Raw genomic sequence first — 144,179 nt, 5'->3', positions numbered from 1 at the left:
CTATACAAGAAGTGGTATGGATAGGGCATGAAGGTAAAGTACAACAGCGTGTAACAACCAAAGCTATTGCAATATCATCTACAATTTGAATTCTCTTGACAAAATCCCTCACAAAGGCCTCAACATTAGTCTTTTGGATTACTATTTTTACTGCATAGAACACTTAATTTCTATAGTGGAACACAAACCTATCTTGTTCTTTCATAACGCGAATCAAAAAACCATAAATTTCTTGCATTTTCCTATCTCTTTTATGTACTCTAGTATGTATAGTAGCTACAGCAATTGGAGAACTGCAGAAAGACAGTTTTTAAGTAAGCACCTTAGTGAATCTCCACCTGAAGAAAGTCATATTTGTAAAAAGCATTAAACGATACCACAATAACACTCAATATACACCAAAATGGAAAAAAACATAGACACCACACTGACAGCACAAACATCTCCAAACTATTGCATAAATCCTGAGTGTACCAATAAATTCAGCGACAAGCTTATCAAACCAGCCTTTGCCAGTGTTGCTGATATGGAAAGACAGCTTGGGGCACAGGCATCTACAAACACATCATTTCTTCTGTGCCCAACCGGTTACACCAAACTGTACTGTCTCTGTACTCCTGCACAAAACTGCTCCTCTTGTGGAGCCATGCTAAAACCTGGTACTAAATTCTGCCGTCATGGTCCCAATTCCTTACTTGTATCAAAGTACATTAAGGATTCCACAGGAACTGACATAGACATAAGACCAGAAGACTGAATATGCACTTCTTGTTATAACTCATCATCAAGTCTAAAATGTGAACAAATTGGGTCAGATGAAATGCTGGCAAAACCTATTGAAAAATGGGAAGATATTAAGACAGTTCACAACACTATGATAGACTTACCAGTAGTATATTAACATCAGTATTATTTGTTGCCAAGAATTTACTTCCACACAAGGCTGTTTTGCTTCCTTGGGTATGCAGTTTTCTTCAAGCCTATGGCACTTCGTACAGTGGAGACATCAAATCAGCAGAAGTTGTACTAGAGGTGGGAGACGGTAGTGTTCATTTTTGGCTGTTGCACCAACTTATCATTTACCTAGATATGTACATGATGCATAAGTGTATGCATATGAAATTTGGTACCATTTTGTATCGTAAAGGTGCAGATATATTAGCCACCTTGTCTTGGGCACTTAGCAATTCACAGCTAGCAAATATGTGTTGGATCGAACCTGAAATCAATCAGAAGCACTCTGATGCAGGTAAAACACTTAAAGAAGAAAGCCATATTGTTAACAACTTAATTCATGATGAATTAAAAGGATGTCTCAAACACAAAAATCATTTGATTTTACTTCACTAAACATCAATGAGCAGTTAGACAACATAAATCCACTACTGTTTGAGTTTTCAACTTCCATAACCAACTTTGCCAGAGAAAGAGAAATCACCGATAGTAATGAACACATTAAGAAAATTCGTCTGTTTTTTAGTTAATGTTCTGCACATATCCAAAGAAGCCAACACTATTCCATGACCTTATTGCTGCCAGTTAATAAGGATACTTAATAGGTTGGGTTGTGCAAGTTCTACAGACACCCATGATAGGTTTGTTACTGAGCATGCCATGGCTAGACGTCAAGCTAAAGTCTGGGATGAAATATCTAGCAATGTTTTTACTATTGCGTCTGTTGATAATGTAGAGTTTTTCTGCAGTGTATTGAGGTGATCAGCATCGAAGTTATCATGGCACTACTGTGCAGTTGGTACAGCCTCACACCAGCCATTTAGTGGTTTGCTCCAACCCTTCTAACTTGACACCACACACCATCACAGAACTATCGCAATCACAGCTACCAGACAGTGTCCATCAACAACTGCCAGCCACCACTGTCCATGTATCACCACCAGCCACAGTCCATCAATCATTGTCTACTGTCTGTCAACTACCAACTTCATCTTAATATTTTTAACAACAGGCCACACCTGATGGTTCGCCAAACAAACTATGTGAAGTTGGGCCAAAGCGTCAAAGAACTGTGACAGTCAACAAGTTGGAATCAAGTGCAGACAACAGTACTGCAGTGCAAAATTTATACACACGTACTCTGTCAATAACACTTACTTTAAATGACTTCCTTCAAAGTACAAACCAGATATCTGAAAGAAATACACTGTACAATAACTTGTTTTCTTACATTCTTCAAATGTTCATTCTACATCAACATCAACAATCAGGCTTGTATCCAACAAACACTACACTTTCTTAGTTTCGATCATTCCTGGATGAAAACAATAAACAAGGTTTGCAAGAACCATCAACAGTATACTACATGGAACTAATAAATAGATACCCAGACCGTGCTGAAACTATGTTGCTAGTAGCAGAAGATTTACTGGCCAAATTTGGTAATGTCCAACAGGGATGGGTGATCTTAGTAGGTGATGGTAATTCTTACAGACAACTGATGGCCATTAAAAAACAATAGAGTTCAGCGCTAACAAAGCTACTACTTTTCCCAGGCGACTGGCATATACTCAAAAACTTTCAACCCATTTTGATGAAAATATATTTTGCAGCTGGCTTACGGGAAATAGCAAAAAACTCTGGCTACAATGGTAGCACACTAAAGTCATTAGAGCAATGCTCTAACTTCAAACGTACCCATAATTTTTTGCTTCAAGTGTGGGAGGCTATGTTCAGGCAGATGCTACACACTTACTTAGCTAGTAAACCCAACAGTATCACAACAGATGTCAACTGCATCCTTCAGTTGAGTGTAGAGACAAAGAAATCACCATTACACACTATCAATAGGATTCGTGAGCTAGTGGAAGACACCCACACTGATGAAGGTTTTAAGAATTTCATAGACCAAATGAGTGAGGCTGACCAAACTTGGAAGCTCTGGAATCAATTTGTTTTTAGGGACTTGTTAAGCTATTATGGTCTCTATTTATCAATTAGATGCAGCAACTGGGAGCTACGCGTGGCATGCTTGAAGCAGATGGTCCCTGTATTCATGGCATTTGATAGGGAATACTATGCTAGAATCATCCCTGACCATCTAGCTCAGGTTCTACAGTACCCACCAGAAGTCTTACATTGTTTCGAGAAAGGAGCCTTCACTGTGAACTTAACAGGACACCCAACAAGAGCAGTTGCTCTCAATGAAGCACACGAAATGTGCATAAGTAAAGATATGAAAACAGCTGTAGTCTGCTCCACAAATTTGTATCTTCAGAAAACTAACTTGTTTTTTAATTACTGCATCAAATGTTACAAAAACATTATAAATCAACTTTTCCCAGTGCACTTGGACAAGCAAACAGAAACATCTTCTCTTCTTGATAGTTCCCCCAGGCTAACAGATTTGAAGACAACATTAAACATATGTGTGAGCTAGTTGTTACCAACAAATTATTTCATGATGATAAAAGTAACTGAAGGGGGTTGATGAATGTATTTACAGGCCAAATAGCAACACAAGAACAAACCTGTGACATGCTAACTTTTAACCAGACTGGAGAACAGGCATTTTTTAACTATGCAAAATATCATATTTTACAGTGTCCCAGTGCTCAGAAAGCTCCTTTGAGGCAACACAAACTAATTACAATGACAACTAAAGCCACGTGAAAAACCTGATGCACACCTAAGGAGATGGAAACCAAGCAAATCAATAAGTGTTTGCGATGTCACGTTGCATGGCTCAGCAGCAACAGATAGTCCAGGAAGAGCAGCACTCTGAATTACCTCGTGCACTGTCAGATGAAGCTGGGCACCCATACCAAGGTAACAAGAGTACATGGACTGACAAGCTAATGAATCGTTATCAGATGGCAGACCCCCTGTGTTTTTATCATGCTTACCTTCAACACCTTCAGGTGTTATTATTGATGCCATGTTTATGATAAACACCAAACCACTACGACTTTTACAGAATACACTCAATTTCTATTTAACCAATTCATTTTGAAGCACTTTAAGGCAGGCACACTGGAGGTACACCTAGTTTTTGATAAGCCAGCCAAGCAACTCTTTAATCCTAAACAACCAGGACATTTGAAGCATTACTCTGCTAGCAATAGTGAACATCAACACTGTTCTATAAGTCCACATGCTAATGTACCTACCAAATGGCAAGAGCACATTCAGTGTCAACAGTGTAAAAGATCTATTGTTGAAGCTGTTGGACTCACAGAAAGGACGCTTTCTTTTGATGGGCCAACAAAAGCTGATTTTAGCTGGGTGTTTGACAGGTTCTGGTGAGAATATTGCTTGGCTGTTGCAACCTGGTAAATTATCTGCAGAGCAGCTGGAAAAGCATCAACAGCTGGAGAAGCTGACAGCAGAATGTGGAGACATGCAACACAGTCTCAGGCTGACAACATCCTTATCTATACACCAGACACTGATGTGTACAACATACATCAATCAACGGACCACCACCTCCTACACAGTGCAACTCAACACAAGTGAACATAAATACATCAATCTCAACAACTTGAGAGCAGCACTGCTCAAAGATCCAGATCTGAGTAATCTTCCACAAGATGGGCTTTGTCAGATATTACAATCATTATTTATTTGCACTGGGTGCGATTATGTTTCTTATTTCAAGTCCATTGGCAAAGCAAAAGTTCTAAACAATTTCTTTCAACATGCATAATTTATAGCTGGATCTAATATGCCAGGGAGTGTACAGAACACTTCACAAAGCAACAAAGAAATCGGTTTTTATCTTTCATACGGCTTGTGGTTTTATTTCAAAAAGCACTTGAATGCTTTTGTGGCACTGAAGGGACACAACCCCAACACATTTGTAAAATTCACTAGAGCCTTCATTGCAACCAAGAGAAAAACATGAGAAGTGGTTACAGAACATTAGAGAGGTAATTAGTGACCGTATACTAAATGAAGAAGACAGGGTACCAACCTTTTCATCTCTCTGGCACCATTGGCAGAGATCCTGCTGGATAAGTCAGCTGTGGCAGCAATCTTGTCAACATGACATCTTCATGGCTTTGCCATCACCAGAGAGCAGTGGCTGGCTATTACAGAACAACGGTACTTACACAATCGACTGGAAGGCACATGAAGTTCAACAGAGAATCCAATGTAATATTGAATTTTTAACTAAAGGATGCAGCTGTAAAAAGGGCTGCAAAACACTTACTTGTGGTTGCAAGAAAAGATCACTAACTTGTGGACCTGGATGCCTATGCCAGGGTTGTGTTAATGTCAATGTACAACAAATGGGACACTTACCTGAGGATGATGATGAGAGCAGTAGTAGCAGCAGTAGCGATGGCGAAAATGAAACTGATGGGACTAGGAGTAGTATGTCTGACAATGATGAACAGCTGGAAGAAGAAATTGTCACTACATACATACCTTTTCGCTTTTACAAGATCAGATTTTGTGCATTCCTTGCCTTTGGTCCACAGCGAGGTGAAGTTTGGAGTGGTGAAATTCGTATAAAAGTTTGTTAGTAACATGCTTCCAATTTGCTGGTTTCAACAAGACGTAACTTATACAGTTGTCTTCAAAAACTATCTTTCGACGATTTTATCGGTGAAAGTGCACTTGAATCTCACAATTACAACACTAATTTATGCTTTGACATGGCACACCAATATCACCATTTTCTACGTTATGTAATAATTGCGCTGCAACTAAATATGCCCGTTTTTGCCACTTGCTGATATCTATATAAACCATAAAAAAGGATACAGTCTTCAAACAATGATGTTGTATATACTTACACCATACAAAAACAGCCAAGCTGTGAAAAAAGGTGCGGCCTTAAAAAGCTTGGGTGAAAAAAGTTGTGGAATCAAAGGTGGCAACCAAGAAATGGCTGCAATGATGTTAATGCTTATAAATTTTAACAATGCACACAGCCATTATAAAATTTTTTTTAGCATTAACATCATTGCAGCCATTTCTTCGCTGCCACCTTTGATTTCACAACTTTTTTCATCCAGGTATTTAAGGCTGCACCTTTTTTTCACAGCTTGGCTGTTTTTGTGTGGATTTCATATCTTTTTGTACTTAATAAGGTCCCAAAACCAGCCTATGGCTGACTTTGAGGTTTGTTTTTGCTCACATTTCTTCTTTTCTATGCAGACACAATGATGATTATTGAAGACAGACTTATGAATGTAATGATATTATTGTAATACTCTAATAGAGTGCACATTTTTTGAGGACTTCTAATAGAACATACATAGAATGTTCTAGAACAATCTAGTACTTCAATTAGTAGATCTATGAAATTACAAACGTTTAATTCTAAGCAGAGTTAAACTAGAAAATTCATTGATAAAGCAGAAATTAAGTGAAGTGATCAGCTAAGATAGCAGTGGTTAAGGATGTAGGTGTTAGGTATGGAGGTCCCCGGTTTGAACTCTGGTAAGTTTTTCAACATTTTTTGTATACCTTATCCCATTGTGACTGCTCTATTAGAGTATCTCGATCCCATGATTTTACACTTGTTGGGTTTTTGCTTATAACTTTGTCACTGTAACTCTATTGCTATTCTAACTATCAAAAGGCACTGCTATGATGATCAGCCTATCTATACACCAAATTTCAAGTTATTCCTATACTCGGTTTACCCTGTAGCCGTGACAGAAGTTAGATTTTTTTTACATGAATAAATGCTCTTGCATATTCCTCAGATTCACAGCAAACTTGGTACGTGAATCCACCATTACATGCTCTTCATTTGTGCCAAAGATTGAGGCAATCGAGGTACACGTTTGCATTTTATAGAGCAATTTTTGCAAAGTGTGAGAATAAATCGAAGCCCCTGTAGCCCCCATACGGCATAAGAAGAAAAAAAATGAAGAAATTAAAACAAAACTTTGAACGCCCATATTTCACAAATGGCTGTTGCGAATTTGCTGTGTGGTCTACCCTACCTGGCAGACAGCTACAGTATAATGTAAAAATGGTGTGCTTTGGAGAAGGGGCCATGGAGCTATGCACGCGTGAAAAAGCTGTTTTCTTTCTTCCTGTCAATATACTCACAGGGTGGTGCGCCGGCTTTCTTGGCCGCACAACACACTACCGTGTGTCTTGATTTAATGATGTGTCAGTGAATCAACTAGTTTGTTGTTTCAGGAGACTTATTTTCATGTGACCCAACATCTTCTCTTGCCCATTGTGTCAGTGCAGACTTGCACATGGGAAAAGGAATTGCTGTGCTGTTTAAGAAAAAGTTTGGCTGTGTAGCTGAGTTGAAAAGCCAAGGTATGTATGTACATTAATTTTAGTATCATGCATATAAATGGTAAACTATAGTTTTAGTTTTGAAATAGCATTCAAAATTTTGTATAGATACATTCCATGTTTGAAACCCAAAGTTTATCCCTTTTATGAAATCTGAGGCTCTTTAAAGAAAATATCCACTATACCAAAAGAACAGTTTGTCCTACCATACAAGTAGTCAGTTACCTGTGCTTGTTGTGTGTTGCTAAGGTGTTCAACCAGGAGGGGTGGCTGTGTTGAAGAGATCTGGCCAGTTCATTTATTACCTGGTAAGTTTGTGGCTTGTTTACTGTCATCTTTTCTGTGTGTATCTGCATGCAAAGACGTTGTTTCAGTTGTGAAACAAAAACTGTGGTTTATTTCAATTAATTGTGTGTAGTATTAGAGTAAATGCACTTACATTTAATTGCTCAGTATTATTGGGGCGAGCTTGAGCGAGCCCCACACTAGTGAGAGTTTTGGTGTGATCGTTCATGCACAAACAATTACAACAAAACATGGTTAACTTATGCGTGCTGTGTCAATTACATGTCTACGTGCTAGAATTCTGTTGCTGTACTCCATATATTACTTTATATACCACTTTAGCGTGGGTGTTCAAAGGGGCCGCTTGGTGTTTAACTCGCATATTGCCCGGGCAATATCATGGGAAAGCGGTTTGCCAATGACTTTGATACCCAGCCAGTTCAAAGAATCGATGCGCTTTGACTCGTTATATTGAGCGACATAGAGCTTTGTATTGTGGGACTCATTTTTGTAGTAGTTGTTAAGCTTAGTACATTTGTTAAGATAGAATAGTTGGTTGTTACTAAAGGTTAATGAAGGCATAAAATAATCATTTGGGTGATTGTGGATGGGTATTTCTACCCACTGTGTATCAGCCTTTGAACAGGCCACGGAACAGCAAAGCTACTACTGCTATGTTGAAATAGGTTAGTAACTTACAGTCCTAAGTACTTAACTTAATATAATAACTTACTTACTGTCCCAATAGCGAAGTTAGTTGGCTTAACTTAGTACAAAAATGATAACAATATAAACTCCATCCCACAATCGCAAGTTTTTTAACATTGCGTGTTGAAGCATAGTAACGTATTAATGACGTTTTAGCGTATGGACAACGTTTTGATGGCTATTAGCCCACGCTATTAAAACCACGATCGATCTTCAGATGCTACTGTATAAAACAAATGGGATGAGTTCTCAGTAGTTCTTTCACCTATTAGGTGAGTGCGCCCCAAGTGATATATATCACTTATACCACGGCTGCTTGGGATTTTGCTGACATATACACCCGCAGCCCTCAGGCTTTGGGTGGATATATCAGCAAAATCCCTCGCAGCCATGGTATAACTATTACTTACAGTGAACCAGCAAACTATCGCACAATGAAATTACACTGATGCTTCTATTTATCTTTGGTGTTATCAACCGTCACACATAAAATTACATGGATTACTGATGCTCTTGGTACTATTGACCATGACATGGTAAGTATATGCTGTATGGTTGGTGCTATCAACCATAACACAGATAGTATATATTGGCATGATACGGTTAAGTATACGCTGTGTGGTTGGCGCTGTCAACCATAACACGTACTACTGATCAACCATGAATCATGAAGACTGTGTTGCAACGTAGAAGAAAGCTATACAGAGAGCAGCAACCATAACACGTACTACTGATCCACCATGAATCATGAAGACAGTGTTGCAACGTAGAAGAAAGCTATACAGAGAGCAGAGAGACCGAGAAATGCCAGACTCAGGAAGCAGATGAGAGACGACGTAGGCATTGTGACTTGAATGTATGCGGCAGAGATGTACTTCCCTCACACAGCAAGCTGTTTTGCAAACAAGAGGAGATTACTACCACGCTCACAGAGCACTCCATCACCTCCATCAATTTGCAGTCCTTCACCGCCATCATGGAATATACTGTCACCTACATTATACCACTATCACTAAACACTCTGTCACCTCCACCAATATACAGTGGAACCTCAGTTATCTGGGCCCCGTTATCCGAATTCTCGGTTGACCGAACCCCTCTGGCACCAAATTTTAATTTTACGTGTGACACATGTAAATTAAAAAATATGACTTCTCATGGTGATAACGATATTGTTGGAAAAAAGAAGAAGAGAATTGTATTGTCAATAGAAACGAAACTCAAGATAAGTCGAAAGCAAAGCTTGGGACAAACAATACCATCTCTTGCAACTGAATATAACCTCGGAAAGTCCACTATCAGTGATATAATTCAAAGTGAAGATCGTCTCAAAGTATTTGCTCCAGAAATAGAACATGCTTCAGGGAACAAAAGGTGTATAATAAGAAAGTCTGCTTATTACGAGCTGGATAAGGCTTTACACCTTTGGTTCTTGCAGAAATGAGCAGTAGGAACGCCCATCTCAGGTCCAGTGTTGATGGCAAAAGCAAAAGACCTACACAAATGATTGTACCAGAGTGAAACCTCCCAGTCATGGTTGGAATACGAAGCCAGCAATGGAAGCGATGGAGATAGAAGCAGTGAACATACTTTCAAGGCTAGTGCTGGGTGGCGACATAGATTTAAAGCAAGGCGCGGTATTCGGCAACTTTCTTGCCAAGGTGAATTGTTGTCAGCACAGTCAGAGAATGTGGAGCCTTTCAAGACAAGGTTAGCTCGCTTAATAGAAGAGGGAGGCTACAGTAAACACCCAGTATTTAATAGTGATGAAACAGGCTTAAACTGGAGGATACTGCAAAACATTACACTAGTTGATGGCACTGAAAAGCATGCTAGAGGGTTCAAATTACCTAAATATAGGGTAACTCTCCTTGCCACTGCAAATGCTTCTGGAGATTTTCATTTACCTATGGTGTTAATTCATAAGTATCTTAATCCTAGAGTACTAAAGCATTCCAATAGCGATTCTTTACGTGTTGATTACTATGCACAGAAAAAAACATGGATGGATTCAACAATTTTTACTAAATGGTTTAAATCAAAGTTTGTTCCAAGAACTGAAAGTCTAAAGGTTTACCTGTTAAAGCCTTGCTTTTAATTGACAATGCTCCTTCCCATCCTGGTAGTGAAGAGTTAACCAGTTGGGATGGTTCCATCAAAACAATGTTTCTACCTGCCATAATACAAGTATGATGCAACCTATGGATCACGGGGTATTGTACAATCTGAAACAAAGATACAAAAGGTTACTACTAGAGATGATGATACTTCATGAAGAAATAGATCGACAGACATTTGACTCATTTGCAAAGTCCTTGAACATCAAGGACTGCATTTATCTTGTGGCTAATGCTTGGGAACAAATTCGATGTTCTTCTTTACAGAAGTCATGGGATCCATTGTTAGGTCCTGAGGTATCTGATAATGACACTGATCAAAACAACCCTGTACCAGTGTGTATGAATGCTTGTTCAGATTTTGAATTGGAAGATGGACATTTGATACAAAGGATGCATGACAACAACATCATGGTGACACAAGAGGAAGCTGATGAGTGGTTGAATGGTGATCAGTTTGATCCAGGATTTCAGCGGTTAAGTGATGAAGAAATCATAGCTGAAGTGTGTGGTTATCAGGATGAATTGGAGGATGGAGAAGGAGAGTCATCAGATGAAACTCCACATCTGGTATCTCACAAGGAAGTATTTGAAGCATTTGTAGTTTGTATGGAGTGGATGGAAGTCATGGAACAACAGGAAGAGACTACCTCTCAACAACTAATGCTAGTACAAAAACTTTTTTTAAAAAATGCAGCAGCCACTAAAAAGGTCTGCTAGCATGAAACAGCTGAGGATCACAGACTTTGTTGACTAATAGAAGGAAGAGCGCTTCAAACAGTTCTTTAATACAATGATGTTTAAAAGTGATTAACAGGCAATGCCATGATAACTACTTTACACTATGTGTAGTGTTTTGTACATGTGCATATGTGCAAGTATACCGTTTAAGTAGGAATCCAGGTGAAAATTTTGTGCGCCGCCCAAAATTCTGCCTTTAAAAATCATCCTAGAGATATCTTACAAGACTAAAATCTCCTTTACGGAATAGTACTAGTCCATATAATACATAAAACAGCATTAAATACAACAAAACGCTTACAGGTGGCCGATACAGATTTTAAAAATTGCCAAAAACTTGAATTTTAGACAGACTGCCTGACTGACTGACCACAGTCACAAGCCTAGAGGCCATTTGAAGCAGTGCACGGCCACCATTTTACGCCACAATAACAAACTCACCAGTGGGATGTGCCTTTTGGGGTTCCGACGAGTGTGTGCCCTCTGCGCCTTGTCTTTTCTTTTATCTTCAATCAGGCTGCTTGTCTTCTTCTTCATCCAACAAAACTATATCGAGGCGTTAATTTTCCGTATCAACACTTTCTTTAAGCAGCATAATAGACGCCACAAGATTATTTAAGGTGCTTAGACTATGCTACTGTACGGAGGCATAGATTATATATTCCTTACTGATATAATCTATGACGGAGGCTACTGTACAGAGATACTGGTACTAGATAGCTTTCACGATAGGTCACAAGATCACGCCCCTTCTTCATTCTACGCATTATCAATCTATCGATTGAAACCACAACCACGATGACACACCCCTTTTACGCAGCTGTATTTTAGTGACCACACACCCCCAAGTTGGAAGGCTGACTTGAGATACTCTAATAATTGATCGAAATCACGCCCCTTTTTGGTCAAGCGCACATCTTTGCAGGCTGACTCGAGATACTCTAATACAGCAGTCACCCTAATAGAACAGTCACATGTTTATAGCTAGCTGTATGCCTTAACAAAAAACTAAACAAACTAGTATATTAAAAATTATATATATAAATTTAAAAATGAAGTAGGAATCCAAGCAATAAAAAGTAGTGAAACAAGAGATGAACGATGATAGCATAGCTCGGTGGGAAATCCCTACTTTGGCATTGAACACAAAATAATTGCTATACCATGCCAAAGTAGGGATTTCCCACTGAGCTATGCTGTAATAGCTACCATCGTTCATCTCTTGTTTCACTACTTTTTATCGCTTGGATTCCTACTTCATTTTTAAAATTTTTAATATACTAGTATGTATCGTATTGTCTTTGCTTTGCTTGCTTACAATATTAAATCATGATTTCAAACGTATGGACTTTTCAGACTTACGGACCACCCCTGGTCCCTAGGGGTTCAGATAACTGAGGTTCCACTGTAAACTTCATAAACATTGCTAAATAATAATCCTTCACAGTTTGTACCAATTTGCTCTGTCACTCCTTCTGTGCTACAATGAGTATACAATCCATCTACCACTCCACTGTCATCTCTAAAGCTTACATTTAGAGTTACTTTAGCTAATAGTTAATTACATGAGACGTTTTTGTTGTTTCGGTCATTACATAATGTATAATTACAATCAAAAATATTTATCTTTTCAATATGATATGGTGGCACAAAAATGCATAGCCTGCACATGTGTCAACCTTGACCTCTTCTCAGGCAGGTATGATTAAACATGCAGCTGTACAAGCATCAAGTGCAGCAGTTCAAGAGAGTTTGTCATTAACATAGTTGGCCCCTTGACCCTTCCCTATACAAAACGCAGACAAAATACAAACACAAATAGGTAATTACAAGGCTAAACAGCAAAAAAAAAAACAAGTACTAAACTAAAACAACCTATTGCTAGATACAATCATAAAGCTGCAAAATCATGCTTATGGTCAATAAAATATATGACACCAGTGATTTAAGAAATATAGTATGTACGTGTTGAGCAGGATCCTCAGAAACATTTAAACTCACAGAGCAATTACACACGATCTTGAAATTTGGCTGATTTGTAGCACTGCTTGACCCAGTGTTGGGACAGTTACTTTTTAAAAGTAACTAGTTACATATTACTTGCTACAGAACTATTTAGTTACAGTTACATATTACCCAAAAAATAAAGTAACTATCAAGACACACGGTAGTGTGTCATGCGGCCCAAGAAGCCGGCGCGCAACACCCGTGAGTATATTGACAGGAAGAACAAAAACGCGATTTTTGCACCTCTGTATCTCTGTGCTGCCTTGATGAAACAAGACGATTTTTGCTGTGGACACACCCGCCAACTTCAGTATCCCACCATAGATATACAGACAAGTACCCGGGATTGGAATCATTTGGTTTTTCGTGCCGGATCATTGTTACCGGAAGTAGCAATATCTTCGAATTGATCACACAGAAGACCAGTTCTACTTTTGTGAGTACTTCCTAAAACATTAATAAGTAGTTGCCGTGCGCTATAAGTCTGTTTCCCTCGATAATGGTGGCTATGCATCGGTTAGCCGCATCAAAGGACACACCTACAAACCAGGCCCTGCCACTAATTAACCACTCCCTTTTGTGAGGAAGGCTTACCAACAACTGAACAAACACTCTCACACATTGACATTTTACAGAAATGTATTGTGAATGGTGTATTTCACTATCCTGCCTTTTTCGAAGGGGGTAATAATGATCCGGCGAATGCGTTTATATTGAAGTTAATGGGCTCACGTGAGATGATTCCAATCCCGGGTACTTGTCTGTATATCTATGACCCCACATACTAAATTTGAGCGAAATCGCTTTAGGCGTTCCCGAGATATGTGACTTCAAAAATTGGCTTAGTTTCTTAGTTTTTTTTTCTTCTTATTTTTCTTCCTATTTTCGCACACTTACAAAAACTGCTATAAAACACGAACGCTATATCCGATTGCCTTGAAATTTGGCACACAGAAGGGGGGTATAAAGATGCATCTCGGTACCAACTTTGGCTGGAATACGATACACAGGCAAAGAGCTATTAGCGATTATTCACAAAAAATAACACCAATATGTTGTCACGCCTACAGGGTAAACCGCTTATGGGAATAAGCTGAAAATCGGTGGGTGAATAGGTTAACTAGTAAACCTCAAACCTTTTGTGGTTTGAAAGAAATCGAGCTAAAAACCAGGAAGATACAACAAAAAAACCAACAGTGTGTAACAATTATGCAATTGAGATTAGCTAATAAAAAACGACTACTTGTCACATCAGAAAAACCGCTTGGGATAATGCTTTGAAAATCGCTGTACAGATGGAGTAATCATCTTATACAGGTTCTTCAATGGTGTAGAAGAATCAGACTTAAAGCCACAGAGTTATAACATGAAATCCAACTTGGTGTATAGTGCAGGACATCATAACTTTCCAAAAATGTGACGTGCTGTATAACTTAATCAATCGTTACGCATGCTTGTAAACAAAGCACTGTAATATTCAAAGTGCTTATCCTACGGCTATGTAGTCAACGTCATTATACTTGTAATGTAATAAGGATTTAAATGATACCTAGGGATTTACCCTACAACGAAAGTGTGAGGATCAAAACACACCATGAAAATACATTTTAGCTTATAAACAAATCCTTTACATACCTTTAGAAAATGATCCATAACTCATTTCCAGTTGCTCCTATTCACTCCAAATAACCGTTGGCTGATTCGCCATTCAATGGCGAGTAAAGCCAATTACAGCTCACATGATTCAAACCATCATTAACATGGTGGATGAAGCATGGATTGTGGCATCGCGACAAACCAGTCGCTGTTCTTCATCGCTTTATAACAAGTAAGTCTCTGTTGTTACAATGATTGCTTAGTCTTCCCCTAGTAGCCCAATAAACAGGCTTTCTTTTGATATATAGTTTTAGGCTAATGGAGTTAGACAAGCCAAGTGATTTGGCCATATAGCTAAACCCATTTGTTACCAACACGCATTCCTCAAACATTTTGTGTGGCTTTAAAGATTAAATCTTGTTCTAAAATCTATAACTATTGACTAAATTATTATTTTTTTTTTAAATCTGTCTTGTATACTTTTTTTACATGTTATAGTCTGTGTGTGCACCAAATTTCATGACCATTGGTGCCTGTTTGGTTGAGAAAAAGTGACTTATGTGTTTCTCTTTTATTGACAATAACATAAAAAGAAAAGAAGATATCAAAAATTTGTCTTGTATAAAGTTAGAGCTATCACTGTACTCCTTTCCCACCAAGAATCAGCTTTGTGGCTTACACCTATATGGAGAAAAAGTGAAGTATGTGAAACACTGATTTTAACTAGTTATTACATCATTGCACGAATAGTTCACATTGGTATGGCTTCAACTTCCGTTTGTGTAACCACAATGGTTACATGCTCCACCTTTACAAATTTCAATGAAATACACCAAACCCACATGAAGTTATGACAGTACACTACTTTTGGAAAGTTATGGCATCCTGCACTATATGTGGGCTGGTTATCCAGATTAAATACTCTAATAGAGCAGTCACGTAACTACTCTAATAATGCGGTCAAGTGTATAACAACAATGCTTGCACTGAATTTTGACAGCTATTAAAAGCACCAGTAATGTAAATTGTAACTCATATTAGGAGACTCTCAGTCTGCAATTTGATCAGTTTCATGTGTGTACTGAAATGTTGACGGCGTTACTATGCAGAATGCAAAATTACACTATCCACCACAGTCTTCATTATCGATCCATAATCCATCGCTGGATTAATAAATAGTACATAAACTAGATGAATAAAAATTTGAAAATTTTAAGAGGGAGAATAGGGATCGCTGAAAAAAAGCCACGAAACAAGAAGGGATCGCTGGGATGGTAATGTAAACCACAAATCGCTATTTTGACTCATTTCGAAATGACAGAGCATGTAACTAAAAATTTATGACAGAGAGTCAAAATAGGGATTTCTGGTTTACATTACCATCCCAGCAATCCCTTCTTGTTTCGTGGCTTTTTTCAGCGATCCCTATTCTCCCTCTTAAAATTTTCAATTTTTTATTCATCTAGTGTTATATTGAGTCAGCGAAAAGAACTTCCAATCCTGTGTTATTAGTATAGTATATGGTTTTAGTTTGCCTGTAGTGTTTTTCCTTGCACTTGCAAATTCTCTCTACAAACCCTCAAGGCTACCCTTTATTTTTGTTTGCATATGTAGGGACACGCCCCCTTTTGAGTCGTAGCCTAAGTGGTCTGCTACAATGTTTTTTGGTAGTTAAATACCTGGTTCACGAAATTTGTAGTGAGTCGCTACACCTGTATTTAAACTGCCTCAGTGCAAAGTTTGCCTATGCTGAAGTTTAATACGAGCTTCATTTAGTGTTTAATTTTCATAGGCTGACAGCTTTTACCACTAAATAATTCCCTAAAGACTTGTAACTAAAGAAGAGAATGGGTCCCTACTCTAGTTAAAAATTCCATTTTTTTTTGTATACTTGTTTCTTAACTTTTTTTGACTGGTAAACCCATGCATACTGCATCAAAAGAAAGAAATGGCGCCATGCATCCCAGCTATCAAATATAAGTGAAGTATCCATTACGCTTTGTTGTCAGCTACAGTATGTTCAACCCGTTACACAGCTTTACAAATCAAGAATATTCGAAAAGCACATGTACTTTTGTTCAAAGTTTATGGAGATTAGCAAACCTATACATTTTTAGAAAGCTTAGAGCATGAGGAATCTGAAAATCGATGTTTACATTTGCACAGATTCCTGCAAGGTCAGCATTTTTAAATTTCAAAATGGCAGCCAATAAAGTAAGAAATTCCTGATATATCAATTTTAATTTGACATAAAAGTTCATTGATAAACTCTCTGGTGACATTTTTACATCTCTATTTATTAGAGGTGATAGTTAATCATGAATAATTAGAAGTTTTTACAAATGGAATAGAAGAGCATCCATTATGCTGCAATAACTCAAGAATAGTTCTAAGCAAAAAGAATTGTGGAATATTCCAGATTAATTTAATGAGATCTATGTATAATTGGAGCAAAGTATAATGGCTTTCACTGAAACATTTCAAGCCTAAAAACAGCAGAAAAAATTGAGTTACTCTAATAGAGCAGTCACATACTCTAATAAAGCAGTCAACTTTGAGTCCATATTGCTAATGTAGCAGTCACTTTTATGAAACTCCTAGCTAGTGTGTTTATGTTAGGCATAAATTTCAGGAGATTAGCTAATACTAGATTTGAAATAATAATCATAATTTGCATAAAACTTTCTCTCTTAAAAGGAACTTTGTTAATTAGCAATTGGCAACTATGACTTCACACTGACTAGATCCAAGAGCACTTTTGCACGTACCAGTTGGTGGCATGCATTGACACAGTTTACTATGCCAAAGATAACTGCTCAAAATTTATGGGCCTACATAATTATTATTAGAAAGCTTAGAGCATGGAGATCAATGCTTACATTTATACAGATACCAACATGTTAGCAGTTAAAAATAGCAGTCCTTATGGTGCAAATTTCTCCATATATCAGCCTCTTATTGACAGAGAATTGCAACAAACACTATTTGTATGTTCTCACACCCATATAGAATTCATTAATAGCCTCTAAAATGCTAAGAAACTTAAAAGCAATTTATTTGGCAAATAGTTATTGCATGAAACAAAGTGAATAAGTAAATTATTAACATTGAGATGTAGGGTACAACTATGTATTAAGACATCACGGCTATGTACATATGTACATATACATGTATTTATATCTATTACAGTTAATTCAAATATGTGAACCTAACAATCATCAGCACTGTCACTGTTGTCATTTTTGATGTATTATACAGTACGATAGTGCTATATATTAGGGATCATGTGGAATTATCACCCTAAAACCAGTCTCAATTTCCCTTCGTGACAACTTTGCAACATTGGCTAGGCACAGCCAAGCTAAAAAATGTCTTTAGACTAATCCCAAACTCTTCCAACGAAATTTCTATAGCATTTTAATATTTTTCTATTCAACAGAATTTTACGCTGACTGACTGACAGCCAAGCATAATTTGACATACGGGCTTGATTTTGCCAACTGCAGATGTACAATACATGCATCATGGGCTTACCTTTGTCCTCCTTTGTGTTCCAGTTCTCTTCACTGACAATGCAAGGTGTCAATTTACACTACATAACATGATACGGCTTAACTGTGGCTGTGTTAGCTTATCGCTGGTATTTTCCATAGCAGTATGATTGATAGTGGAGACACTTCTCACGCCGTTCTTTGTTTGCAACGCTTTGTAATGTGAAAAGCATAGCTGAAAATGAATCGTAATGGCTACCTCCCTTTTTGCTACATAATTAATAGTTGGGGCATGTGTCCAGGTGTATGGTTTTTCAAGTGCCCTTCTTCCTTTGATGCAGTATATGCGTGGGTCAACCAGTCATAATTATGTTAGTCCTACATTTAATCCCTATACTTCAGTCTATACAGTAGTGAAGAAGAGAGGTTGCCTATATGCTGCAGTGGACATTTAATCCCTAATTCAGGGTTTACACTAATTTCACAATGCTTCATGCCCACGGGTGCTCCCGCGCGAATATACTGATATATTATACCACAATTGGTTTCACAAGGTTTCAAGATAGTAGAGGGCGCTTTACTGTCTAAGGAATGATTTCTCATGATCAGTAGTCCAAAGTTAGGGTTAGGGTTTGGGTTTGGGTTCAGTATAAATCCAGTTAGGGGTAGGGTTTGGGTTCAGCCATATTCTTTAATATACGCTAGATCACTATTTTTATATTATCTTGCATTTAAGTACGTTTAAAATTCAGGGTTCCGGCAGCTGTCAGTGGTGATACAGTGGTGATACAGTGGTGATACAGTGGTGATACAGTGGTGATACAGTGGTGATGGCTCTGATTCATTATGAAACGTCCCGGGATTGAGCTCAGAGTTTTCACTTTTTTGTTTGTTTGTTTTTTACAAGTTTTAAGTTAAAGTCACAAAAGGCATCAAGCGTTGTGAATACATCTGCAGATACATCTGAAGAGAGGTTGCCTATACATCTGCAGAGAGATTGCCTATACATCTGCAGATACATTTAACCCCTAATTCAGTCATGGTTATAGACTGAATGAAGTATAGGGATTAAATGTATCTGCAGATGTATAGGCAACCTCTCTTCTTTCGCTACTTTTTAGCAATTCCCCCTGTTTCTTTACTTTTTTGATCGTGATCCAACTTTTAAAATTTTCATTTTCCTTCTACTTGTATGTATAAATCTCCGTCACTTGTGCATCTGTACCACACAAACACAGTTCTGTGCAAGGTAAATCGTTGCAATAGCACCAGCATTTTAGCATGGAACAGTTACTTGTAAGCCTGTCATTAAAAACATCTTGGCTAGATCTTTGTCATCTTCTGGATAAGAATCACTCCATTGACAATGGCAATATTTGGATTATTTAAAGATGGTAATCATTCTGTCACTGGAAAGGAAATTTACATTGGATTAACAGTTAGGTAACAGTGGATACTAATTTTCAAGATCATGTATCAATTTTAACTTGTTGGTGCATGTCTATCTGGTGCATAAAATTGCTCTTGGTGATCATGGTGAATTCATTGTTTATGTAAAAAGGAAACTTCCCTTTTAGGAGAGAGCTAATTCCAATTTGAAAATTCTTTCAAAATTCATCTAGTGCTAATTATGCTAAACATACATAAGCACATTAGCAAAAAAAATGGGCTCAAAAGTTGACTGCCTTTAAGCGACTGCTCTATTAGAGTATCTAAATTTTCAGCTTTTTAAGGTTTAAACTGTTTTAGTAGAAGTCCTTTGCACTAGTTATACTTTGCACCAGTTATACTCCAAATAATCCAGAATATTCATTAATTCTTTTCACTATAAATTATTCCTGAATTATTGCAGTATAATAGATGTTCTTCTATTCCCTTTGTAAAAACTTTCAATTATTCATGATTAACTGTCTCACCTCTAATGAAAAGAGGTGTGAAAATGTCACCAGAGAATTTGTTGAGTTCATTTATTAAACTTTTATGTCAAATTTAACTTGATATATTAGAATTTTCAGCTGTTGCTTTGAAATTAAAAAATGCTGACCTTGCAGGAATCTGTGCAAATGTAAACATTGATTTTTCAGATTCCTCATGCTCTAAGCTTTCCAAAAATGGATAGGTTTGCTATCCTCCATAAACTTTGAGCGAAAGTGTATTTTTTGACATATTGAACCTGACTATTACTAGAAAATTCTGTTTAACCCTTAAACGCGCACGCAGGTTTTGAGAAATGCGTGTTTACCAAAATTGGTTTTATATTGAAAGTGGTGAGAGTTTGCTAAACTGAATTAGCCTAACACCTTATATAAACAGAAAGTTTATTCAATAGGGTATCAGGGGAAGTTTAAATAACCACTGTAACAACAGGCGCTCACTTGTTATGAAGCGATGAAGAACAGCGTCTTGACTTTTCGCGATTTCGTATTCCTTCTGGTGGCAGCCATATTTGTAATTGGCTGAGTCACGTGACCCATATATGGCCTGAGGCATAATTGAATGGCGAATCGATCGGCATTTATTGCAGAACAATAGAATGAACTGGGAAGGAGATACGAGTCTTTTTCCAAAGGTATGTAAACAGTTTTACGTGTTTATTTCGTAAAAAGTTAGTTTCATGGCGAGTTTTGGCCCTGTGTTTCAGTGTAGGGTAAAACCCTACATATCATTTCATTCGCTATTACATCACGAATTAAATGATGGCAGTTGCGTAGCCATAAGGACAATGGTTCGGAAGTTACAGCGCTTTGTTTACTGCCATGCGTGAGGGCCACTATAATGGCCTTTGCGCGTTTATATTTTTAAATTTCATAGCAATTTGTTGAAAGCGTTTGGGTTAATCTGAAGGCTTGTTTGAGCTTAGTTTTACCTAACCAATACTGCTTCATCGTCATCAAGGAAAATTGAGGCTGGTTTTGGATGGTGTTTTTTCATGGGCCACGCCCAAACCTTTGTGGTCCCTACTATACAGTACTATCATACTGTATGATGAGTCAAAGCATATTATATCTTTAAACCGGTTGGACATAAGCCATGAACAAACCGTATTTCTGTGATATTTCCCAGGCAATATTCACCTGAGCAGTGCCTTTGAATATCAGTGATATACCACGGTTTGTGGCTACGCTTACCATATGTTATGTAATTTCACACATTCTGCAAATCCTTACCTAAACAGTATACCAGTGTCTAATAACAAATGCCAATATCAACTAACAATGGGTTGCTGAGATGATTTCCTATGAACTATTGTATATACATAATGTCAGTGTAATGAGTATGTAGAGATATATTAGCAGTGTTGTACATATTGGGGCTACTGAAAAACAATGATGCAAGTACACCAGCATCTTATAAACCCTGTTATAGCTCTAGTAGCAGTGACAGCAAACCCAAGCGACTATGGGTTAAGTTACATCTGCTGAAGTGGACAGGCGTTTCATGCAAACTATGTCAAACATCTACAAGGTGACATATCTCATGCCACGCATATAGAAAATGTTATGTTTGGGTTTAAACTTGGTTAAGAACTTTAGACTTAAAGGAATTGGACCCAAAACACAAGTAATATGCAGATATACTAAAGGTATTATATGGATAAAAGCGTCTCCTGGATCTACAGTGAGTTCAGTGCATCATAGCCAGTACAATCCATGTTTGAAATGGCTCACAGTATTGCAGAGAGCAGCTCGCTCTTTGAGTAAAGATTCCATCATGTATATCAACCTGGACAAAGTATCCCAAGCATTCTAATCTCTCATGGCCTTGATCCACCAGCTATGTATATATTTATAAGCAGAATTCTGTTTCCTGGCCATCCAGTTTACCTCCATTACTTGGTGATAGGCAAATGTAAAATAGTTTATATCGCACAACACTAGAGGTGTGTACCAAGAGCTGTCTACATACAGTATCACAATCCTGATAAGTAGATATGGCTCACAAAAGAAGCTGTGCTGCTAGACTATGAGACACTTTCACATCCTCATACTTATGTTAACTTTACCTGGCCTGGATATTCTATAAAGCGGGTTGGACCCAGATGATCCAGAGACCTGGATGACCTTGTGGGTGACCTGACCTGATTTCAACCCTGAAACCCTGCATTCAGTTACTAACCAATTGTTTATCTTGTGGTACTGTGTATATACTACTTTGTACTTTTATGAACTCTTGGTTGTATATACTATTTGAAAAGTTTACTGTAATGTAATATGCATGAACCTTGCACATTCATCTCTACAAAATACATTGCTCTGTGCATGTCTTTTCACAGGTCACTAAGGCACGTTATTTTCACAAGCCAACCATGGAGACGCTACAAAAGTCACTGGAAGCATTGTGTTCTCATGCTGTGTCTAATGGTGTCAAGAAGTTAGCTATTCCCAGACTAGGTTGTGGGCTGGACAAGCTAAACTGGAGTGCAGTATCAAAACTCATTGGAGATATATTCAGTGAATCAGGCATTGAGATCACTGTGTATTACTTGTGATTGGTTACTGATCTAGAGCTTTTGTAGTTATTTTGTTGATCACTCACTTCACCTTGACTATGCAATGAAGATGAAATTATCTACAACTGTGCATCTGTGCGTGCATACTTTTGTTATTGGATTTTAATATTATATTCAGTTGTAATGATTACACATGAACCTTTGTTGGAATAAAGTACCTAATACTATACTATGAACTATAAACAAACTGTGATTCTAAGAAGTTTGAAATATACTTTTAGTGGTTCACCACAGTATGCATCCTGTATAGATAGGCACACCTACTCATATTAATATTATCATAGGACTTTTTGTACCCACACACACATTAATTATAAGCATGGTTTTGATTCAATACTGGCACACTGTGTGCTCTTATACATAGGTATTTATGTAACAAGCTACATTTGCAATACAGACACATGACTTAGCTATGCATGCAAGCTTGTGTAATGTAAATTACCTTCCTTAAAACAACACAAGTTGATCTTTGTATACATGTCAGGTGTATTGTAATTTTATTGTGAATGAGAAAATTTATATTATAATGTTCATTGCCATATATCCTGAGTAAGTGTAAGTTTAAAAGCAATATTGGCTTATCTGTCAGTGATCATTGTTAAATGTGTACACGAGTACAATAATCTTTAACACTTGTGGTCTTCATTATGGATCTGTACTTATATGTGACTGGATTTGAGATAATCTGGCTTCCACACACACAGAGTCAAACTCACTTTTTTACCAGGATTGCTGCTTAATACCACTATCTTTTCTTCAGAACTGGTGAGTCTGGTTTCTGCAGCTGCTTTGATCAGACCTTTTGAAAGCCATGGGTGGAAGTTTGGTACCATTCTATGGCTATGACTTTGTTGTAACAGTGCGTAGTGAACTGAGAAGCTTCAGAGAGCTTTCCAGTTGTGTTGGAAGTGATTTGAATGGAAGAAAAGTCCATGGAGAGCCCAAATTGGATCTATATGGATTATTCCACTCGTCTTCTTGCTCCATTTACTAGCTATTTAAAAAATTAAAAATTTCAAAAGGAAGTAGGGGTTGATATAATATACATGCTACAAAAAGTAAGGAAACGAGCTCAAAAATGTTACAGCTGAAATGAGAAATGATCCAGCAGTAAAAAGTAAGGAAACAAGATTAGACAACTACTTGCTAAAATGAGACACACTTTAATGCCTACTTTTGGCTAGCATCTTGAAATGAGACCATAAAATTAGCCAAAAGTAGGGATTTATTTATTATTACTGTGTCGACTTTGCAAGTGAAGACTTTACACAGGGAGGGGACATTTATGCAATTACAATAAATACTTTAGGATTAAGGAAGAAAATCCATCCCTCCTGGAGGAGACTGAGTGTGGCCCCGACTAGACATTGGGTGACCTGCAGTTCGATTCCTGGGGTTGGAGGGATTTTTTTTTCCTTACTTTGGCCCCTTTTCTGTTACACCTTTTCAGCTATAAGTCACTAAGTCTAAGTCCTTGAAATTAGGTTAGGTAATCCTAAGGCTGCAGCACATGTTGCTGCAGACCTTCAGTGCTGGTCACTGTAAAGCATTAATACAATACAATACAATACAATACAATTGATTAATTTGATTCTTAAATTGTTCAACAGAGGTAATTTCTTTGATGTGATTAGGTAAGTTATTCCAGATATTACAAGCATTAGGTCCGAACAAGTGCTGATAAGTGTTCTTGCAAATGGAACTAAAATATTATTTACATGAGGTCTTCTTGTGATGGTGGATTCTGCTGTTGTTGTGGACTTAGATGAAATGGTGTCACTGAATGGGACACATGTCAAGTTATGAATGATCTTAAAAAGGAAGGACAAATGGAAGTTATGTCTACGAGTTTCTAGTTGTTGCCACCCAAGTTGATGAATCATACTTGATACACTGCTAGTACGATAAAAATCGTTTGTAATAAACCTTGCAGCTCTTCGATTGTAAAGTGTGTCTCATTTTAGCAAGTAGTTGTCTAATCTTGTTTCCTTACTTTTTACTGCTGGATCATTTCTCATTTCAGCTGTAAAATTTTTGAGCTTGTTTCCTTACCTTTTGTAGTGTGTATATTATATCAACCCCTACTACCTTTTTGAAATTTTTAATTTTTTAAATAGCTAGTTTGTTTACTTTTTTGTCTAGCTAGCTATATTATACTCTTTTTGTTTTCCACATGGTATAAATATCACTTGAAGCAGCTATCTTTACCTTCGTATGCAATAAGCGCCTCTAAAATAATTATTGTTTTGACTTACGGCAACTGTTTAAGGCTTCAGCTGCATTTCTAATGGCGATGATTTTACAGTAAAACATCGCTGGAGAGTCCACCATTATAAGAGTGAAACCCTCGCTTTTAGAAGTCTGGATCCCGAGGTGGATCCGCCCCTCAAAGACATTATTAGCTAGTTACCTCACAAAAAAGCTAAACTGGTAATTAAGACTATATAAAACGACTAGCTACCCACCATTAATAAATGCTAGAGACAACTCCTTGGGTACTACACCCGTTCACCCTCATCTTACACACACGTATTCACACCTTCGTTAAAATCACGTGTTTGGGTTGTGGCGCGCGCCGTAACTATTAATTATCCTTCAAAGAAGCGAATGAATGATGAAAGCAAACAGTAAGGCTGTACCGATACCGCATTTTACAGCCGATACCGATATCCGATATTTGTCTATTTCCGATACAGGTTTTCTAATAAACTGATATTAGGCCCCTATTTGGTGATTATTGGTTTCTCATCCACCGCCCGCATCCTTCTTAAGCTACCGCATGGTAAGCCATTATTTACTCTGCGCATGCTCAGAAGAACACGTGATACCAAACCGTTATTTTTTGTTGATGAACGCTACAATTCGCTATATATCACCAGGAGAACTATTGTTTTCCTTAGAAAATTGCTGCAGTGCCAGTTGCAATCGTGCTCTATCGACTTCATCAAAGCAGGCTTTCAGTTGACTGTCGAAAAACAGTTGGCGATCACGAAAAGTAGAATCAGCTGGTGAAGGAAATGTTTGTAGTAAGAAAGAAAGACAAGGTCTCTACATCAGTGTGTTAATATTATACAAAATAATGGCATAATGGTAATACCCTCCCGCCCGCATCATAATAATTAGAAAGGCTGGATGAGAAACTAAGGCCAACATAATAAGATTCCTTGTTTCCCGTCACCTTGAAACCAATGAACTAGTGAGGGCGGGCGGTTATTATTATTAATAACTAAAATTTTATTATTTTGTACTTTTAATTAACAACTACTGTCAAACCTTAGAAAATGATACTTACAAAAAGCTGCGGTAAAACACAAGTTAGTGTATCTACAATAGTGAATACAATACAATACACTGAAAAGTAATAATTTACAGCCAGTTTCAAATACATCTCTATAACATATCTTACATCTCCAGAGCGTACATCTTGTTCCCTACAAACGTTTTTAGTAACCTCGCTCTCTTTAATTCCTCTGTTACTTCAATATGGTATTGTCCAGCCTTCATACAAGAAAAGAACTCACTGAATGTCAAGTTTTCTTCGTGGAAATCCACAATAGTCCACGGAACTATCACCCTTCCTAATACAATTGTAACTTGCACGCTTATGTACATTTGTACAGTTTCTTGTGTAAACAATAATAGTCTTATGCACCTATCAATGTTATCCCCCACCTCCCCCCTCCCGGGCGTAGTGGGGGAAATGGTGGGGATTTGACTTTTTGAAAAATCAAATTCTCCACCCACTGGGGAACAACTAGTGGTCAAATCTCCATGTAGTGTCGCTGGAATAAACTTTAGGAAACAGATCAATTCTCATAGCTCGCAAGCTAAAGCAAACGCCTAAAATTTTGAACGGTCAAATGCCCCACTAGTGGGACAAAATTTCTGATCAAATCGGCGAAAATCCCCCACTAATCCCTTAGTAAGCCCGGGAGGGGGGTAGTGGGGCTTAACATTGATAGGTGCATTACTAAACAACATAGCCACGTGGCAAAGAATATTCTCGAACATATAGCAGAAATCACTGTAAGAACACGGAAATATTTCGTATTTCTAAATACTAATTACAATAATAATTACCAATGCGGAAAGTAAAGTGGTATGCGGGCGGGTGACGGGAAACAAGGAATTAATAAATGCTGGCCTAATAATCACCGAATAGGGGCCTTAAATATTCAGCAGATACTTAATAATTGTAACCGATATGTATTATTGTGAGATTTAGCATAATAAGATTACATAGCATAATCACTATGGCTGTGTTGAATTTACTAAAATTCATTGTTCACAAAGTGTTTTCATCCAAAATTGTCTGAGTGCAATGTCAGAGTGTTATCATACAACAAAAATGTATTACCAAAAAAGTGGTACAAAAACCCTCAAAAATGAAAAAAAAGACATATAGCCACTTGGAGAATTGAACCCAGGGCAACTCACAGTGTAGTCCAGGGTCCAGGAACTTACCACTTGTATACAAAGTCACTTGAGAGCTTTTATAGTACTTATAGTACTTTTACTAGTACTACATTACTCCACTGAAGTATCTGTACTATAGACTTGCAATTGACCGATACCAATACTAGTAATATCGGTACCGATATCGATATAGTATCGGTATCAGTACAGCCCTAGCAAACAGCATGGTGCAGTGGACAGAACATAATCAGAACAACAGATTCGTGAATCCGCCATCATTACCTTGGCTGTCTGAAATTTCTGGAGCCGTACACCTAGCACTACTGGGTCTTACAGCAGGCAGGCTGGCAGATGAAATGTAGGTGAATTTTGAATTTTTTAAAACTCACTGTACATTGAAACATTCGACTTTTTGCTTTGTTTATCCAAGGTACAGTACAAATGCATTCCAGGTGGTTTTTCGGGTAAAACTATTGAACCAATCAATGTATTGCCCTCCCCCCCCTCGGGCATATATGGGGCTATAATGGGGATTTGACATAGCAAATGCCCCATAGTAGGGCAAACCTATCATGTCAAATCCCCACCGTTGGCCCCAGTTGCAACACAGGGATTTACTCGGGATTTGACATAGCATAGAAAGTTACAACAAAAAAAATACTTTGGCACTTAATGAATGATCGTCAAATGCCCCATAGTGGGGCAGCAGTTTCGTGTCAATTCCCCCTGTAAAGCCTCAATTACGCCCGAGGGGGGAGTGGTGAGGCAACATGTCGATAGGTGCATTATTGCAAGGCCGTTTTTTAAGGTGCGAAAATCCACGAAACCATATGATTTCTTACCAACCCCTACTATACAGAACTATCGTACTGTATGATACTCCTATATAAGCCCACCACCCCTATCACTACCATGCACAGTAAAAACAAACTAGTGAAGGTCACTACTAATGTCTGCCACAATACTCACTATTTTTGTGTAGTGACGTTCACTACTAATTTTGTAGTGTACATCACTACCAGTGTTGGGAGTAACGCGCTACTTATGTAACGCGTTACGTAATATTATTACTTTTGTGGTACCTAAGTAATATAACGAAATACGCTATAAAAACAGGTAATATAACTCAAGTTACTTTACTTACAAATGTAACGCGTTACCTAAGTAATATAGTTACTGTAACGAGTCTAATATTACGTAATATTATTACTACAAGTAATGAAGTTACTAATCTCGTTAGTAATCCACTGAGTAACGCCTAGCCACAACGAAGTATTGAAGCCTACTGAATGAAGCTTATTCACCAGCTTCTTACTTATAACCAAGATTTGCACATTGCCCAACAACGAAATCATGTCACGTGATAAGGTGGTAGTTTCACACGTGACAGCTTAAGGCTGTGGACACAAAGTAATATAATATGTAATATTATTATAGTTACTTTATCTTATGGGTAATATGTAACTGTAACTAAATAGTTCAGTTGCAAGTAATATGTACTATACTATGTAACTAGTTACTTTTAAAATGTAACTTGCCCAACACTGATCACTACCATGTAGTGAGCGTCACTACACAAAAATAGTGGGGGATATTTCAGAGTTAGAGAAAGTACAACGAAGAGCAGCGCGCTGGGTGTTGAATGACTATGGCAGATTCAGTTCAGTTTCTCTAATGTTGGATCAGCTGAAATGGCCTACATTACAAATTCGTCGGAAATTATCTAGGTTACAAATATTGCATAAGATACACTACCAACAGTTATCACTCCAAATTCCTCATTATTACTTACCAAAAACACGACCAACAAGACAATACCACCATCTTCACTATATTTTACCTACCTCATCCACCACGGCATACCAAAACAGCTACTTCTCAAGAACGATAAACGAGTGGAACATACTACCAACTGACACAATTGAAATTGCAGATACTGATCTATTTACAGCTAGACTCCAATCATATTATTGTACCTAATGTATTTGTTTGTGATTCCTGAGCACACCAGCAGGGCTGACTGCTCAGTAAACAATAATAATAATAATAGTGAGTTTGTGGCAGAAATTAGTAGTGACCTTCACTAGTTTATTTTTACTATGCACCCATTATTGTTACCTACATGGAGAAAAAAAAAATGCCCAAATGGTTATTTGGTCATCAGAAACTTGTACATCGGCCAAGGCCGGAGGAGACGGTCCGGTTGGTCAGGCCTGAGCCGGACCAATAATCTGGAGTTGAACCAACTAGCTGACCAGCTCGAACTACATTATTCTCATGCAATCTTTGGACGATCACATCTACATGTAGCTACGTACATTTTACAGATGTTATCAAAATACGTGACACGAGTATAGTCCTAGTTTCTCAGCCTAACTAAAGCACAGAACTACACGTATAGTACCTCCAATTACCTTACAGTACAGCATAGCATTCGTAAAATCGTTTTGTACAGAAATGATTGTGGGTTCTACGTACAGTATCACGTGTGCTGACAGTTGGCATTTATCGCGGTGCCTTCTTTGATTCTAAACCAGCACACTTATATCATAATTCAATCTTCATAAAATAATCATTAGCATTTCTTGGCTTGTCTCTCTTGGCTTCTTTTACTGGGCGAAGGACTGGCAGTGACAAACCAGATGACTCATTCCGCGGAAAGTAGCTGTACACCCATACATTACATGGTGGCCATCTGGATGAGATGTTGAGTAGAAATCACTCCTCTTCAACTACCCACTCGTCCTGTCGAGATACCGAGCAAACTCTCAGTCTCACCCACATCGCGCCATTTTCGAATACTGATTGGTCTCATGACTGTCCACCAGTATATTTACGTGATGATCCGTTCACTTCATACAAACCAGTATAGTAGTACACTGTACTTTTTTTTGTAGCTGTGTAGCTTTTTATTGTAGCTGTGTGAATTCACTGTATAGTAATTATATCCTAGCTAAAGGGGGCCATGCTGCATGGGTTCCCTGTGAAATTTGGGGGGAAAGTTTCAAGTTGCTAGCTAGTTTTACTTTAAAATTTAGCATCAATTTTAAATTTTAAGGCATTTTCAAACCTTTAAATTGCATATATCCTGCAGCTCCTGGGGGTTGCACCCCCAGACCCCCCTTGAACTTCTAATTGCTAGCTATAACTAAATGAACCATACAGCAAGTTTCATGCTGTGTCCCCTGTATGTCAGGTCTACAATTATACATAGAAAGTCTGAAGAACAATAGATAGGCTTGAGCATATTTATATAGCTAGCTAGCAGTGAAATATCACTAAAATTGCATATCTGAGTGTCTAATTTTCAAAAATTTCCTGTGGGGGGCATGCCCCCAGACCCCCCTAGAATGCTCGTGCTTTCACCCACTTCGCAGAGTGTGTTTCGCACACTGCGCAACAGCTCCTCTCTTATTGGCATGTATATAGTAGCAATTTCAGCATTATAGTCAATGGCCTGACCAACTCAATTTTCCCTCCTCCGGCCCTACATCCACACCAGCGTTGAAACCGGGTCGGGTCAACTTTGTCCGGGTCATCCGGTTCTGACCCGCTTTAAAAATTATCCGGGTCTGACCCGGATTGGATCATGTGCGAAGCAAATTAATTAGTTTGACGGTACAGTGTATAAATGCGTCATAGTCAAGTCCTGGTGCAACCCAGCTTTTTTCTTGAACCACACACACTTATCGGACGACTGCCTGCAGCCATACGTGCAGCCACGCCCATTTATCGGTGATATTAAAGTCTACAGGCATGCACGAAACCATGCATGCTCATAGCTGCCTGCTGGCTTATGTTTAGCTACGCCCATGCACTAATCGGTTGTTGTTTTTTTTACTTGTACGAGATACGGTCTAGGCCAGCTTCTTCCGTGAGCCACGGCCACTTTATATCGGGAATGTGTCTGTTATACCATAGATATATAAACCCCTGGGGTTTATATACCTATGGTTATACTGTTTTATCGTATCTTGCTTTCTGCAAACTTACGTGGAATCATGCCCACTGACTAACATCATTAAGTATACTGAGGATTTCCAAATCTTTGCAACACGTCTGAAACGAAAAACGGAAAAACGTGATCCAGTACATCACTTCCTGCCTTTTACCCAATCAACGGTTTAGACCCTTTAGACCGGACCAACGGTTGTGATTCAACCAAGTCGTTTGTTGATAGATTTTACTCGTGTGTCAGTGTTTCACAGGTCGCATGGCGTGTCGTAGGAATTTTAAATTTCACGTGATAGGCGTGCACGTGCACGTGAACGCATTGCGCTTTTGGTGTTGCAAAGATTTGGAAGTCCTCAGTAGACACCCTTGTGCTTAAAGCGCTAGTCGGCGTTCAAAACGTAGCTCTTGATGCACGCCTCACTTTTAATTAATCCGGATCAGTAGTAGTGACCCGGTTTCAACGCTGATCCACACAGTGATGGCCAATGAACAGATAAGAGTAATTGGTACAAATATTGTTTACACAATTAATTTTATTATTAGACAACTATCCCTCTTCACAGCTTTGCAATGTTATTATTATTACTGTGTAAACCTCACAGAGACTCAGAGAGTATATAGCTAACACAGATAATGGTACAAATAAGTTCTCAGTATAATTACAGAGTGGTAAATGTTGCCGAAACACAACATCGAGTTTGATTTCATTAATTTTGTTCATTGCATGGTTTTACAGGTACATGTTGTTTGGAGCTGGCTGACTTTACTTGTTGCTTTGGAAAGTAGCTGCTTCTCTCAGAATTATCTTACCATGCTTGATTCTATAACGTTTTCCTTCCTTATAGCTAGTTCTGTACAAAGTTGTTTGCTCTTTTGTTGTTCTAGTGGAGTCAAGTCAGGTGTGATGAAAGTTTTGGTGACATGTGGTGGGTGCTCTATAGCTTTGCTTCTCAGGTTCCATCGGTTACGAAGGATGGTGAGTGTTTCTTCTCTAGAAGAGAGTGATACCTTGATCAGCCTGCATGGGTTTATTACCTTGTTTCCAATACGTATAGCATTAGTGATAGAAGCTGATACACCAATGTACTGGTTGAATAAATTAGTTAGATTCTGGATGTCTTCTTTTTTTCTGGCATGTGCTTCTGTTAAGTTTGATTCGGGAACATTATATGTACAATCAGATTTTGTCTCCTCTTTTCCTGTTCTTTTTCTTCCAATATGATGTCAGCAGTCATCGAAGCAATAGATTTGACAGATAAGAGATGCTTGCTGGAGAGTCGAGTAGAGAGCTCTTGTTTGGGTGGCTGACTACTTACTGTAGAGACATTATCCAAATCTTCTACATCATGGTAGTTAGGACAGGTCATTTATTGTCTCAGCTAAACTATCAAATCTGCTGGACAAAGTATCCTGTACTGATTTTAATTTGTTTTCAATAGTAGCACAAGCTTCTTTAGTTTTGTCATAGGTGATAAGAGCAGTAGGAAGTTTATTGATACACTCACAACAAAAAAATACAATGTTTTTGGGAAGGTTGCAAAGGGCAGGAAATTGATCAACACTTATCCTTGCACAACTTCGGTGCTGATGCCTTTCACACCACACACACTCTAGATAGTCATTGACAATTGGTCTATCACAAGTAACACAAGTACCACAATCGTTGATTGGTGTGGTTTCAGGAGAAGTCAAGTAGTGCTCGCGGTCACGCCTGATCCCTCTAATTACTGGCATGGTAACAACAAAAAACTTATCACTTCCTTGTCTCTGGAGTTGAATCGAGTTAAACCATAGGTTAAACCAACAAACGAGTCACTTTTTTGGTCAAAGAAGAGAGCGAGTCAGTTGCCAACCAAGTTACTGCACAATGATTCAGTACTTAAATTTGCCAATCTTCTAACAAAGCTTTGTGACTGTGTCAAAGCCAGGTTTTGTCACTTATACATAAGTGAGTGAGATTTGCATGCATGTAGAGCAGTAATTGGATTATGTAGAGTACAAGTTAACGCCTCATGTTCACATGAGAATTAACCTAAACCATAGATAATAGACACCCCTATTATCTATACCTATAAACATAGGCAGTGTGTGTAGTTTTAGTCCAGCATAATTGTGCGAGTTTGGATATTGCTGCCAAATTACCTGTAAGAAAGCTAAAACCTCATACAGTGTGTTGGAATCTTGGCACAATAACTTCTGAATGTAGAAACAGACCCAGTGGTGACTTGATCCTATAGCAACATGTATAGTTTAGGCATGCACTAACGGAGCCAGGATTCTGCTGAACTGTTTTTGCAACAAAATTGCTCTTTTGTGAAGTATTGTTCATCAGTAATAAACTTTATCACAGTAGTACATACATGCATATAAACATGTACTAGAGGTTGTACAGAACATCATGTGGAGTAACCACATTGAAACTGTACTCCTATAATTCCAGGAAATACCAAAAGTGTAACAATAACACTGAAAATTTACTTCAACAATAATATTTCATGTGTGTTTGTATCCTATGCACTTCATTACTGCACCTCTCCATCAACCACTTGCCCGTTGGCTATATATTTAATACTTTTTAGTGTCATTCATGTATACTTATGTGAATCTGGTGTGAAACACTAAAATTTTTGTGGCAGTTCTAAAAGAACTTGTATATATTTGCAACTATAATATGACCACTGTGGCTACATACAAAATTTTATTTGCAGTGGATAATTACCAATATCATGTACAGTGTGACTGTTGGCAATGTGTTTTGATACCAAACCTTGTCTAAAATACCACCAAACAGATAATACAAAAACCCTTTCTTACAAAAACTTGACTGCATTGAAGCTTTAAAATTGAACCAGGACACAAACCTCCACACAAGCATACTATCCCTAAACCATACTAATTGTACCACAGGGCTTGTACTTAAATTTTAAAAATCCTAAATTATAATGCCATGTGATACTGGGTACAGTTATTTATGTTGACAATACTTATTGCGCATACCACAATACCCCACTGATTCCCATGCAGTTAGTGATTTTTTCACCAGCAGGACTTCATGAGGACAGCATAACATTTCCCAATGCAAAAGTCAATGGTACCCATAGATTAGCTGTCCTGCACCACAAAGCATTTCCTTTTCTCATATTTGCTAGCTGTGAAGATTATTTAAATAATAATGTGACATGTGATTAACCACAACGGTCAGATAGAAACCAGCAATACCACAAATGATATTACTCTTTATTACATATGCTGTTAATATGCAGACAGTGCATGCTGCATGTCTTAACATTCATGTGAATGTGTGCTGCATATTAAGCATCTGCATCATAATTAATTTTATGTTGCCATATTTATTTGCAAGTTTCGTTTGATGTTCATAGTAAAGACGGAAATCAACAAGTCTACCATAGAAAAATGTCAGCAGTTTTACAAGGTATCCAAACACTTACTTTTTCACGTAATACAAAATAGTCTATACTGCTATACACTGCTGCTGTTGGGATAGCAATTCAGAGCAATGCAGATTAATTCAGTTGTGTGTATATATATATATATATATGTGCATGCAGCGGCTGGATGAGGTACAGTTATTATAACTATAATATATACTTTATGAACTCAAAGACCTTTAACAATTATTATTGTTGAACTTACTTTGTATTATCATTCTTAATCTTACATCATCAAGGTAGACATGATCCAAGCTTTACATATGTTGGATTATAAATGTAGAACTATATGCAGCACTGTATCAACCACTTGATAAATCAGTATAATACGGCAAGATTTGTAACTTGCCTATCATCTCACACTTGTCAAACAGGTCATATTAAGTTGGCATTATTTGCTAGTGCATGGCACCAAAAGTGTAAACTCTTGGTGTATACTTTCCAATCCTGCATGCATGACATTCAAATTTTCATTCAAATTGCACATGGTTTTTATTTAATGCAGCTACATCGCATGCTATATACATTACATATGTTGCATGCAAATTTCATCTCTAACCTAAATGTATAACCTATTGCATATCAGTGCATGCATGCATGCATGGCTTCATTGTGATGAGCCATTAGTGAGCAAGAACAACTAAGCTCTCCATTCAATGTAAAAAATAAATAAGAGCAACTTTGTGCCATGCATGAGAGCACTTAATTGTGAATTGAAGTCAATTAAGGCACATGCATGCATCCACATAGTGATTTGTATATAATGCCTTAATTGCTTTAGCTGTATAGCTCTGTTCAGACCTCCACGCAAGCAACTTTTTTTTAAAATATGGTGCATGGATTAAATAATGCAAATTAAGAAAGTATACAAACATTAAATGCAAAACACAATGTCAAGATCAAGTATATGTAAGCGTGTATTTTGTATCAAATGTGGCCATACTGTTTATGAAATACAGCAGTCAGGATCCTGGTGCATACTGTTGCGATATGAGCCAAGTCGTTGTAGTGGACTGACTACACGAGAATGCTCTCCCAAATTCATGCTCTGTGCTCCCAAGCTGTCGCATGCTCTTTTCCAACTGCTACGTTGAAGCATCAGCCACAATGGCTCTTGTGCTTCTTGCCTGATATCAGCCTCCAGTGCACACAAACATGAGGCAAAGTGCCCTTGAGAGTACTTACTGGTGTTTTTGACTTCAGCAAGCCATTCATCTCTCTTGCCATTCATCCATTCAGCAGTATGGGCCTCATTGCGTAATGCCTTTTCGTATTGTAACAGAGCATCGTAATAGCCTCCAAGACTGGTTGGTTTAGACAGCTCAATAGGACCCAGCATGATGCTTCTAATGCCTTGATGTACATCTCGCAATACTTTCCACATGGTTTCAGCATCATAGTTCTGGCTGATTGCTAGACGGTTTGCTGGTGGGATTACACCTGCTACTGTTACCCTCTTGGCTGTCTGCAGTGTGACAGCTATCCTATCAAATATCTCCTCGATCTGCATGTCATTGATATCATAAAAATCTGTTTGCTCACCACCGGCATCAGCCAATTGCTTAAGGGATACTCTGGCTTTGTCATTTAAGTTCACACCAATGAAAATGGTGGAACAAAGTTCTCCCATTTTTTCGCTGACGTTCGTCATCAATTTCTTAGCCTCGTCGAAGGTAATACTTCCAGCGTTGTTTTCTCCGTCGGTAAGCACAAGCATGACGTATTTTTCCTTATCTCCCATAAGCATCTTCACCAATAAGGAGGCTGATATTGTACTCTTAATCGCTGCCGCAAGCGCATCATACAATGCCGTGCGGCCGTTGCATTTGGTGTTGGCGAGCTTCTCAATCAACTGCATGGAAACGGCTTTAGTCACGGGCTCAAACGACACCAGCTTCTGCACTGAATCATTGAACGTGGAAGCCGAAATCTTATCGTCTTCGTCAAGGTGATTTAAGATCTTAGCGACGCCGGCGACGACAGTGGACCATGGCTTTCCCTCCATCGATCCGCTACAATCTAACGCAAGAAACACGCGATACTGTTTGAAGCGCATTCCTAGCTGCATAACGTTCTGCTCTCGAAATAGTAGTGCCATGACAACTCTCTTGCTCCTGACGAACAACTAGATCAGGTTGTATGAGTATCTGCAACAAATATATATACCGCATGATGCAACAACATGCATGCGCATGCGCAGCAACAAATTCCTTCGTGCGATTTATCAAACAGAAGTTTTTATTTATTTTTATTCCGGCCCTAATGGCACTCCCATCCTCCCCGATCTCTAGCTAGAAGTACTGTTTAAGTAGGGTTTGCATCAAAAGTGACGCGCGCCGCCAAAATATCGCCTTTAAAAACCAGCTTAGAAACTCCTTACGTGACGAAAATCACCTTTACGGAATAACATGATATTAGTCCATCTAACATCAAATGTAGCGTTAAAAACAAGAAAACGCTTACTGGTGCACTCACTCACTCACTCACTCGCTCACTCCCTCACTCGCTCACTCGCTCACTCACTCACTCACTCACTCACTCACTCACACACCCACACACCCACCCACTCACTCACTCACTCACTCACTCACTCACTCACTCACTCACTCACTCACTACTCACTCACGATCACTCACTCACTGACCACAGTTGCAAGCCTAGAGCCCAAACGAAGCAGCACACGGTAACCATTAAGCCACAACAACAAACTCACCGGTGGGATGTTCCTTTTGGGGTTCCGACGAGTGTGCACCCTGTGCGCCTCATCTTTTCTTTTATCTTACATTCCGAATCCGATTGCATAGCCCTACAACAGGATCTTGACAAACTCATTGAATGGGCTCATACTTGGCTGATGGAATTTAACATTAAGAAATGTGAATACTTGAGAATTACCAATAAAAGAAATCCCATCATTCATAGCTATCATCTGGAGAATTCTATCATCTCTGAGGTTCCTCACACGAAATATCTTGGGGTCACCATTGACCAGAAACTATCATGGAATGAACACACTCAAAGAGTCACTAGCAAAGCAAACCAGGTTAATGGATTCTTGTGTCGTAACCTTCACCAATGCCCTGTTTCTGTTAAGAGCAATTGTTATAAGATGATGGTCCGCCCCATTGTTAAATATGCATCCTCTGCCTGGGCCCCCCACACCCACACCAACATATAAACCAACTTGAGTCCATTCAAAGGAGAGCAGCTAGATTTTGCTACAATGATTTTTCTGGATTTAGTAGTGTAACAAGAATGATGTCATTATTAAATTTACCTACTCTCGAAGAAAGAAGAAACAAGTCTAAGATAACTACAATGTATAAGATAATTAATGGCAATCTAAGTATACCCACAAATGATTTTATACCTAATCATCGTCCATCAAGGGGAGGATATTATAAACAGCTTGACACTATGATTGATACTTATAAATTTTCCTTTTTCCCTTCTACAATCAGACTCTGGAACACACCCCCCCTTTGTAATTCATTCCCCTACCTTAGATGAGTTTTGTACTAACCTGAACATTCATTATGATCACACCTGTGCTCAACAATCTTTTTGATTTCTGCACAGTAGCAAATATAATAATAATAATAATCTTCAATCAGGCTGCTTGTCTTCTTCTTCATCCAACGAAACCATATCGAGGCGTTAATTTTCCATATCAACACTTTCTTTAAGCAGCATAACTAAATTTGTAAATAAGTAGCTAACTACATATGTACGAATATGCCACAAGATTATTTAAGATGCAGTACCGGTACTCCACGATAGGTCACAATATCACGCCCATTCTTTATTCTACTATTATCAATCTATCGATCGAGACCACGCCCCTTTTACGCTAGCTGTATTTGTGACCGCGCACCTTCAAGTTGGTAGGCTAATTCGAGATACTCTAGTCTAATAATCGATCGAAACCACGATGACCACACCCCTTTTTGGGCAAACGCACATCTTTGCAGGCTGACACGAGATACTCTAATACAGCAGTCACCCTAATAAAACAGCCAAATATTTATGGCTAGCTGTATGCTTTAACAAAAAAACTAAACAAACTAGTATATTAAAAATTATAAATTTAAAAATGAAGTAGGGTTCCAAGCAATAAAAAGTGGTGAAACAAGAGATGAAGCAATGGTAGCTATTACAGCATAGCTCAGTGTTAAATCCCTACTTTGGCATGGTATACCAATTATTTTGTGTTCAATGCCAAAGAAGGGATTTCCCACTGAGCTATGCTGTAATAGCTACCATTGCTTCATCTCTTGTTTCACTACTTTTTATCACTTGGAACCCTACTTCATTTTTAAATTTATAATTTTTAATATATTATTTATTTATTTATTTATTGTACTGGGCAGTCAGCACAGCTGGTAAATGCCCAGGAAATAGCATACAGCACAATTAATATATAGTTGTAAATTATTTGAAAAGGTGTCATAGTCAGTTGTGTCTAGAATAGATGTGGGTAAGTTGTTCCATTCTTTGATTGTTCTTGAAAAATATGATTGTAGATGTGATGTGGTTGATACAGGTGGGAGAATGAAATGATAAGGGTGATAGTGTCGTGTGTCTCTTGTTACAGGTAGGTAGTAAGTTGGGATTGACAGGGATATTTGATGATGAAAAATCTTGTGAAATAGTTGTAATCTTGAGATGTTCTGTCGAATTTGTAAAGTAGGCCAAGATAACTGATGTAACATTAATGATACTGAACTAGTTCTACTATAATCACTTAAAACCCACCTAGCTGCTCTTCACTGAATTGATTCTAATTTATCTCTATCGCAATTATAATATGGATCCCAAATAACAGAAACGTACTCCATCTGAGGTCGAACCATTGTTAGATATGCTGATGCCTTAACATTTGGTGAACAGTCACTTAAGTTACGTTTTAGAAAGTTTAAAGTATTTGATGCTTTTTTAGCAATGTTTGATATATGTTGCGACCATCATAATGTCTTGCCTAGCATGACTCCAAGATATGAGTGACTATCAGTTTTTTTGAGGATAAGTGTAATGAAGATGAATCGGTGAATGAGATCTATTACATCGAATTAGTACACATTTGGTGATATTCAGCGGTTGCTATAGTTACTGTATATACTCCAGATGTCATCGAGTTTCTTGACCACTTCCTTATCTGCACTTTAATAAAATGGATATGTGTGCCGGATATCAGGATTTTGCATGATTTCGATAGTAAAATATCGAAATTTTGAATTATTAACTGTGTGGGTGAACTAGCTAACAGGGTTTCCAACTCAAAATAGGAGGGTGGCTGTTTCAGGAAATTTTCACACAGGCCTTTACGATAAAGCAAACAAGTACTAATTTATTATTGGATTGCTTGTAGCATTGGGTATCAGCATGAGTTAACACACAAAACATACCAAAAACGGCCGCGTGACCAAATATATGCCACAATAGTTAGCTACATTGGACAGCTGATTCAAAAATATCATTGCATTTTAAGTCACAATTAGTGTATTTCTTACCTTAATCCTGTATAGCTGTAATGGAATTGCTGGCCACATGACCACCTTTTGCAGTTAAAGCTGCAGAAAGCAAAAGACACTTTAATGACATATTTGGTTTATCTTATAAGGTAAGCCCGTGTGAAAATCATTAGAAACAATGAAAAGAGCTGAGGCGCATCATCTATGTTGTAGTGAAACTGATCCTATATGACGGGATTTTCAGTCACATGACCACTTTTGGATATTTATACATACATTAAAATTATGCTGATATCAAATGCTGCAAACAATCCAATAAAAACATCAGCACTTGTTTGCTTATCTTAAAGGTAAATCTGTGTGAAAATCTCCAGATACAACAAAATGAAGCACCATCCTAGGCCCTAGAACTGATTGAGTGGGCATACGAAATTTATAAATATACTTATAAAACAAAATTTTAGCTAAAATCATAATGAGTCTAGTAGCTAGATTAGCTTTTAAAATGCACAGAACTAGACTATAACCTTCATTTTCTAGCGTACTTGTACAATCACAGATAAATTAACAATTCAGCCAACTCCCTGGATGCAATAATCCTAACAGAGTCTGATATGTTTAATGCTCTCGTTAATCATCCACACAAAGCAACTGGAATTGACTACTAGCATCGTGCAACCTCTTGTGGCACCACTGTTTCACCTATTTACCACCAGCTTAAACACTAGTGTAATTCCAACTGAATGGAAGACACATAAGATCATCCCAATTCACAAAACTGGGGACAAAACATCTGTCAAAAATTACCGACCCACTTCCTTGTTATGCAATATTTCAAAAAGTATTATATACGTTTAAGATGATTGGTACTGTGGCTAAGTGTATTACCCCCTGTCAATTTGGTTTCCAGAGTAACTCATCAACCCTACAACAATTACTTTTATATCACCACCAGCTGATAACTTCCAAGGATGTTGCTCACATAGACCTTTGAAAGGATTTTTTTCAACTATATATATTGGTGAAACTCTGGAACATTGGGATCACTGGAACTCACCACTGATCCATTAATTGTTACCTTTTGATATATGACCATTGGTTTTTTTTGTTTTTTTTTAATTTGCTGTGAAACTGGACTCAATGAGCCTCAAGAAGTAGTCATTATAGGCTTGCTTGTTGGCATACTTTTTGAACAAGATTTTTAAGAGTCTTATAATATCGTCAAGTGGTAGGGCTGTGTAATTGGCAAAACTGAGCATAAGCTTTGCTTCTTTCGTCTACAAAGTCTCTTGGTGTAGATGGTTGGTTTGATGTATAACTTTATAGGAGTAGGAAACAAAGTGTCCGGACAAAAATGACAAGCAGATTTAAAGTCAGTCCACAACTGGTTGATTGGAGTGTCAGTTGTACTGGTATGTAGAATTCATTGCTAAAGTCATAAAAGAAGGCTCTTATTAAGCTAGGGTCTGCTCTATTCCACAGGTGAATTGTTCTTCTTGGTTGTTTTTGAGCACAGCTTCATGGTCAGAGATGCTGGCTATAGGTGTACAATAATAGGGTTGATTGGTTAAAAAGATATCTAGGCATGTGTTGCTTAATCTGGTTGGAAACTCAACAATCTCAAAAGTATTCACAAAGTCCAGAAATGTGCTATTTAGCAGTAGAGGGAAATCGTTCCCAATTATATTAGAATCAGTCCAGTTTATATCAGGGAGGTTGAGGTTGCTGGCAATCCATTTGGAGAGGATGAGATAATGCTTTCAAGTGTACTGCATATAACTTCTATATAGTCAATAGATTGATTTGGAGGCATATAGACACAGGGGAATTAGCCTTATATGATTAGGTAGTGCTATTTTATCATGTAGTCATTGACTGGTGCTCCATAGAATCAGGGGCGGTACTACTGGTATGGTAGAGGTGCCTGTAGATTGGTTGCTACATGGAGGATTGAACATATTTGAAATCTATTAATAATTTTACCATGTAAGAGCTTGTTGACGATTGAACATTTAGCTGCTGCAAATTTTTATGACCTTGTGGTCTTCTCCCTGTTGGATCAGGTAGTATTTAGCAAATGCACTTAAAACCTAACTATGAAACTATTTGAATTTCAAAAATATAATGCGGTCAAAATTAAATACCAAGCCATATTCTAAAAAGGCTCACCAAAACACAGGTAATGGGATTTAGTTATTTATAACAATAGCTACCTGCCCTCACTACCTGATTGCTCTTATGGTGATAAGAATCTCCTAATATTATTATTGTGGACAATCTTAAACTTTCATTTTTTAGAGTTCATACATTTATTTATTTATTATTACTGGGCAGGCAGCTCTGCTGATGTGCCCAGGAAAAAAGAATTTACAAGATTTACGAGTATTAGCTAGCTACAATGACTATAGTAATGTTAGTGAGTTATCATCACTGAAATAAGTTCAAATCATCATGTTCGATTATTGCAGTGGGTAGGTTGTTCCATTCATTAATTGTTTTTGAGTAGAAGCTCTGTTGATACGTTACAATAGATGAATTTGGAATAACGAAGTGTTGGGGGTGATACTGTCTGTTGTGTCTTGTTGGGTGGAGATAGTGAAGTGGGATTTCAAGAGCATAGTCATTGTGTAAAATTTTAAATAGTGTTTGTAGTCTTGTTATCATGCACCTTTTTTAAGAGTGTCCCATCCTAAATGTTCCAACATAGATGTAACTGAATTATATCGTCCATAATCATTGAGTGCCTATCTAGCAGCTCTGCATTGTACTTTCTCCAAATGTTGTATATCCCCAGTATGGTGAGGATCACAGACCGCTGCTGCGTATTCCATTGAAGGACGGACCATTGAAAGGTAAGCTGCAGCTTTTACATCTGTAGAGCAGGTGCTTAAATTACGTTTTAGAAAGTTCAGAGTTTGAGTGGCTTTACTTGCAGTGCAGGATATTTGTGGTGACCATGATAATTTCTTGTCCAGTAGTACACCAAGATAAAGATGTTGATCTGCAGTGGATAAGACTTGATTGTTGAGTTGATAATTAAACGTGAGTGGTGATGTAGACCTAGTGAATCGCATTATAGTTGTTGAATTTCAGTTGCCATGTTTCTGCCCAATTGGATAATAGGTAAAGGTCCTGTTGTAGTTGAAGGGTATCCTATTCAGTATTTATAGAAGACAGTCGCCAGCAAGAAGACGCAATTGCTAGTGAATATTCTTGGAGATATCATTTATGTAAAGAAGGAACATTAAAGGACCAACTACAGTTCCCTGTGGAACACCAGATTGAACTGGAACCGGATGCGAGGGAACAGGACTACACATTGAGATCTTCTAGTAAACCATGTTTCTATCCATTTATAGATGTTGTTGCTTATTCCATAGTGTTTAAGTTTCTTGAGAAGTCTTTGGTGAGGCACACTGTCAAATGCCTTAGAAAAGTCTAGCAGGATAACATCAACCTGCCTCTGATGGTCCATAGCAAAGGACAGGTCCTCCACCAAGTCAATTAACTGTGTTACACAAAAATGTTGAGATCTAAAACCATGTTGGTTATTGATTAAGATGTTGTTTGAATTAAGATGTTCTATGATGGTGTGATATATTATGTGCTCCATTACTTTGGAACAGACAGAGGTTAGAGAAATAGGCAGGTAGTTTGAAGGCTCTGTGTGACTTCCTTTTTTGTGGATTGGACTAGTGTTGCACCGATAATCGGGACGGTTATCGGAAAAACCATACATCGGTTGTGTTTTTTGTATATCGGTATCGGATCAGTACCACGATGAAAAAAGCAGCAGATACAGATATCTGTATGTATTTAGAAATACATGCTCGTGATGTTTACAAAAGCATCAAGTTGCATTTTCCTGCATTACAATGTTGTTATTACTGCTTCAGTATACTGTCAGCTGTTGTTATAGCAATACTGCTGCTATGAACAAGCTAAATTGACCTTTCACGATCAAATTTCTGGTAAAAATTGCTACAAGATAGACATGCTGTGTTATATCGGATCGGCTACATTTATCGGCTTGAAAATATTATCCAATATCGGTTATCGCAAAATCTCATATCGGTGCAACACTAGATTGGACATACATTGGCAGCTAACCAATCAGTTGGTAGTAATCCAGAGTTAAGAGATTGAGAATAAATGATTTGTAAAACTGGTGATATCTCTTCTGTAACAATGCTTTAATATATGTGGAGATATATGGTCAGGGCCACTGGCTTTATTGGTATCAAGTGTAGACAGCAGATGTTGTATACCAGACACTGTCTATGTAATATTAGGAATACATGGTAAAGAACTTCCAGGGTTGACCATAGGAGGAATATGCATCAGGTTTTCTTTGGTAAAGACTGATTTGAAGTAGTTATTTAGGACGATGGCTTTACTTTTAGTGTCTGATACACATTGACCATTCACTGTTAAGGTAGAAATTTCATTGTTGTCTTTGTGCTTTGCTCTGATATATTTCCAAAATTGGCGACGGTTACCACCAAATGATGCATCAAATATTCTACTAAAATAGTTATTGTGTGCTGCTTTTAGTTTAGTATTGGTGAGATTTTTCATCTGCCAATAGATATTCCAGTAAGTTTAAGAATTAGTTCTTTTAGCTTTATTATATATACGCTTACGAATTTTCATAGCCTTCTTAATTTGCTTGTTTAACAAGGGGAAGTGATTGCGTGACTGTACAGTTTTGTGTGGTACATGTTTAGAAACTGTCTCACTGATTGCAGCTTTAAACCTTAACCAGTTCTGCTCAACTGATCTCAATAGGGGGCACTTGTTATGAAGGTGTTTTGAAATTCCATTAGATCACTTTTAATGTTTAAGATGTTTGCCTTATGGTACAAGGGTGATTTGTGCTCAACTTTATTCTGTCTAACTTTGCAAACTGTATTGACACAGAGTGTTATAGCTTCATGATCTGACATTCCTGGAGTGACAATAACATCTGTAATATTTTGGTAAGTCAAGAAGACAAGTTCAAGTGTATTGCTTTGTCGAGTTGGGGAATTGACAAATTGTTCAAAGCAAAAATCGCTTACTATATCTAAAAATGTGTTATTTACTTCCAATCCATATGTTGGTGGTGAGGTAACCTGACCACCAATGTCAGCTAGTCCAGAATATACTTGGGAGGTTGAAATCTCCCATGATGATGATGTTGAGAAACTTGTTTGAGTTATTTGTTAGTTTGTTTAATGAGCCTTTTTCTCTCTATAGCTAGATCCTTAATATAAGAAATGACTTATTTTCCAGCTGATTTTTATATTACTATCAAACGGTACGGTAGTATTGTTTAAGCATAGATACTAGAATACATAATGGATTGGAAATGCAATACATTTTATGGTTACGGGATCGGTACGGTCACATGATGACATTTACGGGGTACAGCATCATTTTCAATAGGCACAATGCATTTTTGTCGAGTTCACCCTGTGTTTTCTCAAAACAGATATCTTGTTCATATTTTATTTACACTCTCGAATGTATGAACTTTTCATTAGTGTAGCATGTATCACTAGACTCGTTTTCACAAAGCCAGGAAAACCCCCACAGCAACTACCGTCGTGTCGAGCGTCGTGTAGCCATTCTTTCGCTTCGCTTCGCTTATGGAAAGTAACTGCTGTACAGTGCTGTAAATAATTATGTGCACTCATTATGATGTCGCCAAAACTGTTCAGCACTTCTAGAACTTCGTATGTAATACGCCCTATGCACTAATACCCCCACACTAGTTTAAAAAGGATGATCCCAGCAACTACCGACCAATATTACTAACTTGTATTTGCTCCAAAATATTAGAACATGTTATATACTCTTGCATATTCAAATATTTAGACTGCCATCAAGTTTTAACAGAGCAACAGCATGGATTTTGACAGCATAGGAGCTGTGTAACTCGATTAATTACAACAACACATGACTTTGCCCACTGTCTGAATGAAAGAGCACAATGTGATGTGTTACTGTTGGATTTTTGCAAAGCTTTCAACAAAGTTCCCCATTCCCGACTATTTAACAAGTTACATCACTACGGTATCAGAGGCACTCTACTTACATGGATTAAGAATTTTCTTAGTAACCGTTCACAAAGAGTAATCCTTGATAATAAACAAAGCTCTTCATCTGATGTTCTTTCTGGTGTTCCACAGGGCACTGTTTTAGCCCCTTGATTTATTAATGACATCCCTTTACAAGTACAAAGCAAAATCAGACTATATGCTGATGATGTCATTCTTTACTGCAACATACATTCCATAGAAGACTCAGGTTACGTATTACAGAGAGATCCTGATCTTCTCACACAATGGTCACACAAATGGCAGATGATATTTAATCCTAAGAAATGAGGATTTCTAACAAAAAGAACATCATACCTAACATCTATTATATTGACAACCACTCAATAAAGGAAGTCACCTATGCCAAATATCTCAGAGTAATATTTCATCAGACCCTTTCTTGGAATGAACACATAAAGCAGATGGCAAGCAAAGCCACCAAAGTCAACGCCTTCTTACATCGCAGCTTATACCACTGTCCTGTTAATACCAAACTTAACTGTTATAAAGCTATGGTGAGATCGGTAATAGAGTATGCTTCTCCTGTATGGGACCCCCACACATCTACCAACACAAATCTTCTAGAAACGATGCAACGATTGGCAGCAAGGTTATGTTACAAGGACTACTTTAGATTCTCAAGTGTTTCATTAATGCTAACTTACCTACCCTAAAAAGCAGGAGGAACAGAGCCAAATTACAGATGATGCATAAAATCACTAACAACCTGGTGTGTATTCAAAATGATTGTTTGATTCCTATTCCACCCTTCTTGAGAAATGGCTACTTCAACCAACTAGATACCAGAATTGATAGTTTTAAATTTTCCTTTTTCCCCTTGACAATCAAACTGTGGAACTCAATCCCCCCCCCCTGAACTCTGCCTCAACCAGCCCAATGATGAAACAATGATAAATTGATTTGATGTCATAAAATTGGTAGTCGATGGCTAGCTAGCTACAATAAAACAAATTTAGCCTAATTTAAGTTCTCCCCCCCCCCCCCCCCCCCCCCCCCTCAATTTCTGAAAAACTCGGATTGCCCCCCCTGAATTTATTTTCTAGAAAAATCCCTGCCCCTCATATAGTCAACTCCCCCACACACGATCAGTTTTGTACCCTCTTAGATAATTATCATAATCACACCTGTGCGTTATAACATAATCACATTGATTTCTGCACAGCACACACAAATAATAATAATAAATCACGTGCCCGTACCGAGCCCGTAACCGTAAAAAAAATGTATTGCGTTTCCAATCCATTATGTATTCTAGTACAGTATCTATGGTTTAAGTAGGGATTGGGCTGAAAATTTCGCGCACCGCCAAAAATTCTGCTATTGAAAGCACCCTAGAAACATCTTACACGACGAAAATCACTTTTACGGAATAGTACTAGTCCATATGATATATACTATAAACAAAACGCTAACAGGTGGCCGGATATAGAATTTTTAAAAATTGCCAAAACTCAAATTTTAGACTCTGCCTAACTGATCACAGTCGCAAGGCTAGAGGCCAAACGAAGCAGCGCACGGTCACCAGTTTACACCACAATAACAAACTCACCAGTGGGATGTGCCACTGGTGAGTTTGTTATTGTGGCATATCCCACTGGTGAGATGTGCCAGTGGGATGCGCCACAGGCACATCTCACCTGGTGAGTTTGTTATCACCATGCAAAAGAGCGGGCGCCGCCAGACTAATTTGTGATAGGTTTGCGACTACACCCATCTAGGTTGACTAATTGCGATAGAGTACGGAGACCACACCTCTTCACAATCTAGTTATTTGCTAAACAGAAAACAAGACTTTATTGGTGTCTGTACACCTCGAGATACTCTAATCTTACAGTCGCTCTTTATGATATTCTAATAGAACACTAAGAACAGTCCCTGAGCTACAACAAAAAACTAAACAAACTAGTATTTTAAAAAATTGTCAATTAAAAAAAATGAAGTAGGGATCTATGCAATAAAAAGTAATGAAACAAGAGATGAATGATGGTATTACAGCATAACTCGGTGGGAAAGTCCCTACTTGGCACTGAATAAAATAATTGTTACAGCTAATGTGCCAAATTAGTAGGGACTTTCCCACCGAGTTATGCTGTTTCATCTCTTGTTTCATTACTTTTATTGCATAGATCCCTACTTCATTTTCTTTTAATTGACAATTTTTTAAAGTACTAGTATAAATTCAGTTGTGCATGCATGCATGCTGTTAGCTACTCACTCACTTTTTGTACCGCTAAATTTATAGGCTCCTGCTAAAAAAACTTTAGGAATCTAAATTTCAAAGGGAGTTGAGGTTTCCTGACCACTTGTACACACCTTCCCTATGATAGTGAATGCAATAACCTCAATACCCCACAATTTACAAGTTGTATGCTTAATAGCTGTTTAAAGTCTCCCCCCAGATCCTCATTACTTGTGTGACTTGGTGGGACAGCTGAGTTGGAAACCTCCCTGGCTGTGCCCTTGCACTGGATCTTTCCATCCTTAAATGTTTTCCTGAAAATAATGTAGGCCATTTGTTCTTTGTTTAAGCCTTGTTGCCTTCTGCGGCATTCACCTTACGTTAATTTTGTAGATAACTTGCAGCATGCGTGGTGACCAGTTAATTGTCTTGCCATCAGCATCAGCTTTTTTCTGATATATTGTATAGCATGTAATGTGATGAAATGAGAATTTTATTTGATCACCTACTTTCACCTCCTAAACCATAATTATTGTGAAAGGAAATACCCTTATAATTCTTAGAGAAATTATACCATGCAATTTGTAACATTAACAGGTCAGCTTGCAGGCTCACTAATCATTCCTTACATGCTCTTGCCAAACATCGAGCATAATAAATAGTTTCACAAAGTGCACCCCTCAGCTCAGGACTTACCTTCACTGACTTTTAGGACCTGATCAGTGCACGGGTCACGTTGTGTTTGGCTATGTGTAAAGTGATCAAGAGGCTTTGTCTTGGTATGTTGCATCATTAGAACATGTCAATCACTGTAACAGTAAAATGCTAGTTTGAACACTTCAATTTACAGCCATATAGATCTAGATCTACTAAGTGAATAGAATACACTAGCTTGGAGTATATACATGCAGTGACTGTGTTGTTAGAGTATGTTGACTATTTTACAGTCTTGTATGAAATTTTTGTTTGTATATTTTCGAGGATATGGTATAGTCTGTCCCTCCCCTTTGCTTATAGATAAATATGCAGATTTGTGGATTTACAGGTTTTTCTCAATTATGCATGGTTGTTTCTCTTGGCAGTTTTTGAGTAATCCTATAAAGGAGATTTTGTGTCATGGAGTCGTGGACTACTTCACCAACTATTGACTACAAGCAACCACATCCATATCAGAGGGACAGCCAACTATATAGCAATGGAGCTTGCTAATTTCATTTTCCAGCTGTCATCACTTTTAGTGGAGGAATACAATGCCCCTTCCATCACTGGACCATGTGTGTGCACTACATTATTCGCTGCACAGCTAGTGAGGAAATAGTTGGTGTAACACATGTAACTCTCACTAGTAATTGGCTTACAGAGTAGATATGTTATAATCTATTAGTGGAATTGAACAATGTGACAGCTTAAACATTCCCTGTGGGTGGGTGGTGTATCATCTGTAGTGATTGTGGAGACTTAATTCTTTAGTGACAATAGCGTCTCTTGAGTAAGAGTGACCTATCTTGGTCTCCTAAGAGTGGTAGCATAGTGAGATGTATCTATTGCACTGTGTACATGCTTTGAGAATTCGAAAGCAAATTATGAATTTATCTATAGTGTTAGTGATAAACGGCTGGACTGAAAGTCTGTAGGGGAGCAGTAAAGTATTCACTTAGTGGTGCTAGTATGTGTGTACTTACAGGAAAAGGTCTGCAGTCCCTTTTGGTGCTTAATGCTATAATACAAATTACTTATAATTATAGCTAGCAACTTTCAGTCACTATAGTATAGTGTTTAGAATTTACTATCCACACATTTTTATGTACAGGAGCATAGCCAGGATTTTTTGAAGGGTGGTTCCAACAACAATACTGAGTTACCAGAAGCAGGGGTCTGGGAGCACAGCCCCCAGCCGCTGAGAGACTTTCAATATTTTAATGAATCAAAACTCAGCAAATTGCTATATTTTATGCACATTAATTATAATGCATATAAGTGCTCCTGGGATGAAGCTAGTACTAGATAGAGTTACCTAGTAACAGACAGCATAGCACATAGAGACACATATATTAATCTGTAAGTGATTAGTTATCTCACTGGTATAGGAACCATAAATCCACTGATATAAATGTCATGACTTACAATCAAAACATTATAACTATACAAATATGCATAGCATGAATTCATTTTACATATTAAACAAGTACTGGAGTTCTATATCTTTAAACACTGCACACCAACGCTACAGCAGTATAAGGTCATACTCAATTTTGCATTTAGTGTTAAAATGTCTGAAAAACTTCATATGGATATCGATATTTACATGCATGTTCTATTGGAGTATGACCTGACTGCTCTTTTAGAGTATATATATATGACTGCTCTATTAGAGTATATCGATCTTTTTAACAAGTTTTGAAGAGGGCATGTTACCTTCCCTGAGAGATGAATGCAAGCTTTATCAAATGTTGTGCTGTGCCATTACACTATATTACTTATTCAGTTTGTCCTGCCACACTAAATGGTATGTTAGGGTCCTGCTTGCAGAAGTCTAAATTTTACGGGGATGGGGGGTTCCTGAACCCCTTGGAACCCCGCCTCCCTACGTCCCTGCAATGTATATATATAGTATGTCATCTGTTTATATGGTGAAACCTCACTTAGATAGTGGCCAGGTCCCAGAAAGTCCAGATGTATCTTCCATACTGTTCCATTGATTCAATTTTCTAGGGCCACTCTCATTAATAAGGCCACATACTATATACAGGACCAAACTAAAACAAACACAATATTCCCCGGGCCAGCTAAGCAGGTAGCCAAGATATCACTGCAAAAGTTGTTGCTCCTAAGTGCCGCAAAAAAGTGGAACCTCAGTTATCCAGACCAAACTTAACCGGATTTTCGGTTAACCGAACTACGGAAATGACTGCTCTATTACAGTGGTGACTGTTCTATTAGGGTAGTTGATAATACTGAAATTTTTAACAATGTTCTTATGCTATTTTAGGATAATTACACACAGTTTCAGTGATATGGACTTTTCAGACTTATGGACCACAAGGGGTTTGGATAACTGAGGTTCCACTGTACTTATTATTCTTCATGCTTTTAGTAGCCATTATGCCTCAAGTGATGCAACCTTTCACTGTAATAAAACTACTAATTGTAGTGTGTTTATGCCAATTGTAATTGCTGTTTACAATAATAACCAGTTAGGTATTGGTTTAAATGGCCACATTAATGAGGTTTTCAGTAGGGCTGAAACGATCATGGTTTTTTAGTAATCGAGTACTCTCTAGAGTTAATGATTAAATACTTAGCTATTTGTAGTCATACCCATTTGACATGTTTTGTACCAACCTTGAACAGTTTACAGCTTTTCAAGTAACAACAATGATACACACACTGTATTAAAGTACTGATGTTAGTGTCCCTGACAAAAAGATATGCTAATCAAAACTCTACAGCCTTCATTGTGTCACTCCCTGATGACAAATACATCGTGTGAGCTGGGTCATGTGATCTTAAAGAGTACTCGAGTATCAATTTTACTATCCGAGTACCAAATCCTTAACGAGTACTCTCTGAGTATAGTATTTGTTTCAGCCCTAGTTTTCAGTAACGGGGCCACTTATCATCCATAGGTGGCCCTAGTGAGGTTTCACTGTGATCACATTGTAACTACCGACCGGTTTCTTTAACATCTATCTGTAGCAAAATTTTAGAACATGTTGTGTATACCTGTATCTTTTCTCACCTTAAAGAACATAACATCTTAAGAGAATGGTTTTCAAGTTGGAAAATCATGTGAAACCCAACTAATCATGACTATAAATGATTTTGTTAACTGTTCAAATGACAACAGCCAAATTGATTGTGTTTTCCTTGATTTTTCCAAAGCTTTTGACAGGGTACCACATAATAGACTCTGCAACAAACTGTCTTACTACGGAATTAGAGGCCCGCTTTTGCTATGGATAAAACATTATCTTCCTAACAGACAACAAAAAGTAATCATAGATGGAACTAGCAGTTACCCTTCAAATGTAATATCAGGTGTACCCCAAGGAACTGTACTAGCCCCCCTTCTTTTTCTATGTTTTATAAACGATATACCCCTAAATGTTACCTCAAAGATTAGATTATATGCTGATGACATTTTACTGTACCGCAGAATAATCTCTCATGAAGACTGTACCCTCTTGCAAAATGACATAGACAATCTCATGAAATGGTCCAAAGATTGGCAACTTATTTTTAACTTGAACAAATGCAAATTTTTATGGATAACAAATAAACTCTCCCCTACAGTCACCACTCATTATGGAATCAAAGATTGTAAAACAAGTATCGTCGGTAAATTATTTAGGGATAACTATAAATGAAAAATTGCAGTGGGCAGAGCATATTTCAAATATTACTAAAAGGGCAAGCAATACACTGGGCTTTTTACACAGAAATTTAAAAAAACTTCCTCCTCATATCAAAAGCTTGTGTTATAAATCTTTGGTGGTAGAATACGGATGCACAGAATGGGATCCACATACTCATAAAGACATTGACAAGATTGAAGATGTGCAGCTAGATTTGTAAAAATGACTCAGTGTATTCATGGGGTATACAAGTGTAGCTAACTGGTCTTATAAATGATTTAGAATGGCAGAGTTTACAATCAAGAAGATCCACCCTAAAAGTGACGATAATGTACAAAATAATTCATAATTTAGTATCCATTCCCTCGTCCCAAGTAACTCTAACACAATTTCACCTATCAACTAGAATAAACAGCCATCTGTACTCATCAACAATTCGACTTCGGAACAGCTTAGATCATGAATTAGTTAATAAATCTTCTTTACAACAATTTAAGACTACGTTACATAATCATGCACTGTAATTGTATTTTTAAGTAATCACACACCACATTTTTGTATTTTTGCACTCACCATTGTAATTTGTGGTGTGTGCTCACACTCTTTAGAGGTTTTGCACACTATTTAATAATAATATTGGTGTCAATCTATTGTGGTGAAAAATTGTTAACTGTTTTATTAGAGTTAAGTGATCACACAATCTGTATAAATGAACTATGTTGTATCAGCAAAACTACTTTAATACAATGCACACAAATATAAACAACATACCATATCATAGAAGATGTACTGAAGTTGAAACACTTTGATATAGACTTAGTATTATTTAAATTACATTGCAAATTAAAAAAAGTCAATACATGTAATACACATATATATATAGTACAGCAATACAAAAATATGTACAATCAGAAACAAACATATAAATTAGATGTAAAATAGATGTATATCTGTACAGAGAATTAATCAGTATATAACATTAAAATTGGTGAACAAAATTGGTGAACAAATCCCTAACAATTTAAAAGTCACTGTGTAAACAGAGAAAATGAAGCTGAATGTCCGAGTGTTAGAGATTTAGCTGTTGGTAGCTTGTCTGGTGGCTTTTCAGTTTGCTTAAATGATGGTCCGTCCAAGCAGAGACACAGTGACATCTACAGTAAGACAAACATACATGTAGTATTGTTGCTTGGATTACTCAGGATTCAATACTACTGGGATGACCCGTCTTGAATGCACACATGCAGGCTATCCACACCAAGCAAAGTATTTGGCAACCATGTTAACATGGTTACACCTAATCAGTGAACTAGCACCTGTGGTACTGTGAGTCAGTATGGGAAAATCCTCCAGACGTGGACAGTCTGAATTTGTTTCCCAGGTATCTATTGATGTTATAGTTGGGTGGGTAGGTCATTGTCCCCATAAAGTCTATTGTTCAAGGAAACAGCAAGTTATTGGGGCATAGCTGAGCATTAAGCTAATATGATAACCAGGAAACTTAGCTGTGATGTCTCACATTGCATGCACGGTGGGTGGAAGGGTTTGCCCTGCATGTGATGTGCAGCACACGTTGGTAAGCTAGCATGCATGACCTTATTTAGAGGTGCTTCCTCATTCATGGGAAATAGTACTCTACCAAATTGGTCAAAGGAAACTTCAGTAGCTATAACAATTTACACTACTTAGTACTTACTCTGCTCATTGAGTGTCGTAGGAAAGTTCCCTTAACTGACACTGCTCTGTTCTTAAAACTTGGTTTTCTTCTGATAATACATTTACTTTGAAGTCTTGTATCAGAGTATGGGTTGCTATGGAGTGCTATAATAATAAACAAATGATGTACATTTAAAGTTGATGGGCACTTAACATATTGATAGGTATCAGTAAACAATGAAAGAATGTCTGCCTCTTACCTATTGCTTTAAATTCACCAAATCTTAATGAGTAAGCTTCTGTTTCCATGAAATTATTTGATACTGATATTTCTGTAAGGAAAGTAACCATAATCATAAACAAGAATAAAATTAGGGGTACTTAATACGTCGACAACAACAGTATATTATACTTACTTTGTAGATTAGGCATGCCAGAAACAACAGAGTCAATCTCTTCTAAACAGTTTCCATCAAGGCTGCATGTAAAACAACATAACAATGACCCATAGTTCCTAACTACTACACATCACATGACTTCAGCTTCATACAATACACATGCAATAAAGCCACAACACTAACCAGTAATCACAATGAACATTATTGTGGTCAAGTATACTCTAATCAACCCACACACACTTACCAAAGTGTTCGAAGAGATCTAACCATTCTGAGGTGATCAGGAAGTTGTGAGATCATATTATTGACTAATATTAGTGCCACCAATCTGTTGACAAGACAAGACAAGACCACATTATAACAAAATACATGTCAGTAATAGTTATGGTGACATCACATAAGGTAGTTACCACATAGTCTACAAATGGAAGAGGTAAAACTTTACTACCCGTACAAGACATTCTTGAAGAGTTGTAATTTTATCTCTCTCACTGGGATACACAGTTTAGTTATTCAGTCGTTACAATGTACTCTGACAGGTAACAATAAATTTGCTTTCATCACATGATAATGAGTGATAACATCACATGACCAACCAATTAGTACTACAATCTGTGAACACTTAGAGAGAACTTTCCATATGACATCTCATTGATCTATTTTGTGGACAAGCTGGCCATTCAAAACAACAGATACTTATATCATGGTACTCCATTAAAAGAAAGTCAGTAAGATACTTAAAGTATCAATCATCTGGGGTACTATCACCCCTATGGGGAACACTATTTACTACAAGCATGGAGATACACTACACACCATGTACACATGACTATGCACACATACACACTACATTCAGACGACATTCACCTTGTTAACTTGGTTAACACCAAAGGTGCTGTCTCCAAATGATTGTGACTGAGGTCCAACTTGACTAGTGAAGTTAATTCTACTAGTGCACAATCTCTGTGTAATGATTCACCAGTTAACTGGTTATGTGATAAGTTGAGCACCCGTAATCTCTTGGGAATTGACAACGCTGTAATAACACAATATTATAATTTAGTGTATAAGGCTCACATGAGGTACTTACTTTTCAAGCAGTTAATAGAACTCAATATACAATGTGATAATGTGAGGCTCTTTAAGTTATATAATCCTGCCAAAGTGAAATATTCTCGTTCCTCCAATTTGATATTTCTATAGAGAAATAAAACAGCAGTAACATTCACTAATATGTTAGATACCTACAAGACCACAAGGTATAAGGTTACAGTGCACATAGTCGAATAAGCTATATTGGTCGTTCCAGGAAATTTGAATAAACAAATTATGTCTGCTAACCACTTTACCCACAACCCCTACACAGCCAGCTCAAAATAATATACCCATTTACAGAAACACAGTAATACTTACGTAATTTCCAAAGTATCCAGACATCTTGAAAGACTCCATAAGTAACTGAGATATCCACTGTTTATAAGAGTGATGCGAACTGTTTTTGACTAGAGAAAATGAAAGCAAAGAAACAAATTCAATTACTCGACTTAGCTAGTCTGTTTAGTTGTCTATACACTTAACAATTTAGTCTACAATAATGTGTCCAAGAATGCATTAACAATTTCTTATTGTTGGATAGTAATCTAATTCCTTGCGTCAACAATACTAACATGATTTTAAGGAATGCAAGATTGATTAAGAAGCTCCCAGGTGGTGAAATGTTATACAAAGAGTTTGGCGGCACTAATCTTCGGCAGCCACTGAAGGCAGAAACACAACACCCATTCTAACACGACCATATAATTCTCCACTCAATTAACCAACAATGCAAACCACTTAAGCATAGACAGCAAATAAATCTGACAATTTAGTAGTGATCAACTCTTATAAAATATCTACAACAATGTCTTACATGTTACACACATGTTGACATTAACTCACATCTCTATATCTATTGGGTAGTACGGTAAGATTGAGTGACTCTTGTTCTTTGAATAACTGAATGACATGCTTGTGTCCGCAATCTCTCACTTCCATACCATTTATGCTAAGGATCTGGCAAGGAAACAAACACATTGATGTGATAATTAAACAGTCATTCATTATGTAGCAATAACTTAGTAATTTATGGACATTCCACCTACGCTGTTTTTAAGTTTATAATATTTTCCCTGTAGACTCTTTCCATAGATAGGCAAATACTCAGCTGTCTGTAACTTTCAAAAAGGAAGTTATTGAATCGAGAACTTTGTTTTATCAACACAGAAAAGTGCATTAGGTTTGTTATGGAAGCATCATAACTCTCAGATTACTGTTTATACATTTAGTGCATACTATAATAAGTCATTTCAATTAATATTTTGATATTTTGTGGTTAAAGTGGTGATAAATCTTGATATTTGATACTATTTATAGACCATGAATATAAAAACCAATAGCTGCAATTCTTATGAAGTTTAAGTGCATAAACACATTCATTTTAGTAACAAGAGTCCAAGTTAATAAATATCATCATACCAACAATGCTGATGCACATGCCACTTAGCCACAAGGACATTCATGGGCAAGAGCTTCCTCAATGGCATAACCTCCCAAAGCACACTGCACACAAACTGTTACTTATATAGTAAATTCCATTATGAGAAAGAGGTTAAACTTCTACTTTAAAACAGCTTAGTCAGTAATTAGAATATTTGAACAATTCCTGAGATCACAACAGTAAACTAGGACATGTTATATAGTATTTAAACTACAAGTCCAGCTTGTTGAAGTGAATTACTAACGCTGCGTACAAATTCAAAGACAAAACACGAAACCGTATTTTTTATCTAGCTATATTTCATGCCTCTCTGGTGCTATACTTCAGAAATGGCTTCATTCAATGCTGGCACAATGTGGAACACTTCAAAGTACACTAGTATCACAACTGAGGCCATCCAATGTGCTACACACCGCCTTATAATGATTAAGGTATTTGGTTTGAAATTGTATGCTACATTGTATTTCCAAAACCTAGTGGAATCCCCTGGAAAACAACTAGCAAAATGGCTATGTCATACATTGCAACCTACCTACACTATTGAAAAGGATGAATTTTACAAAACCATGCTAGGAAAGGAGAGGTTTGATAATTCCAGGTTAGCCTCAGCCAAAACAACACATGGCATATCACTTACAAGTCATATATAGCATAACATTATTTATTAAGACTGTAAAAGTTTAATAAGCAAAGCTTGCCTTATCTAAACCAACCAATTAGCAGCAAGTAAGGATTGATACTCTACTCAAGACTATTGCATGCGATGATTCTGTGTAGTAAAGGAGTCAAACAGATAGATGGTTACCTGGTTCTTACAACATGTGGGCTAGCATAAACCACAGGCACAAGTGTAATCACAAACAATGGGAAACTATAGTATATACCACCATGCTCTGCAATTAACTGCATCAATAGTTTTCACAACAAAGCAATGAAACATAATACAGCCGGTTCTTAATGCTATTACAATATGTACAAGTTGCAATATACAACACCCTAATGGTAGATTGTAAAACTAAATCACACACGTCACCTAATGGTCCCAAGACATATAAGGCTCATGCAATTTTACAGTGGGCAAACTCTGATTTAACATGAATGTCCAGGCATGTATCAACATTAGAGATATGGGGGAGCAGTGAGTTAATATATTAGACAAGGCTACAGCAGTAGAGTATGGTAGCAACTATTCAACATACATGATGTAAATTTTAAAAACAAAGATCACATACCTGATCACCAGTCTCTAGTCCAACGACCTACAAAAAAGAACATCGACAATAGCAGGTAAGAAACTGATATGACATTTAATGAAATTTAAAACTCAAATTCCATCCATGGCTACTACGGTTTATACATTATCACTACAAATTCAATATACCGTGTACTTCTTATGTATCCACACTGGCTAATGGCATTACCAATAGGTTAAATAGTTTATGGAGAATACATGCAATTAGCTAGGGCAAACAGCCACTATTTGAATCACCTCATTATTGATTCACCAAAAACTAACTTGGCCACATCACCAATTGAATGTGTCACATTTTCAACAGGATAATGACCATCAAGAAATTATATTGCAAAAATAATTAACAATTTGGCAGGCCAAATTGGAAAAAGTGCTGGTGTGGGTCTGTTGTTACTTGTAATGGCAAGGAATGTGTTTGAGACAAGTGTTCACCTTAGTGTAGTAACATGACCACAAACAGCTAACCAACAATTACTGTTTTTGCTGCATGGGGTCTATTATATTAGATAAGAATTTACACTATAATTGATTAATGAATATTTTATTAACACTACAAGCTAACTTAATTTACAAACAAAACTAATCACTTACATCAGCTAGTCCTCCTTCTGTAATAGAGTCCACTGCACAAGTGTAGACCTTGTTGTTATCTGGAAATTCTGTAGTTGTTCCACGTACAATAAAGCCCAACTCGGAGCTGGAGGACTTTCTATTCAAAGTGATGTGCCGGTGGGTGATGATCCGTGGAAGTTGTGGCGGTACACTTTTGATTGGACTTATCAACGCTTCAATCTTCTCGTTCATTGCTAGAGTAATGCCATGCATCGGATCAGCTGTGCACGAACTCGTCATGGCTCTTGCATGCAAACAATTAAATGTTCTTCTTTACAACAAACGTAGTACAACCTAAAGAAAGCAGCCAGAAGTGTTTAAAGCCAGTATTACAATGTGTAGGATGTTAAGTATGATATGTGGTCACAACAAAGCGTACCTTCAACTTTTGACTTGAACTTCTTGCAACGCGGTTGACCAGACTGTCAGGCAATTAATATAAGAAGCTGTTAAGTAGTTCAGCGCATTTCAACACGATGGGGTGTTATACGAGTTTTACTAGATTGGAGGGAAGCCATGCGGAAACGTGATATCTTGGCACCACACCCACTTTTTATAAAACAAAGTAGGGTGCTCACTATTTAGAACAATGACCACCACAGCTGTTCCTGGCCAATTCGATGACGTTGAAGAACGCGAAGAGTTGAAGCAACCATCGTTAACGCTTGATGACAGTGGCAGCAATGATACTGAGTCAAGCGAGGAGGATTGTCCCTGGGACTGGGAAGACTCAACTAGAGACTTTACAAAGCGTTACAATGCTGTGAAGGAAGGGCGGCTAGGTGTTAACACACAGTGCAACACAGTGAAAGAGACTCTCAAAGTCCAACAACAACCACGTGAAAAAGCAATGAGTAAATTTGAGAACAAGATAAGAGTTGATCCCTATGAAGGCCCCAAGTTACCATCACTTGCTCACAACAGTCTCATGGAAGGGAACAAAAAGTTGGAGACTCAGAAATATAGGAACAAGGACAAATCAGATCGAGCTACAGTTGAGTTGGTATTAGACCCACGTACACGACTGGTGCTTTACAAGTTGCTAAGTAGAAGATTCCTGGATGAAATTAATGGTTGTATTAGTACAGGCAAGGAGGCTAATGTGTATCATGCTACCAGCAAAGAAGGTGACTTGGCTGTCAAGATTTATAAAACTTCAATATTGGTGTTTAAGGATCGTGAGCGTTATGTCACAGGTGAGTTCCGGTTCCGCAATGGCTACAATAAACATAACCCACGCAAAATGGTGAAACTGTGGGCTGAAAAGGAAATGCGTAACCTCACGAGGCTGTACACTAATGGAGTCTGCTGCCCCAAACCTGTGCTCTTACGTAATCATGTTTTGGTTATGGAATTTATTGGGAAAGATGGTTGGCCTTCTCCCAAACTGAAGGATTATCCTCTAACTGAGGGTAAGGCTAGAGAACTTTATTTGGAATGTATCCAGATGGTACGATGTTTGTATCAAAAATGTCACCTTGTTCATGCAGACTTGAGCGAGTACAACATATTATGCCATGATGGTTCTCTGTGTGTTATTGATGTGTCCCAAGCGGTTGAACATGACCACCCACGAGCTTTAGACTTCTTACGGAAGGACTGTACAAATGTAACAGACTTCTTCCACAGAAATAATGTCTGTGTAATGAGTATGAAGGAGTTGTTTGACTTTGTTACTGACCCTACAATCAGTGATAGCAATATTGATGAATACCTTGATAAAATGCAGGAGATTGTTATGGCCAGGAATGCTAATGATGATGGTATTACAGCCCAGCAACAAATTGATGAAGAGGTTTTCAAGCAGGTTTATATACCACGTACTTTAGAAGAGGTAGTGACTTATGAAGAGGATTTTGACAAAATGCAGGAGGGACTTAAGAACGATATCTCTTACCAAACTGTTACTGGACTAAAACCTGACCTGACAGGACCCCAAGATATGCCTCTTATTTTACAAGACCCTCAGCAAGATGTAGGGTTATCAGATAAAACAAATGAATTCAAAGTTTCATCTAGTACTAGTGTGGCTTGTGAATTGAATTCTTTACAGTTAGAAGACAGTGATGATGAAAGTGACTCAGAGAGTACTACTGGTAGTTCCAGTAGTGAGCCAGAAGATGATGAATTAGTGAACAAGTCTTCTTCAAGAAGGGCAAAGAGAAATGTTGATCCTGCTGAAAAGAAGGCACACAAGCTGGCCATTAAAGAACAGAATAAGGAACGTAGAAAGAGCAAAGTCCCAAAGCACATCAAAAAGAGAAAAGAAAAGGTTAAAATGCAGGGCAAAGGAAAAAAATAAAGCCGGAAATGAACACCAGATATTAATGCATAGTATGCACGTGATTACATGAAAAATATTAGTGGCGCCTGTATTTCAAATTTGTGATATCACGCGGTTGAAGAAAGAGGTCGCGGGAATCGGTAGAAAGAAAGCCAACACTGGGCACGTCGCTGACAAAAAGTGAGTGAAAATTAAAACAGGCCGTTTGTGAGCATAATTTCAATTTGATTTTTTGCCACGAGTACCTTAACGACGCGTTCCTTGGAGGGTTTCACCCCATGAGACCATTTCAAACAGTACCCGTACAACTAAATGGCAGCCGTATTTGGCGGCAAAATGGTATGTGTAGGAGTCTCGGTATCAAATACTGTCACGAGATGACATCAATTGTTTACGAGTATCAGAAAATTATCTTAATTTTCCTTCAGTTCATTCCCTAAGACATTTCAATGGATTATTATGTAACAATTGGAACTTTTTGATTTAAGTTTATCAAGTACTGTTATATGGGATGTACTTTTAATTGATATCCTTAGTAGTGGTGCAGCCATAAGCTTCACTGTCTCTATTGTCATGCCCACAGTTTATTCATCACACTTTTAAATTTCATGAATGCATTGCCATGAGTTATTCAAAAGCCTACTGGATGTACAATACAACGTGGTGCCTCAAAAGGGATATCCGAAATGTGGGAATATCATTTTGTTTTCGATAAACATGTAGGGACATTCATTCACTGAAAGTGGTAATTGAACGGTGATTTATTAATTGTAGGTGTGTCTGCTCAAGTCATGGCAGTGTTTCCTCAAGATAGCTGTACTCCACCTGAGCTATACAGTGAAGTGAAACAAGATGCAATATCTCCAGGGGTTAATGATGACTCTTGCATTGTCAAGTTGTTTGACGATGACAGTGGCGTAGACAGTGCTGTCTCCATGACCACGCCTATTTGTACTCCAGATGGATCATTCGAAATCAACTTTGAGTTTCTACAGACTCCATCAAAGAGTACATCAAAAAGTAATATGGATAATAGTACTAGTATTGATGGATGGGATGAAAATCTGAACACTCCACAATCTAAGATATCTGTATCACCTGAATCAATGTGTACTTCACCACCATTGAAACAGTTTAGAACTCTTTCACCGATTACTAGTCCAGTGCTGGCTGTTGGATCTCCACGACGACTGGAGTACAAGCTCAATTGTCTTCGATTATTTGATTCACCACACACCCCAAAGTCAATTGTGCGTAAATCAAGCCTTACCCGCTTACAGAGGCCTACCAATAAGACACCATATGGCATTAATAGTTGTAGCAGATTGAACATGACTGGAAGTGGACGTCCAATACGCAAGTACAAGTCGAAGGGTACAAACATCAACCCATTTACACCAACTGAAATCCGACACAAAACAAAATGGAATGAGTCGTCAAAACCCAAGTGAGTTTTCACTATCACTGTTGATGGGTAGTTCAATATGTTAACGTTTCTACATACCAGTAAGGTAAATAAGCATGTTTAGCTTAATGAGCTCATTAAAGTGTTTACTTTGGGAACCACATCACTGAAAACAGTATAATATTTTTATTCACACAGTACGTGGATTGAATAAAAATGCATTGTTAGCTAGTATTTAAAAAATGTTCATTTTCCACAATAATTTACATTGCTGAATAATTTATATTATTGTTGCAAATTTGTAGCTGCGTGCTACCTGTAGTGTTTCCTGCAATTTCATCTCATTCTGCAGAAGCAATATTAATTTTGATATCAGTGCTGTTGGGTGTCCATGTTGATGTCACTTGTTGAATGCTATATACAAGCCACTAGCCAGTGTTCCTTTGACACTGCTTCACTAATTTGTCCATCTGCGTGTTTGGTATGACATGCATATCACACTAGAGTTGTAATATAGGATTACTTTAAGCATGACCAACCCTCTGCACATGGTTTCATTGTTCAAATTTGGCTGCCTAATATTGTAACACCAGCTGTGCTGTCTGCCCAGTGAATCATAAATAAACAAAAAAAAACACAAACACTGCCTTCAGTATTACAAGTAGTGCATAAATGTTAATTTTAAGCTTCGAAGGTTTGAATGCAACATTCAAAGCTTTGATGAATATTGTATGTACATATTATACAGTTGGTAGCTAATGGCATAATTTTGAGTGTATTGTAGCTTAGTTCATTAAACAATAGTTGTCCATTTGTCTCCCTTTGGCAAATGGATTTCTCGCACCTGTGTAACAATATTAGCAGCTGGAGAAAACATAAAACAAGATGTAGCTGATGCTAAAAGACCTTACAACTGCTACAGTAGTACACAACTGGCAAATATTCTTCTACAGCTTGTCCAGCAACTACACTTCATCATTAGCAGTGGGTGTGGTCACTTGTGGTGCGAGCTAACTAACTTGTCAGACCACTAATGGCTTGGCGTACAACTTTACTTTCTAGTGTTTTAAGTGTAACTGTTCATGGTGAAAACAGTTCACAGTGTGATGAGCAGTCGGATTCTTGCTGTAATTTCAATTGCTAATATGAGCTATCTAGGTTGTGCATGCACAAATTTGAACATCAATTATGTCATTTGAATAATTCACCCTTCGAACCATTGAACGAATGCAGTACATTTGTTTAGGCACTAATTACAAATTTGAAACTAAGCTCCTCACATTTACATTGTAGCTCCATTCAAGCAATAAAATTAACGTATTCATTAAGTGGCAAATGCATGCAAACAATACTAGTCATTAAAGTCATCCTGTGGTTACCATAGTGATTACTGTTGAACAACTTTTAAATGCTGTATACAAATTTGGCCTGTAGTATTTTAAAGTGGAACTTGAGAAGGTTCATTGTACTGGTGACGTGTGAGGTAAAGTTCTGAACTATGTGTTGTCATAATTTTAAGGTGTTTCCTACACGTATAGTATTACAGTGTTTGTTGCAGAGTAAGTTAGTTTATGGCTGGCAGGATAGAAACACTGTGAGCTAACAATCCTTGTATGAGTCGTGGGATATATAGGTTAAATCTGGTGGTTCCTTGAAATGTATCAGATATCATGAAAAATATGTGTATCATGTAATGTACCATTTATGAATACCATGTATGAATATAGTGTACTGTGCGTGTGTGTGATCTGCTACTTATTATTTCATACAGTGATCCAGTTGGTAACGATGAGAATATTTCTTTAACCAGCTCAAGTCATAAGGTAGCAAGTGACAGTTTGTACGCGCACATAATGTGGTTGCTGTATATATTAGGAGATATATGTGCAGTTACATGTATGTGTGCATAAGATATATTAAAAGTATTTTTTCACCTAAACTGCTCACACTGGAATCAGCCCATTTTGTATTGTATTATTAGTACCATCATCTTGTGTAATATTTATTACTATAGTAATATGATAGGTTTATTAGTAGTCTTGAGTTAGTCCTGCTGTGAGGTATCGCATGGAAGTCTGTAATAGTACTGTATATACATGCATCACGCACAGTTTGTATATCTATCTATCTATCTACATGCATGTAGTGTGCATGGTGTGTGTATTGTGGTAGTTATGTGTTGTGTGGATATGCAAAAGTGTTATGAACAATATCATATTACTCACATGTATTTTATTTTTCACAGCGTCTTGCTCTCAGAGAAAGCAACATATCCCGATACAATGCAGAGTTTCATGAGGTCTGCAAGGTTGGATCGGGCTCCTTTGGCACTGTTTACAAGTGCATCAACCGTCTAGGTGTGTATACTTTGTAGAGAGTGTGCATGTACTGATGTAGTACATGTAGTTATGTAGTGTACTGTATTGACTTTACTACTCTAGATGGTTGTGTCTACGCTATCAAGAAATCTCTCAAGCCAGTCGCTGGGTCAGCTGACGAGTAAGTGTTTATATGACTTAATATAGACTGTCTACATGTATCATGGTGTAAAAGTACACTGTATAAATGTAACTTTCACTTCCATACTCATTTGTGTCCTTGGTTTATGTGACAGTTTAAAGGATAAGGTTTTTTAGATAAGCTGCTGTTTGTATTATAAAAATATGACACACAATTAAACTGGTTAATGTGGACAGTCAGGACACCTGCATCTTTCAGACACATTACATAGTTGAACAGGTCTCAAAAGTATCCCTTAGTATATGTAAAGTGAGAATACCTTGATAATCAGTTTGTCCCTGGATGCCCACAATACACAGATTTTACTTATTAAAATTATAACCCCATTTGTTGTTACTTACTATGCCTATCATTGTCTGTCATTGGCAGGGTATCAGCTATGAGAGAGGTGTATGCTCATGCTGTGTTGGGGTCACACCCACACTTGGTCCGCTACTACTCAGCATGGGCTGAAGATGATCACATGATCATACAGAATGAGTTTTGTAATGGTAATGTACTATATACAGTGCATGGATCACACACACTCACGCATGCACGTATACACACGCACACAAACTTATTTTTACTGCCTATTCAATGTAGATTACTAACCTAGCCAGGGGACGCTGAGAGTAATTGATTTACAAACCAGTTTGTTTAGTGAACTCTGAGAGGCCAGGGTAGGCAAACCTTTAGGACAATAGCATAGCCTGGGTCATTGACTTGGTCTAAACCCTCCTGCAAAGAGCACTCAGCTGTATGCATAATGTAATGCCCTGTGCCAATGCAAGGGAATCCCATTTCCTGCCTGGCTTCCACCACACGATCAGAGACAGGGATACTGCCGTTCCTACAAGTAGTGTGTTGCCAGGTCCATTACAAGTACATCGGCAGCAGGCACACACACACACACACACACACGTGCATGCATGCACACACTATACTACTGTACACCCACCCTATAACTTGTATGAATCCAACAAAACTTTTGTACCTTGTAGTAGTATAGTGATTGCCATCTTTCTTTGGTAAAAGCCAGGCTATGTGGTACACTGTATCTGTATAGCAACTGCAATACTACACCATATCATTTTGTAATAACATTTTTGCTGATCTACATAGTGTTCTTCACTAGATAATGTGTCAGGTACCTTAACACTGTGCTGCATTCTGTTGTATTTCCTTGACAACTGTTGCTAATGTAGTGTGTACTGTTTCTTTGTAGGAGGCAATTTGTCACGGAAGATAGCAGATAATGCAGTATTTGATAAACCATTCTCAGAAGCAGACCTGCACACTTTATTGAAACAATTGGCACAGGTAATTGTGCTGTATATAGTGCTAGGGTGAGCAGCAATTAGGATCTAGAGCATAACCTTATTACATGGTGAAGGTTTAGCTAGGAAAATAACACATTGTGTTAATTGGCATTGATTTAAGGTGTCAGTTAGATAATCAGTTGAACCATGATGCGTGACCATCTGCCTTAGATTTTTAGGTTTCTGAGCCTTTAGATAAGTATGCTTTATCTTGTATTCTTCTCAATCAGTATTGACTAGCCACTTTTCTTCTTGAAAACTACAGGCTTGATTGATGTACAGTAGTTTAAAGTCCAGTATGTGAATGTGGCTTCACAAATATGGTTATATTTGACAAACAAATATTTACTTTCAATGTTACTTTAGTAGGTGGGAGTTCAGTGACTTGCTGCTTGTATTACAAGTGAATGGTTGACCAATTAAAATTGTTGGCTTCTGTATGTCATGCTTGTTAAAGTTATAATATGTTTTTATCATGTTGTAAACAAATCCTTTCAGTTGACCCTCCTACCATACCATGCATTCTTGTGTATTACATATGACCTACTGTAATAAGTGGTCTGTGATACACAATGTGTTTGTGTGTGTACACAGTACAAAATAGTGGTATAACAGAAGCTTGTTGACTTGAAAAGTGTTCACCAAGGGCAACCACTAGGTCACATGTATGGTTTCATCATCAACCATTACATGACTTTGCTAACAAAGCAGCAATGTGGCTCACCACACACTAAACCACACTACAAGCCTAAGGCTATTGCATAAGAGTTTTTACATGTAATTACTATGGGAGTATTATAATATTTATACATGTACGCTAGTTACTTGCAACAACCATAAACTTGAACAAAAAAGCACACCACTTATTTAGTCGCTACCCTACTTCAGATACCAGCACTGTTTCTTGTAAACACAAGTGCATGATTTTTACTCCTAGAGATGTGGCTGTGTTTGTGTGTTGGTTGAGGGTGGGCTGGGTGAAGTCTTAATGAAAGTCCCTACAATGTAGATCCTCCCCCAGCTAAGAACAAGTGAGGCTTTATTACACCAACTACCATATTAGCCTAGAAACTCTACCAGTGTGTCATGTACTTGGCTGCTTCATAGCAGTGTTTCATCTGTGTTTGAAACCAGTGATAGCTTTTAACACGTATCCAATCTAAGTTTTGTTTCTGCAGTGAGATCTCACTGAGTGGCCTACATAGAAATAGTGTACTTTTGTGACCTTGTTTGATCACTATTCATCTCATAGGTGTCCATAACCACATGGTCTTACTGCATACAGACAGCCACACTATTAATAAATCACTCAGTTCATCTGTACATGTTCTCATTTAGGGGTTGCAGTACATTCACTCAGTGGATCTAGTACACCTGGACATTAAGCCAGAGAACGTTTTCATAAGTTACCCAGAGAGTGTGACTACTCCACCGCCACTGTGTGACTCAATTCCTGAGGATGGTGATGTTCCCCTACCCCAACCCCAACAAGGTGGGAGGGGTGAGGCTGTGGTGTACAAGATTGGTGATATGGGTCATGTGACGTCTGTTGTTGACCCTCGTGTGGAGGAGGGGGACTGTCGGTATATGGCCCGTGAACTGCTACAAGAAGTGCGTCTATATATGTAAAATGTAGTCTATCTGTGTGTGGTATATCTAGTACATGTGTGTAGAATAGTTTGTGCTTAGAAACAAGGATATTAGTGTTGGCATGCATGGCTGTGTAGTGTTAACATAGGATGGATCTTCTTATTATGATGTGCTGATACAGCTGTGCTGAAAGTCACATTTTCAATTTTACCCTGCAACCATGACACTTAACAAGCTGGAATGTTTACTATTAACAGTTTAGCCATTTGCTGCTAGTTCTATTAGTGGGATGAATCCTCCTGCTAATCAGGGCTAACCATCAGTTGGTGTGAAGTGTGCACTTTATTAATTTGTCCCCATTTATGGTACCATCTTCATTTCTGTATATGGGTATTTGGTATTGGTGGATATATGTGGCTTAGTGGTGATTAGGTGGCTTCTTTCATCACTGATTTTTATATTTTAGCGTCCATGTTCACTTATGTGTTGTAATGTGTGTGCATGCATGCTTTGAGCACCAACCTGGTAATCATAATACTCAGTTGCTGCTACAACTGTACTGTTGTTGTTGGTATTAGGAACACTTACTTGGTTGGGACCTGGAGAAGCAGCCTACCTACCCAGTAATGCTGGAGTAGCTAATCCCAACAAGATGTATCACATAACAGTTAATAGTTACATTATAAGAAGTACCCTTTCTAGCCAAGGCTACCGACACTCGTTGCTGTTCCTTATTACAGTAGCTATAGCATCATTGTACATCCTAAAAGGTTTGGCCTAATGCTGGGTTGTGATGTAGTCCGGTCCTCACCATCAGTCCTCAAACCTTGTAGATCACGTGATCTTCCTTTAAAGTCCTACACCTCTGGTAAGGAAGTGAGGGCTATCTCACTGGCCTAGAGTGTGTGCCTGCGGCCACCCCTCACCCGAGCTTCCTCATGCTGTCAGTGCATTTCAAAATTTAAACAAATGTTATGGACTGTAGTCAACCAGACCCTGACAGTATAACAGGATGTCAGAGGTCATAACATGATGTCAGAGGTTACTAATAATAACATGAAAGGCCAATAACTAACCACAATAAACAAATAAAATAATATCCCAAATCCCAGTTGCCCCACCATCAAATATGGCACGTACACGTAATACAACACATTAGAGTTGCAATGATACAGTGTGTAGACGTATTGATATATTGCCTCTGGTGTATCACAATACAGCGATATATTGCGCGATACAAAGTGGAGTCTAAGCAATGGTTTATGTTGTTTTTTTTGTTTTTTAAGAAAAATAAGTGAGCTAATTTTTCTTTGAGAAACATTACATACTACTCAGTTTAACCACAATGTACAATAATTTGATTGTCAGCCATGTTAACCAACCACGATATGTCGATATATCATGATACGCGATATATCGATACGGTTTGACTTTGTATCGATGCGGCGATATTGTCTTAAAACGATGCGATATATCGATATATTGTTGCATCTCTACAACACATACACAGTTTGCATGCATATCCATAATCATTTGCCATTGTTCTAAGCATGATGTCCACTGGCACTAAAATACCATATGCTGACATTTATTGGCAGTTCATGGAAATCATGTTTCTGGCCACTGAACACAGCATCTGCTTCAGTGTTCTAGTGTATAAGTAGGGCTCTCCCATTACAAGGTTTTTATATTAAGGCATCTGAATATACCGTGTTGAGCTGCAGTGGTAATTTTAGAACTGTGACCAGCATATTGGGTTGGCTGCCTTCAGGGCCCTGCTACCTTGTCAAGAATCTCTCATCTGAAAACATCAATAGAGGGGAGGGTCCCTAGAAGAGCCCTGTTGTACCATATAACTGAGATTGCAGCTACTGGACAGATTTCAGTTTTGGGTGACATCCAGGTATATGAACACACACTTACAGAAAGGATCTGTCTTATCAGCTTTGATGTGAACTTCCAAATAATATGGGCCTACAGGCTTGTCTGCCCGAACATCTCCAAAACAAAGGTGAATCACTGGATCAAAATCACAGTGGATTACCACTGACTGGCCCTGCCATCTGGAACCCCATAGCACAATAGGGACCACTTTTCAATGTAATACAGTCAGCTTGCGGCTCTTGCAAGGCAAGAATAATGATGGCTTACCAAGGTAACTGCAACCACTCTCCCAATCCTGGGCAAACTGCCCCACAACCAAATGACCCAGAAGCATCTAATCACACATGAAGATCTGGATGTGTGTTTACCACTCCATTCCATGTCCTGCCTGAATTGCTAGTCTGGGTGATGAGCCAACATCAATCCCACTCCTGTCATAGTAACAGCTTCCATTGATGGGTTAACCAGGTAGGAATAGGTAGATGACAGGCATCCAACTTTAGTAGGTCCTTTATGTACTGATAGGGCCTAAATGAGACGAGAACATACAGTGTAATATCCGGACTCCAACCTTGCCAGGATAAGCCAAACTTAAAACTGCCCAGACTCTTATACCAAACTGTAGCACATGCACAGGCAGATGGCCCCACCCTCTCCCAAACAACCATCAAACATAATATGGTAATACAACTCTGAATACAGTGGTAGAGCTACAGTACCTACTATACAGATTACATGTACATGTACAGTGTATGTATGTACATATATGTATGAGTGTGTACTGCATTGATACAGGTCGTCAAGCGTATGTTAAATGTATGCGGAGTCTGTTAATGATATGACTCCAACGGCCACTTCAGTATGGTCTTGAGAAGCCTTAACCATTCTGTGTAAATACCGGAGAAGGACCAGACTGAGCTCTAGCACACTGGATGGGGGCCTTTGCTCCCTTTGCAGACATATGTGTGGTGTAAGTGCAGTTATTCCGGTTGGCACACCTCCCCAATGAGCGTACTGGAATAATAACTCTATGAGGCTGTTGGCATGACAATGCCAACACCATGGACTCCGTCATCTTCATTCACTGCTGAAGGTTAAGCCCTGCTCTGTGTGTGTGAGAAGTGGCTGACAAAGCTCACATCGTTGGACTGCTTTGGCCAAGCCTGTGAAGCAGCTGGTGTAAGAGATGGGTTGACTACCGACCACTGATGATTGTTGGAAGCTGACACCTGCTGGTGGAGTCCAGTATCATACCGCACCTAAGCCAGCCCTTAAATTCCTGGCTCACTCTCACCACTGTTGACATGTATGCCATCATCAACTCTAGCAGTGCAATGGGATCATGAGCACCTCCCACAGCACTGTATGTGCAGAAGCATCGCACCCATGTCAGTGTGTCAGTCACTTTCAACTTTGCCTCCTTCCAACTGACACCGCAGTATCTTACGGGTGGCCAGCCAGGAAGGAACTGGCAGAAGTGCTTCCCCAGATAAACACTAGGAATTTCTGTCAATGAAGATGGCATCATGCCAAGCCCTGCATAACACAAACGAATGTAACAGATGATATCTCACCACCTACACACACGTGACAACCAATCAAGGAATGTGGTGGGTACGCCTGAAACTCACAGCTGACAAGCCCAGTAAGCTACTCTCCACCTGTCGACACCCTGTTAGCTAGAAACCAGCCGTAAGCACAGCCAAGGCCTCACAGGAAGCCCCTATTCCCTTTGCCATACTGGCTCACCCTGAACTTCTGAAATTTTGTGCAATGAAACACATGAGAGCCTTTCAACATTGGCTATGTGGCTCTGAGACAAACACAATAGCTAGCAAAAGCTAAGAGCCTCCCTCAAGCCCTGTTGTAGCCATACTGACTTGCAAGTTTGCTGCCTTACACTTAGTACGTTTGTTAATTACACGAACCTGTTTGCTTACAAATGACAACACTCTTTGCTTGATTAATTTGGTAACTACAGTGCCCAGCCACCAAAGGTAACAAAAATAGCACAATTTCTTATCAGAGCTGCCCAAAGACTCCCCAGCGCTGCTACTCTCTCCTCTAGCTCCCATTATTAGCCAGGAACGTTAAAACGTAACCATTATTAACTGTCAATATTAACATGTAACCATGGCAAGCCTGCCTTACCACCCAAACCCTGTTAGTTTCTCACATTCTAATTATTACAACCACAGTACCGCACAGAAATCTATTAACCTCAGTTATTAATGTATGTAAAAATTTATGTGTATGCAAATCTCAGCTCAAATTATAATGGACATAATACATATGTTCTATATTTTTAAAAATGAGGTACATTATATTCACAGTACCGATCAAATACAATGTTATCTTGTGAGAGTGCGAGCAATTAAAAAACTCGCTAATTAGTAAGCGTGGCACCCATTTTGCTTGTGAGTATTTATCCTGTTTGGGATGAATACTTGCAAGCAAAATTGGTACCACATCCTTTAATTAGCAACTTTTTAATTGCTTGCACTCTTGTGAGACGATGTTGCATTTCCTGTTTTGCCCTTGTATTTGGTTGAGAAAGAAACAACGGTTGCCTGTTGTTAGTGTATTTGCCTATTAATTAATTAACTCACTCACCACTGTACCTGCCATATACCTATAAATACCTGTAGCATCACATTGTAAGAGCTCTGAAATTCTGTTGTATGTTTTAGTAGCCCCTGCACTCATCCTGTATCAGCTGTGCCTTTTAGTAAACGGAACAGGGTCCCTGACATACCTGCGGTAAGATGATGTCACCATACAGAGGGTTGATAATAAGCACTGTAGATGATTCTTTGATGGCACGAATAGGAACAGTAAGGAAAGGATTGTAGTGGTGTGCTGCTACTTTCACACATCTCAAGTCTGGCCTTGTGCATATGCATACTTGCTCAAACATCTGAAAACTACACTTGCAGATGATCACTTCACCTATGAATAGAATAGTGATGCTTTGTATGTTATTAAAACAGTACTAGACTGTTAGGTTGTGAAGCTTTACATGTGTTGTGACTCAGGCAGATTTTTGCACTTTGATGGCTTTATAGTTACCGTTATCCTACAACGATATTGTTATGGCAGTTGACAAGCAGTAGATTAGATGCTCAAACTTGATGGTTAGAGGGTATTAAGGTGAAAATGATGGTTTTTTGTATACCATTGCTTTCATCAAGTGTCTGTAAGCTGTATCAATGCACAAATCAACTTATGGCTACTTTGTAGTTCCATGTGAATTTTCTTGGCTGGTAAGAATTAAAGTTTATTTAGGTGCTCTTTGGTTGTCTAGAAGATAAGTGCTCAAAGCTTCAATTCTATTGTATTTATGCCTTAATTAACTGCCAAGTGATAATTTTTGTGTGAACAACTTGACGGGGGAACGATACTGACTACTCACTATTAGCTTGTTACCCCAGGGGGGCAATAGTTGACAGAGTGTACACATTATGGACAATTAAATTCCCATCAATTTTTGACCATATATAAATAAAGCAGACATTGCAGTAAACATGTGATCAATCCCATGGTAAAACTCAACCAGTTCTTCCGCTAACTATATATCTCACATGATCACAATGTGGCAATGGGAATTAAACCTGTTATGGTAAATATAGTTGCAGAGGCCACTGTTCTAAATCATGCTGAGTCTATATTGGTGTTTGTACTGTTAGAGTGTCTTGTGATTTTGTATGTGTGTGTATTTTTTTTTATGCAGAGCTACTTGCACTTGCCTAAAGCAGATATTTTTTCATTGGCTCTCACGATTCATGTCAGTGTAAGTTGTGCAATATGTTTTGTGTGGTACAATCTTACCTTGGCCTCCTGGGGACCTGAAATAAGTAATAAGTCTATCTATTTAAATGCTTTGATTACTTTTTATTATTTGGGTATAATGTTTATCAAAACAGTAAGTTCTTTAATCAAGAGCAGGTTTTCTTCACCACAAGTGGAAGAATGTTTGTAATCCCGTGGACCTTGGGATCAGTAGTAGTTTCTGTGTCTGTTCACAATTTTATCCGTGTTATAACAGGATTGCTTGATTGTTAGTCTTTCCTTTTAGTGCATAGCGCTGCAAAGTCCATGTGTTTCTGGATGTCTGTATAGGTCACAATTTCTAAGGGTTGTGCTGTACGGTATGCTGTTAACTAATTACTCTGTGAAATACTCCAATAGAACATACAGTAGAGCTCCCCTTATTCTGTGGTTCTGTTGTAGTTTGGGGTTCTGTTTTGCTGTTCCATAGTGTGCATCAGGGATTATATTCTCATCACCATGTGCCTCCAGCAGTTGATCCTGCTGTTGCTGAGGGTCACCTGCTGCCCACTGAACACTACTGTAGGCACTTCATAGGTATCATTTCTGTTGATTATATTTAGGCCTTTGGTTTAAATTTTTTCTTCTAGTTTTTTCATAGAAGGAAAGGAATACCATGAAGGCCAGAAGAAAAAAATAGAATTAGTTGTGATCTTGTTCTTTACTCATTGTAGGGTGGAGGAGGTGAGCCACCTAAGAATGGACCATACTGGCACAGTATTAGGTAATGTGTATGTGATGTTGTGTGTGTGTGTGTGTGTGTGTGTGTGTGTGTGTGTGTGTGTGTGTGTGTGTGTGTGTGTGTGTGTGTGTGTGTGTGTGTGTGTGTGTGTGTGTGTGTGTGTGTCAGCCTGCCCAAGTGGTAGGGTGTCAGATTGGAAGCCACAATCTTGATGTTTGTATTGAGATCATTTACAGGTTGGGCATGCCAGGCTTGTGATAATGCTGATTTATAGTGCAACTTACCAGAGAGATGCTGCAGACAATATGCTCTAATAAAGTAACCACCCTAATACGTTCAAAATATTGTTATACAGTCAGCTGTACAACAAAACCTCATTGTATTAGGGCTACCTATGGTACTGTGAATAAAAGTATAAATGGGGTCACCTACACTGTAGCTATATATGTTTGGGACCTATCCAATGAAAACTCTGTGAAACATTGGTATAACTTAATAATGGTGAAGAAAAATTCTGTTTGTAGCAGTTATTGTACCAGGCTTCATACAGCCTTGATATGAGCATGAGGACAACTGTAATGTTCATTACATGTTAAAAATTTCTGGTGCCAACACTAAATAGAGCTGTTTGTCGAAACCTTCTTAACATTCCTACCACTGTACTTGATGACTACAGTTGCAGTCATGAGAAAAGAAACAGGCATTAGTTTTACAGATGGTATGGTGCGGAATTCCATTATACTGTTCTGTCATCTCTTGCTTCACTACCAAAAGTGGTATCCAAATGTCTTGATCTTATAGCTACTTGAGCACTTCCAGGATTCCTCATTGAAATTTCATTGCTATAAGCAAAATACTCTAATAGAGCATACACAATTTTACTGTTGTTAATGATGTTACATGTAAGTGTGTATTGACAAATGCTATTATATTACAGGGATGGGACACTGGACGATTTGCCTCAATGTTCAACTAAATTTAATAATCTACTGAAGGTAAATTATTTTATCATACATGATAGAATGTATTTCTTACACTTTTTTGTAAATTTAATTTTGTAACGTAATTCATCATTAGTAAACTTCCATACTTCAAAGGAAGAATGGCATCATGGCAGATGATTAAGGCTATAAATTGCATGACAAATGTGCATCTCATACTAATTACTGGCTGGTAAAGTAATCATTTTATTTTTAGCTCTCAGCTATGTTCTGTCAACCCCTACAGAAGTGTGTCTGCAGATTGATCATTCCGCTTATACGTACTTTGACTGTTGGAGACATCATAGGCGGCGGAAGGGGGGGAGGGGCTAGGTGGCTGATGCCCCCCCCCAGAATGATATCACGTTGAAATTATCCTTCTTGGAGTGGGGCTGAAAACCATGATAAAGATCGAGATACTCTAATAGAGCAGCCACTCTAATAAAGCATTCACAGTATTAGAGCAGTGTTTAGTGAGCTATGTAAGGATTTTTATGTAGTTTATCAGCTATAAATGTGTAGCTGGTGAGGTGGGCAGCTATTGTCAGCTGGCTGTGGCCTTTTTTTTTTTTTTGGTCTCACCTTACCAAACCAGAGACAATGTAGTGCCTCAGTTCATTTCCGCCCCTGGTCAGTCCCCCCTCATATCAACTACACTGGGAGGCATAATGCACAAATTACAAACAATTTCTGTTCTATTCTTATGTGATAGACAAAATTCAAGTTGTGCTAGAATTGCAATGAGAGTGGTGATTGGGTGTATTGATATATAGTTGTATCATAACATGGTGATATAATTGTGATGCTAAGTGGAATATTATAAGCAGCTTTTTAGAAATGTAGAGACTTTCTACTTTCCAGAAACACTAAATAATCATTTGTGTGTAAAGCAAGGCATGATAACCATGTTACTTATTGATCGATGATATATCATAAGCTCACTCGGGATCAACAATGAGATCAAGGTACTATAACAAATCACCCCAATAAAATAGTCATTTGCAATATTCTAATAGAATAGTCACATGTGTATATCATACAGCTATGCTATACAGTACTGCAGCAGCTACAATACATCATCATGTTGTCCTCCCATTTCTTTGTCCACTACTGTGTAGGTGTGGCAGTGCATCTATGGTTTCTTGTGCTGGCTATTATGTTTGTAATAGTCATCCGTAATTTTCTCATTGATTACAGAGGCACACTTCTTGTACCATTCTACACTTGTAATTCCTGGTAACGGGTGGAACATAGCTGACCACAAAGCAACATGGCCACTTTGTTATTTGATAGTCAGGGTGCACATTCTAATGCACTTTATGTATGTCTGATACCATTCTTCCCTTTGATGCATTATGTTGGGTGGTTAACCAGTAATAAATTAAATGTTAAAAAGTAAACAAGTATAAGGAAAATTAGGAATTTTAAATTCGAGTAGGGTTTATAGAAATTAAAAGTAGTGAAGCAAGGGAGGTTAGCTATACTATCCTTTCGTGAGTCATGGCTATTAACAAACTATTAGAAATTAAATGTGCACTGATATAGCTGTGTGAACTAATGAACTTCTTTGTTTCATTTTTATTTTCATGTTCTCCACTCAAATTTAAACTTCTTATAGTAGGCTGGAGATACAGTGGAACCTCAGTTATCCAGGGGTGGTCCATAAGTCTGAAAAGTTCAATATCATACAGTACGTTAGTTACTGTATAGTAGGGACCACAAAGGAGTAGGCGTGGCCCACGAAACAATATCACCCTAAAAACAGCCTCAATTTCCCATGACGACGATGATGCAGTATTGGTTAGGTAAAACTAAGCCCAAACAAGCTTTCAGATCGACCCGAAACTCTTTCAACAAGTTGCTACAGAAGTTTGAAAATAATTTATTTAACGAAATTTTCTAGTGACTGACTGACTGACTTACTGCCTGATGCCTTCAGACAAGCGTAACTCGATAACGGCTAGGGCTACGGGCTTGATTTTTTTTCACTGTTCGATGTTGCTTTGGCCCGACAGGTGCCTTTTGGCATACTGCAGTATGTACAATGCATTCTTCATGGACTTACCAGTGTCCTCCTTTGTGTCCCATTCATCTTTGCTGATGGCAAAAAGTGTCGATTTGGCGATGGCACGTGATGGCTTCCCTTTGTAACGGAAATTGTCTGTATTTGTCATAGTGGCTATTTTGTTAGCAGAGGTGCTTTTCAAACAGTTCTTGATTCGTACTGCTGTGTAACGGGTTGAACATAGCCGACAACGAAACATAAATGGATACTTCACTTTTCAGACGATAATTGATTAAACTGGGATGCGCGGCACCATTTCTTTCGGTATGCGTGGATTGCAGAGGTGCTTTTCAAACAGTTCTTGATTCGAAGTGCTGTGTAACGGGTTGAACATAGCTGACAACAAAGCGTAATGGATACTTCACTTTTCAGACAATAATTGGGGCGCACAGCGCCATTTCAGATGTGGTATGCGTGGGTTCACCAGTCATAATAATTATTTACAAAAAAAGTTAACAAACAAGTACACAGAAAAATTTGGAATTTTCAACTAGAGTAGGGACCATAGCACATCGACAAAAAGTACTGAAACAAGCTGGAGTAGTGCACGATATTAAATCACAGTAAAACAATAAGAAGTGTTATATCCCTACTGTGCTCAAGTTTGTTTTACTGTTATTTAATATTGTGCACTACAGCTTGTTTCAGTACTTTTTGTCGATGTGCTATGGTCCCTACTCTAGTTGAAAATTCCAAATTTTTCTGTGTCTTGTATGTATAAATAACCTTAAAATAGCACAAAGAAAAAGATTCAGTAATATCAATTACCCTAATAGAACAGTCACTACTCTAATAGAGCGGTCATTTCTGCAGTTCGGTTAACTGAGAATCTGGAGGTTTCACTATAGTGTGTCTCTTGGTACATCCTCCCACAGTCCTGCCCCAGGATGATTTACTTGTACTCTTTAGTTTTTTACTTACATTGTTTCCTCTCCAAAGTCTTTTATTTTCACTTTCTGTACTTCATTCCAAGCACACTATGCTGTGGTGCATGCATCACAAAATAGCGTGTGCTTTTGCTTACTGTTCATATGTGTATCGTATCACAGGCCATGGTATATCCAGATCCTGCTGAGCGACCATCTGCCAGCCAAATTGTCGCCCACTCTGCCATCTCTCCTACAACTGAGAAGTCTAAGGTACGTACTGTACTTTACAGTGTATTTTAAAAACTTGTGATTTGTGTATAATAAATCTAACAACGTCAGATGGCAAATTATTCTAGATCTGTTTAAAAATGAAAATTAAATACTATAAAGCTGTCATAAAACAGCTAGTAGTGTATTTTATAAATCTATTTAAAAAATAGGTTAGTATGTAATATCAAAGATGGTGGCCAAGAAATGTCTGCAGTGATGTTAGAATGTCACTACTTTATTTGTGACATTGCGCTGACATGATATCACTGCAGCCATTTCTTAGCCACCACCTTTGATATCACATCTTTCATGCTAACCCATTTAACTTTACCATTCTGGTGTAGTAAACTAGAACTTGCATTAATAAGGTAGAAATTAGTGAAATGAACAACTGACAGTAGTGGCAAGCTGGTAAAGGGTGTGGAGGTTCGAACACTGAATATTTTTTTGATGTTTTTTGCACACAATTTTTTACTTTTCAGTGACTGTTCTATTAGAGTATCTTGGGTTTTGCTTGATATCTCCTTAGCTAATACTCTCAGTACTTTCAAATCAAAAGAGGGTCGCACTAAAATGGTCAGCCTATGTGCATACCAATTTTTAATTTGTTTCTGTGAGTAGTTTACCCTGAAGGCGTGACAAAAAAATTGCATTTGCAATTTGAAGGCGTGACACAAAAAAAAAAGTTGCACTTGCAATTTTCGAAGATCGCTTTGCACCATTTCTACCAATCTGTACACAAATTGGTGCACTGTAATATGCTCTTTATACTCCAAATACACCGGTAAAGTTAGCATGAGTTATGGCAATTTTTTGTAAGTGGTGTGAAAAGAAAAATTAATGGAAGAAGATAAAGAATAGTACAAACAGCATAAAATGAATTTTGAAGGTGCATATCTCAAAAATGGCTGGATCGATTTAGCTCAGAATTGGAATGGAAGATGTCCCACTCCAAGGGATGTTTTACAGGGAAAAAAGGGGGTATTTCTGTTTAGCCATTACTGAGGTATGATGCCTGAAAAGTGCATTTTTTTGGTTCCTGTAAAATACATACTTCACTTTTCTGTTGTGTGCTCGGATGCACTGGCTTTCCTTGGCTGCATGACACACTATCGTGTGTCCTGGACAACCATTTAACTGTTTAATAGTTCAAACAACTACTGTAAATTACCTATTCTAAATAGAGTGGCTGACTCCATCACATCATGGTTAATATGACTAGAAATCAAAAATTTGTTGTCATAAGAAACTACACTTGAAAGTATAACCCCAAATAGAACATTAGTGTGACATCATTTTGAATATATTCCTAATAAATTATGTATAATGCTATATTTGCTTTGTGTATAGGAACAACTACGGAGAGAATTGAATGAAGAGAAATTTAAAAACCAAGTGTTGTCAAGGTATGTTCAGCAATTATTAACACCATACATGTGTGTTTTGCAACTAGATCTCTGTTGAGTGCATGCCATTATGGAATGGTTGCATATATTTTTTACTCAACTATCTTTGCAGAATTGTCTATTTACTACATTGCTAATATTTTGCGTACAGCCTGAGCCAAGCAACTACTGTGAAATCCTCAAAATTAAACATTCCTTGAAAATTTTTGTATACAGTAGTAATTTTCAGCAACCTCTTTCAAGAAAAATTCATTTTGAACAAAACTATCTTGTTTATACATGGCCTGTTAATATGTTTATTCTAATAGCCATCTCAGTATACCCCATGTTTTTAATGCTAAATTAACCAGTTAATTGTTTACTTTAATCCAAGCATAATTACAATGAGGGGGCAGGCGGCCTGTTAAGGCCTTGATTAACTGTTTCATGGGCAAAATCTCAAGAGTGTACAGGTTGGTAGGTCGGTATATAAATTTAAAAAAATATTAACAGAAATTAGGACAAAAGGAGTACAAAATACAAGTAAGGGGTGTGGTCTTGACAAAATGGTAGTTAGCAAATTTTAGTAGTTTAATGTACTGGAAGAGTATGACACCTTGGTAGGTATAGCCAATCCCAAAGTGCCTTCAGTGCAACCCAAAATGCTTTCAAAAAGTTGCTTTTTAAAATATTTAATGAAATTTTCTACTGACTGACTGATTCCTTCAGACAAGTGTACTGTATAACGGGTTAATTTCGAAGAGGAAATTTTCGAAGAGCAGCTTCTAAAATAAATTTTGAAGGTATTATTTTGAATGCTCTATCGTCATGCTTAGCGCCACTAAATTATTTTGGTAAATGTGCACATTAAATTAAGTGAAGACGGTGACCACGCTAGATCTAGACCACACGTAGCGGTACAATCGAAAACGAGACATTCGTTAGGTGTTGTTGTATTTATAATTTATAAATGGACTGCTCTACTATAGGAAAGATGGTTTTGCCAATGGGAAACAAGTATTCTTCACTGTTGATTTGCTGTGGGCGTGGCGTTGCAGCGTCAATAATAAGAAAGCAAAGATGTTGGCCTGCCAGGTACAGAAAGAGATATCATGTATCCGTTCTGTATTTCTTCTACCCGGAATGATAAGATGTGGAGTTCTGTTTAATGGTGGACAGAATTCGGCTGACCTGGCACAAGGCTTTATATTCAAAGAGTTAAATTTTCATAGAAGCTGTGTTCTTTGAATAATTCAAAAATTAAACACCTTCGAAAATAACCTGTTAAACAGTAACTCGAAAACTGCTAAGGCTTGTTTTTTTCACTGTTTGATGTTGCTTCAGCCCGACAGGTGCCTTTCGGCATACCGCAGTACCTACTATGCATGCTTACCTGTGTTCTTTGTGTACCATTTATCTTTGCTGACAGCGTAAGGTGTCAATTCACAGTAACACAACATATGGCTTCCTGTGTTTGTGGGGAATTATCCGAGATTTCCATTGTGAATGGATTGATTAAAGAGGTCCTTCTTAAAGTGTTCTTCATTTTGTAATGTTGTGTAACGGGCTGAACATAGCTCAAGCAAAAAAGAGTATATTCACTTTACATTATTTCAGTAATTGAATAGTTGGGTGCACATTAGACGAAAACAATAGCCATTCTTTCTTCTAATACAGTATGTGCGAATTCACCAGTCATAATGTTGCAAAAAAAGTTACAAGGAAAAATTAGGAATGTTAAGTTTGTAATTAGAATGGAAAAGTATATAGTGAAACAATGGAGGTCACCTACACCTGAAGATATGTGTGTACTAGTGGACATTTAATCCCTAGAAGTAAAGATTAAAATATCTTCATGTGTAGGCAACCTCCATTGTTTCACTACTTTTTATTTCGTTGATCCCTAATTGTGATAAACAAAAAGCTGGTTGAAGACATACAAGTGTCATGTGGGCTTGTTTATTCAGGCCCAGACTGAGCATATGTTGTCTAATTAGCAGCTACAATAGAAGGGACTTTTTATGATAGAAAACAACATGACCAGGTGTAGGCTTCTCTTTCCATTTATTCATTATGTTTGTACTAGTGTAAATTATTAGGCTGTAAGCTCATCCTTCTGTGTACAGATTTTCTGAGCAAAGAACTGCATGTGTAGTATATAGTATTACTTTTTTTCATTTGTTATTAGTGTATTTCAATGTGTCCTGCTGACATGAGTATACTAATTTGGTAGTGGGTTGATGGCTTCCTTCTTCCCTGTATCATATAAACATTTCCTTGATGAAGTGCTTTTACTGGAAATGGATGCCATGCTGGAAGAAACCAGTAACGTGCATCTTTCCTCTCCCACTAAGTGTTTGCACTGAAACTGAAGTATACTGCTATTTGAAGTTATTTGTGTTTATGCTGGGGTTTAGTGATATAATGTGTTGTAGAATTTAGTGTGGTGGATGGATAGCGTATAGCTACAGTATATAGACAGCAGGAGTGCATAGCCAACACAGTGCGCTTCTGCAAGTACTATCCTACTGTGAGAAGATCTGTTAATACGGAATGTCTCTGTAATGTATTTGTTAAAAGAGTGGTATTAATTTCCTGATAAAGTTTTGACATATCTGCAACTTGCAAAGCATCATCCTTCAATTTTTCACTAGGTAGACAAGATCTCCTTTACTGTTCCAATTAAAAAGTGGTTGGTAAAGTGAAATTTTTTTTGAACCACACTTTGCCCTTGCAACAGTTTTACCACACCAAATTCATTTTGTATCAGGGAGGGTCAATTTTCTATTCAACATCCATCTGTAATAGACGCCTTCTCCAGGAAAGTCTCCACAGCGATCCTAAACCATAGAAAGTAAGTCAGTGAAATCAGTAGATCACCAAAGCATCACTATCGTGATAAGATTCTTCAGTACTATTCTTATAGGGTTTTCTGTGCTAGACTAGTCCATGTACATATGTAGTGCATGCAAATGTACTGTGTGCATGTGATTTGTGCCTACATCTGACAATTATCAACAACATTGTCCCCAAGATAAAGCACTTCATTGTTGTTTGTACATCCTCACACAGACTATCAATAGGAATTGCATCATTATTGTGCTCAGTTGACATGTCAAAGTATTGTTACTTGTCATGTACTTTTGAGAGTAATCACTGTTTAATAAACAATTACTGTTACCTTCCAAGACTCATGTGATGTTTTTACTAAACAATCTAATGTGCTCTTCATTCAAATTTAAATTAATATGTTGTGTTAACTTAAAGTGTGCGTGTTTGCTGACTGCGAAAGATACTTGATATTGCTTTTGGATAGGAGTGAAGAAATTAGAATCAATAGCCGGCATTCATAACACTTCAAATTACTCCCAGACATACTATACAATTGTGAAGATCACTGCTATACACACATCTTGCACACAATACCATCAGGCTTGTCCCTGTGATGTTGTTAGCACCTGTCTAGTGTATATCACAACCAACCTGTAGCACATGGCTTCTACTACACACAAAATTGATTTGGTTTATAACACCCAAAGCCTAAATATGGAATTCGAAGGGTTAATTAACCATGATAAAAGATTCCATCATGCTAGGCGTATTTGCACTATATACTATGAATCAATAGGTTTAGTATAGATATTTATCCCTCACTTTCTATTATCGACATCTAAGATCCAACCTTGGCATGTACAGTATATAACTGATTTCAAAAATGACTTCATTCATTGTGAAAATATGATAAATTGATGGCGCATAGTTAGCATGTTTGTGTCACTTTGAAAGAGACTATATACCTGATCTGGGACATTTTCAATCCATTACATACATGTTAAAGTACCGCACTGTAAAAATTAGTCAATAAATAATTGTATTGCATAGCTTATTTTTCAACCCTGTAGTCCTAGTTACATACTCATGTCATACGGCAACAATGTATTTATTTGGCAATCAGTGATTTGGTTAGACGCACTAGTTTTCGGTAAGGGTGGCAGGGCACTTACAGGTACCTAAAATAGGGTCAGCTGTGTCAAACTATACATGCACACACACACTAGGGCTGGGATGAATATTGAATTTACCTTTGAACATTCGAAGCTTCGATGTTAGCTATACGAGTTACAGGTTTTCTTGTATTTATGCACATCCTTCTTAAGTTCTATCTATTTAATAAGTTTGTAAGCATTTGAAAAATGCATAGCAGCAGTACTAAATGACATGATCGATTGATTGTAAATGGGCATGTCCGCTATACTGCAATCATGCATAGGCAAACCCAGCTAATGGCTAAACAGGATGTTTTCCATGTATTATCTATCATTTTATAAGGTGTTTTAAGGTTACAGCTATGGTAGCAAGCTGGTTTAAAAGTAGGCGTGGCACACGAAGATCAATCACAAAGAGACGAACATTGATCACGCAAGATGAATAAGCAGCTGCAATAAAGATAATGATGTTTATTTGTAATTCTTTCATAGGCTATGAGTGCATTATGAAGCTTCGAAGGATTGTTTTTATAATTCAAAGTTTATGTAACCTTTGAACCCACGAAACATTTGAAGATTTGTCCCAGCCCTAACACACGCACACATGCACGCACACAAATAACACATGCTAATCTTATTTGATGACTAATTGTCCACTAATCAGAGAGACACACCTGTATAGAAATAGAAACTTTCCTAGAACTATTGTGTGTGTAGATGATTATTATTGTTATTATCGCTTTACAGTGACCAGCACTGAAGGTCTGAAAGTAACTTTTTCTGTAGCCTTAGGATTACCTAACCTAGCTACAAGGACTCAGATGAAGTGTTTACTATCATGTAATTACATGGTCTGGTGAAAATATGGTATTCACTGATGAAAAACGTAGTGCATGGGCAGCCAGCCACGATTTAAACTAATTACCATCCTTTTGTTATTCTGTTGCTATTAGTAATCTATTTAAGTGGTTCCCAAGAGGCTTTGACACTACCATGTAGCAGGTGGCAGGATGATAACTTGTTTTAGTTACAACCAATCTTTCTATTTCAATATTATTTAATGATTACAGCAGTAGACAGTAATGCAATAACTATTTTGTTTCTCCACAAATACACCTAAACAGCTCTGCTTGTACACATTGGCAACTCTCATGACATGCTAATGACATTCATGCCTTGTTAGAGACATATATCCTTCCTGCTATTATAACATGTTCTGAAATTCAGGGGGTATGTGCAACAATTGTGTTCACAGTAGCTATATGCTAAAGCAACATTTACTCAGTGAACGTGGTTGGGCTTTTTAGTTCTGTGTAATGGTTAGTTCTGCTGTCTTAGCGAGCTATTGCACTGCATGATGTATGTAGATAGGAACTTGTTTATGCTATATACTGCCAGATGGTGTGTGGTTTGTGGTGTGAATGTTTACATATTTCAGTGACCAGACTGCATGTCTGCTTGAGTATGGCTGCAACATGCTAATGTTCCTGGAGACAAGAAACACTTTCTAGCAATCAAATCAACAGTCTTATCAAACAATGCACTTCTATTACTTGTATCAGTTAACATGGAGATGGAACCCATGCAGAAACCAATCCATCTGACCATTTGTCAATCCACTTTTTTGCTGTCAAGCCTTATAATTGCAGTGTTATTAAAATATTGCTAATAATTTACACAAAGCTGGTTTACACAGTTATTACTGTGTTATCATGTTTTCACTTGTTGTTTAATAGCCTCTGAGGGTTAGTTATGACTTAAGTTACACTTTGTTGTTGTATAATGAGTGTATTTCAATACAGTTGTGTTCTGATAGTTGTCACATGGCACAGGCTTCCACCAATATAGTTCCTATTCAGTCACTTAGAGTGTTTCACTCTTTTTATCATGTTTTAGAGAACTACAAGCAGCACAGCAGAACCAGAAGGCAAGGAACAAACAGCTAGTTGGTGTGAGGAAGGCCAACAGGAGTCTTAGTGTGGGAAACCTCTACTAACAATCTATTAATCTTGTACAGAGTAGATTTGTATTAGTCATCATTTCCCCACCTTTTATTTTGTAATGCAAAAAATAATTGTGATTTGATTTGTAGTGAAATACTGAATATATGATCTACCATATATACTGTAGTATATATAAAGCATAACAACTAGTAGTACTGTCTATACAATGTACGCATGCAGCAAAGCACAAGTTGCCAGAAAGGTTTGCATGGGGACAAATGTTAGTTACTTAATCATATACTTGTTTTTTATATTAAGGCTTTACAGCACAAGTGTAGGACACCTGGTCCTACAGCCTGTTTATTGTTGTTACATAAAGTATGTTTGAAAAGGTGGAGAACTGTATGGCACAAAATGATTTAGGGTATTGTCATGCACATCTTGTGAAATGTGCATATAATATTTACAATAACAATATCTGGGGAATTTTATAAATGTTTACCCATCAGGAGATTCCCTGGGAAAGTTTCAACTTTTCTTTGAAGTTTTAAATGCTTTATCCAGTCCCATAGATACTGTTCAACATAATAATCATTCATTCTGTCAGAAATTTTGTGCTCATCATTTAGCATACCCAGCTATAGTGGCTTCACTAACTAGTGATGTAAAATACATAAGGTAGTAAAACTGAGTGTTTGTCCTCTTAAAATTTAAATAATCATTTCATAGTAATGAGCTGGCCAGTGTACATTAAATTTATGATGTAAACTTGTGTAATACATATGACATGTCCACTAGTCCTAATGCAGGTCTCAGTAGAGGAACCAATAGTAAGCACCATCTTGTGTACTTTTTTATAATTATGGGTCATGAAAATTAAAGATTGTGAAATCAACCACTACATGAGGTCATAGTTTAATATAAATCCTTACTAATTAACTGTGCATGCATGTGGGTTAACTAATGGGTATATAGCTACAGTACAAATGTTACTCAAGTCTTACATTACTCAAAACACTAGCATTATTACATAATCAAGTTATTAATAATCATTTCATCAGAATACACAACAGCAATTAACAAACACACAACTAAACTAAACAAATAATGATAACATGTCCATTAAAACAAATTATAAATATTATACAATTATATACATGTGATAAAATAATGGTATTATACATAATATAAAAATCTGGAATATGATATACACATTGATGAGGTGATATATGGCAAATGATTAACTAATACAAAAAGGAACTGGAGGAGACAGACAGATGACACATCATTAGGTACATCAGTGATCATGGCAGGTAAAAGGCATTTTCAGTGATCATCGTTTGTAATTCGTTAAAATACTGTACTACCATTTAAAGTGCCTACACGGGTGTGCCGAAATCAACTTGATCAGATGATTGAATAACCTGTTCATCATTTTCTCTGGGAGGCAGTTCAACTGGGGATTCAGGAATATTGCTCAGCTGTCTTACAGGTGTGCTGTGGTGCAGAGGGGGCCACAGAGCTGGCTCTAAATCGGAAGAGTGTGCTGTAAAAGTAATTCCTTCCTCATTATCACTTTCAGAAGAGAATACAGGTGGTGAAATGGAATCCAGTTCTTCACCTGGTTCTCCGTCATTTTCAGTTGTCTGTTCAGCTGATCCATATCCGCTGGTCCTGACTGACAAATCCACTATCTGAGCATGATGCAACACCTCTCTCTGTAAAAAAATTAAAATAATAATAATCTAGTGTTTCAATTTGTTACATATGGAATAATGAAACATGGTATTGACATATATCATCAAACTGATGCTACAAATACACAGGATCAAGTAAACACCAAGATGGTTTTCATAGACAGGTGGTCTCTATAGCAGGGTATTCAAGCATCCAGTTTCAAGTTACACCTAGCTACATGTGTATACCTATCTGTTCTTTGTAGCCAAATTATTTGTAGCTAGGAAGCTTTTTGTAACCACAGCCAGCTAAGCTATTGTAATCTGCCAGCTATATAACCACCTTAACCACCTCGGTAACCGATGTTGTGTATTATGGTTACTATGGTAAACACCACAAACCCAACCCTAAACTCCTACCCCAACCACATCTACAGAACATGAATTATCAATTGAAGAAAAATGCATATAGCAAAAGACGAGATATACTTTCTCCGTGTTCTGGCAACACTAAAGCATAGCTGGTATGATAGCCTGCTCAATAGTGAGATAATGTAATATAAGCCAGCCCAAGCCATACACAGCCAACAGATAAAACAACACTCACAACTGCTGACTGAACAGTTTTGCTAACAGTATGAAAGATGTTTACACAGTGTAATATTCAGTAAAGGTTTCAATTAATTGACCATTGTGCCTAGCAGCCATATTTGCATAGCTACCATACAAAAAAATGCCTGGCTAGGAACAAGAAGTAAGTTATTAGTTATGTTGTTCCACATACATTGAGAGTACAGCATGAAATGTTATTGTACATAGTGTAACTACCAGGCAAGCCATAACAACCGCTAACTAAATGCTATTAATGAAACATGACAAGCTAGCTGGGGGTAAACATCAGGAACTTGACCTACTTAGAAGTTTAACACACAATTGTTAATGGTAAGAGATTTATAAAACAATAATGAAGCTAAGATGGCTTACCCATCCGCCATGACTTCTGATCCATGGCAAGCAGTGGATATTGAAGAAGTCAACAAATTGATCCACCAATCCGAGACCTTGGGCATCATCATATTCCAGATTCATTAGGAATTGTGTTAATGCTTTTCTGCCATAAAACAGCATGTCTACAATCCCTTGGTAAGTGAGACTGGGACGTTGTCCCTTCACAATTCCCAGGATCTTGTGGAAAATTCCATGGAGTTTCTCAGGATGGTTTTCAGTTTGTGAGCCTCCTATGGTGCTGAGAGCCTGCAGCATGAAACGTTCAAACATTTGCTGAGAGGTGTTGGGTCCAATTTGTTTAGCAATGTCACACAAACGTTCTCCCACAAATTTAGCAGCCTCTGCTTCCTTAGTAGTCAGGTACTTGCATTTCTGTGAAAGGAAATACATCGTTTAATTGTAACAGCTATTATAACAAGTTTCAATTATAATTAATTATTACAGGAAGGTCATTAACTACGTTATGTCTGTGGTAACTAGACAAAAGAGTTCATAACAATGAAGAGCACTATTAGTTCACTAACCAAAGTATTGCGTTCTGCTTCAGTAAAGGTAGGAGCCGATTGCGAGCGGGGTCGCATTGGTGGTGTTTTATCTCCCTGAACAGTGCGATAAACCGGCGGAGAATAACAGGCAGTTGGCTTGTAAGTCATTGCTTTTCTTTTAGATACAGATACAGCCGAAGAGTTACTCGAACTTGTCTCTGATACATTAGTCGAGTCAGTGACGATATTACTTCCAGATGCGTAGCGGAACGAATGAGGGGCGTGACAACCTGGCATCGAGGGCAGCAGATTGTTGAGCACTGGCGAACAACTCATAAACATTGTAACAATCTTTTGAGAAGTTTTTGTTTCCCTGTCAACTTCACTGGTTGAGAATGTCCGTTGTGACACTTTTTCTTTAGGCGGTTTAGTTTTCGCGGGGATGACTTTCAGCGACGCTAAACTATCACCCTCTGATTCAATGTCACTATATGATTCATCTTCTTTGCTGGCCATCGTGATGACAGTGAGACTCTTCGAAGCCTTGATAAGAAATAAGGTATCTAGCAAAACTAAGTTTCATAAAATGCCGCTTTAAGCACACGTGAATCTAATATATAAAGGAAAAATGACGTAATTTTGCGCCAGACAGCGCGTAAAAGGTCATGAGCTTGTAAACACTCGTTCAAACACAGATAGGCATACCTAGACAGGCATAGTCTTGTTAACTTAGTGAACTCGGAGTAGCTATAAATCGAGAGAAGTAAATTCAGGGAGTAAAATTGATGGCTTCAGCTACTTTGGAAGGTTCAGTAGCTAGAAACCGTACCGTCAGCTTTACAGAGGACATTGACGAAGAAATAGTCGAGCAAGGAACATCAAATTTTCAAAGATCATTCACAATTCCGCGCCGAGCACAAAGACAGATACCGCGCGGGCTAGAACTACCTCATCCCTCCATCGAATCTTTGGACCGCAGCTCAAGACTGGATACTCTAATGAGATATATTCGCGCCTTCGCTAACACCCTGGAATATGAATTGTATGACAGTACAAGATGGAAGGAGCTTGTTAGATCACAGCTATTGGAAATGGTGAACGGACTAAGAACACTTAGCCAGTTTGATACTCCAGAATTGAGATGAAGGGAGGTAAGCAAATAAACACCTAAAACATAATTAAGCACTATAATTTGTTATCGTTGACACCACGAGGCGATAACGTTACCGCCAAGTGTTTCGAAGTGCTAACCGCGCGAACCGCTGGTTTGTTTATTTGGGGTACTTAGTAACTGATATTGTGTGGGTGCTTATAAATTATCATAACTTGTTCTTTCCCTATTTTACAGGAATGAGCAACTGAGTTTTTAATGCAAGAAACACTTCTCACTTAATCAGCAAACAACAAGAGACATTTTTAATCAAGTTATCATATTTGTACTGTACATGAGACTATATGATCACAATACCAACTGCATCACAGTATTTTTCTGTATAACATCATGTATATTTTTAATGTCAATCATACATGTATTATATACTCTGCTAAAAGTTTTAAATAAGACAACACAATTAACTCGTACTGCTGGCAATAGATATTGGACCATTTGGGCCTGGTATGCAACATTCCCATGAGTGACAAAGATGGCTATATACCATGTGGTAAGCCACTTTACTTATTAGGATACCAAGATAAAGCAATTAATATTTCCTGTAACAACTTTCTCACACTTACATTTCCATGGAAATTATAACTGTGATGTCATGGAAGAGAAACACAAGATGCAACTGTCTGGGTTCTACTGTTTATACACAATAACTGTATAAGTTCCAGTTGACATTTCTAATAGCAATAGCTATACTTTGTGTAGTGGCTGATTATAAAATAGGTAGTTGTGTAGGCTGTATGTTCCCTTGTTCATTCTGCATGGTGATATGACTTTCTGTTCACGCACTGCACAAGCCATGCATGATGTCATATTTAATGGCAAGCGTTTGCAAACTACACAAAAGTGTGTTGAGTCATATTAGAGACTCACAAAGGAAGACTAAATGTGCTTGTAGCACTAAAAACACTTATCTATATCTCCATGCATGCGTGTGTGTGTGTGTGTGCTCTCTGTGTGTTAATGGGGGCCTGGTGACCAGTGTCAACTGGGGTAGCCTGTAACATCAATGGCTACCTGGTGTAAACTGGGGAAGCAAATGCCAACTGTCCATGTCTTGCATAGTGGGTGAAGATCCAGGTGGGACTTTGGTGGTGCCCACACCTTCATTTGTGAGACATGGTACAGTCTCCTGTGGATAATTAGTCCTACCCCAGGAGGATTTGCCGGCGGTGACTCTTAGCACCTGAGTGGTGCACAGGTGTCCCAGTACTGGTTCACTGGGTAGGCGTGACCGCTTGCGGCAGCTGAAGGTTTTGCTTTTTGTGTGTGCATGCATGTGTGTAACATGTGTAATCAGCAATGTCATGGGAAATTTTTATGTCCCTACCCTTAGCATGCATGTGTATACTGGTTTGAAAAATATGACCACTATATCAATATTATCAGTGGCATAAACTATGATAACTATATACTCAACCTATCTAAGCCATACAGAAATTTGAGCACACTGTAATTATGAGATATGTATTTGATCATCTATTGCAACTATCTGGTAAACTATGTGGAGAAAAGCTGCTGAGTGTAATACAAACAGTGGTGATTTGCTAACCCCGTCACATGTATGTGGCTAACATTTCACATCACAAAATGTACCATCAAAGCCATTACAACAAAGCCATGGTAGCTTTAAAAATAAATATAAACATCCTTAGATATGATACACTTCGTAGAGCCTATTGATTTATCTGCCAGCTACAAGAAGCCTTGCAATGCAATAAGACCATAAAAAGGATGTAAACAAAGGCAAAGATGGGACGGCTTACAGTATGACAGTACAGTTACTAATGAGCCTCGGAATGGTGGGAAAGAGCAAGGTGTGCACTGCTTTAATTTATGGGATAGCTATAAAATGTGCATATCAGCACAGACATAATGTGATATAATTCTGTTAATCAGCTAATCCAATTATATGCCACAACCACCACAAAGTGAGGCCACATGCCTTCAACTAGAAGGTATGGATGATACATATAATAATACAGCTCCAAAAGTAAGTCATAATTGAATAACTGGGTGATACGTATTTCAGTATCAATGAATGATTATACAAATCTACCCTATACTGTTACACTGCATACTGCCAAATACATACTGTGCAACATTGTACTGTTAAGGGCAGGGGCAGCATTCTCACTAATGCGGCCACTTGTTTGTGTGACATAAGTAGCAATTATGCCACGCAGCTGATGAAAACACTGCTATTGAATTGTATGGCTTTGCCAAGACAGATGTTAAAACACTTACTGACACTGGCCTTTACACATTATGCTTAACATCAAATGTTCAATGAACCAGCAGGATGACAAAGACTAGGATAATTAGCAAGTATGTTTTAAGTGTGTGTTGACCACAAAACTTGACACATAAACCAACAGGGAGTGTTTTCAACAAGATTAGCAGACCACAATAACACATCTCTTTGTTCCTCCTGCTAATAGAACTGTGTGTGTTCAATGTTGATGGGTTTGTAGATGTGACTGAAGGGCAGGGCCACAATGACCACTAGCAAACCACCATCAACCACTACACTGAGCTGATAAACATGTACATAATATTGTAACATAATTGGCTTGCTGATGCTGCAACTTGTTACTGACACTTATGTGAATAGTGTTACCATAATGTTACACTCTGTTTAGCACTAATTTCAGTCAAACTGCTCGTGTAAGCCCACACATACAGCATACACACCAGTTAACAGTGATCTGACAGCTTATTTCTCATCAGTGATATGTCACAACATGTCACTAATTTAATGAACAAGTGTGATACACTGGAGTTAGCATGTAAACACACAAGTAGCAATTTGGAGGATTCTAAATTTTACAGGGGGCAAAAATTGCTGTTGTGCTAAGACATAAATCAGCCTTCATGACTCATAACAAGTACTACATGTTTTAAGTGTGCTTCAGCACATGCCAAATAACAAAGGCATAAAAACAGAAGCTCTAAAGTGACCCGGATTGTAATTGGCTACAAGTACTAACCATTCTTAAATGAAACGAGCATGTATCGCACACGTGGCAGCAAAACGCACCGTATACATAGCTACACACATAGTTGGAGTGCTGACAGAATGACATTTTGTAGCGTTATGCATTCCACCATTTTATGTTAAAGTTATACAGTGTATATGTGTGACTACTATCTGCATTATTGATTCCTAAGGAAAACATTGAAAGTTGCCGATATCTGCTATCACTAACTGCAGTACGCAGCAATATACGATGGCTATACGTCATGTAGTGTGGAATTTACTCCACACTTGCACAATTTTCAAAACACCACTTCATGCAAATAGAGAAACAGCAGATGGAAAATAGTCAGTAACAATTACAAACAGTAACGGATCTCCTTCAAGCATGTAATAACATACAACTTGTTCAAAGGTTACCATGAACCCTTCAATGTAGCACAAAGCTAATATTAATTACATTAAATAAATGGTAATAAATACTTCAGAATGTTGGAAGAACTTTTATGAATTCTTTATAAGGAAGCATATAAAGATAAAGATGGGAAACCTCTTAAACTGTGTGTAGAGAAGTCTTAGTACAAAGAGACACTGTACCTGGTACCACACAGTTCACTTGTCCTCTTAACATAAAGAGGTTCACAAAGAGCCTACTTCATTTGAGTATTAGAATCCCTTCAGTGCATAAAATATTCCTCTATTTGCTGATATCACAAACAACATTAGTTGAAGGCATCATAAAGTGGCAGTATATCAAAACACATAACACAAGTTGTTAGTCGTCGCAATGTGTGGTCTTAAGATTGCTAACAATGTTCATTCCCATGCTCTTAGGATTTGCATTGTTGATCATGTGACTTCAAAATGAATAAACAAGTTTGAAAAAACATTTTAAACTTAAAAGTACTAAATATGGGTATAATCCAAAAATAGTAGTATCGTGTGTCACAATACTCTTCCTACATTATGCAATTGCTGATGGCCAGTGCTTTAAACCATTGAATGAATGAAGCTTCCCCTACCAGCAACAATAGGTAGGAAATATGATCATCATTAAAGTGGATATATATTCAAATATCCTGTAGCACACTATCTAGCACCTGTAATGAAATTGAGTGGGAATTTTATTGGGCTCAATACTGACAACAGTATCTCGTCATCAGTAAACATTATAGTCTGTAGTGTTTATGTCAGCAGCTACATATGTTTTTCATTCCATATTATAAATGTGTGTGAAAATGATTTAAAGGCTATGGATAATTGCAATGTGCATAAACACTAGAATAATAATACAGTGGATAACAACACCAATCATGTAAAAACCAAAAAGAAATCTTGCATTGTCTATAAGTCATTACATGTCATGAGTCATTAGAATGATCTTTTCAGTGACTTTAAGATCTACATGTTTTATAAAGCAAGTTTGCTACCTAATGCCAGATATGCAATTTGAACATGCTACAGTGAGTCTGATAAAAGCTGTATTACAACAATAGAATAGAAAGTGTATTGTTACGTAGCTTCAAGTCGTAAATGACCACAACGTTTCCCAAGTAGCCACTGGACAAGTAACTATTTCTGCACACAAACCACCCTTAACAATAGGATCAAAACAGTGGTATCCAAAGAAGAATAAATGTGATACAGGTTGTCAGCCCAAATAAACCCAGTGACATACACACAGGAAGATAGAACCCACATTGAAACCACTTCAATGCAACTATCTAGTGCTTCCCTAGTATAACTAAACAAACCACATCAGACTGGATAAAATTAAATACAGTTGGTATCTGTATTGGCCCAAACAGGTTTCAACAGGCATGATTTCATGACCTACTGGCCACTTTGTTGATAAGCACATCTGGGTACTTCCCTATAAACTATGAACTATATCCCAAACTATTTCCAAAATTGGGTAAGCTTTAATGTATTTTAATATCATCCAAGTATGTCAGCAAAAGAGAATGTAAACAAAACAGTGATAACAGGTCTCCAATCTTCAAAGAAACTTTAACAGTAAACAATATATAAATAATATTAATGAGAATTAGTAATAATCAGAAACACAGAAACACAGGTGTGTACTTTGTGGTTATCAGCTGTAAATGATTTCCAGACATGTTTACAAATCAGCAAATCTCACTTCTAACATGACATGGACTCACAACCATTGAAAGACATGCAGAGTCTCAAGTAATTCTATAAATACAACAGCTAGTTCTCCCAAAAAAGGAAGTAGATCTCAAATAACATGTTAATCTTGTAATGAATACTGTTGAGTAGTGACATCACCCTAGTCGCTATGGTGACAAGAAATCATAGAGAAGGACCATTATTTACTAAATATGGTCACAATGGATAGGATGGGTATTCTTGTAAGTATTAACTTATCACATCAACTAGTAATGCTGAGTCAGCAGAAATGGCACTGCAATGGGATACATGATTGTTGTCATAGCTGTACATATATTCATTCTCCCCAATGAGAAACTGAAACCTATCAACTGGTAAGCCCTTGTTTCACACCAATAAATTATCCCTTATAACAATTCAATACTTGATGTAACACTGCTGACTAGAGTATTTAAGCACCTCCTTAGGCCAGCCCTTACCTGTATTCACTGGTGTAATATCTCAGTGACCACAAACCTCAGTGTACACAAGAGAGTTGTGTATTGTTTTTAAGAAAGGCAAGTAAGGGCAAGCCTCTTTTGATGTGGGATGAAACTATAGCCACAAGCAGTAGAGTCAGTACACAGCATTATCAGCACTGTTGTAACACTAGTACAAGATTGGCTTATGAGGACATACCAGTGTCTCAATGTACGACAGTCAAGGATAGCAAATAGATGATATTTTATCAGCTAGGGACATACCACATAAATAGCAGTAAAGCTTAACTAGAGATAAGGGCAATTGCCGTTGATTTTTATAACCACAGTAAGTAGAGTCAGTGCACAACACACTCAGCACCCAGCCATGTAATAACTAGTACTACCTGATTGGCAAAACAACAGTGAATACCAGCAAACACTATGAAATAAGAGCTCCTTAGATAGATCCCCATATAGTATCCATTATAGAGATTATTAATGTTGATAGCTATGTACCATACAAACTTATTCCATAGGAAACATTATACAGATATGTGATGTCATTCAAAAGGGATTCCCAAGGATGTCCTGATTAAGCATAAACAAGTAACAATGACAGAGTATATGTTTGCTGTTATTAAATTTTTGACATCCTCCACGTGTCTTACTGTGTTCTCTTGCTCCAAAACAAGTCTAGAATAGCAACAATTAGCTGTGCAAAATATGCAATGTCATTTGTCCTAACATCTGTAATATGACATGGAATTCACACACCAGTGGAGTTACGTTTCATAGTAAACATGTTTCGCAATAGCATGCAGCCATACAAAATGTTTAACAATAGTATGGTGTGAAGTAATTAATACTAATTTGCGTTTTGTTGAAACCTCACTTATTGGTGTCATTTTGCCAATAAGAACAAAGTGATCATCCCAGGTAGGCTCCTAACATAGGTACACTATACTAAACTAAAGTGTAGGGCTCAGTGTTTTGTAATGCAATTGACTACAGGCATATAATTTATCTCATGTAATAGTTTTGCTGAGTCAGCAATGTACAACAATTCAACCATGAAATGATGTCAAATGATGCTGAGTGCCAAGATAGTAAGTCAACTAGGTAGCTAAACTAGCTACCTAGCTATATACTTCCTGGAAATGTTGGGCAACACTTCAAAGAGGCACTGTGATTGAAGTGATAAATGTACTTGGATATTTGTGAAGTGGGAGTTCTGAGAAATAAAATTATCGGAATTAATTACACCAAATGTTCAAAGAAAGATAACATGATTCACTGAATTATTTTGGAGGAACTGAATAAAACCAATAGCTAACACTATTACACAGCAACGGTATTATGGCTTTATGAAATCATAACTTACAAGTTTGGATCTTACCCATATTAGTTCTTCCTCTGGTTGCTCTAATAGGGTATCATAGAAGAAATGTTCAGCTTTTCCACCAGCTAACCCTCTTCTATTTACAATCAGAAAGACATTGCTTACAACAATATAACTGAATTCCTGTTATTACTGGTGCAGGTACTTCTTATAGTACATGTGAAAAAAAATGTTGGTATAGAGAATGTAACTACTAGACTAAGGTAAGTACTACACAGATGTCATTGATAACATGCAGACAAATGCGTCATAACTGGAATAATTGCAGAGATCACCATTTGTGAAAAAATAGGCTTTAGTTAAGGCTCCTGTCAAAAGACTGATGCTACACAAGTAGCCTTAGCTACTTCCCACAATATTATGGTTCACTGGTAACAGATACGTACCAGCAAGGTCTTGTGACTTACACCTTCAGACCGACACATGCTTACAATCTCCAAGTTAACAAAGCCATAATATACACACAGGTGGTGTATATCAGAGCTAGCTATATGGATGCATTCAATACTTGGTTGTATTTTAAAAGGCCAAAGGACTGGCTATACTGATTATGTTAAACTTGAACCTCGTGTTAAACTTTGACTTTACAGAAAATTTCACTACTATAATATCACATCTGGACATCGTGACATGGACACAGCATCATGGACACGGCATTATATCAACACTTGTAAAATGATATTTAATGCAAATAAGTCAACAGCTGCAGCTAGTTATAATTGACAGGTGGTCACTAGTATAAAAATTGATATTCCACGACTGTCTGATAAACAAGTCATCGTGTATTCAATCATATACCTTATCTATGATTCAATATGGTAACAACTCCTAGCACTGGTGTCACGAATTCGTGGGCGAACAATAAACATGAACCGCCCCACAATGGTTTCACTTCCTACTACGTATTATGACGCATGATAATTACAAGGATAGTCGCGACTCATCCTTACCATATCGTATCCACACGTATTTTTAATTTTTACCATTACACAAGTACAAAAACATTTTTTAACATGCCGTATAACAACAGCTAACCTGTGATCTAGTTCACAATGCTGACCATGACAACACAATAAACATCCGCCCCACTAAATGATTTACGTTGTCATGGTGTTTAGAGAGGGTGTGGGCATACACTGTAAGGTGCGTCTTCATCCTATTGGCCCAGGCGTGATGTGAGGGGAAATACTGCGTTAATATTGTAATAGAGGTATATTACCTTGTTGTGTGTTGTAACATCGTGTTGTAGCAGTGTGCATTAATTGGGATACAATTACTTAAAGAAATTTGGAATACAAATATTTAAAGAATTTCTGTTAATAACAATTATGTACACTAAAACATCCTCCCACTGCACTGCATGATTAGTACTAATGCCTTTAAATTCACAAGCAAGTTTTGGACTAGGTATAGTCCCAAATGCTCATTTAAAGTGCCAAAAAGGGTACAATTTGAGTAGACCCAGTGGATGTGTATTTATTGTAGCTTACGCCAGTCAATAGAGAGGGATTGCATGCAAAACGTAAAATGCTTAACAACCATTGCTTGTCAGCATTTGTGAGGTACGTGAGTGAAAGCTACTCAGTGGTTCATTGTAGACTGAAAGAAGTTTGCTAGGTTAGTCACTTGAGGATGGCCTAGTTTCGTCCTCGCAGACCCGTTCTCCAGGGTGGCACATTGATTAGAGATTATATGCGCCCCCTCCGAAAATTAAGGATAGCCATTTACCAAGTGTTAGCATTCCTGACTAATCTGCGAAAATTTGATTTTACACTTGTCTGACTTAGAGCTGCTATTTAATGTTTGTTTCTAACCTTATCCTAGCTTTTGACAGAGATAATCATAATTGGTAAAGCGTTGTGATCAAGTAAGTGTGTTTGCCCCATTGCATACCATTGAAAAGTATACCTCACAAATGTCAGACTAGCAATGGTTGTTATGTGTTTTTATATTATGCACCACCAAACTTTTCGCGTGCAAACCCTCTGTAAAATATTTTAATAGCTGGCTTCTCATGGGATGGCACTTCCCATTATGGATTTACATGAATGTGCATTATATTCTTTTTGATTATAATTTCCGTATGTCATAGGATAGTTTTGAAGGATTGTGTCCATAAAGCTTTCTGAGTATGCGTGTGTTGAACATTTGTAAAACAAATTTCTCACGATAGTTTGTGCAATCCAGCAACTTGGTATGAATTCTCAAGTGATATGATATGTTTACTGATCAGGTAGTGTACTTCTTATGGCTACACAGTTTACAGTAATCATAATGTTTATGAAAACGTATACCTGTGTGTTGTAGTTCCAATTTAAAGGGCAAGTAATTTTGACACAAAGAAGGTGATGTTGTTTGACCTTCCTGTGCAAACTTATAGCTAGTATAGATCTTGAGATGATGCCAAGTTTGTGGGAATTGTACATAGCAATGTGATTGACTAGCTAGGTAAGAAAAGTAAAACCTGTAATCCTTGTGCAACTAAACCAGTTGTCTTGCTGAGTGTATACACCATAACCTTCAATATAATGCATATATAGTGTGCTGTGGAGTTTTGTTTTATAATCAATCCCACCACAGTTATTGCTGTATGTAGGTACAATGGTTCTTTTGTACAAAGTACAACATCATGTATGGATAAACACACAGAGTCATTTACAGTCATTTGTTAGCAGAGGAAATGTATCACTGCATGGTCATTCCAACCATGTGGTGTATAGCATGTGATTCTGTTGTGACTATGCTGCCAGTTATACAACTTTTACTGTCTTCTGTAATTCACCTGCTAGGGTTGTGCAATGTCTCTTGTCTATATAATGATACTGGGTATATTCTTAAAGCTTTTAAAAAGCTTTTAAAATTATTGTGATGTCAGCTAATCTTACAATTTTGTATATGTATTCATGCTAAAATATGACATATTACTTACTTTTTCATAGGCTTTAAGGTTTTTCCAATAAGCTAATTGGTATTGGGTGGTCAAACTTGGGCAATGCTGTGTTATTCATCAGAGGGGGATTTTGAATATTTATGCTGTTACATCAAGTATCCACGTTATGCAAGACTATCAATTTATTTATTTATTTATTTATTTATTTATGCAGCATTTTGAGATGGATGTGTGTGCGCGCTTTATTTGTGTACTTGTCTCCATCTGTCTGTCACATAGCTGGACTATTAGCATAATATTAACAATAGCATATGTTACCTACAATAGCATATTGTAACTATTGTTGTACATAATTGACAATGTATGGTGTAGCTAAATCAGCAGTGCCAATCGTGTGTCATGTAGGGTCACCTTGTAACCATCAGTGTTGGGCAAGTTACTTTGTAAAAGTAACTAGTCACATATTACATATTACTTGCAACTGAACTATTTAGTTACAGTTACATATTACCCATAAAATAAAGTAACTGTAATAATATTACATATTATATTACTTTGCGTCCACAGCCTTAAGCTGTCACGTGTGAAACTACCACCTTATCACGTGACATGATTGCGTTGTTGGACAATATGCAAATTTTGGTTATAAGTAAGAAGCTGGTGAATAAGCTTCATTCAGTAGGCTTCGTTACTTTGTTGTGGCTAGGCGTTACTCAGGGATAACTAACGAGATTAGTAACTTCGTTACTTGTAGTAATAATATTACGTAATATTAGACTCGTTACAGTAACTATATTACTTAGGTAACGCGTTACATTTGTAAGTAAAGTAGCTTGCGTTATATTACCTGTTTTTATAGCGTATTTCGTTATATTACTTTGTTACCACAAAAGTAATAATATTATGTAACGCGTTACATAAGTAACGCGTTACTCCCAACACTGGTAACCATGCACCTGCTCTGCTCCATTTTGTGACTTTATTGCTTGTGAATTGTTAAGTTTTCTTTACTTCTTACAGTAAAACCAACACCTTGAGAGACTCTGTGTCACAGTAATACAAATGGAGTGACTAGGTAACAGATTTTTTAGAGTGTCTCTTTTATGGGGTTCACTGTACAGTGTGTCTTCCCATTGCTTGTGAATGTGTTATGCACCTTCTTCTCGGTAGTATCACGTAAACCACACAACACTATATTTGGTTATCTAGTTGAGATTACTGACCTGATTGTTAAAGTGCCCACATTTTCAGGATGTCTTTCACTCTTCTGTATTCTAAATTACAAAATTTTACTCCACCAACATCACACAGATCAGACGATCCTGTAGTTGTGTTATGTGTGATATCATAATACACTTGCTATGGTGATGAAATGTGACACTTGTGTTGTTAGCATTTGGTTGTATGGTGTTGATAGTAGGTAGTCCATTGAATATCCCAGATGTTTATGATGGACGGCATGTAAAGCTTGTTTGTGTGCATGCGCTTAAGATAAATTCCACTGCTACTTTGTGAAAAGTTAACTTCATTAGTTCCAGCAAAACAATGATGCCGTGTATTCTGGATAAACAAAATTGTGTGGCCACTGATAAATGTGAAGTAGTGAATTAATTCACCTGCCCACATTTAAATAAAAACCTGCTAATTGTTTCATGTATCTTGCATCATGTTTCTGTGTCATTTGTGTTTGTGTGTATATGCATTGCATTAATGTCAATGTGTGCTGTATGTGTTTGTGTGTATATCATTGTCATGTACCATTCTTATGTGCACATGTACATGTGTGTATGTATATGAATGGTGGACACTTGTTATGCAAACATATTTCTCCTAGTCAAGGGTATGGCATACAATTTCACACAGTATCAAGATGCTACAAGAGGAGGTTACGCAGCCAGACTGAAGTCCACAATTCCGTACTATGCCCCTCTCAATCAGAGTAACTTCACCGACAAGTTCTCAAGGAGTGCTATACCCAGTTCAACGCCACATGCACCTAGAAACCTGATTAACCAGCATGGTTACCCTATTCCACAAAAGAGACAAATTAGACATCGTAGACTTCTTGATACAAATGTGTTCAAAAGTGCATCTGCTCCTAACCTACTGCTAGACAAGGATGAGCAACGTGGGGATGCTGCTACTGCTGTTGCTGCGGTGGGAAAGTATACGACCGATCAAAAACAGCAGACATCATCACAGGTGATAACAAAACCACCACTAAAGGTGACCACCCAAGTATTAACATTTGATACAGAAGAAATACTTTGTTTTGGTGTTTCACAAAGTGATCACAGCATGAGTTGTTTGGGTGTGTACATTCCAATTTGTATTGAGTAGTAATAAGACTAATAGAGTTTGTTTGTGTTTGGACAGGTTGCCTTAGTCATCCTGGCTCAGCATCATACAGTATATGGGTTTCTATGTACACCTTCATATAATCTTGTATTAAATCTTTGTGTGCTTTATATTGAGGTAGAGCAGTGTTTGTTTAGCCAGAGGAAGTAGGGCATGTTCATGTATGTTACTAACATGCTGGCACAACTTTAAACCATTTCAATGGTCCCTGTAGACAAATTTGGAGAAAGAGCTTAACACAACTATATTGTAAATGATATTTGATGAATAATAGCGGAAAGCAAGGTTCATAGAAATAAGTTTTTGCATAATCAACATGTGCAGTGGAAAATAAAGACGTTCTGTTTTCATGGGTCTAGTTATATGTATGCTAATAGAAGTTGAGGTTTCCACTATATACAACTATATATAGGGTACTGACATGTAGCTAAGGTACTCACAATACTACCTCGTCTACACGTTGATACTGCTTGTGGCTGTCACATGTGCTATGTTATCATATGGTCCCTTTAATATTATTTTATTTGACCCATTGATCTGTTGTTGAAAATGCACATACGAATGTGTCATGTATATCATATGAATATTTCATGTATGTTTATGTATCCATGCCTGTGCTATGTGAGTTATGTGGCTAGTTGATTGTAACATAGTTTGGTGTGACCGCATATTGAATAGGTATGTATTGGTGAACATGCATATTTGTAAAATGAAAGTATGTATAGTGTATGCGTAAAGGTCACACGGTTACATGTTATACTTTCAAAAATATATAAACACAACAACATGTTATTAACTTTTTATGTACGTAAACACAGTAAACTGCCTTGCTGGCTGACAGCTATGCAAACTCGTTACATCTTATGCTGTGAGTGTATGTGGTGTTCATTGGCCCCATATATTAAATTATACACCCTTCAGCATACTGTATGTGTATAGAAGCACTTGTCTTGGCCTTTTGCTTCCACTACCCTTATACCATGGAAGCACCTGTCCATATTAGACTTGAATGTTACATGTAATATTTGCATTTAACTGGTGTACCATAAATGATAATATGTTTTACAACACTTTAGCTTGTGATAGCTGAAGCATGGACCACAGAAAACATAGTTAACAAAAAGGTAAAGATATTGATATGTACTGCCATTAAATATTATTATTTGTAATTAGCAAGTGTGCATGGCTGTAAATAATTGGCTAATGTTGTGTATCAGTTACACTAAATTATGACAGGATTTGACATGCCCTGTCTTAGAGTAATATTGTGATTACGTGATTGTAATTTTATACTTGTTATTGGTCCACTTTGAAGTTTCATTTTATTATTCAGACTACTGGTATTAAGGTGAAGCCATATAGACGGAGCACAGGTCGCAAGGCACCTGCTGGGTAAGCCTACGTGTATAATGACGTGTTACGATAAGTGTATGTGTGTGTGTGTGTTGTTTTTTGTCTGAGTGAAAAGACAATAAAGGGAAAAAGTTATCTAGCATTGAATAGTTCTGCTCTTGGCAAGTATGATGGCATAATTTTTTATTCTGCATATAACACAGCATTCATCAGTTATACCTGTTTCTTAAGTGCTTACTTTGTAGTGCAATTTTAAAAAGTTCTCAGTATTAAGCTGAATTTTTATCAAAGTACTCCATTGATATTGTACATAAAATACATGTACAATAAAAAGTTATGCTGTTGTCACAGGTTGTCACAGGTATGGTTTCATACATATGGTCCATATATGCCTGTGTGATGTCAAATTTGTAATAAGGAACACATACATTTGCTTGTGTATTAACAATTTTAGAATCTCACCATTAGATTCACTGTATGACATCTACATATATCATGTATGACTTAAATTTACATTTCCTGCAATGTAGCAATATTACTGTATGACAGATTTAAAGTGATGGTATATAGATTGACTGTGTTATTGTATAGCTGTATAGTGTTTAGCTAGACAGGTTGCAAGCATATTCTTTTTGCTTACACACGTCAACTGGTTCATATAGTTGTTCATTTGCCATGTGTACTCAGCATGATTATGGGCATCGCTAAGGGAGCTCTAAATAGAGTGATTCAATATCATAGTAACCATGATTGCTTTCCTGTACAACTTTAGTGTTGGGAATATCAATATTTTATTTATTGATTTGGTTAATTTGTGGTCATTTGGTGGTCATGTTGTACATTGTCAGTGTGCTGATAGTGCTGTGTACTGACATTACTGCTGTTTCATTACACATCAAAAGGTCAACTGATTCATATAGTTGTTCATTTGCCATGTGTACTCAGCATGATTATAGTTATCGCTAAGGGAGCTCTAAATAGAGTGATTCAATATCATAGTGACCATGATTACTTTCATGTACAACTTTAGTGTTGGGAGTTATCAATATTTATTTATGATGTGGTTAATTTGTGGTCATGTTGTTGTACATTGTCAGTGTGCTGATAGTGCTGTGTACTATCAGCACACTGACAATGTACACTGACACTGACAAAGGGGCTTGCCCTTACTTGCCTTTTAAAGTGTTATGCACACCGAGGTTTTGATTACTGACATTACACCAGTGATAACAAGTTAGGACTGGCCTAAGGATAGCACTGTACTTACAAATGATTGGCACATTAAGTACTGGTATACTACGTAAGAGACAGAACAATTCCTATGCAAAATGATAAGTGAAATATTAGGATTTAATTGCCAACCAGTAATACCACAAATCAAGAGTGCATTGAATCCTATGGATAATAGGACTTGATAAATTCCTGCACAAACTAAGTATTAGATAAAATTCCAATTAGCTATTGGAAATTATTTAAGAATCCTGGTGAATTTTAGGTAGAATGAAAATACGATTCCTTTTTTGCTGACATGTAAGTAACTTTTCCTAGTCAAGGTACAAAGGCCACTGTAATGAGAAGCCATGAGATATCCTTACTTATACTGCTACATCATATGGTGTATTACCATCATGGCAGTCAAAACACTGTTAATTGATGAGGGTAGACTTACCAACTAGTAGTTTATCCCTCTACGAAGTGTAGTTTGTGTGTGTGCATACATACGTAGGTGTGGGTGCACATGCGTGCATGTGTGTGTGTTCATTTCCTGATTTTTTTGGGTAGCTCAGTCTTTTGCATGCTTTATTCATTGAATTTGAAGCAGGACAGAAAGTTTATTTCTTAGAATAACAAACCTAGCACTTGGACTTTGCATTAATAGAAAATTATTTTACAGTGTTTATTTACTATGTGGTGCACTATATTGGTATACTTTACTGCTTTATTGGAATCAGAATATGTGACTGCTCTATTAGAGTGTTTTAATCCTAATAGTACTCCCTAGTCTTTGTCAAAAAGTAGAGTCAAGCATTTACCAAATAGAGTCCATTGAAGCTGAGCATTCCACTTTTATTTGCCATAGTATATTTAATTGTATGCTTTTGTGTAGAGTTCCTTTGCTTGACTTGCATAAGCTGAATGAGCCAGATTCTCAGATGAAGCCTGTTGTAAGTTATGTGCTCATACTCATGTACTGTATGTAATACATTATCATCATTAGGAGCTACTTTCAGTTACTCCAGATTCTTCTCACAGTGACATCAGGTAATATAGTAGTAGTGCATGTCTGTTATGTGTTTGTGGTATGGGAAAACAGGCGTGTACATGTTGTGCCCATAAAAATAGTACTGGACTTAGTTTAGGTGATCCCTTTAAGTCAATGTATTTTACATTTAAGTTACTGTAGGGATGATAGTATCAGGAGCTTATGAGCCGCCGAAGGCGGCGAAGGAGCATGCAACTCGGTTCCATCACAATCCAAATTACGTCACGTTTTTTGAATAAAATTGCTACGAGTGTCGCGCACAATTAGTGTACGGCGTTGATTAATGAGATTTTACTTTCCTTATATGGAAACTAATTGCTAATGAATTTGGTTTTTGATGGCACCCAGCAGGCTACGTAAGTTTCATGCTCCTTTGCCTTTGGCGGCTCATAAGCTCCTGATAGTATTCATCTACTGTCCAATTTATATCCTCTGTGTGGTTGTGTGCAAGATTTCCATTGTGTGCACATGTTACCAGTTGGTGACTGTAAATGTGCATCCATTTAAAGCACCATCGTCTGTCAAACTCTATAGATGCAATGTGGCCATGTCAAATAGGTCCAAATGTAACACAGGTATATTTCACAACCGACCACTTCACCATTGAGGTTGTGTTTTTTGACCCCACAGGAATAAGGTTTCACTGTTGTATTATTGTTGTTTAGTTGGGGTCCAGTCAGGATACCTGATGAAGGTGACAGAGACCACATTACTACTGTAGAGGATGCAGAGGAAGATATCCAGCACTCTGGTGACAGGCAGAACAATGAGGAACCAGTAGTGTTGTCTGTGCGAGATAGTGATAGGGTCAGCAGTGTGAAGGAGACCTCCACCAGTAGTGTACAGGATCATGATGGTATCATTGAAACACCAGTGGCTGCTTTTGATAATGTATGTACTTGTAGTAAAGAGTGAGTGTGCACGTGCGTGTGTGTGTGTGTCTATGATTTAATAGGATGGTTTAGTTAAAACTGATGTAGTCCAGCTCCTAAGCCATGAGTTTTTGATAAAAGAACCAAACCTTTTATGGGGTTAGTAGCATATTATGTACTAAGTGTCATTAGAAGATGTAGCATATAAAATGTCCTATTTTCAGATCTTGCATTCAATAAAATTTGTTTACATATCAATATCCTATTAGTTTAATAGCTGGATCTAGTATTACAGTAGTAAAAGCTTGCAGCTGCAACATAATGGCCTATTTAAAACCAAATTGTTTGTCCAGGTTATATCAGTAACGTTTTAGGAGTTTTCAGTAAGCTTTTTTTATTTCCAATGTACAGCTATTGGTAAAGTCCGGTGTGAAATTTTGTCATTTTAATCATGTGATTCATATGATCAACTGGGCCTTTGCATGATGCATTGGCAGGGTGAATAGAGTTGTATCTAGCAGTATCTTCATTGTAGTGTATTAGTAAAACAGTGGCCTGTTAAAAGTGGATGGCATCAGTGAAGCAGATGACCTCGCAGCAGATGACCTCGCAGCAGACGAACCAGACAGGAAATTGGTGATTGTCACTCTATTATAGTCATGGTTTATTAAATAAAGCTGTAAGTGCTCCCTTGGAAAAATAGTTATTTCATCCTGGCTAAATCGCTAAGTGCCGCTGAGAAATCCAGCAAATCCATGATAACAAGAATCACATACTGTAACTCTGTTCTACTATGCTACTCATCGGTGAATTGTCGCTGTACATGTAGCCCTTATCGACTCTACCTTAATTGTGCTGAGCATCACACCAGGTGGGAGTGTAGAGAATTTGCTGGTGACTAACTAAGTGTAATCTGTGGAGTGCAGCAAATCCTTGAGGAAATCGCTTCACCAGTCCATCACTTCTGGTCAGTTTCTTCCACTACAATGTGTCCTTAGTTTATTTGTTGTTACCCATTTCTAATACAGTAACTCTACCAGGAATCTGTACTCCTATACTGATCACTTCTCATTCTAGAGCATGTCTTTATTGATTCCAGCTTGATGCACCATGCTAAAGACACACATATATTTATGTGTGATAAAATTAATGGGTATGGAATTCTGCTCTGGAATTCTGTAGTTCCACGCTCCAATGCACACAGTTCTGTAGTATAATGTACAAGGATCATCTTGAGCTTTATCGTTTGTTTATTGAGAAGTATAATTATAACAAAAGTTATTAAAATGGTGAAGTTTTAATTGGTGCAGGTGGACATAAAATCATTGGATTATCAGTGTCTATGTATCAACCACAGAGGCTCCAACCTTGGATCTTGTGAGATTTTTCAAAAAAGGATGCAGTCAAGCATGCAATTCAGCAAAGTTATATTATAACCAGCACTACATCACACTGTGCATTGGAAATCCAAAACTTAAATAAGACCTGATTAAAATGACAGTTTTAATGATTTTGTCAACTGCCAGGCTGGGAAAACAATTTGACTTTCAATTGGCCATTATGTTGCAGCTGCAAGCTGTATACTGGTCTAATACTAGATCCAGCCATAGGAACAAGGTCAAGGTTTCAAAGGACTAGTTTCAAAGGACTCTAAACACTTAGTACACATGCTACTAACCACATAAAGAGAGTTTGGTGCTTTTATCAAAAAGTGAATGTGCTTGTGTCAATTGTAGGATCTTACGTACTGCACTAATGTATAGTGATTGTGCAAAACTGTAATTTCAATATCCGCTTCAAAAAGAAGGATAAAAAGAAAAAGCACCCAGTAAGGGACTTGAACCCTTGACCCTCAGATTAAAAGTCTGATGCTCTACCAACTGAGCTAACTGGGCTAACAATGATAACATGTCATGATAGTATCACTATAATACCAGTTCTGTGTATGTACATTTATCATACAGTATGATAGTACTGCATAGTTGTGATCATGAAGGTTTGTCTAAAGATATCTATCAAAAACCCACCTTTATGATGATCTAGCATTGGTTACTGTAGTATAACCAAACATGCCTAGAGAGTAATCTGAAACACTTCCTAAATGTTTGGAATTTTATTTGTCTAATAACTAAGTAACTATCTAGTTAACTGATGCTTCAACAAGCTTAATTCAATAATGGCAAACGCTATACACTGTAGGCTTGATTCTTTTTTTACATTCTGACATGACATTTTGTGCCTTTTAGTACATGTAATGCGTGCATCATGCGACTTTCCTTTATCCTCCTGAGAGCCGTCTCCCATGTCTCTGCTTGTAGTGCAAAGGTGTCACACAGTAGTACCTGTATAATAGAGACTCCACCAAATAAATGGTGTTCCCAAAAATGCGGCTGGTCTTAGAAATACAGTGTATCCAATGTCATGCCTCCCCCAGTGATCTGCAACGTGGAATGCCTCCAACAGAAACTTCAGCAACAAGATCAAGATTCTCTAATAAAGCCGTCACCCTAATACAACCACTATGCAGCATTCTAATAGAACAGTCATGTATGTGATAGCTATAACAAAAAGTAATTGTAATGAAGTATAGATCCAAGTAATAAAAAGTAGTGAAAGAATAGCAAGATATGGCATTGAATCATGTTCCTTAATCTATTGCATATATAGCTTACTTGAGATAAGCAGGGAGAAGATCAAGACACTCTAATAAAGTAGTCACAGCCACATGTGTATAATAGCTTAAAAATGAAGTTGGGTTTTAGCAATAAAAAGAAAAGATATGAATGATGGTAGCATTGCTATGTGGGAAAATCCCTACTTAAGCATTGAACATAGCTAACATGCCAATGTAGGAATTTCTCACATCATAATACTACCATCATTCGTATCTCTTTATTTCACTACTTTTTATTGAAACATTTTAAAGCAACAATTTTTAATTGTACTGGTTTACAACCAGTATGTGGTATGTTTTGAAGTGTTCTAATTGACTATGAGTATTTTTGCGATTGCATATGTCTGGATGTGTAGTATGGTTCCAGAAGGTTTGACTTTGGCAAATTTGCCATGATAGGATTTGGTGAGAAAAAGTTTGACAAATTTGTTAGCAGGTTTGTGTATTGGACAACCAAATACTGTTCATGCACTTGCCAAACTTTCCTCCTGCCAAACTTTCCAGCATTACGGTATAGTGTTTTTTACTTACTACTTGAGAATTTGTGTAAATATTTTAATACCAGATACGAACACAAACATGTGTATAACCAGTGAAGGACTTGAACCCGTGATCCTCAGATTAAAAGTCTGATGCTGTACCAACCAAGCTAACTGGAACACCACGACATGATAGTACCATTGAAACACCAATGACTATTTTTGATGTACTTGTGTAGGTTAGAGTCCTAGCACATGGATCTTTGTGGATTTTAAAAACCGAGCGAAGCAAGGTTTTTAAAATCTACGAAGATCCAAGGGCATGGTCTCTAACCTACTTAGAAAATGTATGCATTTTATATGGGCATATAGGTGGAGTCATTGTGGGATTGGGTTATATGTCGTACTGAAATCGTCATACAATGTTAAAATAATAAAATAATCTCAGAAGACTAAACGTGCTTTTGTCAAGGTGTTGAAAAGAATCGAAGCTTGCATCACTTCCTTTCACACAAGGTTAGACTTGGGTTTAACACAGCTGGGAATCGATAATGTTGAACCAGGTCAGCGGTAGCCAGTGCCTATGGCATCACAGCAGTGTTAAGAACACGTGTGTTGAAGAAGTAGCTTGTGTGGATTTATACGATGGGAACAAGTTGTCACAAGTTGTAGTACGAAGAACAGACATGGTTTCGAATATGGACTACACCCACATTACATGTAGCGCAAAACAACTTTTCTACAAGGAAGCTTACCCATTTAGGTCTTAGTATAGTCCATCCATAGTTTAATAGAAGATGAAAACAGCCTTAAAACACTCTAGAAACAGATGGGCACTAAACAGAATTTTCTGTGATATTTCTGGACTTCTCCGTTCATCGTAACAAACGTACATACAACGTTAGATTGTACCTCCCATAATTTAGGAATGCCTATGAAATGAATAGAGTGGTTAACCACATGTTGGCCTGGGTGACTGGTCGCCCACCGCAGGCATCAGCCTGAATATGCTTGGAGGGAGCATTGCAAATCAATGATCGAAAGTGAGATTTGTGATGCTTTGAGGTCTTTTCTGCTACAGGTTTCTAGCCATTTTGAGAACCTGCTAGCAGGTTTCTTAGTGGATTTTAAAGACCTCATTTTCCTCCAAAGATCAAAGTATATTATCAAGAGTAAATTTACTCTTGATATTATGCATACCATTTTCTAAGTGTTAATAGTAGTCCACATGAGGCCACTATGCTTATAAAAAACTGAGCTTCATACTTTTGAGCATCAAAATCATCTATTATACTTGTGAGAAATGTCTAAATTATGCCACCGTTTTTGATTATTTACTATTTACAATGATGTTTCAGCTTTCTGTTCTTTTAGCTGGTTGCTATATTAGAGCATTTCTATGGGACTGCTTTATCATGAACCACGATAGTGGGTTCATAATAGGGATCGCCCATGTTTTTTTCAAAAATCCTAATAGAATGCACACCTAATAACCACCTTGAAAAGCATCCTTCAACTCAAACAACCCTCCGGTTGTTCTTCGCAATGAGTATAGGTCCACTAGTAAGTATCAAGTGAAAAGGAAACAGTATGTGTATTTCAGACAAAACTGAAATATGCCCGTTTGTTCATATTATTATTCTTATTATTCATAATATTATTATTCTTATTCTTCTTTCACAGGCATAGCGAAGTTTACAAGGAGAATCCTGGGATAAAAAGTAGCAAGGCTTGCTGAATGGATCATTGTGCGTGTCCATGACCTATTTTTGATTTCGTTTTCGGATGGAAACAGCCCAAACCGGGTCGTTTCTTCCTGCCAAAATGCCATTACGCTTGAGAAGCCATACAAGATCGTGCTCAGGGTTAAGTTTTTTGGTGTGCGCTATACTTGTGGCTAATAGAATCTGTCTTTATTAAACTCAGTATAGGCCAGGAAGCTTAATCCGGGCTGATGACTTTGTTGCAAGGTGGTTTTTCGCTCCGTGATTATTGTACGTGGCGGGTTATCTAGATTAAATACCTTAATAGAGCAGTCATGTAAATACTCTAATAATGCAGTCAAGTGTATAACAACAATCCTTGCACTGAATTTGACAGCTATTAAAGGCACCAGTAATGTAAATTGTAGCTCATATTAGGAGACTCTCAGCCTGTATGCACATTGCAATTTGATCAGTTTCATGTGTGTACTGAAATGTTGACGGTGTTACTATGCAGAATGCAAAATTACACTATTCACCACAGTCTTCTTCATAATCCATTACTGGATTAACAAAAAGTACACAAACTAGATGAATAAAAAATTGGAAATTTTAAAATGGGAATAGGGATTGCTGAAAAAGCCACAAAACAAGAAGGGATCGCTGGGGTGGTAATGTAAACCACAAATCCCTATTTTGACTCTCTGTCGGTGGTAATGTAAACCACAAATCCCTATTTTGACACACTTCAAAATGACAGAGCATGTAACTAAAGATTTATGACAGAGAGTCAAAATAGGGATTTGTGGTTTACATTACCACCCCAGCGATCCCTTCTTGTTTTGTGGCTTTTTCAGCGATCCCTATTCCCATTTTAAAATTTCCAATTTTTTATTCATCTATTAGAGTATTATAATTGTGTGTTTTATCTATTGGAATTTTTGTGCATACTCCCATAAACTCAATCCATTCCAGACATATGTAGCATGTACTGTAGTGTAGTGTAAGTGTGTGTTATTGTGTGTGGTATTGTGTGTGGTATGGTGTGTGTGTATGTATATACGTACTGTGCATGGTCTATCATCACACATTTTAGATTGTGATGGAGAAGATCGCCCAACAGATGGAAGATGACCAGATGTGTCCTTGTGTTGCTACTCCACCCGACCCACCCAAGCCGTACACTCAAGCTGGTGACCAGCGCAAAAGGACTGCACACCAACACCTCCAACCAACCAGGTAACCATACAGTACATACATATATACTACTGGCTTTATGTCACGCTGTATTACCTGACGTTATTATAAGCTGGTGATTACCTTGCTTTGTGGGTACAACACATTTTAGGGTTTCAAGCTAGCTTGTGATCTTATTGCACAGTGGCCTAAAATAGAGCAGATCTCACTGTTTCTTTAAGTGTGTGTTGTGTTAACCAGTGCAAAGTTCTCGATCTTGTACAGTGTGGTAAGGAACAATAATAGTTTTGAAACTTTCCTTAACCGCCATGTTGCTATAGTTGTTTGTCATAATCAACACTAACAGGCTGTGGTATGCCATATGGAGGGAGGAGTTTTGAGAAACTTTCATGTAGAGGGCAAGGAAACTGGCAGTGCCTGCTAAAAGCACTTAGGCCGTTTGCATAAACACAGCACATTATGATAAGTAGGAGTGACTCACGGCAATTATGACGTGTACATACACTTAACAATTGATTAGTATAGTGGGCATGGCTCCAAGTAAGCATTCACTCAACAAATGGAAATGGCTTCAATCATGCATACCCTCAGAGTGCTGCTACACATTTTTCTGATAAATAGTGTGGTTCACAGACACAGTCACATAATCCTGATAAATGGGTGTGGCTCACAAAAGAAGCTGGACTACTGCATGAGTTTCTGCTTTGTCAAGCAAATTAATTTATATTTCACATATCAACTAACCTGGATATTCTATAAAGTGAGTCAGACTCAATGGGAACTCATCATAGCAACGGGAAAGCTGTCACAGTATTGTGTGAGGATCGAAACTTCCTCCTATATAGTATACTGATATATACAGACATTATTCTATCGCACTGTGTTGTGTATAGGCTAAATAAATGGCTATCAATAGTTTAATTGGTGCTGTAGGAAAGTAGACAAACTTACTACAGCACAAACCTTATACAGTAGCTATGCACATACCTTTAAATCTTATTCCAAAATATTTGTGATACCCAAGTGTATGGTATGAAATTAGGTGTTTGTGGATTTTCGCTCACAAAAAAGGAATTGAACCTGTGCACACCCAGTAAGGGACTTGAACCCTTGACCCTCAGATTAAAAGTCTGATGCTCTACCGACTGAGCTAACTGGGCTGCCTGTAAGATGGTCGTAGTTGATATTGTTCTTGATGTCTCTACATTAAACTGTGTTACTCTCATCTGTGTTACTCTCATCTATTCTATTGTGTAGTACAGTCCTATGTTACCATTGAGTACTAGTAGTATATATTTAGCCTCCACTACTACACTGGTATCAGCAAGGACAACACTGGTTCACTGAACAAGCGGATGAAGTTCTCTGTTAGATTACTAAGTAGGTAAGGCAGTCACCTATACTGTATTGGTGGTTATGCGTCATTTTCTTGATATGTATACACAAACCAGAGAACTAGTTGAATGTACTATTAGATTGTATGATATTCTGACCCCTTAAGACTGCCACAAAGAGTTATTTGCTAAGATAACTATCCTGTTTTGGAATCCCAAATGTATAGGCACTCATATAACAAATGCTGAGACCATTCTGGAATCACAGGCACCCTGATTATCAAGTTCCACACTTGAGGGTGCCAGTGTACAAATTCTTCTATGTAACTCACAGCTAAGTTAATAAATTGTTATGTATTATACTGCTGGAAGTTATTTCGTTTGCGAGCCTTCAGAGGCATGGCAACCATTTTATTACTTGCAAACAAAAACAGCTCTTTGTTATGAGTTTTTAACCACGTGCAATTAGTGCTTGCAACATTGTGTTTGGTGGTACCATATGTGTTATCTTTTACCTACAAATGTGGTTGTGCATGTTACTAGGAATGGACGTGATATTCATCGTGAGATGTGTGGGTTCTATTTCATCTCTGACAACTCTCTCACAATTTATGAGCTAAGACAGTTTGGAAAGAAGTAAGACTAACAATGTTAACACACAACACATACAACTCCTGTCCATTTTGTAGCACTCTTTCCACTGCATTGATTTATAGTGTACTGTAGATTTTGTATGCTCCCAAATAATAGGCTATCTGGGAGAAGTTTTTGAAGTTAGTACATTTGTTTTCTCATTAGCATGGCAGTCTTGTCCATTTATTATTATCCAGTGGCTACTACACAGACCATATTGTATACCATTGTGAAGTCCACATATAAATACAAATCACTTGCTGTTTGAAAGTGGAATCTCAAATGTATTAAGGGCATATTAAAGTACTACAATACACTATGAGAAGAAAACATGCACACACGCTTAGGATTTTGGTAACAGCCAGATTATCGTAAACCTTCTCCTTACATATAGTGTGTTACATGCACAAATGATCATTTCATTTAGTAGCCATTATGTTTTATTGTTCTCTATAAAGACTGACTGCCATACCTCTCATTCAGAGAGGAGTCTATAAACATTTGAGAGGTGTCAACAAGGGACAAGAATATGAAGTGAACAGCATTAGAAAGGTTAGAGCATATCTGTTCTCTTCAAAGGCTATCAATGGGCTGTTCACACAGTCATGTAAACAAACATCAATACTACAAACATAGTAAAGTTGTTGACTATGATAAAGATTATTCTTATCATCTCTCCATAGTTTGGCTAGGAGCTTAGGAGCTTATAAACACCAAAGGCGCTTATAAGCTCCTGGTTTGGCCAACCATGTCCTTTTAGGCTTATTTATATGTGACTGCAATGCTTGCGTCTCTACCTGTGATGGTTGTATTCTTTCCATAGTCCGGTGGGGGTTACTAGGCTCAAGGGTTGAATAGCCCAATCTTTCACATAATGTTTCCTAACTACAGGGAGTCATTCTACAGTTTGATACTACCTCCCAATCATCACTACCGATGAGTTTGTTAGAGCAGAAAACTGTTAGCTTCAAGATCACCTCCGTGGATGAGGAGTCCAAAAAGCAACTATTGTAAGCAATACTGCATATCAATTACTTTTTAGACAGTACATGACTTACGTATGCATTTTACCTAGCTGTTTTATTTTTGCTACATACTTAGACTTGATGATATAAAAGACTTGGTGGAACGAAGGAAGATGGAGGTGTACTTGTCTCAACCACTTCCTGATGAGGGAAGTGATGGGGATGTGTTGAACACCATACAGAGTAAGATTGCAATACTGTGATATATACAATTACATCCTTGTGGTGATGACGACTACTGTTTGTGGTGAAACATGAGTCCGTTATCTGATATTGTGTATATAGGAGTAAATAAAAAAGTATATCAAGTGTACATGTACTTCTCTTTGAAATGTTAGTAAGTACTTACACACTATATGTGTGTGTGTATTGTGCAGCCAAGAGCCATCTCAAACATGAGACAGATTTGGAGAGTTGGGTAGCTCACATTCATGGTTTCCCAAATGTGTATAGCAGGTTTGATACTGGGTCTTGTCCAGGCCGAGCTGTCTCAACTGCTTTATAAAATATCTAGGTCTGTCTCAAATTGGATCACATGTGATAATAATGAACATATAAGCTTGACAATGCGAACGTGTATGCACTAGCCATAGTCTAGTACCAGCTTCTTTCATCCCAATGCTTTGATATTATTTCAGTTACAGTACCACTGTGCATGTGTATGGAAAATACAGCATGACAGGGTATGTCAAGAGACTAATACAGTATGAGACTAAGCCAATTGCTGTATTAGAAATGAGACCCCCCACCGTGTGTACAGGCAGTATTTTAAGTGTTATATTGTGCTTCCTCATTGTTTTGTTCATATCGAGTACCCAAACTAGTTAATTTTTGGTGATCAGACTATCAGTCAGAATTCATATAGTCTGTTTCTAGTCATAGAACAAACTGGTAGGATTAGTTTGGCTAGTTATAATGATTTACAGTGTCACGCATGTGATCAATCATGTTGTCTGAGTGGGCTGTTCTCATAATATGTATCAGTACTGTATCTGCATAACTGTACTGTATTTGCCCAATTATCTGCATAACTACTGTACAGGCAGATACACTACAGTTGTGTGGCTAATTGGTACTACATGGAAAATATAGTACATGTTGGCACTTTGATACCAAGTACATATTTTTTTAAAATCTTTATAATCTACATGTACGTGCCAGCCCAAAGGAGGGTAAGACAAGTCGCAACTGTCGTGTATTACTTTGAGCTGTCTCTCACTTATTGGGAATATATGGCACTGTCTGTAAACCCATGCAGATCCACTAACTGGGTAGTACTGACCTGGTTTTATCCCTGGTGTACAGCTTTTAGAGCTGTACCATTAAAATATTACATTTTCAACAATATGAAAAGTAAAAAAAAGTCGACACACATGCATACTGAGTGTAACTTCTCAGGTGAACAAGCATTAGTTATGTAATACACCCTGTAGTTATACCACGGCTGTGAGGGATTTTACTGATCTGAAGTGTGAGGGCTGCAGACCCGAGGGCTAAGAGTATATATATTACTCTAGGCATACTCACCTGATAGTTGAAAGCACTCACCCTGTTCCATTTATACATCAATTCTGATGATCAATAGTGGTTTTAATAGCGTGGGCTAATAGCCATTAGAATGTTATTCATACGTCATTATGAACAGATCCCACAATTGCCAATTTTTCCGTCACAGCGCCGGAAAAATTGGCAATTGTGGGATCTGTTTTTTTTTTAGTTTTAACTTCACTATTGGGACAGTAAGTAAGTTAATATATTAAAGGCCTAGATAGGTAAGCTTGCTTGTAGAGTGGTTACTCCGTGCAGAGTGGTACCTTCGAGATGGGAGTGTGTCCATATTCAAAAACATGTGGAAATTATTGGTGAATAAGCTACAGCAGCTAGTTTTCACATTATCCCAACATTTTTCAACTCGTAGGATCGTGAGGATAACAAAACGCTCTCCGTCTGAGTGGTTTTCATGGCGAAATCCAAGTCGTACAGCCTAATCACGTGAGTATTAATCAATCACCACAATCGATTTCGGTATCAACATCTATATAATCACCGCCCAGTTGTAGCCCGGCCTACATTTCATATGTAGCCCGGCTAGCTGGGATACATGCGAAATGTAGCCCGGGCGGCTCCTTTGATTTGAGGTGTGAAAGTGTTACATGGCAATATATACTACTTTAGCGTGGGCACTCAAAGGCGCTGCTTGGTGTATAACTCGCATATTGCTCGGGCAATATCATGGGAATGCAGTTTGCTCATGGCTTTGATGCCCAATTAGTTCAAAGATACAATACACTTTGACTCGTTATATTGAGCAACACAGAGCGTTTAATTGTGGGTTTGGGTTTACAGGTTATGCTAAGCTCAGAGTAGTTGTTAAGTTTCAACTAATTGACAGTTACTAAACAACAAATGATAATCATTTGGGCAATGCATGGATGTGCATTTCTACCCAGAACATAGAACAACACAAAGAGGACAACTAGAATTAAATAGATGAGTAACTTTTAGTCCTAAACTACTTAGCAAACTCCTTCATTATTCCATAAACGATTCAATAATGTTGATTAAAACATATAAACTCGCGTCACAGAAATTCTCTGTGATATCTCTAGGATATGTCCATTTATCATAACCGAACGTAACCAGAACGTACTAGCTGTGACCCATAATCAAAAATTTTAGGTATGCATATATAATACATCCAGTGGCTGCACTCGTATTGGCTTGGGTGATTGATCGCCCCGTGTAGGCTATCAGCCTAATAAGTGTTACATATTAGCTGTAACACAGGAATTCGGGCTTTGCCTGATATGTATGCCCTCTGCCCTTGGGCCTGCAGCCCTCGGGCAGTCGGGCGTACATATCAGGCAAAACCCTCATGCCCATGTTGTTACAACTATTACATATACTCAAATCACTCATGTTAGGAATAGTAAAAGTTATAGCTATTGAGGCTTAGCAATTTCTACCAAGAACTTCTCTTTCATGGACAATTGTTATAAATCACAATAATAACAGAATAATCTTTTAATCCTGCTTTCTAAGCTCTGCTAAGTTATTCAGTAGGTAATGTACATAAATGTACATATTAAGTGCTTTGATATATTGACTGTCCATGTAATTAATTAATTTGCGAATAGGTGATTGTATATAACTATTGATAGCAAACTGATATCTTGGAATTTACACTACATACATCACTACCAAAGAATATAGCTACAATAAGTGAGGGCGTGAAGTGCACCATAGCTATGTTTGCAACTTATGTAGAATATACTAAAGTGAGATAGTCTTGCTAAAGAGGTCATGAAATACCTAACAGCTGTACTCGGTGATTTTTAAAGGGGTGACTGCATGTTAAGTGTTTATTTTAGCACATGAATGTTTAAGTTTTAATGAAAGTATAACACACTTGGAAGTTCTCCCATGACTATGCAGTCACATGACTATGCAGTCACATAACATCCCACTAGTATATTGAATGGAGAATACATTTAAAGACAAGGAAAATTAAGTGGTCTGGTAACTTACAGGAAATAGCATGCAAGATTGTACTATGCACTCTATCTATATATCAATTATTAGACACATATCCTAATTGATTTGTTCATATTGACGTGTCCTGAATAGAAACTTGATACAATAGAGCATGCAGACATGTGACAAGGTCACTATAGGTAGTTTTTAGAAACAGAAATTTTGAAAGTCAAATCATAAAGTAGAAAGTAAAAGTAAGAAGCCTTGCAAAAGTAACTACACAGTGTACTACATCTGTACACTACTATGGTTATCCACATGACTTTCAGTATGGCCTGGTGTGTAGGCTACTGGAATAACAGACCATATGAAGCATTCTTAGCTATATGTCTCATAATTGGGGGTGTAATTAGTATTTGAGGTTCAGTGTTATAACAAATGCAAGCGTATACATCCTTAATAGCTATGGTGTTGTTTTGTTTTCATTTATAAGGTTTCCACTGATTGTGGAGAAACAGCTAGTTGGCTTGTGCAAATACCTGGTGATAACAGCTGCAAAGAAAACAGCTCTTATTCACATCACTGTATGCAGTTTGCCTATGTAGGTTATGCCATTGTCAACAGATGTGGTGTCCTAATGTCCATAATGTACAGAATTTTACCTAGAATTATGTAACATCTGTGAATTTTATAGATTCCTTTTCTTATGCATAACTTCCCATTTATTAGCTTGCATTAGCACATAGTACTTAACTGATTGGTATCTAGTAGTCACCTTGGTGAAGTATAGTTATGTGTACTGTATGCAATGTTGGGAGTAACGCGCTACTTATGTAACACGTTACGTAATATTATTACTTTTGTGGTAACTAAGTAATATAACGAAATACGCTATAAAAACAGATAATATAACTCAAGTTACTTTACTAACAAATGTAACGCGTTACCTAAGTAATATAGTTACTGTAACGAGTCTAATATTACGTAATATTATTACTACAAGTAACGAAGTTACTAATCTCGTTAGTAATCCACTGAGTAACGCCTAGCCACAACGAAGTAATGAAGCCTACTGAATGAAGCTTATTCACCAGCTTCTTACTTATAACCAAGATTTACACAACGCCATCATGGCACGTGATAAGGTGGTAGTCTCACACGTGACAGCTTAAAGGCTGTGGACACAGTAATATAATATGTAATATTATTATAGTTACTTTATTTTTTGGGTAATATGTAACTGTAACTAAATAGTTCTGTTGCAAGTAATATGTAATATGTAACTAGTTACTTTTACAAAGTAACTTGCCCAACACTGACTGTATGTAGATGAATAATTATTATGAAAAAAAAATATATATATATATATATATATACACATCAAGAAAAACGATACTCCAATGCTTGCTGACAGCAATGTGTTAGTTGAAATGTCTTGCCTTTTAATAAATCTTCCGTATGTATATATATATATTTGCCTGTTATGGACCGAGTGTTGTGTTGCTGCTGATAGCCACTATATGGCAAAAGGTAAGATAAAAAAAATCTACCTGGAAATCTTTCAACTGCTTGTTGCCCACTTGTAATGATATCACTGAAAGGTGACTAGGAAAATAGTAATACAGTATTGTGTACATAGAAGTGACTCTTCATCATGTTAGTAGTGATGCACTAATAATATGTTTTGCTGATAACCATATTACGTAATGGTCAGTATAGACAATAATGAGATATTTATGTCTACAAATTTTTGCAGTAACTTTGTTTAATTTTTTATCTAATAGGTGTTGCGAAACAATTAAATAGGAATTTTACAAGCTAGTAGGGATCATTGCAATAAAATATGTGCTAGGGGGATAGATGGTGATATAGGCTTCGTTTGTGCCCTGTTTCTTTTCACTTGGATCACAAAGGCATTAGGCACCAGTCTATTGTGCTTTCAATTTTACCTAAAGTAAAAATTTAATAATTGCTTTAGCTGATATAGTTAGCAAGTAGGGAATGAATTTGCACCACAGTTGATGATCACTGATCACTTCACTTGTGGATGTTAATGTGTCAGCGTTGAAGGATTCCCATGTTGTTGTTTATGTAGCGATGATGAGAGAGAGGCTAGCTGGTAGAGCTGCCAAGACACTAATCGGATTTGGAAGGCAGTTGGAAAGGAGCAGTGATAAGAATGGAGTCACCTTACTTCAACTACAGTTAGCTTTGCGGCAGTTTCACATCAGCATAACTCCTGAAGTAAATATGCTTGTGTATATATGTATTGATGTACAAGTTGAGTGGGAAATTTGTGTATTCTATATATGTGGTGAACTTTCCTTTTTCATCACATGCCTCAATTATCTCATCATTAAGGAAATATATTTTTAGTACCAAATGTGGCATGTGCATATGTGAAATCGAGCTGATAGCTATATATCCCTGCCATATGCGTGCTACATATTAATATTGATGACTTGGGACCTAGGTAGATATCCTATATAAAGATATTGTCCACAATTCAGGAGTGTCTATTAAGAGAAGTTCCATGTACTGTAACACTTCTTTTTGTGTTAGGATTTACAACGTTTCTGGTCACTGGTGGATCCTAACAGTAGAGGCAGTGTAGATCATGTGACCTGCCTAAGGGGACTAGTGGGAGAGATGAAGGAAGGACGTAAACACTTAGTCCATCAGGTACCCTCAAATGATAGTGTCATATGCTGTTGTAGTATTATTGTGATTATTAGTTACTGTACATACCAAGCTTCCATTGACAAACATAATCCCCTCTGTGTGTTGAAGTGTACATATAGTAGTGATTCATATGTTGTCATGATCTTTACTATTATTATTTAGCTGTTTCGTAAACTTGACATCCACAAGAATGGCAGTGTTGTTATGTCCAACCTAAAGGCATATTTCAACCCACGGATACACCCTGAGGTAGTGGCAGGGAGGAAGAGCTGTGATGAGGTGTCCTTCATTGTCTTTGGAGCACTTGAAGTTTCCCAGCCTGGTACTAAGTCTACTACCAATACTACTCAGCAAACCATTTCATATGCAGTAAGTGTGACCTATGCACATCCTTATTGTGCAGAATTGTAAAATAGCACACACATCCTTTGTTAGTTAGTGAAACCTCCGCCATAAGATTCCCTCACTATGACATCATCAATAAGTATAGCAAGACAATTAAATTAAGCTTATTATAGCAAGTCATTGTAGACCATGCCAAACATATGACCACATGTTTGATAGATCCAAATTATATCCCCAGGGGATTTATAATTTTAGTGCGTCTGTGGGTGGTACTATTAGATGGTTTCAATAACCTAATAGTAGTGATGACTGAAGCATTAGGTCCTCCTACTTCATTGATATGGTTATAGAGTGCATGAGTTGTGATCTCAGCAGAGCCATATAAATGAGGTTCACAAATTAGACTTACTGCATGGGTAATGGTGTCTGAATCTTGCTTTCCCCCAAATGATTAGCTGTGTAAACTATTGGTCTTTAAGTAGCTATCACAGCTTATGGATTCACAACATTTGTGTGCTTATTGAAGGTTCGTGTAACATTATACAGTGTAGCTTTGATTCTATGCATCCTGGTAAGGTGTTTCTCAGCTGTTTTTAATTTCTTTAAATGTCTTTCTGTTTTCATGCTGTCTGCTGTGTTTGTTTACATGCAAGTCTAGTGACTTTCTTGTTCAAATTGTTTGTGCTTTGTATATGGATTATTTGTCACTTTATCCCTATCCTGTGTATCTTGACTGTATATGTTACTAAAGAATCAAGCCACCCTGGTGTGGTTCTCCATTCAACAGAATTTTTTGTAGCAAGATTTCTGACTTGTATTAAAAGTATGCGTCTGCTTTGTAAGTTTAAAACCAATGTGCAATGATTTGCGTGGCTAACTATAAAGTACCAGAAAGCATTAGACATTCTATATTAAAGCAGTATGTTTAAATTGTGTGAGCTTCTCTTTTACAGCTATGCTGCTGATATCACAACTCATGCTGTTTGTATGACCTTACCAGTGAAGTAGCAAAACATATTAATGCTTTAATGGTTACTCCTATAAGACCTGCCAAAAAGCCTTATGGCAAACCTTGTCGCAGGTTTCTAGTGGGATTAATTATGAAGTAATGCCTGATAAAACTACATGTGTGTTTGTAGGAGTTTGAGGATTACTTTGAAGGCATTAGTATTGATACACAGAATGATAGAGACTTTACTAAAATAGTGAAGGATTGTTGGGGACTCTGACAATGTTGTGAGACATACTTCATCACGTCAAGGGATTCAGTAAACACTATCATTGTATTTCTGTTTTTCAAGCATCACTTACTTTCATCACTCCATGTCTACTGACATTTAAGAATCAAATTTTTATTATTATATTGTTTATTATTTAATTAAATCAATGTAACAATAATAAGAAGCAAATTAGCGATTCAGTTAATGTTATAAAGCAATGTAACATGGGAAATTCACATAACAAGGATCTCAAGGTGTTACAAACAAACCACAGTATATATATATATATATATATATATAATATTATAACCAACGTTTAGTGTTTCAGAGTTAATAGTGTTATTCTTTTTGTCTTTCTGTAAATGTTGACTTTGTGTAAAAGTGCTTTAATAGTAGATGGCTGTGAAAACTGTTTGTCCAATGAAACTGTTTCTACTGCACTATTGTATTTTAATACTTGTACTAAGTTGATTATATCTTCAATGGTTAAGGGATTTTCCTTAATTGATAACCATTTAAGTGTACAGTTTGAAACTAATGCTTCTGCTAAAGCAGTGATTCCAGTTGTGGTGATTTTACAATGGTTTAGGAACAAGACATGTAATGAGTCATTGTGTTTTATTATGTCAGCTAATATAACTGCACAGTCATCATCAAACAAGACACTCTGTGATAAGTCTAAATGACATAGGAATCGCTGTAACTTCATGAATCTCTTTAACTCCTTGATTTGGTTAGGACTAATGCATACTTCTAATCCATACAAATTTCCTGGGCTGAAGTGATAGTTGAAGGAACTTATAATAGTACCACTTTTCATTGACGGACTCTTTACAATCCACAGTTTTTTGCAGTTTTCAATGACATAAGATACAGCAGATACTATTTTGTCTTGGGCAACAAATGAATTGGCTGACTCTGGAATAGCAAAGTAGCAAATGTCATTGAGTGAGGCACTATTACCAAGACAGTGACAGAGAAAAGAATTTTTAGCTTCGATGCAACATAATGCTAACGTTATCATAAACTCTTTGTAAACAGTGTTGTTGATATGGGCATTTGTAACTGAGGAGTGTGGTCTACTTGTAGGAGACGTTGCTGTTTTCTTTTTTGAAATAGACAACATTGGTAACAATGTTCTTCCTGGTACTGGAAGACATTCTGTAAAGTTCACTAATTTAAATTCGGTCATACCAGCATAGAAAACCCACAACAATTCAAAGGCAGTAGATCCGTATGTCATTTTTAATATTTTCACTTGTCTTTTTGGCTCTAGTTTTGACAAGTAATGTGCTGCCAGTAAGTCCTGCATAGTTTTATGTAGAAACTGATAAGTGCGAACGACTCCAAAATTCGAAGTATAACTATTAATATGAAACAATCCCAACCCATCAAAACTCCAGGGGACTACACTATTGGAATCAAAGCAATATGAGTTGATGTCTCCTTCAGTAAATGTCAACTTGTGGTTTAGTAAAAAATCAAATGCAATTTTCCCCAATTTGTCTCCGGTTGAAAGGATTTGATCAGGCACATTTGTATCATCCCATATTCTTCTGTCGCTGGTTAATCTCTGATAGTGGTGGTTAGCTCTAAGTAGTATAAACTGTTTGTACAGTTCTGTTAGTGTGTTGGGTAATGACAATTGGTTTTCCTTGAATAGATTGACTAGTATAGACAAATTGATTGGAATTTGAGCAAGGTCTTTCAAAAATGGGACACTATTTAGTTGCTTTTGAAACAGCTGTATGAGTTCATCGGTAGATTTACTATCAGTATTGTCAGGAATAGTAAAGCTGTGGGTTAAATATTCAGTAATTTGACTAGTGGTAAATCCAAGTATTTCTATTCTTTGGGAAATTAATTTCTTATTTATAGAGCCTGCTGCAGATGGTCGAGTTGTGACGAGGACTACTGCTTGTGGTAGCACCTTTCCCATGATGATATCTGTAAACAAAGAATGATATTTTCTGGACTCTTCAAGTTCATCCCATCCCTCTAAGATCAGAACAAAACCCTTCCCTTCAATTTCTTCCATTTTTGAAGCGATTTCACTTGCTTTTCTCTCCATAGACAGTGCAATGATGTCTCTCATACACTTAGCTTCAGCTATTCTGGAGTCCTTTAGTGTTATCAGCACCACATTGGAATAGTCAGGTATAAAACTACCTTCTGCCCAGTCTCTGCATATTTTATTGGCCAGTGTAGTCTTTCCACTTCCAGGATGACCTTGTATGAGGACTACTTGTCGGCCTATGTTGGATTGGAAAATGTCTGAGAGAGAACCTAGTGTTTCTGTTTCACAGTGAAGGAAAGAATGTTTGACACAGGTTGCTTCGTCTTCTACTGTGCCCCTACATACCACCAAATTGAGGTCAATGTAGTTGTCATGTGGTGGACAAAAGCTGTCTGTTGATACAATTGAGTTATTCATGTATTGCTTTTTTAGGTAACATTGATAATCTTTCAATTGGGAATCTGGTAAAGTACAAATTCTGAAACATTTAGCTGCTTGTTTTCGCTTTGAAATACTCTCTTCTATAATATGAACAAGTTTACCATGATTTGAAGAAGGTGTACCCTTAAGATAGAGATAGAAGGTATGTTGAAATTTAGGAGTTGCATGATCCAATTTGTTCATCAGGCTTTCAAGTGTGCAAGAATTTTTTACATGATTTTTCACAAACGGCTTTACATCTGCTAATTTGATGATGTGATCTCTACACTGGTTAATAGCAAGCATCAGTAACAAACTGTCTACAAACTTCACATAACACTCTTCACTGGAAAGGACTTGGCAGAACTTGGCAAAGTTGTCATTGACATGAGCTCGTGGTATGATGATAAACATCAACCTCCTATAAACAAACACAAAACATATTAACTCCAGCACAACATAGCTACAAACACACTAGCAAAAAAGAAAAACAGCAGTATACTGAAATATATGCTGGGGTGTGTGGTTATATATGTACCCAAATGTGGTGTCTCAAATATGCAAAAGTATATTGCATATTCAAACATCACTAGCTTGCATTATTGTATAGACAAGTTATAATATTACCCTCGAGTACTTTTTGGGGATAAAAACTACATAGCCTTTCATCAAGAGTTAATAATACCCCTCTCTTATTATTAACTCTTGCTTTCATGCTTTCATGTTAAGTCTTTCTTCATGTCCATGATCTATTTAAATGCATATTGTAATGTTAACATCCACTTTGAAGCAAATTTGCTTCTTTATACATGCAGTCACAATTATTAATCTTTTTAGAGAAACCATGCAATGTGTTATCACTTAAATAGTTGCACAAGTGTGCATGTATATCAGAAGCCATACTATTGCTGACTGTAACATGCTATACACTGCCTTTAGTTGGATATATATAGTGTAAAGTATGTTCAATTATTTATTATTATTATTATTGTAAGGAAATAATACACTAGTGTTTGTTAACTCTGATAATATTATTCATAGGCGGGTCCAGGATTTTTGGTGACTGGTTTCTGATCAAAAGCACAGCTAGATTTTGGGTGAAGACCAAAAAAAAAAAAAAAAAAAAAGTCAACACCTAAGAATGGCTATTCTCCACTAAATAATATTTGTATCACTGATAAAGCACATAAAAATCTTTATTCACAACTTCATAGTTTGCTACACTACTTCTCTGAATACTGTGACTGCTATTAGAGTGACTGACTGCTCTATTAGAGTATCTCGATCTAAATGTGACCGGTTTCCGGAAACCTCAGAAACCCCCCTGGAGCCGCCCCTGTTATTAGCTAACTCTACTTACAGCTAAGCTATTGTGTATGATGACTGACTTAATAGTACAGTGTAATATCAAGCACCTCTTATCATTTTAGCAATCCATAAATGGATTTATAAAAAGGTAAACAAACTAAATTAATGTAAATTTTTTTTTTTAAATTATGGTAATCGCTGAAAAAAAACAAGACTAGTTAAACAAGCCAGCATGTTAATCACACAGAGATCTCTATATTTGGAGTCAAAGAAACATTTATACAGCAAGCTATCTGTCCCTGATTAATGGAAACTAGCTACTTTTTTTCCCCTACCATATCCATCGAGTCCAAATAGAGATCTCTGTGTGTTTAACTAGACATGCTGGCTTGTTTGACTCTTGTATCTTTTTTTTTACACAGGCTATATAGTATAGTGCAAATTAACCCACAAACCCTCCATGACTATTGTTTTATATGATGCACACACTATATGCTTATGGGACAGTACAAGGGCATGGGGAACCGCTGTATGAGGGCCGCATGGCAAAGTATAATATATAGCTATAATACTGCCAGACTCAAAACCTAATTGTAATCTTTAGCAGTATTTATTCTAGGATTTTTCCTTGGGGGGGAATCAGGACCAGGTACACATTGAAAGTCTATGTACAGTTGTCCAAGTTCACAACTAAAAGCTAGTTGTCAAACTGATTAGTCATTTATTGCTGTGGCATGAGTATTGATTTTGATTTTTGTGATCGATTGGCCGGTGCATGAAGTCAGATCCTATGGTTGGTAGAGCTTGCATGATGCATAAGTGTATAGTAGTGATGACATAACAATGTAATAACTAGGACATGTACAACCACGTATACCTCATGCATGTACACAATTATCCTATTAGTATAGTACGTTCACGTTGAGCTGAATTCTCAAAAATATTTAATAACTCACGAATGCAATTACACACGATCTTGAAATTTGGCTCATTTGTAGTACTGCTTGATCCGCTAAAAATATTTCAAAATCTTTTTGTTCAAATGTTTAACATAATATTTATGGCCAATCAAAATTTTCACAATACATTTCCTTTGGGGAAGCCATATAAGTGCAGTGTCCATTACAGCCCTTTCCTGAACTTGTAATGGAGCTAAACCGTACGTGTCTGTTGCTGACACCTTTGCTGTTACCAATAATCATCTGGTTAGCTGAAATGTTGACTCTGTTGAGAAAAAATCCACTTTTAATTTTTAGCTGTTTTTCAGGATTCAGCTCAACGTGAACATACTATAGTGCATTGCGTTTGTATTGACCATTGATATCATGTGACAAAGCACTATCTGTCTGCATGGGTGGATGTCTTCCAGGCTATTTGAATCGAATAATATTATATGGTATTTTCATGATTATGGATTTTTTTTTTAAATCAGGCTTCAGTCCTGAGATTAAATTGTGCATGCCATTTTGAAAGTAGCTAAACTGGCCACAAAATTACACTTTCTGATGCGGTGACAGTTAAACATGCTACTTAGTAAGAAACTGCGTAAACTTGGGCTCTCAGATATTGAATATCCATCAATATAATTGTGTCAGGAATTTTTGTTAGTTGTATACACTTGGTTGTATAATTATGTGCCCTATAGCCTGCCAGTAGAGATTTATAAAAATTAAACAACTAAATCTGAGCCTGGAGCAGTTAAGGTTGCGTCCAGTTTGCAACTTTTAACCTGGGCTCAACATTCTGAGCCGAATCTGACATTTTTGATAAGTTTTAATTGTACGTGTGCTATTTTAAATACAAGCTCTCTCCCCCCCCCCCCCCCCCACCTTCCCCATCCGGCAGACCTACACTGACCTTTTATACTCAGCACTAACCTGTTTCGCTCAATTTGAGTTCTCTCAGCCCATATTCGCTGATATTCGAATTCTGATAGCACGTCGGACGCCAGAAGTTTGCCTAGAACAATGCCACAATCCGAGCGTGCTTCAAACGCTGCCACATGCTTCGTTAAGATTGCTTCCTCTATACTTGGTCTTGACAGTGACATCTACAAACCAGCTTTCCATCTATATACGTAGCTGTTATATAGCTAGTGCATGGTGCACCAGTTGGCATGCATCACTCACTGAAAAGTGATTTAACTTAGCTAGACAGCTGACCACCGAGCCTTTATATAGGTTCACAGAAATTAACGAGGATATCCGTTTGACTCGAGTTCGAGAAGTTTATTTAGTCATGCAAGAATGCATGCATGAATCTGTAGTCTGTACCGAAGACTCAGTGTATTATAAAAATAAAAGGTAAGGTTATCTATGATTATGATTATGATTATATACTGGGTCGAGACAGCACAGCTGACAATTGACCCAGGTAATTACAAACAAAAAAAAACATTTAACATATACATGCATACATAAAATTATTTATTGTGTGATGACAAGGTGGTTGGTAAAAATTTCTGGTTATACTTTATGCAAAGGGGTGGGTGAGGCGCCATGCGTACCAGTGTAAGCTGCTCAGCTGAGTGCATGCATGCATTGCATGACTCCTTTTTTGGACACTCTCATGCAGTTTTGTTTAAAGGGACAGTACGCCAAGCCATACAAGTGCTGAAACCATACAAGTGCGACAAGCATTTGACGTTGTTTACGTAATGAATGAATTTCATAATAACCCTAGCAATCTGATTTTTACAATATTTGTAGGGGTAAATGTCTATAGTAACACCTCTAAATTTCATATATAGGTCATGAGATATAACATTTTAAAGTTTGTCATTTTTCTATAAATTGTCTATGAGAGGGGGTAACAGTTGCCTCTTCTGGGCAATCACATAAATAATGTGTGGGAAACCAACAAATTCAATTAATGTCATTTCTCAGTTTAACATCATTTGTGACTGAATTTGACAAAACAAGGCTTCGACGCACAAAGCTTTGTTAGGAGATATGGCGATTTTAAGGAATCATTGTGTAATAACTTCCCAGTGCCTACAGCTGTGCAAACAAAATTTGCACCAATTGTTCATCTGTTCACTAGCTATCACTGAGTGGGTGTATACATTTCTGATACCCAAAATTTGTCCTGTTTTGGGCAGCTTTTTTTGAGCGGGTAATAATATCACAGGTGGTAGTAATAAGGTGGAAGGGTGGGGGTGGACAGTGGTCTTAATATAGGGGTATAAAATGAAGTAAGAAGACGATTGGAATCCAGAGGCCAAGTTTGGGCTCTCCATCCATGGCCCTCAAATTACTCCAAATTGACTGGGAGCACTATTGGCGAGCTCTCTGTGAAGTCCCAGCTCACTACACACCATTATCACAAAGCCATGGCCATTTAATGGCACCAATCTCCCACTCGTGGCTTTGACAGGGTCGGAAGAAAGCTGCTACAGAAACCAGACCTGCCAGTGCTGAAGGAAGTACAGTGTGAAATATGATATTGTATTAGACCAGCAATCCATTTCTGGTAAAATCGTAAGTTTGATTTTGTGTGTGTGGAAGCCTTGTTATATGAAATCCGGTCACATTTGTAGATGTGAATCTCACAATTAACCTCTCCAAATTTTAAAATGATAGAGTATATAGATCATGAGATATGACATTCTGAAATTTGTGGTTTTCCCATACGTTATCCATGTGATTGCCCAGAAGGGGCAACTGTCACCCCCTCCCATAGAAAACGTATTGGAAAACTGCAAACTTTAAAATGTTGTATCTCATCACCTATAGCTATATGCTGTCTTTTTAAAAATTGGAGGTGTTACTTTTGACATTCACACCTACAAAATAATGTAAAATTCAGGTTGCTAGGGGCAACGGTTTAAAATTACTTATGAAATTCATCTATTACTGAGCAATTGTGGTTTTGGAAATGAACAACAATTCTCACTTCCATCAAGAGTAGATAATGGAGTTATCTACTCTTGCTTCCATACAGCCTGCTACAATGACTTGGAATCATTTTGCTGTGAGAGCATTTTCAACACGTGATCTATATTACGTAACTTCAAATATCGCCTACGCGTCCGCCATACTGGTGAACCAAGCACTGGTGAACCGTATAATAGTTCGCTCAGTATAGTGTGTTTACAGCATTCTTCTGGCAGTGGAGAGAAGTTATGGTTGCTGTGAAAGAGAATTGCATCTTTGGCAGTGCTTTAGAGGCTAGGAGGTAGTCTGGCGCCGCCCGCCCCTTCGCATAAAGTAAGGGTCTGGTGAAATACAGATACTAAATCATTTCTAGCGCCCAGATTCGGCGCTAGCCAATTAGTGCATGCCAATGACGTTCACACAGAAATCGCCTTGGCAACACAATGCTTTTGTTCGAATTGAAGTGCAATCATCTGAGGTAACAAACATTATGTGCACTGTCTAATTGAATTCCTTTTGAAATGATTAGGTATTTGTATTTCACCAGACCCTTACTTTTTGCGAAGGGGCGGGCGGCGCCAGACTAGCTAGGAGGGTGATTAATAAACATGAAAGGCGCCGGGATTGAGCCAGCGTTGAAACCGGGTCGGGTCATCCGGGTCACATTTTCTCCGGGTCATCCTGGTCTCACCCGGTTTACAATTTATCCAGGTCTTACCCCGATTGGATCACGTGAGAAACGAAATTGTTCGTTTGACGACGTGGAACTTATAAACGCTATCGCGTAGCTCTTTTGTGAGCCACGCCCACTTATCGCATTACCAACATATGCTCAGCCACGCCTATTTGTTAGTAAGTGCAGTATGTAGCACGAAACTGAGGGTATCTATGGTGAGGGGTAGCTATTGTCAGTAGGTGAAGACCTTTTTCAACCTACAGCTAGGCTGAAGTTGCAATATTTACTCAACACGAATCGAACGCTCAAAATGTAGACTCGTTCACTCACCCGAGACTAGCCGAAACACGTCTCGGCTTTAATTAATCCGGGTCTGACCCGGATTGCTATCCGGGTCAGTGGGTCATCCGGGTCAGCAGTAGTGACCCGGTTTCAACGTTGGATTGAGCTGAAAGAAGCCGTTCTTTATAAAGAATCTCGAGGGAATTTCTCTTGTTAAACAGCCGTTTCTTGGCATCCCTGACAAGAGTGATCATTCCAGTGTGTAGTGGTTCAATGTCAAAGGACTGGGATGGGTAAGGCTGTTCAACATTTCCGCATAAGGAGGGCACTATAGCTAGCTAGGTTTGTTTATATATTGCAGCTGTTCAGCGCAACAACCTTGTTGGCCTTCTTTGCACCATATCTAGTTTGTAAATAGTTTGTTCATGGTATGGAGACCAGCCTGGAGTGGGATGAACACATGTATTATAACTGCTATGTTACATTGTAAAAGACCCCTTACTGAATCTGCCTTTGCAGTGATCATGCTGATACCTGTATGCTGTCCTCATTTTAGGTTGCTGTCCAGCAATAACAACACCCAGGTACAGCACTTAGTATGGCTTACTAGGTGTTGGATAGGCTTGGGCTGTCAGAACTAACATGAAAGTAAGGCAAAAGTAATTATGACTGCTGAAGTATGCCCAGCAAATGCAAATCTCAGGATTTTATTGAGTGCCACATGTGTTCTGTTCTTGATAGCTATGCCGTGATGGTATGACTGGACACTTTGTCTTATTGGACAATTAATTTTACAGATAATTATAGTAGTTGTTTCTCCATGGCGAGTGCTGCACACAAACAAACGGAGTTGTGTGAAGATCTTCTGCACACCTGCATACAAACTCAAGTGTCATGATCAACTACAAAATTAGAGTGGTAGACTAGATCGTAGATGTCCAGAAAATCTATTATGCATTTTTATTGTTAACAACAGATGGATCAGTCCACGTGTTTGTGTTGTTTGTAAGATTTGTTGTTGTTTTGTTATAGAAAAACAGCCATATTATTGGGTTCCATGCACTGTTTACCAGGAAACCAGTATCTGCAATTTATGACGTAAACAGTACACACATCAGGGGAATCAATCACTTCTGATTAAATGTTGTCATGTCTGTCCATGTGTCCCATCAGCACTACATAAATGTAGTTTAACTTCTCACATCTACATACACTGGATAAGCCACAATTATGACAATCATGTCAGAAAGGTATATTGCATTAACCACCACTGAGACTCACCCCTTCATAGTTGTGAAGTGGATCACCCAAAATTATAATTTTCACGAAGTTCTTGCATTTAGTGAATGATTATTTTACATATTTGGTTTTGTAAGTTTTTACATTTGTATACATCTGAGGGGAAGAGAAGATTAGTACAGTGACCCATCTACTATCCAAACCCAGAGTATGTTCAGATAATTGAAATGAAATTGAAGCTCATTCATTTCTGTACAGAACTGTTCAATTAGTCTAATAGAATGCACACTTACTGTAACAAAACTATCACTTCTACAGTTCAGATATGGCCGTATAAAGGAAGGACCACTGTAATAAGTCATCAAACATAAAGACAACTTTAACATATTCAGTCTCATCACCTCAGCAGTAATACCCAAAAGTATAGCATTCATTGCAAGGTCTGTGAAAGGCACCTCCTAGAGTCTTCCTTTCAGCAATCTCAATTGCAATATGTGCACTGAGTATTTCTAGGTGGCAGCTGGCTACATATACAATGGACCAAAGAATCATAGAACATCATAGTTCTATCATGAAACAATTAGTAATAACATTTACAAAGACATACAGAGCTCATATCTCACTAAAAATCAGGCTAAGCCTGAACCATTCACACTGTAGCTCGAACTCAGCTACAGTAGATCTGCTGAGCCGGTTAAATCACGGGCGGTACTCCGGCCAGTAGCCAATACCTTTAGTAACAACAGCAAACAGAGTAACGAAACTTGTCCGGGATAGCCTTTAAGAGAAATTCCCTGTTGAACGGCTCTATTCGAGGATCTATTTTGAGTCCTTGTTTTAGTCCGCCCCTTCGAGCAGTTACTAATCAACCTTGTAAAGAATTGCCAGAGTGTATTTTTCTTCCACTTCTAGTACGAGTTCTCTTCAACACCAGTAGAATACTGTAAACACGATACACTGAGCGAACTATTACACAGTTCACCAGCACAGTGGTTCACCAATATGGTGGACGCGTAGGCGAAACTTTAAATTACGTAATGAAGATCACGTGTTGAAAATGCTCTAATATGCAACGGCACGAAGCGCTTAGAAATGTAGCCGCAAGAACAGCATCTCCAGCCCATTGTAGACTGTTAATTAACTCAACAGGCTTGTTTACTACAAGTTCTTGTCAGTGCAACAATCGTGATAACAGTACAAGCTTGTACCAGCTGCTAGAGCCTGGCTGAAGTGGCATTTTTTTTCCCCGGGGTGCTGAAGTGGCTGTTGGCTTTATGGAGCAGTCTTTATTCACTACCAAACAACGATGTGAACTGCAGGGATATACCTTACGAGTAAAACAGTACAAGTTTATACCATTACCATAGCTTTGTTTACGATTATCCCCCATTAGAAGATCACTACAAGCAAGAGTTCATAATATATACCTTAGTATATATATTATGAACTCTTGCTACTAGTTCGCCATTTCGTGACGTGATGTAATAAGGTGCACCATGTAATAACACGCAACAAATTATCACGTCATGAACATATTTAACGGGATGTGAAATTAGCACTTGTAGACTATGGCTTGTGGTACTGTCCCTTTAATGTTGCCACAGGAGACGCTTTTCTCACCCGGTTCTCGCATTGTCATCCGGGTACTTACCCAGTAGTTGTTAACCGTCGTCACCAGATTCTACCTGAGTTACTGTTAACATGTTTTAGGTAATTTAGTCCACCTGGATTCATAAATCCTTTAGAAATAGGAACGTTCTTATAAATATATAGAAGGACAGGGAATGCGTACCGGAGGCCGGCGGATAGACTGAGACTAGCGAGTAGGTCGAGGCCAGGAATCTGGAGAGTTTTTAGGTACAATTTGTTGTCTACACTGACGCACTTCTGTTTTGGCATAATTATATATAACTACCGCTTTTTGTGACTAGAATGGGACAGGAATGGGGGAACACAAGTTTAATATAATAATAATAATAATAATGAACTTTACAGTGTACATATACATACATACAAGTTGCAGATGTTGGTATGGTAAAATCGGGACATATGGCAGCACACTGATGGTCCACTGACATCCTGTGTCAGTGGCCAGAAGCTAAATTGTAGTAGGGATTAGCTACAAAGTTTACTTACTAGATTACTTAAAAGGGGGGGGGGGGAATTAACAGTTAAAGGGAGTTGAAGTTAGGTTGGTGAGGGATCTTTGAACACTTTGAGCGTGGACATAGAAATGAAAAAAGAGCAGGTGTTGTTGGAGGTGAAATTGGCAGTGAAATGATTCCACAGATAATCTAAAAGTTTGGCCTTTATCTTGAGTGGGTTGTCCTGGTAGTTGATAACGGGAAGGGCATTCCAGATGCAAGGAAGCCGGTTAAAATAAAAGTTACTAGTGGAATTGTCAGGTGATCTTGTTTGGAGTAGCTTGTTTCCAGAAGCTAGACGTGTGTGAAATTTAATGAAATTATTGATGTCAAATCCATTGTGGGGGTTGTGGAGATTTTTAAGAAAGAACATCACATCATTTACATCAAGAATGTACATCAGGGGTAGCATATGGAGATTAATAAGACGAGACTTGTAGTCAGTAGAGTAATCATTTAGAATGTATTTAGTTGCACGCCTCTGAACACGTTCAAGTTGCTGAATGTGCTTAATTAGGTGGGGTTTCCAGATGACCGAGCAGTAGAAAAACTGGGATCTAACAAGAGAGGTGTATAGTCGAGATTTGGCTTGGACATAATTTTGTAGGGAGAAAGATCTTCTTAGAAGTCCAAGTACCTGATAGGATTTGGAGATAATGTGGTATGGCTATGCCAGGCACTGTCACAGTTATTACCATGATGCTTTTTCTCAGTGCCATGGACCATTTGCTAGATAGGGTCTTACAGCACAACCATAGCTATTTGGTCCCCTTCAACACTGCAAATTGTCTGGTTGGACAACTTATGGTATGCCTAACAGATCCCTCCGCCATAAGTAGTCCTCGGTTTGGTGCATTCGATGGAACAAAACTGCTGCTTGCTCATTTGCTGCTACCACCTTTGAATCTTGTATGGTCCAAGCAGATTACTTGAGTGGCAGTTAGTCTAGTCAGATCACTTACCACTTACAGTGTGACAGAGCCAAAATTAGAACTGATGATAAAAAATTGGTTCCTTTACCTGGATAGAGCCTATGAATGTACTAGTTTTGAATCGTGGGTATGTATATAAACTTCATTTGATAAGCTGTAAACTCTCGATGAGTTTTGCCCGTCCCTGTCAATTGTTTTTATGAGCTATAGGATGAAATGTTCTACTGAAAAAGCACATGACAAGTCTACGATTAAATGTTGACGTTGTTACCTTAACTATGTACAAGAATAGATTATTAAAATGCTGAATATTTTTGGAGTCTCACACTGTCCATATACTCGGAACACAAATCACAACCATCAATCCATCATACAATTTACTGATTCTCATTTTATTCATAGCACTGAAATCAAGCCCTGTAAAATGCAAAACCTAGGGTAACACGAAATATGACTTTGTTATGGTTGGTTACTGGAAGAATTAAAGTGAGTTAGAAAATTTATGCTCAGTTTCCTAGATTTGATGCTTATATGAGGTTACTAAATGCAACCTGTGGTATAGTTGTGGTTGTTCACTACATTTATCCAATGAAAATCAACAAAGCCATAAACAAGATAGCCTAGCTGTTTGTTTAATTTCTGGATAAGAAACTTGTGCTGATGCACTGATACCATGGTGTGACACTGACTATCAAGACTCGAAGGCAGCCACAGATTGCCACTTTCTTGTGCTCTTTCTTTTCCTCCTTCATTTGGTAGGGAAATATTCTTACAGTTAGATTATTATTTCTACACAAGACAGACATCATTGTCATTGATGCACTAGATGCACAGTCAGTTTCTTTTGCTCACTTTACCTCCTTTACTCAGCAGGGAAATAGCCTTACCGTTTGCTTACTTTCTGCCACTGCCTACTAAGCTCTGATCTGTCACTATCAACTGGTACATCAAGCAAATATCAATATAGCAGCCACAGTTTTTCCACTTACTTTTGCTCTTTCTGTATCCACTTTGCTCAGGAAAATTTTCTAGAGCTAGCGAACATCAGTTTCTATGCCATTTAGCACCTCAGACAATGTGGGCTTGGCTACCCACGATTAATTATCCCAGCCTGTGGCCTTGGCAATTAATTTGTGGGTAACTCTTGCCCTCATCATCTTTGGGTTTCTAAATAACATAGAAACCTTGTCAGCTCTTTCTGACTATAATTAACTTATATGTGCCAGGAGAGTAAAATACTGATCAAGTAGGCTGTTGCATCACTCCATCAGCTCTGAATGCAGCAGGAATTCCAGATCCCGGGCTGCGATGTGGTTCCTTAGCCTCTTGACTAAATTATAAATTTTAAATCTTCAACAATATATTTATGGGGAAAAGATGATCAGACAGTTGATGCATATTATATTACTACTTGGGACCAACAAGAAGGCTACTAAAAACATGTAAACATAACAGGGGGTCAGTATCTCAACATGACAATACAGAAAACCCCAGACCAGCTGGTGACTTGATTCCAAGACAACTTGTGTCTGGTTTCTTAATCTCAAGCGAATGCAATGTTGAAGGTAATCTGTATATTGGGCTGGTGAGTTTTCCCAGCAATTATTTATTGATTATAGCGGGACATACGTACATATCAATTTCTTAGGGGAAGCCTTCATTGAACTAATGGTAGATGCAATTTATGTCTCTTAGTCAGTCTCTTCCATTACTACTCCAGAAGTATAAATCACCTTGTGACCTTTTGAGAATTGTGTTTGCAATAAGTGCTCAGCAGAGTGAGTAAGGTTGCATCCAATAAATGCCATCTGTAATTGGTCTCATAAAAAATATTAAAACGATTAATTAAAAATACAGTTTGTAGTATATATGGATCTCTATGGGTGCATTAACTGTATGTACTACGATGTGAGTGTAATGTGTGTATATTGTGTGTGTATGTTGTGTGTGTGTGTGTGTGTGTGTGTGTGTGTGTGTGTGTGTGTGTGTGTGTGTGTGTGTGTGTGTGTGTGTGTGTGTGTGTGTGTGTGTGTGTGTGTGTGTGTGTGTGTGTGTGTGTGTGTGTGTGTGTGTGTGTGTGAAGTGTCGTAGTGCATGTGTCCCCATGGTAGCATAGCTGATTATTTGGCAATCGCACGCAATGTATAGAAATACCCAGTTGTTGTTGCCATTTCCTTTACCAAGCAGCTTTACCCATTCCATTCTTCCCAGGTGCTGTTATAAACTGAGGAAAAGCCAACCCAGCTGTATACAGTATAATGGGGACTTGATGTTCTTGAAAGCAAGTGCCGACTGTACAGTCTCGTGTCACACAGTAGGTGGGATTTTCGAATGCACAGACAATTTACTTGTGAGGCAGAACTGTCTCATTGTTTCACTGGATAAGTGTGGCTGTGCTCACAACAGCCAGTGTATGTGTCCAGTGTGCATACCATAGAACTAACCAAAGTTGACTGAATATTACGTAGTACATATGTATATGTATGTATGTATGTATGTATGTATGTATGTATGTATGTATGTATGTATGTATGTATGTATGTATGTATGTATGTATGTATGTATGTATGTATGTATGTATGTATGTATGTATGTATGTATGTATGTATGTATGTATATGTACGTAGGAATGTACTTTGGTATTTATTGAGAAAGCAAATTTTTAACTGTCCTTTAGTGGTATGTGGGTAGTTGTGGAAATTCAGGTTCAGCAACCTCTCCTTGTGATCCACTAGTCCTGCCCCAGGAGGATTTGCCTGCACAAGACTCAACTGCCTGAGTGGTGCACAGGCATCCCAGTGCTGGTTTGCTGGGTGTAATAGCTGTGTTAGGATGGCTGCTGGAGGCTTTGTTTGCTTTCATTTTGCAGGTCGGTACCAATTTTTCAGATGCTGAAGACATGAGCTCTCAATATGGACACCCTGAGATGAACACGCTGAGATGGACACGCTGAGATGGACACGCTGAGATGGACACGCTGAGATGGACACCTCTGTCACTGCAGAACAATCCAATGTATTGTGCTGTAGTGCTTTGGAACCTGTCCATGAAAAGTTCCCTTAATAGTGAGGTATCGTGGGGTCTAAATGGTGTATACTAACACAAATCAGATCATTGTTTCAAGTGCCCCTTGTGTTGATGGGCTTCCAGGCTACTTTACATACATAAGTTTTCAGGGTTATGAAGACCCTTTATTATGATCTTAATGTGTCTGTTGTTCTATGTCTCATGTGCAAGGTTTTTTAATGTTCCAGCAAAAAAGGTTGTATTGTAAAGTGAATTATAGTGGTGAGACAAATACTTTTGATATGCACTTATTTCGTAACCTCACCATCAGTTAACCTTGAACATGGTGCATGGGATTACAAGCTACGTAGTAGGAATCATTGCTATGAAAACGCTCAAGCTCAACAAGGGGATCATCACCTAAACTGCAAATTTAGTATCTACCTTAGTCATGCTAGTTTATTTGTTGTTATATACCATACTGAATTGTACTGTACTGTATACCTACAACTATAATTATACCATACTGTATGTACCATATTGTATGGTCACTAAAAAGACTTTAAAATAATATTGTTAACTTGCCAGTTGCTTCCCAAATGTTGATACATAAAGACTGCAGATGTAAGATGAGAAACCGTCTGGTGGAGTGATGATGTGATACAACTGATGTGTGTACATATGCTTTTTATGTGAGTATTAATAGACTCTTATTTTGTACCCATGCACACTCTTATACTAGGCCATCTTATTAGTCCTGTTTTTTATACCAACTCCTAGGGTTATGTAGAATGTGATTGTGGCATTTGGTTAGGGTTCAAAATAGGATATATGTTGTGGGTACAGTAATGACAGATTGTTTACCATTACAAGAAAGAGAGTGTGATGTATAGCAATTGCTTCATCCCTGGCCAGCTAACTTGAACCTCCATGCATCATTACTGTAACATGAGTTTTACATGAATGTGAAGTGCATGTATCATGGAGCATGGATGTTACAGTGAGGGGGACATGCATGTACCATGGATACAGGGACTAAATTCCATTGCCATGCATAGTACATGCACATTGGCATGCTATGTGTAGAATCCCACAATGAAAACCAACAATTGTATGGTTGTTAGAACTGTGAGAAATAGTTATATAACTCCTGTTTGTATGACAGTTCTACATACTGTGATAGTCAGTAATACTTTACATAGCAGCCGGGTGCATGGTAAGCATTAGATATAGCAGTAATCATAGTGTTAACAAACACCATGCAAGTTACATGCATGCCAGCATTTAGTATCAGTACATTTTATGACATATATAATAAAGAATATGCACGTTAGTCTCATGCATGCAACATGTAGGGAAAGTGTCCAAAATCCATGCATCTTACATGAAACATGCATGTATATTAACACTGATAGCACGCATGTTTCATGGGACAAAACCCTGTAAGATGTACGTGTAACCATGCTAACCATATTATCCACTACAATAGTGTATGGGTACAGTGTAGAATCTGTAATCTGAGGCATGTAGCAGTGCTACTAAGGAAACTCATAGACTCTACACTCAAATTATTCACTTTTCAATGGTTCTTTATACAGTAGTGTGGACAAAGCAGCTGAATCTCTGATAATATACTGCCATGGCAAGCATTACCATATGAGCATGCACTTTTATTTGGTTAGTTAAGACTACCAACTAATTGTTATGAATTTGTTATGAGGGAATAATAAGAGTAGTAACTGAGACAAAACCAGAGAAGCTTCAGAACCTTTGGAGATTTTGTAATCATTGAAGGTAGTTTTGCTCCTCCAAAACTTAGTAACCATGATACTGGAATGTCAAGATTATCCCAGATATTCCTGGAAGCATGCAACAGTATCGTTGACAAATTTTGTAGTCTAAGTAATTACAATAGAGCCTGTGTAGTACAGCTGCAAAAAAAGTGTGTGACCATGTGGGTGTGTACAAAGCTTCAAAGGTTAAAATTTGACCTCCGTTCCAACCCTAGCATAGAGTACTAAAAATCAGATGAAAGACATGTGTAAAAATGCCCTGATAGAATGGTGATGTTCTTGTACATAATAGTCTTGTGAGTACAGCTGGTTTTTCCATATGTGTGTAGGTGTAGAAAAAATCATCTGGTTATATTTGCCACTTTTTAGTTGACACTGGAAAAATTCTAGCAGGGCCAATGAAAACAGCTGGCACAAAAAATGATGCAATATACCACTTGGGATAGAACAACTGTTGCTAAGGACACATGACAACTCTGTCCCTGAGTGGTGCATTGTAAATCTAGACTGTTATTAGCATTGATTTAGTGATTATGATACCCTAGTATTGCACAAATCTCTTATAAAAAAATCGATTCATGCAAATTTTTATCCAAGTACTGTATATGCTTACATATATAGAGCTGAGTGATAGTAAAGCTATCACTTATCACAATAACAGCAGTATTACGATATTACTAGCAGTCACTCAACGTCTCATAACGACACACTAGTACACACCACGTAGCTAGCTGCTTTTCTTACACTCCATTGTTGTTGTAATCTTTGATGTGCATGTTCTACTAGACTTTCACAGTTTCCTCAACTTCAACACTATCAGTGTTTGCCATGTTTTTGACTAACTACAGATATGCATAATTTATCACGACAGTACAATTGCATGCTATCATTGTCATCATAATATTACTCACTATCATGATATAATTGATTAAGCAGAACTATCACTCAGCTCACCACAGCTGGCTATGTTACTGACATCAAATTGTCTGAAAATCCATGTGAATTGGTGGGTGTGGGGGTGTGTACTTATGTATGTTTACCTGTCTGCAGTCAGTTGAGCAAAATGTATTATGCTAATGTATATCTAAGAAATGGTTGCTGTATAGAGTGTGTGTTAACTCAGCACAAGCTTATGGTTTCTTCTTACTGATAAGTGTACTAAACAAGAGTTGTGAAACCTTTACAAAAAGGTTTACCAATTGTTTATAATGTAGATGTCTTGTAGGCTAACAGGAGTGGCACATTCAGTTAAATTTAAATCAGCATAATATATGTGCAAAAATGGAGAGTGGCCTCAAGGCTTACCCTTAGATTTGAGAAGATACGTATTTCTGGTATTTGTGTTGAAGTGCTTTTGTGCAATTATGCAACCAATAAGTATTGATTTGTGAATTACAAAATATTGAGATTCTTTATTGCTAAACAAAATCGTAAAAATTTATTTGCCAAAATTTTATTGATGGTTGAAGCAAGGTATTTACTGGGCTTCTAGTTTTTAGAAGTAGCAAAGTATAACTCGGTTGTTTTGCTCCTAGGAATGGATCTGCATGGGCACTCCAAGTGCATGTGCATATAGAAACAGTGTTTTGATACAATATGCAGACATATATTATATTATGCATACTCTCAGCCTACATCTGTATGCATGTACATAACTATGATTGTATGTACAGTATAGGTGTATGTATGTATCATATAAAAACTGAGTTTTTATTTCTTTAAAAACATTTTTGACCTGGTCTGTAACAAAATAGGGCCTTTATTTGAGACCGAGAGTTTATTTTGGTTAGGTGTGTTTGTATTTGTGTGTGTGTGTGTGTGTATACATGTAAGTATGTTTCAGAGACAGCATATGTAACCCGCTAGGTATAAACCTAACCAGTTTGCATTGTTCTTGAACTTCATTTTATGACTTCTTTAAATTTGGTGTCTAGTGGGAAATTCAATGGGCGGTGAAAGTTTCAGCCTTGTCTAGTGAGTATACTTTTGGAGTTATAGTGAGCTGACTGGACTGTGTTTCAATTTACATATGTAATTACCGTAGGCTCTTTGCTTTGCTCTATATGTATTGAGGAGTGTTTAGTTCATCAATTTGTTTATGTACTGTTTTTTGTTTTTAATTGCCAGACATTTTACACAGATCCATGTCATGTTCCTAAGCATTCTACCAAGGATAGTATGCTTCTGCACAGTTTGGTATGCTGCTACACACAATGTATTCATGTGTTACTTCTTTACACAGAAGAGGATGGTTCATGTTAACTTCTACACAAAGAATAATGATCCCACAAGGACATTTATAGAAATATTTACATGTATACTGTACACGCATTAATTTTTATGACATTTCATGATGCATATATTATTTTTATTGAGTTTTTCAAAGTGCACAGTAATATAATGTATATAGTATGTAGTACTTTAAGCCACTCCATGCCCGTATTCTCATGGGTCACCTATGCGCATCTCAACAATAACAACTTGTGGAAATTGTTAATGCCCATTTTTAAGGGGTACATGTTTAATTTCACTGAATCTGTAACAAGCTGATTATGGTGCATCACTACTTCTTTACAATAGCATTAGCTTACAGGATTCAATGAGCATGTAGCTAATATAAGACTC

General features: G+C 37.6%; 7 protein-coding genes, 4 long non-coding RNA genes and 2 other non-coding genes across 23 annotated transcripts in view; 6 read left to right on the top strand and 7 right to left on the bottom strand.

The window, feature by feature from the left end:
• The window catches only part of LOC136261205 (ADP-ribose glycohydrolase OARD1-like), a 28,710-nt gene extending 5,841 nt beyond the window's left edge, over positions 1–22,869 (top strand). Inside the window, exons 2-4 of the mRNA XM_066055182.1 lie at positions 7,120–7,248; positions 7,477–7,535; positions 22,446–22,869. Coding sequence (XP_065911254.1) covers positions 7,120–7,248; positions 7,477–7,535; positions 22,446–22,661 — 404 coding nt within the window. The 3' untranslated portion in view covers positions 22,662–22,869. The remainder of the gene's footprint in view (positions 1–7,119; positions 7,249–7,476; positions 7,536–22,445) is intronic.
• On the bottom strand, positions 328–5,752 carry LOC136261206 (uncharacterized). Of its 3 annotated transcripts, XR_010703793.1 has the most exons (6): positions 5,260–5,752; positions 5,168–5,210; positions 4,928–5,042; positions 1,131–1,219; positions 888–1,083; positions 328–833 (listed from the first exon to the last, which is right to left on the bottom strand). It is a non-coding gene; the product is annotated as an uncharacterized lncRNA (long non-coding RNA). The 3 variants fall into 3 exon arrangements; XR_010703791.1 differs by having other exon boundaries at positions 888–1,219; XR_010703792.1 differs by lacking the exons at positions 4,928–5,042; positions 5,168–5,210; positions 5,260–5,752 and having other exon boundaries at positions 1,131–1,476.
• Positions 22,870–43,279: 20,410 nt separating the features above from the next.
• On the top strand, positions 43,280–50,127 carry LOC136261207 (uncharacterized). The gene is made up of 3 exons (XR_010703794.1): positions 43,280–43,304; positions 43,353–43,604; positions 49,273–50,127. It is a non-coding gene; the product is annotated as an uncharacterized lncRNA (long non-coding RNA).
• Positions 50,128–53,607: 3,480 nt separating this feature from the next.
• On the bottom strand, positions 53,608–59,618 carry LOC136261203 (leucine-rich repeat and death domain-containing protein 1-like). Of its 2 annotated transcripts, none has more exons than XM_066055179.1 (12): positions 59,444–59,618; positions 59,044–59,358; positions 58,433–58,459; positions 56,603–56,716; positions 56,078–56,166; positions 55,755–55,861; positions 55,532–55,700; positions 54,909–54,992; positions 54,683–54,744; positions 54,527–54,598; positions 54,307–54,431; positions 53,608–53,764 (listed from the first exon to the last, which is right to left on the bottom strand). In XM_066055179.1, the coding sequence occupies exons 2-12, from the start codon at positions 59,302–59,304 to the stop codon at positions 53,639–53,641; spliced, it is 1,236 nt and encodes a 411-aa protein (XP_065911251.1). In that variant the 5' UTR covers positions 59,305–59,358; positions 59,444–59,618; the 3' UTR covers positions 53,608–53,638. The 2 variants fall into 2 exon arrangements, with proteins under 2 accessions (XP_065911251.1, XP_065911252.1); XM_066055180.1 differs by having other exon boundaries at positions 59,044–59,258.
• On the top strand, positions 59,603–61,446 carry LOC136261201 (serine/threonine-protein kinase RIO1-like). The gene has a single exon (XM_066055176.1). It carries the CDS (start codon positions 59,654–59,656, stop codon positions 61,364–61,366), a length of 1,713 nt encoding a protein of 570 aa, XP_065911248.1. The 5' UTR covers positions 59,603–59,653; the 3' UTR covers positions 61,367–61,446.
• LOC136261200 (wee1-like protein kinase 1-A) lies at positions 61,403–86,281 on the top strand. Its single transcript, XM_066055175.1, has 14 exons — positions 61,403–61,528; positions 62,123–62,795; positions 64,525–64,576; positions 64,999–65,110; positions 65,195–65,252; positions 65,643–65,764; positions 66,481–66,575; positions 67,913–68,185; positions 73,779–73,838; positions 74,551–74,600; positions 75,496–75,553; positions 78,653–78,742; positions 80,093–80,148; positions 86,010–86,281. Exons 2-14 carry the CDS (start codon positions 62,140–62,142, stop codon positions 86,107–86,109), a joined length of 1,782 nt encoding a protein of 593 aa, XP_065911247.1. The 5' UTR covers positions 61,403–61,528; positions 62,123–62,139; the 3' UTR covers positions 86,110–86,281.
• An 809-nt stretch (positions 86,282–87,090) lies between these two features.
• Positions 87,091–91,256, bottom strand: LOC136262082 (uncharacterized). Its single transcript, XM_066056229.1, has 3 exons — positions 89,265–91,256; positions 88,717–89,112; positions 87,091–87,774 (listed from the first exon to the last, which is right to left on the bottom strand). The coding sequence occupies exons 1-3, from the start codon at positions 89,739–89,741 to the stop codon at positions 87,436–87,438; spliced, it is 1,212 nt and encodes a 403-aa protein (XP_065912301.1). The 5' UTR covers positions 89,742–91,256; the 3' UTR covers positions 87,091–87,435.
• Positions 91,257–95,801: 4,545 nt separating this feature from the next.
• On the bottom strand, positions 95,802–98,490 carry LOC136262083 (uncharacterized). The gene is made up of 3 exons (XR_010704101.1): positions 98,396–98,490; positions 97,343–97,436; positions 95,802–96,654 (listed from the first exon to the last, which is right to left on the bottom strand). It is a non-coding gene; the product is annotated as an uncharacterized lncRNA (long non-coding RNA).
• Positions 98,425–124,076, top strand: LOC136262081 (calcyphosin-2-like). Of its 3 annotated transcripts, none has more exons than XM_066056227.1 (17): positions 98,425–98,570; positions 102,085–102,452; positions 103,685–103,732; positions 103,942–104,000; positions 106,069–106,126; positions 106,180–106,223; positions 106,890–107,115; positions 113,049–113,191; positions 114,450–114,533; positions 115,027–115,119; positions 115,575–115,668; positions 116,008–116,126; positions 116,218–116,324; positions 121,711–121,859; positions 122,178–122,297; positions 122,460–122,666; positions 123,782–124,076. In XM_066056227.1, the coding sequence occupies exons 2-17, from the start codon at positions 102,093–102,095 to the stop codon at positions 123,869–123,871; spliced, it is 2,001 nt and encodes a 666-aa protein (XP_065912299.1). In that variant the 5' UTR covers positions 98,425–98,570; positions 102,085–102,092; the 3' UTR covers positions 123,872–124,076. The 3 variants fall into 3 exon arrangements, with proteins under 3 accessions (XP_065912299.1, XP_065912297.1, XP_065912298.1); XM_066056225.1 differs by having other exon boundaries at positions 102,085–102,476; XM_066056226.1 differs by lacking the exon at positions 98,425–98,570 and adding an exon at positions 101,277–101,325 and having other exon boundaries at positions 102,085–102,476.
• Trnak-uuu (transfer RNA lysine (anticodon UUU)) lies at positions 108,919–108,991 on the bottom strand. The gene has a single exon. It is a non-coding gene; the product is annotated as a tRNA-Lys (tRNA).
• Positions 114,237–114,309, bottom strand: Trnak-uuu (transfer RNA lysine (anticodon UUU)). The gene has a single exon. It is a non-coding gene; the product is annotated as a tRNA-Lys (tRNA).
• Positions 124,053–135,042, bottom strand: LOC136262080 (protein NLRC3-like). 2 transcript variants are annotated; one of them, XM_066056224.1, is made up of 2 exons: positions 133,973–135,042; positions 124,053–126,720 (listed from the first exon to the last, which is right to left on the bottom strand). In XM_066056224.1, the coding sequence occupies exon 2, from the start codon at positions 126,711–126,713 to the stop codon at positions 124,179–124,181; it is 2,535 nt and encodes an 844-aa protein (XP_065912296.1). In that variant the 5' UTR covers positions 126,714–126,720; positions 133,973–135,042; the 3' UTR covers positions 124,053–124,178. The 2 variants fall into 2 exon arrangements, with proteins under 2 accessions (XP_065912296.1, XP_065912295.1); XM_066056223.1 differs by lacking the exon at positions 133,973–135,042 and adding an exon at positions 129,485–129,799.
• A 189-nt stretch (positions 135,043–135,231) lies between these two features.
• LOC136262079 (uncharacterized) lies at positions 135,232–143,942 on the top strand. Of its 5 annotated transcripts, none has more exons than XR_010704100.1 (7): positions 135,232–135,389; positions 135,453–135,536; positions 138,967–139,069; positions 139,625–139,825; positions 140,350–140,453; positions 143,682–143,750; positions 143,797–143,942. It is a non-coding gene; the product is annotated as an uncharacterized lncRNA (long non-coding RNA). The 5 variants fall into 5 exon arrangements; XR_010704097.1 differs by having other exon boundaries at positions 139,433–139,825; XR_010704099.1 differs by having other exon boundaries at positions 138,967–139,073.
• Positions 143,943–144,179: the final 237 nt, after the last annotated feature.

Source organism: Dysidea avara, chromosome 7, assembly GCF_963678975.1.
Source record: "Dysidea avara chromosome 7, odDysAvar1.4, whole genome shotgun sequence".
NCBI classification, from domain to species: Eukaryota; Metazoa; Porifera; class Demospongiae; order Dictyoceratida; family Dysideidae; genus Dysidea; species Dysidea avara.
The sequence above is the reverse complement of the archived record's forward strand: the minus strand, read 5'-3'. Positions and strand labels throughout refer to the sequence as shown.

Bases quoted from the DNA above. Each gene is read 5' to 3' on its own strand.
- LOC136262080 (XM_066056223.1), bottom strand. From the start codon at position 129,657: ATGTCACTGTCAAGACCAAGTATAGAGGAAGCAATCTTAACGAAGCAT. The intron at 126,721-129,484 runs GTTAGTGCTGAG...GTTTGTTTATAG, and splicing joins ACTCAAATTGAGCGAAACAG to GAGGTTGATGTTTATCATCA.
- LOC136261203 (XM_066055179.1), bottom strand. From the start codon at position 59,304: ATGACGAGTTCGTGCACAGCTGATCCGATGCATGGCATTACTCTAGCA. The intron at 58,460-59,043 runs GTAAGTGATTAG...TCTTTTTTGTAG, and splicing joins CAGAAGGAGGACTAGCTGAT to GTCGTTGGACTAGAGACTGG. The intron at 54,993-55,531 runs GTGAATGTCGTC...TCTTGTCAACAG, and splicing joins GTGTTAACCAAGTTAACAAG to ATTGGTGGCACTAATATTAG.
- LOC136261200 (XM_066055175.1), top strand. From the start codon at position 62,140: ATGGCAGTGTTTCCTCAAGATAGCTGTACTCCACCTGAGCTATACAGT. The intron at 64,577-64,998 runs GTAGCAAGTGAC...TATTTTTCACAG, and splicing joins TAACCAGCTCAAGTCATAAG to CGTCTTGCTCTCAGAGAAAG. The intron at 65,111-65,194 runs GTGTGTATACTT...TTACTACTCTAG, and splicing joins CAAGTGCATCAACCGTCTAG to ATGGTTGTGTCTACGCTATC.
- LOC136262082 (XM_066056229.1), bottom strand. From the start codon at position 89,741: ATGGCCAGCAAAGAAGATGAATCATATAGTGACATTGAATCAGAGGGT. The intron at 89,113-89,264 runs GTTAGTGAACTA...TTCCTTTCACAG, and splicing joins AAGCAGAACGCAATACTTTG to AAATGCAAGTACCTGACTAC. The intron at 87,775-88,716 runs GTAAGCCATCTT...ATTTTTTTACAG, and splicing joins TCAGAAGTCATGGCGGATGG to AGAGAGGTGTTGCATCATGC.
- LOC136262081 (XM_066056225.1), top strand. From the start codon at position 102,093: ATGGCATACAATTTCACACAGTATCAAGATGCTACAAGAGGAGGTTAC. The intron at 103,733-103,941 runs GTAAAGATATTG...TTTATTATTCAG, and splicing joins AAAACATAGTTAACAAAAAG to ACTACTGGTATTAAGGTGAA. The intron at 122,298-122,459 runs GTACCCTCAAAT...ATTATTATTTAG, and splicing joins GTAAACACTTAGTCCATCAG to CTGTTTCGTAAACTTGACAT.
- LOC136261201 (XM_066055176.1), top strand. From the start codon at position 59,654: ATGACCACCACAGCTGTTCCTGGCCAATTCGATGACGTTGAAGAACGC.